At 36.3% G+C, this 129,833-nt stretch overlaps 4 protein-coding genes and 1 long non-coding RNA gene across 8 annotated transcripts; 1 reads left to right on the forward strand and 4 right to left on the reverse strand.

The window, feature by feature from the left end:
• Positions 1-4,108: 4,108 nt before the first annotated feature.
• LOC306845570 (uncharacterized protein) lies at positions 4,109-8,958 on the reverse strand. 2 transcript variants are annotated; one of them, XM_079378442.1, is made up of 5 exons: positions 8,690-8,943; positions 6,033-6,281; positions 5,883-5,948; positions 5,166-5,273; positions 4,109-5,016 (listed from the first exon to the last, which is right to left on the reverse strand). In XM_079378442.1, the coding sequence occupies exons 1-5, from the start codon at positions 8,733-8,735 to the stop codon at positions 4,334-4,336; spliced, it is 1,152 nt and encodes a 383-aa protein (XP_079234568.1). In that variant the 5' UTR covers positions 8,736-8,943; the 3' UTR covers positions 4,109-4,333. The 2 variants fall into 2 exon arrangements, with proteins under 2 accessions (XP_079234568.1, XP_079234569.1); XM_079378443.1 differs by having other exon boundaries at positions 4,227-5,016; positions 5,883-5,939; positions 8,690-8,958.
• Positions 8,959-9,937: 979 nt separating this feature from the next.
• Positions 9,938-12,285, reverse strand: LOC306845862. Its single transcript, XR_013782017.1, has 4 exons — positions 11,965-12,285; positions 11,193-11,442; positions 11,047-11,099; positions 9,938-10,782 (listed from the first exon to the last, which is right to left on the reverse strand). It is a non-coding gene; the product is annotated as an uncharacterized lncRNA (long non-coding RNA).
• Positions 12,286-16,149: 3,864 nt separating this feature from the next.
• On the reverse strand, positions 16,150-33,396 carry LOC306846250 (WD repeat-containing protein 47-like). 2 transcript variants are annotated; one of them, XM_079379483.1, is made up of 15 exons: positions 33,222-33,396; positions 31,818-31,984; positions 30,720-30,803; positions 30,466-30,550; positions 28,993-29,783; positions 27,726-27,843; positions 25,889-26,070; positions 23,214-23,456; positions 22,948-23,008; positions 21,868-22,025; positions 21,209-21,378; positions 20,353-20,523; positions 20,119-20,250; positions 19,036-19,254; positions 16,150-17,437 (listed from the first exon to the last, which is right to left on the reverse strand). In XM_079379483.1, exons 2-15 carry the CDS (start codon positions 31,973-31,975, stop codon positions 17,295-17,297), a joined length of 2,715 nt encoding a protein of 904 aa, XP_079235609.1. In that variant the 5' UTR covers positions 31,976-31,984; positions 33,222-33,396; the 3' UTR covers positions 16,150-17,294. The 2 variants fall into 2 exon arrangements, with proteins under 2 accessions (XP_079235609.1, XP_079235610.1); XM_079379484.1 differs by having other exon boundaries at positions 16,152-17,437; positions 23,271-23,456; positions 33,222-33,383.
• Positions 33,397-34,882: 1,486 nt separating this feature from the next.
• Positions 34,883-90,668, reverse strand: LOC306845606 (calmodulin-regulated spectrin-associated protein 2-like). The gene is made up of 18 exons (XM_079378505.1): positions 90,093-90,668; positions 83,063-83,322; positions 72,194-72,355; positions 58,952-59,029; positions 50,454-50,595; positions 49,118-49,257; positions 47,316-47,406; positions 47,141-47,225; positions 47,009-47,034; positions 46,737-46,806; positions 46,404-46,652; positions 43,771-45,601; positions 42,442-42,578; positions 39,831-40,051; positions 39,411-39,507; positions 37,953-38,062; positions 37,243-37,361; positions 34,883-36,488 (listed from the first exon to the last, which is right to left on the reverse strand). The coding sequence occupies exons 1-18, from the start codon at positions 90,253-90,255 to the stop codon at positions 36,192-36,194; spliced, it is 4,278 nt and encodes a 1,425-aa protein (XP_079234631.1). The 5' UTR covers positions 90,256-90,668; the 3' UTR covers positions 34,883-36,191.
• On the forward strand, positions 52,351-68,394 carry LOC306845605 (sterile alpha motif domain-containing protein 9-like). Of its 2 annotated transcripts, none has more exons than XM_079378503.1 (2): positions 52,351-52,548; positions 62,586-68,394. In XM_079378503.1, the coding sequence occupies exon 2, from the start codon at positions 62,594-62,596 to the stop codon at positions 67,487-67,489; it is 4,896 nt and encodes a 1,631-aa protein (XP_079234629.1). In that variant the 5' UTR covers positions 52,351-52,548; positions 62,586-62,593; the 3' UTR covers positions 67,490-68,394. The 2 variants fall into 2 exon arrangements, with proteins under 2 accessions (XP_079234629.1, XP_079234630.1); XM_079378504.1 differs by lacking the exon at positions 52,351-52,548 and adding an exon at positions 58,573-58,650.
• Positions 90,669-129,833: the final 39,165 nt, after the last annotated feature.

Genomic DNA, 129,833 nt, shown 5'->3' on the forward strand with positions numbered 1-129,833 from the left:
TAGAGTTAATTAGTTGATTCAGATGATTAGGTTAATAGCTCGTTTAGAGAACCTTTTCATGATATGCTAATTTTTTGAGATAGGAATTTTGGGTTTTCATGAGCTGTATGCCAAAATCATCAATATTAAAACAATAAAAGGCTTGAACTACTCAGTTGTGTTGTAATGAATCTAAAATATATGAAAGTCTAATGTTTATCAGTAAATTACAGAAAATAATTAACTTTATCACAATATGCTAATTTTTTGAGAAGGACCTGTATTTACACTATGTTAAAATAGCAGGATTTTCTGCTATTTATACTACTTGTCGCAAAATAGTGGCAATTATCTGCACCTCAGTATTGTATTACATTATAAAACAGTATGCAATAATGATATATTGAGTGTACATTTTTTAATAATTTTAATTCAAATTATTAAATGGATGCCATTTTATTGACACAATAAAGCCCTCCCTACACCTACCCTAACCCTACCCGATACTTTATTTTAAACTTTTTGGTTATTTCTTTAATTTTTATTGACAATAAATGCTTTTATGATGTGATTTGAGATTTGAAAAGGGAGAAAAAAAAGTTCGCCAAAGGCGGGATCGAACCCTGGTCGATCGCGTCATAAAGCATGCGCATTATGTATTTGTATTATGTATTTGACATTTAATCAGCAGTCCATTGGTTATTTTCTTAATTGACATTGGGCTGACCCAATCACATGTTTAAACAACTCCCCTTTTGGGCTCTCTCTCTCTCTCTCTCTCTCTCTCTTTCTCTCTCTCTCACACACACTCTCTCTCGCACACACACACACACACGTTGGTTTTTGTGGTTTATGGGGACCCTCCATAGGCGTAATGGGTTTTATACTGAACAAACTGTGTGTGCTATTGCCCTACACCAACCTTACACCTAAACTTAGCCCTCACAGGAGACTTTGTGCATTTTTAGATTTTCAAAAAAACACCATTTAGTATGTTTTTTAAGCCTTTTGAATTACGGGGACATAGACAGTGTCCTCATAAACCACCTTCATATTGTAATACCTCTGTCATACCCATGTCATTATACAAATTTGTGTCCTCATAAACCACATACACATCACATGCACACAAACACACACACACACACACACACACACACACACACACACACACACACACAGTGGTGTATTGTAACGAAGTAATAATACAGTACTTCGTTACAGTACTTAAGTATTTTTTGGGAGTATCTGTAGCCTACTTGAGTTTTTATATTTCAGCCAACTTTAACTTTTACTCCACTACATTTCCTAATTAAACCGTATACTTTTACTCTGATACATGCAAACAAGTGCGCGCACACTCGCGGATGATTCATTTTCCACTCAAAGTCGAGTCTGGGGTGTGTGATAGTATATCTTCTGCAATAATAGGGTAAGTGTTGTTGTAATGATGTGTGATCTGACATTATCAAGTAGGCTATATCATCAAATCACACACAGAGGGCACCGTTGATTTATTAATGTATTAAAACTCATAATCCCAGGCATTCTAAATTGTAGACGGCAAAAATGCTTCTGTATGCTTTTTATATTTATATAATATAGTTAACTTCTATATCTATATCACACAAAGAGTACCGTTTTTCTGCATATATCAGCATGGACACATGTAATAATCATGGGGTGGTGATGGCGCAGTGGATAAGACACATGCCTTTGGTGTGAGAGACCCGGGTTCGAATCCACTGTGAGACACCAATGTGTCCCTGAGCAAGACACTTAACCCCTAGTTGCTCCAGAGGCGTGCGACCTCTGACATATATAGCAATTGTAAGTCGCTTTGGATAAAAGGGTCAGCTAAATTAATAAATGTAATGTAAATGTAAATTTCATACAAGTTCAGTAAAGCAATAAGCGACTTACATTTTAGACTTATTGCTTGTTTTTGCTCAATTTTGCGAAAATAGTTCCAAACAAAGATCACAGCACTGTTTTGCGTCTCTGAGCAATGCACGGTGTACTTATTGAATGAATCCGCTTTTTGAACGAATCGGTTGAATAAATGATTCAGTGATTCACTCATTAACACAGTCAAATGCTCTGTTCCTGAATGAATCAGCTGTTTGAATGAATCGGTTGAATAAATGATTCAGTGATTCACTCATTAACACAGTCAAATGCTCTGTTCCTGAATGAATCAGCTGTTTGAATGAATCGGTTGAATAAATGATTCAGTGATTCACTCATTAACACAGTCAAATGCTCTGTTCCTGAATGAATCAGCTGTTTGAATGAATCGGTTGAATAAATGATTCAGTGATTCACTCATTAACACAGTCAAATGCTCTGTTCCTGAATGAATGAGCTGTTTGAATGAATCGGTTGAATAAATGATTCAGTGATTCACTCATTAACACAGTCAAATGCTCTGTTCCTGAATGAATCAGTCGTTTGAATGAATCGGTTGAATCTCAATGACTCACTCATTAATGGTCACTTTCTGTCACCAAAGTCTTTGCTGTCACCTACTAGCGGTTTTAATTTCATATTTTTTTCATGTTTTAAATTATTTCAAATACCAGTATTCAACGTTTTATGTTAAAAACACAACATTAGACCTATTTATGCATCTGTAACTGCAGTTTAAATGCATTCATGTCCCCTCTGAGATACATTAAACTGTGTAAATACATAAATCTTAATGCTATTTTAAATGCAGATTCCAGAAATGTTTTCTTATGTTGGAATGAAAGACACTAAGTACTGGATGAAGTGCTTCTTATTCTTACCCAAAAATACAAAATGGAAGAAACAGTTAAAACTGAGCACAATCTTGCTGTATGAGCTGTATGAATATTTTATATATATATATTTATTTGGCTCTTTTCCATTTTCCATTTATTTGTACTTTTACTTTCAATACTTAAGTACGTTTAAGATTTTTTAAAATACTTTTCGTACTTAAGTACAATAAATATCATATACTTTAAGACTTTTACTCAAGTAATATTCTAAAGGAAGACTTCAACTTCTACCAAAGTCATTTTTTGGTAAGATACCTGTACTTTTACTTGAGTATGGCTTTCAGGTACTTTATACACCACTACGCACACACACACACACACACACACACACACACACACAGGATGCCTTCTTATGCTTTTAAATGTTCATCCAAGGAGTTAACAAATTTGACTAAGTTTACAGTTTATTTAATGCTATACTATGGGAAACAGTGATCAACTGATCAAAGATTTATCATGTCTCTTCCCTTTCTCCCTCAAACACACAGGCACATACACAGGATGTCATAACTATATAGGCCTATAGTTTTAGGATTCATCAGTGTGGATTATAGTTTTATTATATTAATAAATTACACTTTTTAGAAGTTTTTAATGTGTCAACTCTCACTCTTTCCTACCTGTTATTATATGGCTTTAGTGCTTTTATGGAATAGGAGCTGGTATACATATTCAAGAGTGTGCAAAGATGGGTAGTATTTTGATAGTATGTAGTGGGCCGGTCTGGGCCAAAATGCCAGGGCCGATTTTTTGTCTGGTCAAACGAAATCAGGTTTTGCACGAAGGTTTATAAGAAACAACAGAAATACAACTACATAGACGCCATCTTGGCACCCCCCCAAACGCATTGAATACTGCTCTGAAGCGCTATTTAAGATAGCTAGCCGAGCGAAGGAAGCGAGGAAAAAGATGAGAGCGACAGGTGTGTTCTGTGCAAAAGTCTGTGGCACGTGACGCATACATTCTCCTCTCCCCTTTACATTTGTCACACTTTAACTCTAAACCATACATTTTATATACTTAGAGCATGATTTATCGTGTTTATATTTATTAACAATATCCTAATTGATACTCACATCATATACCAGATAAGGTTTCTCTGACCTCGCATCCTAATGCGTCTCTAGTTCTACCAAGCCTTAAGTTATTTGTTACTATGTGGAATATTTATTTGAATAAAAATAAGTTTTAGTCTACTATTATTTAATAGATCATATATAATGATTATGGAGAACATGCCAAACATGCCAAATAAATTAAAGTCCACAGTGTCCCCAAACAAACACCAGCAAAATGGCTGTGTGGAGGGACTAATGAATATTTATGGGGGTAATTTATATTAATTTTATTTTTATCCGTTTTTCATCATCATCAAACAAACAAACAAAAAAAATTAAGAAAATTGCAAAACAATGAAAAAAAAACTATTTCTTCTGTTTATTTTACTTAACAAGAGTTAAAGTACGAACAGCACAAACATTCCAAGCAATGCATAGCTTTTAAAACACACGCTGAGACAGATCTATCTAGATCATTTTTTTTGTATTCCATTATTTTCGGACTGCTGACTTCTTGGGTCCGGGAGGCTTCTTCTCCTTCTTGGGTGCTGGTGGCTTCTTCTCCTTCTTGGGTGCGGGAGGCTTTTTCTCCTTCTTGGGTGCTGGTGGCTTCTTCTCCTTCTTGGGTCCGGGAGGCTTTTTCTCCTTCTTGGGTGCTGGTGGCTTCTTCTCCTTCTTGGGTCCGGGAGGCTTTTTCTCCTTCTTGGGTCCGGGAGGCTTTTTCTCCTTCTTGGGTGCTGGTGGCTTCTTCTCCTTCTTGGGTCCGGGAGGCTTTTTCTCCTTCTTGGGTCCGGGAGGCTTTTTCTCCTTCTTGGGTGCTGGTGGCTTCTTCTCCTTCTTGGGTCCGGGAGGCTTTTTCTCCTTCTTGGGTGCTGGTGGCTTCTTCTCCTTCTTGGGTCCGGGAGGCTTTTTCTCCTTCTTGGGTGCTGGTGGCTTCTTCTCCTTCTTGGGTCCGGGAGGCTTGGGTCCGGGAGGCTTTTTCTCCTTCTTGGGTCCGGGAGGCTTCTTCTCTTTCTTGGGTGCGGGAGTTTTCTTCTCCTTCTTGGGTGCAGTACACTTCTTTTCTTTCTCTGGTGCAGGAGGTTTCCACTCTTCAGGGGGCTTTCTTTCTATTTTGGCTACAGTTTGATTTATGTTTATGTTTATATTGTCCATGTTATGAGGAGGTCTTTGTTCTAGCATCAGCAACATAAAGCACAACATTATATTAACATTATATACAGTTAGTGTTGTCCTAACATAAATTACAGTACATCACAATTCTATGTATGCTGTATAACAATGCATGTGGCTGTTTTTCTCATTCATCAAAATCCCAACTCACCATTTATTATGTTGTTCACAACGTATAGGTCTGGTGCTGGTGTTGGTGCAGAGTTATTAGCATTGTTATAGTAAATATTTTCTTGTTTAATACTCTCAGTATTACGTCCTGTGACAAAGAAGACACATTAAGAGTTTTTTAGGATGACATCCTTGCTCATAAAAATACTTTATACATTACACTATATTCTATATTAGCTTCTTTACAGTTTATAAAAGTAAACATTCATGTTGTACACTTTAATCTACAACAAATGTAATTATGAATACTGTTGGGCTTGTACAATATGATAACTTTCAAGTCAGATGTTTATATGATGTATTCCCCCCAAAGGTGGTAGATTTCTGTGTGTATCACTGTAAATATAAGTACAGCTGTAACATACACAAATCCAACATCAGATGTGTTTATCTGTCTACTAACAAAATAAACAGACATAGGCCTATTCCTATTTTCCACAATTAATGATTAAAAAATAACTACTTTTGTTGTCCCATGTAACACTGACCCAGGACAGCTATATTATCCACTCATTATTTTTAATGTGCTAAATAGGATATTAGGCCTACATACAGACAGATTGTATACGTTATATTTATTTTTTTACTTACACAGTTGTGGCAGATATACATTGTCCCACTATCAGTACTGTTAAGATGGGACTTTTTCAAAATATTTTCCAACAAGGACTCTCTACTAATAACAGGGTAAACTCACTTTTATGTGGTACTGAGGTTTCAGGATCAGAACGCTTGCGTTTCCTGTTGACACCACCTGTTAACACTAAGCACAGTACACATGTCAAAGATTACACCTGTTGCTGTAGTGCACTCAGAAATCTCCTGCATAAATGAAATGTTCTCTTACTCAGGTCTTTGAGGAGGTATGGTTGATGCTTTTCCAGTGAATAATAAAAGGCCCTTTTGACTTGGTCACCTCCAGAATTTAATGATTCAAAGAGCTTTCTCATTTTTTCTTGATCTGTTTTTTCTTCTTTGATCTCTGCATATTTTTCGGGATGTATCATGCCCTCGCTGTGTAGTTCATCTGCTATTGCCATCACTGTAGTAACCCTTTGAATAAGTTTTGCAGAGTTTTCATCCACAAACTTGGCCTCTGGGAATAAATGAATAAAATTTATTAGACTGCAACTTTTACACCCCTTTTTTTAAACAAACTTTTTATTAAAATTGAGTAACTCAACTTTAAAATAAGACTAATGATAAAATTTGTAAAAAAATAAATAAATAATAATAATAAAGAACTTCTCAGGACTATTATGACTGCACGGTAAAAACGAAAAACAGTACTGGACAATGTACAATTTTTTACCAGGACATTAAGCCTAAAACACAACACAGTGCTAAATTCAAAATTCAGGTAAAACAGAAAAGAGAAAAAAAAAAGCATCAGAGTGAAGTAGCCATTTAGTGACACATGATTATTTTAGTAAGCTGCAGGAATATGCATCTAATGGTGTCTTCATCAGCTGTTTCTTTCTTCAAACTTTTCTTCCATTTTCTATTGTCCATGAAAAATGTATGCTAAAATTGTTTTCTTTAGCAGATATAAAATACTAATGATGAATAGTTTGTGTGTGTGTGTGTGTGTGTGTGTGTTCTTAACCATTTGCCAATTTACATACAAATTTTGTTTATCTTAGTTTTCTTTTGTTTATTTGAATAGCTTAAATAGATAGAGAGAGAGAGAGAGAGAGAGAGAGAGAGAGAGCGAGATCCATGTATTTCCAACACAAGATAACCTTTATTTTACAAATCTAAAACGAATGAATAACTGTTACTCGTTCGTACAGATACCACTACTTCATTATAAAGAAAAACAGAAGCCTGTACATTTCCATAATGTAATCACTATGATCACATTGCTTTACAAAGCTCATTGATAGGCCTAAAATCGTTAGCTGACGGCATGATTTCTATTATGATGGAGAAGATGGAGAAGCGCTCTCTCACTCTCTCTCTCTCTATATATATATATAATGAATGAATGAACGAACGAAGAAGCTATGGCAAAAAATTAATCTTAAACTATGACAAAAAGTATATTAAATTAGATAAGTGGATAATTCAGCAAAACCTTTGGAGCATAAAACAATCTAAAGATGTTATTAAAAGCAAAATAAGTCTACTATTTGTATTCTTATATAATACATTACATTATTGAAAAACTATATAGCTTACACACAGACACAAACACAGACGTTTGGGCAACATGATACGACAGAACGACCTAGATAATCTTTCAGTGCGCAAAACCATGATAATGAAACGCTTCAAAACAGAGCGGCACAAACAAAGGCCATAGAAAGGCCTAGCCTAAGTATACTTTTTTGTTAAGTCTACGTTTTTGTACATGTACCCTAGCGTATGTGTACAGTCGAATGCGTAGCCTTTCAAAGTATAGGCCTACTCCATTTGCGGAGTACGCTTTATATGCTTTATATGGAGTGTAATTCCTAACTCCATTAAACAGACTTTGGCACAAACCGCTAAAACCGGAAGCGAGTATGACGTCACTGAAAGACAGCAATAAACTCCAGCAACATATCTATGTAAAAAAAAAAAAAAAAAACCCAACATATCTATGTCTAGATTAATTTTTCAATCCAATCATAAAATCTCTCCTAGAGGAAAATGTTTTTGGAATGCACAGATTGCTGATATATACTGGAAAAAGGCATGGTTAAATCCATATCAGTTCTGTAGGCCTATATTGAATAAAGTTAAAGAGGTAATTTAAAATTCTCCACAAAATCTACCCATGTGAAGTTTTATTATCAAAATTCATGGACATTGAAAACAAATGCAGTTTTTGTAATGCACAAGAGGAAGATCTGAAATTTGATGTTAATTAAAAAAAGCAACATATCTATCTCCAGCAAGATAAAGTGATTTTATTCACATCCACAGCACTTTATCAACACATAAATTATTATAATGGGAATACACCCTATCATCTAAGAGAGAGAGAGAGTTTTACTGTGCTGAAAGCGACGCACTTGTTGCTGCATAGATTGACAGGACGAGTTTCTGCCTACTTTAATTAAGGGTGTAAATATTCTTCTGTTCTGTCCCTCATATTGAGCTATGACTTAAACGAAAACTTATTCGCGAATTAGTGCTTGTCTATACTTTATGGTCTGCTCTCCTTGTGCAGTATAAAATAATTATGCTTATGTTACTATTAATCATATTAACCTCAATAATTATAAATAATTGCTGTCGTCTGAAACAAACGCTGCAACTATAGCCTACTGTTGAAAATAAAAAAAATAAAAAAATAAAATAGGCCTAGTGCTTTGCTATAATTCCCGCACGCTTCAAGTACTTTTTCATAAATCTGACTGTTTTCAAGGGTTTCCAGGACTTACATTTTAAAAAGTAAAATTCTTCAATCACTTTAAGCACATTGTACGAACCCTCAAGTTAATTAAATTGAACAAAACGCTAATATTTTGATAGCACATATCATATCCTTATCCGCACATCATGTATGATTTGTACCTTCGCATTGTTCCTGCTTCCCTCCTTCGTGGTCTTTCTCGCTCATTTTGTGGATAATCCCAAACCCACGAATACAGATGATGAATTATTAAAAATATATATTATTGTAAACCTGTCCAGGCTAACCGTTTCAACTCTTCCTTGTTCCCCGTATAGAGATAAAACGAAAGTGGTTTGGTTATGGTGAAAGAAGATATGATTGGTCCAGCTGATTCGCACGGCAAAACTGCCATGTTCATACACACACACACACACATGCACACACACACACACACACACACACACACGTTTGTTTTTGTGAAAAGTTGGGACATCTCATAGGCGTAATGGTTTTTATACTGTACAATGGCCCTACAACTAACCCCTTACAAGAAACTTTGTACAGTTTTACTTTCTCAAAAAAACTCACTCTGTATGATCTATAAGCATTTTGAAAAGTGGGGCAATGTCCTCATAAGTCACCTTCACCTTGTATTACCTGTGTCATTATACAAATTTATGTCCTCATTTGTCACAAAAAACGCGCGCGCACACGCACACACACACACACACATGTAAAAAGCTTTCAAAATCCTTTTTTTTTGTCCTAATCATTGTTGCATAATGTTACATCTCACACTGATGGATATCTTAATGTTACATCTCACTCCAGGCAGGGTATGTTACAGCTAGTCCGGACTATGGGGTGATTAGTAACAATTCACTCCTCGTGTTTAAAACTAAACCATGCATTTTCTATTTGTGCTGCAAAGATAACATCTACGCAGACACTATAGCAGACACTTGTAACTTTGAATCACATTTTGAATGCACTGGCTTAAAAGAACCCCAAGATACACACAGAAATGTCAGAAATGTTACAACCAGCCCTGGTCTCCCCCTACAGAACTAAAAGTTTTATCATATCTCAGTTTAACCTCCCAGTTCACCTCCCTTACCAATTAGCAGAACTGTTTGCTTATAAGTAGCTGAAAGTAGTTCTGCTTAGCTACATCTATTCAAGTGAGAATAAAGACAGATGCAGAATTCAAATTCACACAAATACTTCCCTTATCATTCCTGCCATAGAAAGATATTTCATAGTAAGAGTGTAAGCTATGCTAGTATGCGATTCCGAAGTAATGGAAAAGTCCTCTCAAGTGTTTTTTGCTCCATTCAAATCATGGGCTCATGCTCATACCTTGAGCATAGATCTGAAGTACAATCTTTTGACATATCAGTATCCAGAATAATCAAATTCAATTATTTGCCAGGTAAGAAATTTAATTACAAAATTAAAAAAATGAACTGTGCAAACCAATTCACAAAGCTATCAATGAGAAGGGAAACCAGTGAAAAGAGAAGCACATTATTTAAATGCAGTGTGAAAGAAAATGAACAGTATAAATGCATTCAACATTACAAATGCAGCTCTAAATGGCATAAAAGCAAGTATATGACAATTCACAAGAATTATGACATCACTGATGCAAGTCAGTGGATGATTTACATTGATTTAAGTTTAATCATAAATTTATTCAAAAGTGGGTATACAAAATGTTTTTAAAAAGTAGGTGTAATAATTTGTTACATTTATATAGCGCTTTTCTAGGCACTCAAAGTGCTTTACATACAAGGGGGGAATCTCTTCATCTACCACCAGTGTGCAGCATCCACCTGGATGATGCGCTGCAGCCATCTTGCGCCAGAACGCCCACCACACACCTGCTTACTGGTGGAGAGGAGACAATCAGTGTATGGGGATGATTAGGAGGCCATGATGGTCAGAGGCCAATGGGCAAATTTGGCCAGGATGCCGGGGGTTCCACCCCTACTCTTTTTCAAAGGACATCCTGGGATTTTTAATGACCACAGAGAGTCAGGACCTCGGTGTGCATATAACAAGTTCAACACCTGTTTGGAAAAAACTACAATGTATAGAATCTACAATGTAACAGAATATCAAGATGTTTGCAAGCACTGCAATAAAATCAAAATCTTTTATAATATAAAGACTTGGCTAATCCTTTATCTTCAGCTGCATCTTATTTTCCAAGTGATGTCTGTTTGCGTGTCTTGGTTGCAGGGGTCTTCAGTTTCTTGGTTGCAGGGGGCTTCATTTGGTAAAGAAAGATTACAGGATGTTTACTAACATTGTGGACTGCATTTAATATTTGTTATTAACTGGTGTGTCTTAAACTTTCATCTAAAAAAATAGACATTTGAGTGAACAATTTATTAATGCTAATTTTTGCTCAAGGACAGGATTTCAGCAATCTTTTTTGCTTTGCCTGCCAGCATTTTCTTTTTAATTTCAGTGTTTGATATTCTAATACAGTAGCCTACATAACATGCAAATGAAAACGGGTTTCACTCACTATTCAGTTTTACCGGAGCTGGTTGCCATCCATGTAATCCATTGCCTCACCACCTGATATCAGCCACACAACAGGTCACATTAGGCTACGCATACAGGTAGGTTCAAGTTTATAAATTATTTAACTCCAACTGTAGATTCTCTTACCCAGTTCTCTGAAGAGGTATGGCTCATTATTTCTCAGAGCATAATAAAAGGCTTTTTTCACATGGTCTCCTCCAGCATTAAGCGCTTCAGATAGCTTTCTCATTTTGCTCTGGCTGGTTTTCTCTTCTTTGATCTCTGAATATTTCTCATTATGCATCATGTCCTGATTTTTTTAGTTCATCTGCTATTGCCATCACGGAGGTAACCCTCTGAACAAGCACAGCGTAGTTCCTATCCACAAACTGGGCCTCTGGGCATAAAAAAAATACATATATATATATCATACATTGCAGTTTACGATTATTTGTCGGCTGTACATTAAACCAAAGCTGTATTCATTTGACCATAACTCTTCAACCGTTTGCACCATCTAAATAATTCAAATTGCTCCAGACAGCAGACCACATAGCCTACACTTTTCGACAATATATGGCTTATTACGGTAATTTCTTGCACTCAGTCGACAAAGGACGACTGATTTCCGGGACGGGAGAATTTGAATGGAGAGATAGGGAGAGCGGAGTTATGGATTGCATAAAATAATAAACGAAACGAACAAAAACATGGTCAAGAAGGAGTAAACGGCACAAGAGAATTGAATTCACTGAAATTGAGTGTTTATTATTATACATTACTGACACTCTATCCTCAGTTAAGTGCTTTGACACAATCTGTGTTGTTAAAAGCGCTATAAATAAAGGTGACTTGACTTCACAAAATAGAGATTTAGATTTGCTTTAAACTATTGGAGTTTAAGTCTTTTCCCACTTACCAGATCTATTCATCGTGTCGGATAACAGACCTTGATCCCGAGAATTAAAATAAAATCAGCCAGGTAGGCTACTTTTTAACGCTTAATATACCGAATCTAACACGCAATCCTAAAATTCTGCCTGTTTAACCGAACTAGTTTCACGTAAAGAAAAAGGTTGCACACTTCCCGTGGCGCCAGCTAAAAAGCGAAAGCAGTTTTCAGTGTAAATGACAAAGGCTTGACGTGTACAGTATGCAATACTTTCCGCGTAAAAATCGTCATCGGAGGGTGTGCGCGGATAGTCGCGTGTCTCCCATTTTTTGTGACAGAGCTCGTGCTACAAAAGCATTAACTGCGCATGCGCAGGCAGGCGTGAAGACGCTCGTTGCTATTCGCATTTATACAATCCGTCGATAAAACAATATAAAGACAGCCAGATGTGCAATAGTTTGTTTACATGTTTGTTTACTGTTCAAGCCGATCTACTGTGCATGTATGGAACACCCCCAGCGCACGCTTTTGGTTTTATAAATACATGTAGTCCGCGTCCGCGCTGTCCGTGTGCGCGTCCGGATTGCACACGCGGAAAGTATAACACAGGTTTAAGGCGTTACGTCCATCACCATCACCAGGGCCGTGCACAGGGGGGTGTCCCGGTGGCTAGAGCCACTGCCCCTCTGCCCTCATCGGCTGAGGTCAGGGCTGGACTGGGACAAAAAATCGGCACTGGCATTTTGGCCCATACTGGCCCACTACGATCAAAATACTACCCATCTTTGCACACTCTTGAATATATATACCAGCTCCTATTCCATAAAAGCACTAAAGCCATATAATAATAGGTAGGAAAGAGTGAGAGTTGACACATTAAAAACTTCTAAAAAGTGTAATTTATTAATATAATAAAACTATAATCCACACTGATGAATCCTAAAACTATAGGCCTATATAGTTATGACATCCTGTGTATGTGCCTGTGTGTTTGAGGGAGAAAGGGAAGAGACATGATAAATCGTTGATCAGTTGATCACTGTTTCCCATAGTATAGCATTAAATAAACTGTAAACTTACTTAGTCAAATTTGTAAACTCCTTGGATGAAGCTTTAAAAGCATAAGAAAGCATCTTGTGTGTGTGTGTGTGTGTGTGTGTGTGTGTTTGTGTGTGTGTGTGTGTGTGTGTGTGTGCGTAGTGGTGTATAAAGTACCCGAAAGCCATACTCAAGTAAAAGTACAGGTATCTTACCAAAAAATGACTTAGAAGTTGAAGTCTTCCTTTAGAATATTACTTGAGTAAAAGGCTTAAAGTATATGATATTTATTGTACTTAAGTACGAAAACGCACTTAAGTATTGAAAGTAAAAGTACAAGTAAATGCAAAATAGAAAAGAAGCAAATAAATATATATATAAAAAAATATTCATACAGCTTTAGTAGCAAGATTGTGCTCAGTTTTAACTGTTTCTTCCATTTTGTATTTTTGGGTAAGAATATGAAGCACTTCATCCGGTACTTAGTGTCTTTCATTCCAACATACGAAAACATTTCTGGAATCTGCATTTAAAATAGCATTTAAATGTATGTATTTACACAGTTTAATGTATCTCACAGGGGACATGGATGCATTTAAACTGCAGTTACAGATGCATAAATAGGCCTAATGTTGTTTTTAACATAAAACATTGAATACTGGTATTTCAAATAATTTAAAACATGAAAACAATAGTCAAAATGTGAAATTAAAACCGCTATAGTAGGTGACAGCAAAGACTTTGGTGACAGAAAGTGACCATTAATGAGTGAGTCATTAAGATTCAACCGATTCATTCAAACGACTGATTCATTCAGGTACAGAGCATTTGACTGTGTTAATGAGTGAATCACTGAATCATTTATTCAACCGATTCGTTCAAAAAGCGGATTCATTCAGGAACAGAGCATTTGACTGTGTTAATGAGTGAATCACTGAATCATTTATTCAACCGATTCATTCAAACGACTGATTCATTCAGGAACAGAGCATTTGACTGTGTTAATGAGTGAATCAATGAATCATTTATTCAACCGATTCGTTCAAAAAGCGGATTCATTCAATAAGTACACCGTGCATTGCTCAGAGACGCAAAACAGTGCTGTGATCTTTGTTTGGAACTATTTTCGTTGGCAAAATTGAGCAAAAACAAGCAATAAGTCTAAAATGTAAGTCACTTATTGCATTACTGAACTTATATGAAATGATTATTAAATGTGTTCATGCTGATATATGCAGAAAAACGGTACTCTTTGTGTGATATAGATATATAAGTTAACTATATTATATAAATATAAAAAGCATACAGAAGCATTTTTGCCGTCTACAATTTAGAATGCCTGGAATTATGAGTTTGAATACATTAATAAATCAACGGTGCACTCTGTGTGTGATTTGATGATATAGTCTACTTGATAATGTCAGAATCACACATCATTACAACAACACTTGCCCTATTATTGCAGAAGATATACTATCACACACCCGACTCGACTTTGAGTGGAAAATGAATCATCCGCGAGTGTGCGCGCACTTGTTTGCACGGTTTGCAGATGAGCAAAGCTGTTCTAACTTACAGACACCAGACCACTGATTCTCAAACCTGCTTTCCTGCAGTCTGTGTTCTTCTGACTATTTTGTTGAAAGTAACTAATATGCTTCGGGGAAATGTATCGGAGTAAAAGTAAAAGTTGGCTGAAATATAAAAACTCAAGTAGGCTACAGATACTCACAAAAAATACTTAAGTACTGTAACGAAGTACTGTATTATTACTTCGTTACAATACACCTGTGTGTGTGTGTGTGTGTGTGAGAGAGAGAGAGAGACCAAAAGGGGAGTTGTTTAAACATGTGATTGGGTCAGCCCAATGTCAATTAAGAAAATAACCAATGGACTGCTGATTAAATGTCTCATGGGCCGGTCTGTCTGGGGGAAAAAATCCTAAACCGACTTTTTTGACAAATACATTAAACAGCCGCAAAGACCACAGTGCCGTCAACTATTTAGGCAGAAAAACTATAGACTGCTAAGAGTTTTATGGGCCGATCAGACAAATATGGTATGAGAAGATGTATAGGCCCGGCCCAAAAAGTACGTCGACCCAGCGAGAGGGGTATATTTTGGGCCCAGCGGGAAAATGCCCGGCCTGCCAGATGGCCAGTCCGCCCCTGGCTGAGGTGCACCCATAGACTGTAAACCGAAGGTAGTTGCATTAAAGGTAGATGCACTGCAACCCACATTGCAGTCAGTGGTTGATCTGCTGAATGAGTAATTTGGTAGTTTGTTTTTGCATTTCTGTCGGTAATGATTTGCTCTAAAACTCGTTACAACTTGTACAGAATATCCATGTTCTTAGAATGTCTAATCAAATTATTGTACCCGATCAGATCTAATATAAATAACACCAAATTTGCTGTTGTTGGCACACTTTGTAGAAAAAAACAAACAAAAACAATGCCTTCACGTTCACGAAAAGGAGAAAGAGACAGAGAGAAATAGCAAAGAGGGGCTGCTAAAGGCAGTTTGATCTACTTTGCATCAAATAAATGCAGGCTTGGTGAGTAAAAAAACATCAAAAATCATCAAAAACTTTTGAGTGGTAGTGTATATTTGTAGCAACGGGATCATTTGTATTAACAAGCACCCACGCCCTTAGTGCCCCTTCTTTTGATTTGGGTCACTGCCCCTTAAAATGTCTGTGCATGGCCCTGACCCTCACCCTGCTGCTTCACGACATTTCTATATTAGTAGTATACTGTATCGCTTATAGCCTAGGATTTCAATAAAATAAAACTGGATTATTTGCTTGGTCTAGAACATACAACTTTTTTTTCTTGTCTATTATAGCCCATAGGTGGAGTTTTATTGTAACATCTCAAATGTAATATGCAAATCCGCAGGGTCTGCATTTATAATATAGTAATAACATTGGATGTTACTTATTTACAAACATTGTATTTTGAGCATCTATTAGGCATTTTAGATTAACCTTTGAAAAATGAAAACATCTGTTCAAAATTAAGACAAAATATTTTTTGGACACTTTCTGCTTGTCAAGTGTTAGCAGAACTTGTCCATAGTTAATGTGATAAACTACACCTGTGAATTTTTCACTATTAAAGTGAATCAGCAAGAAATGAACAACTATTGCTTAATGCAAAGGAAATTAGGCGTAGCAGAGAATAGGGTTATTTATTCAGACACAACAGCAGCAGACTTACTTTACTGTAGTCACTGATGTCCAAATATGATTTAGAAAAGATTACAGGAACGACACAATATTTCACTACAAGACTTCAAATGAGAGCTGCTTCAGCATATAAATGTCAATACATTAGTTTGGCTTGGTTTTAAAATTAATAACAACAAAAACGTAAGATTAAATAATAAAATCTACATCATTAGAAAATATACAACATAAACCACCCAAAAACAAAGTGCTATCGAAACAAAACAGGAAGTGGATGTTAAAAAACACAAAAAGTGCAAGATTATAGTATCAAACGATTTCACCCGTTTAACAAACCTATGTGCCAATGCCCAAAACATTTAATTTGATGTATAGCCTGACATTTATAGGACAGATTCCCTTCATCTACATTTAAAAATACTTTGAATCATGCTATCATCAATTCAGAGGCACTCACAAGGGCTGCAGTCTGTTTCAAGCAAAAAGAGTACAATTCAGACATTAACCACTTTAAATGAGACTTATGACAGCATTTACAAAGGCAGTTTACATTAACGTTGCTTTTGATATTTGCACGAGCAGCTGAATTTCGATACAGTATTTGCAGCAGGTCATAATGTCCATATTACAGGCAAGCATTGGACTGCATGAACATCTTTCACTCAAACAGGTTGCATTCATACGGATACATCAGAAATGACTCAGCTAATGAATACTGCATCTATTTCCAGAGGCTAGATTCAAACAGGCAAGAACAGATGTGTGGAGAGCGGACACACAGAGAGGAAGGCCGCAGTATAGATCACATGACACCACTGAGTCTGTGTGGAGGGACGGTTCAGTGTTTGATAAAGGTTACTGAATGGGAAGCACATAGATAGGCAAGCACACTACAGCAAAGCATCGCATCCCAATATGGTACAGGGCCATCAGACACACTGGCAGTCAATCAGATAATATGTACATAAAAAGGGTTTGCACTAATCTCAGCCATTCACTGATAAAGAACCCAACTTCCAGGAACACAAAATAAATGCACACTCATAACAAACAGACTTAAAACAGAAGCACAGCGCACACACATACTGTATATACATGTGCTGTTTCCCTCTAGTGGCCAGGACTGGCTCTACGTGGCCTGTGTCCAGAGTATGACCGTGCGGTCAGCAGAGGAGGACAGAAAGGAGAGGTGGTGTGTGTGCCACCTGCACTGGATCACTTTATCTGCATGCTCTCCCACAACGGTCAACGGCAGCTGCTTCGTTAGGTCACCTGTGGACACATAGAATCATCCAAAGCTATAAAACATACACTAAATTCCAAACGTATTAGGACACCCCCTTCTTTAGAACAGAAGAAGACACTTCCAAAACTGTGGCAACAAAGATGGAAGCATAATTCATGTATTTAAAAACTGTATTTCCATCTCTGTTACAACAGTTTTGAAAGTGTCTAAAATGACTGTACCCATATACAAGTCATTGGTGTTTGGTGATGAGTTTTTGGCTCAAGGTCTGCATATAAAGTCACATCAGAGGTGTTCAGCAGGGATCAGGACTTGGCTTTCTGCAGACCAGTCAAGTTCTTCCACACTGACTCAATCAATCATGTCTTTTGGAACCGTGCCTTATACACAGAGGCACTCTCATGTTAGAATAGAAAAGGGTCCAAACTGTTGCTATAAAATTAAAAACAGACAATTCCCTAGAATATCATTATATGCTTAAACATTAAGATTTGTACTCATAGAAATTACTAAAGTAGTTAAACATGTTCATTAGACGGGGGTGACCCAATACTTTTGGCAATATAGTGTACTTTAAATGCTTTAAAATGTTAAAATACATACATACATTTACAAAATGCATTATTATTATTATTTTCTCTTGACTGTGGGAAGCCTGATAAAATACTTTGTGTTGCCCCTCTGGCACACATTGAATATATGGGGGAGAATTATTATAAAAAAATAAAATAAAAAATTATATATATATATATATATATATATATAAACATATATATAAATATTTTCATCCATTTCTTTCCCATTACGAGCTTTCTATCACCTCCATGCAACCATGCAAATATGTAAATAATTCAAAAAGAATTTGTAAACAGTATTTTTTGGGGCTGCATTATATAGAGGTGTAAAAATCAAGTAAAATAAATTAAAATGTAAAAAAGTAAAAAAAAAAAAAACCCGCAACATTTCTCATTTTTATTTAGTGTAACATGATGTACTAAAATACACTAAAATGCAAGTAAAAATCAATGAAAGCTATATAAACTTAAAAATAACAAAAACTACTAAAAATGACAAAATAACCTTTAACTAAAATTGAAATGAAAAAAATATATAAAAAATAAAAATTTATTAAAAATAAATAAAAGCTATAATAGTATGATGATACTAAAATAACACTGGTTTCATTTGAGGTGTAAAAATAAAAATAAGTTAAAAAAGTCAAATAAATAGATGTAATGCAAGGTTATTAAAGTTACCTAAAACTCAATAAAACACTGAAATAAAATAAACTTTAACTGAAAGAAATACAACTGAAATAAACATCTATATTTAAAAATAAATATATGTTTGTTTGTTTGTGTTTACCGCCATTCCAGCTTCTGTGGCTATTTTCATGGCGAAAACCATGAAATTGAATTTGGCTTAACTCTGTTAAAAATCTCTTCAAAAACCAGCACTTAATAAAACATGCTTAAAGGATGTAGGGATTTGACTGAGAGAACATGTTGGAAAAATGAATATAATAAAAAAAAAAAAAAAAATTGAATAAACATGACAAATACACAAAAATTCTACAATAAAACATTATATTAAATTTAACACTGAGAGTCATCTGAGATCTCACCTTGTAGATCAGTGACGATGACCTTGTTGTCGTAGGATCCCGTGAGCAGGTAATGAGCGCCGGGGGAGAAACGCACCGATCGGACATCACTGGAGTGCGGCTGGTACGTCTGAACCATGCGCCCGCCTCTGATGTCATACAGCATACAGGAGCTGTCTTCCTGCCCTGTTGCCAGCAGACGCCCGCTCGGGTCCACTGCCACAGATGCCACAGGGCTGCCTATGAATTCACACACACACAACATTAACCATATGAACAATCACACACTTTACTATTACAATTCAACAGCCACACTGACCAAATCTGGTTACCCAGGAGACAAGATTTATATTCATTTTATTTTGTCAAAAATTTCTCATAATACTTCTGAATGGGGCATAAAGAAGTAAAGACGCAATATAGTGTCATACACCGTGTGCTGAACAATTAGAATGCATTATAGGAAAAAAAAACACCGATAATTACTTAAAAAAAAAAAACTTTAAACTAAAATGTTTAAAAACATTGAACAATTACTCATCAGAGCAACATTTCTCATTTGAATGTAGTTTAAAAATAAAACGATTATAAAATAAAATAATTTATAAATATAAAATGTGTTATTAAAAAAAATGACAAAAACACAGAACAACATTATTAAATGTTTAACTAAAATTAAAATTAAAACAGAACATGTAAAAATAAAATCTGATTCAAAATACTTAGAAAACCTACATTTTCTAAATGATACTAAAATAACACTGGTCTGAAAGTGACTTAAATCTTGTAATATAAAACCAAAATGGCAGATTAAAGTACATTCGTATGTAAGATGGCAGCCACATAATGCTTCCAGTGAATCAGGTCAGATATACAAAAACCATGTTATACTAGCTCAAGGTGTTCAAGCTGGTTTTTGAAACATGATAGCGCTTACCATTTCTGATTAGCTTGACCTATATGCTTTACCATGACCATTTCAGTTTAACCAGCACTTGACCAGCGTAGACCAGCTAGAATCCACATAAAATCAGCTACCACCAGAAACTGGTGTTTTTTAGCAGACAAAGTGCTAAAGAGTAAAATAAAGCAAGTGAAGCCCACCTGCGCCATGGAAGGACGTCCCCACCACTCTCACACAACTGGGCACTCGCAGGTCCCAGAAACGCACCGTCTTATCCTGAGAGCCGGACGCTATCATCCAGCCCCCCCACGTGTACAGAGACAGGATATGACCTGAGGAGAGAAAACACATACAAATCACATTAGGAATGAACACATTTATGAGAATCTGTATGTGTATTAAATATAAAGTCATATATTTTTGAGTGTGTGCACCTGTGTGTCCGCTCAGCGCGTGCAGACCCTGTCCTCTCTGGCAGTCAGTTGTATAGATGTTACAGTCCCCGGCTCCTGCACTGATTAAAATGGCCCCTCCACTCTCAGGACCCTCCATGAAAGCTAGATCTCTGATAGTCCCATCATGCATACTGAACTCCAGATCAGGACCTGAAGCAGAGAGAGTCATTGAGGACGTGTGTGGATTTAAATATATGAAGTAAAAGTCAACATGTAACTAATAGATATCACCATACATTAAGAATTGTAAACAGTTTTCTGAAATATTTTCTTAAATATGACATTATCAAATTAAATATGCACTAATTTGAATTTCCATTTGATATTTCCCAGAAAAGAAATCTGAACGTAATGATAAATCCAGATTCAAAATTCTTGTTTCATTTGGTTGACATTAGAGATAATGTTTTTTTATAGAGTGGATTTAAGATATTTATTTTTTATTCATTTCTTTTACTATTTGTTTTAGGAATAAAATGTTATATAAATCAAGTGAATGATACATGAACAAACTCCTCTGTAAAAACCTCCAGAATCTAAATAGGAATGTTTGGTTTAAGTAATTAAGTGCTACTGAAGATTTCAGCCTCAGAAAAAAAAAAAAAACATTTTGCAAAAAGATATGTTAATTGTAATTAAAATCAGCAAATGCAAATAGATAAAGTGCAATTAAATAAACAATTAAAAGTGCATTTTGGATGTTTTCTTTCCAGTAGTCTGAATTTTATTTTTATGAAAAGCCAAATAGCCTAAAATCGTCAAATTGGCCAGTGCATGACAAAAAAAAGCCTGTAGTGTCTTGCTTACAGATTCATGAATATTTGTTTGCAATCACCTGTAGCATTGCAGGTTTCAGGGTTGAAGGGCAGCACTTTGATATATTTGTCATTGGAGCCAGTGGCCAGCAGCTGTCCACATGGGCTCCAGGCTACACAATATATAGAGCCTTTGTGATGCTTGTTCCTCTTGAAGCGGATTACAGGAGGTTTACTTGTGCCCGAACCACTAAAAAAGAAACAACAAAACATTTAACAGTCAACTGAAAGATTCTGATTCTCTATGAATTCACAGAGCAGTTCACCCAAAAAGAAGAAAAAAAAAAAAAAGAACTTAAAAAAAAAAAAACATTAAAAAAAGATATTTTGATTTGATTTTGGTTCCAAACATTTTTCAATATATCTTCTTTGCGTTTCAAAGAAGAAAGAAATTCATACAGGTTTAGAAATAGCAAGTAAAATTTTAACGAAACATTTCACAAAGACATTTGTCTGGAATAACATGCACTGATAAATAGTTCACAGTAAGAACTGGAATATGTATTAATGTTTTCTAATAGCAGAGAATTCAAACACTTAATAGTGTTTTTCATTTTCTAGTGCTTATAATCACAGCTGTATGGCTAAAATGAGGAATTTAGGCACTTGCTTGTATCCCATCATCTATAACATGTTTGATTATTGAAATGAGTTTTAATGCAGTGCGCAGGCCGCTGACCTCGTGTCCAGCGTGTCAGGATAGGCACACACACGCAGCATCTTAGAGTTGGAGCCGACTGCGTATAATGTCCCTGTGGGGTGGAAGGCCACGGCCCGGACCGCCTGCGTATCCTCCAGGCTGTTGACCATCACAAACTTGGCTTTTGACTCATCTTTCTGCAACACACACATATAAACACATTCTGTATGTGAGAAGGGTTCATTTAAAGATTAGGCGATATATTAATCCCCAATAATCCAGAACAATCCCTAATCTGTGTTTGATCTGAGAAGTTTCAAGAGCTGTAATTAAACCAACACTAAAGTCTTTAGATAGAGAAGGATAATGTGTTATTCAGTGAAGGTTAACCTGACATATGAAATAAAAGTGGCTCATTCAGTATGAAACAGGAGTTTAGTATAAAAGTCTTTTGAGGAGTGAAGAAAAAAAATAAAAAATTTGCAAAAATATGCAATTTGGTTTACAAACAATTTTCATATCAAATTCTGACAGCTTGTAAAGATCTTAATTTAAAAAGCATATATTTAAAAAAGCAGATAAATCTGTTATCACTCTATATCTCAAAATAATGTGTTTTGAAAAGATAGATGTTTTGATATTTAAATGCTTTATAATCAAAGCGCCCTAGTTTTTATTGTGGGGTAAAACATACAGTGATGATTAAGAGATGTACAAATAAACATTCTTTAAAGCCTAATGGATCATATTTGATACGCAAAATTTATCAAGGTTTTTCTAAAAATGACTATATAAAATGTATTCTTATGTTTATTTTGAAAAATCATAATAAATTGCACATACACAAAAAATATGTGTGTACTATAACCAGAAGGGGGTGTTTTTAGAATGATATTATATTATACTTTAGAATTATACCTAAAAGACCTTTTACTTATTAGAAAAGTATAAACTATCAATCAGATGACAGAAGGCATGTAGGCTAGTAGATTGTCTGCAACAGATTTTTCAGCAACAGTGATCATGCTGATACCTTAGTGGCCTTAGAAATTTGCATATCAAATATGACACAGTAGGCTTTATTGGATTTATTATATTGAGCTGTAGAGGGTACTGTACCTCTGGGCCTTTAGAGCGGGTCAAACTACTGTCATTGTGTCCAGTTTTGTCTCTCTGGGCACTGCAGGAGAAAACAAACTCTTTTTTAAAACCCCCTTAAGAACCCAAACAGTAATTAAAAAACATTAAAAGCAAATTTCACTTTTAAAAACTTTGGAACATGATGTGATAAAAAGCTTGCAAAACAATCTTACATAATGGATGCACTGCCATAGAAATGATCAAACTCTTTCAATGAAGGAAAAACGATTGAGTGTGACTCTTACCTCTGGGACAGTACAGGAGACTGGCTGGGTGGAAGGACGGCTGCTTGACCTACTGACCTCTGAGGAGTACTGGTGACCAGATCACTGGCTCCTCCACACCCTTCCTGTGTCTGTGGTGTGGCTGAAGCGTCTCTCGCTACACTGTTGTTATTACTGCCTCCATTGCACTGCTGAGAGAGAGCCTGCACCTCTTCTCCCAAATCATCCATTCCCACATTTAGTTCCTCCAGTCTTTGAATAGACCTGCACACATACACATAAAAACATGAAGCTTTAGAGTCATCTTGGAGCTAGTCATAGTGATTGTTCACTGACCATGTGATGCATACCACACACAACACAAGCCAGGAGCTTTCTCAAAAAAATTGAATATAAAAAAAAAAAAAAATCAGTTTGGCTTTATGGAGATTCTGCAAGTCAGTAACCTCAACATTTAATTTTTTTTGCTGAATTTTAAAAAGTTAGCGAATTTTAAAATGTTAAAATATTTTCCATGTTAACTTTGTATTGTACCTATTTTAATGTACTTCTAAAGCTTGGATCACATTAAAAGCGTAATTTGTCCATCAGTGAATTGTTTTCGCAAAAGATCCAGACCCGTCACTCACAGGGTTTTGCACATGAGCCGCACGCACCACCAAATTAAATTGCTTAGTCAACCATCGATAGCTTTAATCGATTACATCTCTTTCCCAACAACTAATTAATCGTCGACATCCCTAATAGAAAACAAAAAGATCACTGGATTAAGTGGATATTTGGCAACAATCTAATGTAGGAAATACTTGCAGAAGCCTTCTACTGTTTGTCAGCAACGATGCAGCTTTTTATAGCATGTGCTGCTTGTGAACGACTCTCCAGATAAAGCCGATTAATATCTATTGATATCCAAAATAATACTTCAAAGAAAAATAGCATCAAAATATGGGCTTTTCTGATGGAGGGGCCTGTGCCCCTGGACTGACGAAAGATTTTTTTCTATTACACACACACACATCAAAGTGCATATAGCTTATAAAATGTATTTGTGTTTTCTTTGGGGATTTCTTCACCCACTTTAAGGTTCATAGCTGCTAGCGGCACCATTTTTAGAGGCCTGAGATTCATTTGATATTCATCTTAATCTCTGCCAAACACCACCCCTCATTACCACAACTGGTCAAGGGGGTTTCCCTCTGAAAATCCCCTGAAGCAGGTGGCATAAGGCCAGAACACACAGGCACACATTTTTATTAGTTTTTTATCTATTTTAAATTTCATTTCTGTGGCATTATAGTAAACTCCCAAACTTGTCCTAAGTGCCAGCAAGGCTTCTGTTGACAGAACAATAAGTGTTTCTTCTGCCCTCCCTTCCCCTCTGACACGCTGCATTATTTATGGCTGTGGCCTTAATGATGACATCACCAGAGGAACAGCACGGCATGGTTCCAAAACCTCCCTTTGTTATGATTCTGTTTTACAAATGCAACGTAACCACAGCAACAGAAGACCTAGAGAAGTATCAAAGCCGAACAAGAAAAGAGGATCCTAAAATGAGTTCCTTGATTCTCAGATTTCAGTGTTTGCACCATTAAATAAACTAACTTTCTTGTAAGGGGTAGGGAGAAAAAAAATTATTTGAGTGACACACAACAACAATAAATATACTCCCAAAAATATCCTTCAAATTTGCAGATTTTCAGAGAGGACACTGACACATTTGGAGTCTGTTTTGTAAAGAGGGACCGATTTATTAAAATATTTTTTTAAATAATCTATAATTATTATGTTTAGGCTTTAACCTCTCCTTAATCTTGATTAATCTCTCATCTCTTTCCATTATTTATTGACACACAGAAAGAAACACACATGCCTGTGATTCAAGATGCATCGAGTGAGATGAAAACCCGGCAAAAAGATAGTCCACTAATAACTCAAAAAATATTATAAGTACAGCAGGGTTCAAAAATCCACACTAAAAACACAAGATTTAAAATATAACTTAAATCTGGATCTAGAACGTTATAGGATTTCGTAAAGCTTTAACATCATATCGAGTGCTGTCTTTAAAGCAAAAGAAGACAAACCAAATAAAACGTTTTATTAAAATTGTTATATATATATATATATATATATATATATATATATATATATATATATATATATATATATATATATACACTCCATAGACCATCCATACACCACTCCACTGTATATTGTATATATTTGATAAAAAATATTAATTTCAGGTATTATTAAAAAAAAGCCTACTTGTCAGGCTGGAGGAGACAATTTGTCTTGGGAAGCATGAATGCAAGCTACTACCCTGCTTGGTAATAAATAAAACACTATGTAAATGGGAGTCAAAAGTAGGCAAATGTAAAACCGGTCTAAGAACATGTGTGTACATGTGTTTGTTTTCCTTAGGGAAATCTCCACCCACTTCGAGTTCCCTGGAAGCTCGCTGTACCATCTGTAAAACCCTGAGGTCATTCTCATCTACATTTCATTAGCCTTTCATTTGATATTCAACCTGCCTAGCCTTTTTCGCTGCATCCTTCCCTTTTGCTGCGTCGGATTTCACCTTGTGTCTCTGTGTTTGTAAACTTCAGCTGGTGTGATGCACATCAGTGCAGCTCTAGAACAAATGCTGACCTTTGGATGTGATGTTAGTGGTGACGTGGAGTTCGGCTGACCTGGTAAGGAAGGTTTCTGTGAGGTTGTGCTTGGCGGTGGGCGGGGCCTCATGATGCTGGACTCCGCCCTCAAGTAGCATCTGCTGGTAGAGTTCCCGCTGCTGCTGCTTCTGTTCCAGATGTTGCTGCACACGCAAACGCTGCCGGTAAAATTCCTGAAACTGCTCTGTGGAGTCCCGCAACTATACAGAAACAGAGGAGACAAGGATGTGCTGAGATGTAAATGAGAAAGAGGTATGCTAAACGCTGTGCCTCCAAAGCATCCTATAGCGCTCACAGATGGGCGTTTTCAGAAAAACGCATAGCATTTTCAGCTAAAAACGCTTTGGTAGACACACCGCCTTACTCTCATTTCACCCAAAAAGCTTACGATTAGACAAACGCTGAAGGGGAGTCACTTTCTGGTCTGATGAACAGATTTAATACATCACAGCTCTATAGTGATTACTACCACAGATTAAAAACCCAGACAGGAAACTGTGATGTTGTCACAGAGCTCAGAGCCTCTGCAATCAACTTTCTGTAATCCGAGATATCAACACATTCAGACTACTGACCATTGGCAACAAAACACATATTTATTTTAAAATATCCAAAGCATTTGGATGAAATATCATAGTCGATGTCAAATATATAATGTTTTTTTTATATATATTATAATATAAACATTTTTTTTATTTTAACTAGTCCCCAAGTCAATACATCTCATTTACATTAACTTGATTTACTAAACTATATAGGCATATTTAAATCTTATAAAATCTTATAAAATGACAAAAATGCCGAACAAAACTAAAACTTAAAAATAAAACTAAAAGTGAAAGCGATGTGACATACGGCCAAATATGGTGACCCATACTCTGAATTTGTGCTCTGCACACACAGCAGTGAACACACACCGTGAACACACACCCGGAGCAGTGGGCAGCCATTTATGCTGTGGCGCCCGGGGCTCAAGGGCACCTCAGTCGTGGTATTGATAGTGGAGAGAGCGCTGGACATTCACTCCCACCTACAATTCCTGCCGGACCGGAGACTAGAACTCGCAACCTTTAGATTACGAGTCCGACTCTCTAACCAGTAGGCCACAACTTCCCCGTAAAAGTATCTAATGATACTAAATAACGCTGCTCTATAGCTCAACATTTCAATTAACTTTTTTAACTTCTAACAACAGACTAAATGTCAGCATTCCAGAACTCTACTCACAACAGCCACTAATGGTGAATATTCTAGAACTCTTTTCACCACAACCTCTGACACTCAACATTCTAGAGCCCTCCAAACATGAGAAATCTGTAAAGGTCAACATACTAAAACTCTTCACGCAAAAATGCGAATTTATCAACATTCTAGAATATTTCTAGTGACATTCCTCCACAAACACATGCCTAGAAACTGTAGCTTGGCGACAGCCAATCTAAGCCCTCTGCAGCTATGCAGTGATAAAGTGGAAGCAGTAGATGAGCTTGCCAGTTATTTATGACCCCGCTCAGGGCTATAGACTGTTTCTGAGGGAGGAGAGAAAACATGACAACTTCTACGGCTCACAGACAATTACAAAGCATGCTGTAAAACAGCAGTCACTAATTAATCAGAATGACACTAAAAATTCTCCAACTTGAATGTTAAATTGAATTTTTTTTTTTGGCATGTTACTTTTCAATTATTAGTTTTTTATTTAGTTCAATTTAATGAACAATTTATTAGTGGTGTCGTTTACTGGTGTTTATTTTAATACTGCTCAATTAAAATTAAGAACATCATTAACAAAAACGTATTGAGTGCATGATCTAATGTTCAGGAAATATCAATGATTCATCGACCAGCAAAGTACCTCATTCTCCTCAGCAGAACCAGGGGCTGGGGCATCCTGACCCGGGGCAGAGACTGGGCGAGCGTTTTGAGGACCGGGTGAGCTCATCATTTTATCAGATGGAGTTTCAGTTCTGGAGCTGCAAGACCAGAGAGTCCACATTACTTTAGACACACACCTCACCTTTGTAATTATTTTGTTCTGAAAAGATTGTGCTTTCAAGTCATTCTGCTCTGCCACACCCATCTCAGAATTGAATATGCAATGCACAGTGGCATATTGTCACAGGGTGTTTTAAACAATAACACGATGCAACAAATAACAATACATATGAACAACCTTCAAACGTTTGGAATAATTAAAATGTTTTTGAAATAAGTCAAAATGTAATAAATGAAAATTATGAAATAACTCCTATGCTCACTCATAGACTCATTGTTTTATCAAAAATCCAGTAAAAACAGTGATATTGTGAAATATTTTTACTATCCAAAATAACTGTTTTGCATTGTAATATATTTTTAAAAAGTAATTTATTCTAGTCTAGTCATTAGTGTCACATTATCCTTCAGAAATCATTCTAATATGCTGATTTGCTGCTCAAGAAAATTATTGAAAACATTTCTGCTGCCTAATATTTTTGTTGAAACCGTGATAAACTAGCATTCAAACTTTTGGGGTAAGAAAGCTAAAAAAAAAACACTTCTATTTAGCAAAGACGCATTGAATTGATCAAAAATGACAGTAAAGACATAATATTAATGTAATTCTATTCATCAAATAAAATATCATGGTGTTAACCATTATTAATATTTCAGCACAAGTAACAACTGATTATATCTGAGCAGAAAATCATATTAGAATAATTTCTTAAGAATCATCTGACACTGAAATGATGGCTAATGAAAATTCAGCTTTGCCAACACAGAAATAAATAAAAGTTTAAAATATATTTAAATAGAAAACATTTTGAATTGTAAATTAATTTTTAATTTACTCGGCCTCTGTGAGCATAAGAAACGTATTAAAGAAAAATATTAATTATTCTAAACATTTGACAAGTAGTGTAAACTAAAATAAATCAGTGAAATAACAATAAAAATGACTTTTTTATTTAAAGACATTGTGGTTTAAATAATTACAGCTAATTCTCTAAAAATCAGCTAAATTTGCACTGTACTATTCAAATGGTGCCATTGATCATATTAAATGTTCAGGTTATAGTATTCTGGAGTTTGTTTTAAAAGGGTCTGCCATCTCAAACTCAGGTGTATCAGGTGATGATTACCTTTCCGGTGACTCCTCGAAGATGCTGTGACATCCTGAATTCTCCATCATCACACTGCGGTTCAGGTGTTGAAAATTAGCGAATGAGTGTGACATGGGTGAAGTTTTCCCTCTGTCCGTTCCCACTGCTCTCTTCTCTTGGCCTGAGAGACCGTAGGACAGGCCATCCAGCGCCGGGTTCAGAGAGCGTGACATGTAGGTGTCCGCAGACTGTGGGCGCCGAAGAGGCGAAGCAGGGTACGGGGAGAGCTTGCTGATGAGTGGAGTGAGGAGGTCTGCGTAAGCGGCCTTGGCGGGTTTAACAAGCCGATCCACATGGATATTGAGCAACTTCTGCTCAAAGGCGCAAGAAAAGACGCTGGGCGACAGGTTCTGCAGCCAAGAAAGCAAGCTCAGGTCGAGATCATCGCAGCCGTTCCCACACAGCATGTCTATTCCCAGAAGAATCTCACTCTCTGTGATCTCCTCTCCGGTGGCTTTGCTCTGGCAGAACTCGACGCAGCATTCGTACAGAAGGCCTTTAATGAGAAGCTGGAATAGACGGTTGGAGCTGGCACGGAACCCCGCCTCGCTCAGCTTTCGGTCAGCAGGAATAAACTCCGCCACCATGCCACAGGCGTCCTCAAAACACTGCACACGTGCTGTACTCGGATTCCAGTCCTTGAACTCAGCATGGTTGGTGAGGCGGGGCAGCGTCAGGAGAAGGCAGAGCTTGCTGTAGTCATCTTTTGATGGACAAAACTCTTCCAGAGCATGGAGACACTTCACAGCCTCCTGCATGGTCAGCTCCAACTGACCATAGAGAGACAGAATGAGAGAGAAGCAAGAGCCATTTGCAAACAAGCTCTTATCAGTTTCTCACATGGTGTTACCATGGTTTTTTGGCCATGACACTCTTTCAAAATTAACATGCCAGTAGGATAAACTTAACAGAAACCATTTAGCTAAACTAAACTGATTTTACATGCATGTTTCTTTATCTTCTTCTATATTTCAAGAAATAATATATTGTATATCTTGTTTGGCTGTTTAAACGCTCCTGTTTTAAAAGTATGGGGTTGGTCAGGTTTTTTTTATGTTTTTGAAAGTCTCTTATCCTCATCATGACTGCATTTATTTGATCAAAACAGCAAAACAGGAATAATGTGAATTATTATTGCAATTTAAACAACTTTGCAATTTTTCTATTCTGATCCATTTATATGTAATATATAAATTGTCATTTATTTGTGTGACGCAAAATTTATTTTCAGGAGGCATTACGCTCTTCTTCAGTGTAAAATGATCTTTCTAAAAAGAGTTGGTACTTAGGACACAATATTAAAAGACTGTTTTGATAACTTTTTACAGTATGTACAATTAAAAAAAAAAAAGCATAAAAAAGCAATGACAAACTAAATGAATCAAACATCATATGTGGCAGCTCATCTGACATTTCTGTGTAGGATACAATAATGACACTGACGTTACTCACATGTTGTGGCTCATCCTCAGCAGACATGGCGTTGTTCACGCACAAAGCTTCCAGAAACTTCTGTTTCAAAACAATGTAGCGGAACCTGAGACGGCATGGAAAGATGCAGCAATATACGTGAAGTTAAACCAACAGTGTTTCATTTTATTGAAATATTCATAGAAATAATTTGGGATTTTCTTTTCTTCACATTTAAATGCAAGTAAACTCCTATTAGACACAATATGCCATTCTAGAAAGAGCTGATCTCTCACCTTTTTCTGTCAAATTTATCCATACACTCAAGAGGCTGAATAAACTGTAACACTTCATCCCACTGTCCATCCAGAATGAGCTGCCTGCAGGAGGAAGGAATGGTTGAGGGAGACATAGGGAGAGAAAGAGAGTCTAACTTGGGACAACTAACAATTTAGACAAAATCAACATTTCATTATCTGACTGTATTAACATTACACTCACATAGTAATCGGCAATATAAAACTGTAAGTTTAACATTGTGATAAACTCTGAGTTTGCCTTATCGGTCTATTCCTAACTGTATTCTGGAGTTAAACAGGGCTGTGGTGAGAAAGGCACCTTTGTTTATAAGGGGCCCGGTTTCTGAAAAGGGACCCAAACTCTTTTGCACTGATTTAATGAGTAATGAACAATGCTCAAACGAGGACAAGTGTGCAAAGGGCTGTCGGTCGATTTAAAACTAATATCAAAATGGTCAATACTCTCACTTGAGTTTAACCGTATTAGCGAAACAAATGCAGCTCAATTTAATCCCTTAAATGCAGAGTTTAAACTGCTATAAATATGCAAACTCAACCATTATATAAGGGGTAGGCAACCTATGGCACACGTGCCAACACTTACACACGAGCAACAGCCAAGGAGGTGTACGTATTTTATTTAAATAAAGTTCTTCAAACCTGCATAACACTATTAAAGAGTCTGAGCTAGTCAATAGACACATGTAACTCTGGCAAACATCTATGCAACTGCTGTGCTTATGAGCCGCTGGGAGCTCAATGCAGATCAAGTTAAGCGTTTCATTTTTAAATTCAGCACATTTAATAGCTTATGGTTTATTTTGCATTTGTTGCTCTTAGCTTTCAGAAAAAATATATTACCGCTATGAATGTTGGAGATTTTCAGTTCAGTATACAGAAGGTTCTTGGCATTCCACACATGAATCACAATGACGGTGATGTGCAAACTACACACACAGTGTTTAACCAGAAAAATTAAAAATGTCTGTCATGGCCAAAAGATTGCAGGCTCCTGCATTATATGACTGGCTCATAATCAAATGTTTTTAATTTGATTTAAATTCAGCCTGAGTATAATGTGTTGATGGATCAAACCTGAGGAAGAGCATGTCGTCTGAGTACAGGCCGTTGATGACCCCGCTCTCCTTCTCCAGGGCTAGCATGCTAATGTGCAGCTTGCGGGAGCTCAGGAAGTCCAGCATCACCTTGATGATCTCCACTTCCTTTACATTTATGATCTCCTCAGCCGTCATGGTGGCAAGCTTTCACAGAGAGAATGAATGCATCATTTAGCAATGTTTTATCTATAAACTGCTATAATATATTCTTTCTAAATCAACCAGTGGTCATCAGGCCATTGCTTAGGCTAAATTAAAAAAATACGAATTTACAAAACAATTTTATTGGTATTTTTCCTCCCCAGATTTAAAGACTAGGCTAGGCTATATAATATAGGACTTTAGGGCCACTCTTATCGCAGCACTTATGGCAATGTTTCCAACTCTCCACCTCCACCTGGATCAACATTTGCATTACTTAACATTTACTAATACAATATTGAAACCAAATGTTGTATTATGTGCAGCTGCATTTGTTGCACAGTTGCACTGCTTATTCTAAAGTGTTAACAACAATTATTATTTATTATCTCAGTTTATAAAGCCCTGTAACGTAGCTATAAAACACTTGAAGACTACAAATAAAAAAGTAACAACCTGAACTGTCTAATTAAAATACCAAACCAATGTTATGACAAAAAAGTCAACATACCAAAAATGCAAATGTAAACACCCAAAAGCATGGGAGGAGGTGACCTGACATTATACCAAAACTAAAATAGCCTGTTCCTCAACACTATCAGATCCAATCACATCCAACTTAACCCATTTAAAATCATTTGAAATAATTATAATGAAAAAACACTTATATTGTTGTTTTAAAAATACACATTATTGCTGACAGCTTAGGGAATTAGTACTATTTAAAGGAGAAAACTTTTTATTAATATTAGGTATTAACACAATAATATTATTACTTTAAGAATGCAATCATTTGAAATGGGTTGACATGCTTAATCTACAAACATGGTAAGGAGATTTGTAGTAGCTATTAAAATCTGCAAAATATACATTCATGCATTTCTACAACAAGCACAATGGTAGTATCTAATGAATTATTAGAAGCTCGTTCTTTGAACCGCTAACGTTACACCACGCCACCCCCAAACATGCACACTATGGGAAACACAGATTTGCTTTCTCATGCTTTCCCACCGCTGGACCTGCATGAGCTCATTACAATGCATTTATCTGACCGCTTACACTGATTATGTCATAAATTAGCCATATTACACCCCATCAGGCACTAGTGAGAGCGGACATCCACCCATATGCACCGCAGACATATTCTGAAGCTGCGGGGGAGAGTGCGTGCCTCCCCGGCCTCGCCTATCCTCAATACAACGGCGATAACCGCCGCGAAGAGCGATTTTAATCTCACCTGATAATCTCTACATATACGCGAAGTGCAGAAATCCTGTGTGGGTCCGCCGAGGGTGTGTCGTCACGCACTGTCTAGTATTTTTCCTGCGTGTTTCGGGGAGAGAGGCTCTTGCTGTCCCTGGCTCTAGCTGGTTGTCAAGCGCAAGCTTCCTCTGCGCTCTCCACCAATCCGCGCTCGCGCACACAAACCCCGCAAAACCCGCCCCGGCCCGGCCCGCACTGACTGCGTGTTATTCAACAAACTCAGACTTAATGGGGATTTGTGATTAGCAGCATCATGCACGCATTATACGATGGGTGTAAACTAATACTAAGCTGAGAAAGTAGCGGTTTATGGGGATGTTTTGGGGTCAAAAAGCGTCTGCTAAATGACTAAATATAAATGTAAAATGTAAATATAATTTTCAGGAGCCATTATGCTCTTTTTCAGTGGCCAATTCCTTCAGAAATCATTCTAAAATAATGATTTGGTGCTTAGGACACAATATAAAAGTCTTTACTGTTACTTTTGATAATTTTTCAACAGTATGTACACTAAAAAAACACGAGCATAACGTTACATTTTGAATCAAATATCGGTTAATTGTATTGTTTATAATTTGTATATTGTGTTATTTGTATGATTAATTTCAACTGGCAAATCCAAAACAGTTGGGTATATTTTGCTGATTTTTCACAATTGTTTTATGGTTCGTGTTTATTTTTTACATTTCATAAAAATCCGTCAAGTAACCTACTATTGAATATCGATATTGAATCTACAGCGTGACCAGTGCAGTTCAAACAACACACAAATACAATAACACAATATTCAAATACAAATAACACAACATTACAAATAATACAACAAACATATATGAAACATACACGATTAATTCCACTGGGGACGAATTTCAACTGACAATCCAAATTCAATTTATTTCTGTTAGAAGTGCGATATTAGAGTCCAAAAGAACTCCAACAGCTATTTGTGTTTTTTGCTGATTTTTTAAAATTGTTTTGTTTTTCATAATTGTTTGTTTTTACATTTCATTAAATGAATGACTCTTGTGAACCAGTAGTTAGCGCGACCACTCTAGTCCGACTCTTATGAATCGGTTCTTTTAGAGAATCAACACTGCGTACAGCGTGATCTTGAAAGTATGACTCTTTTGAACCGATTCTTTTTAGTGAGTCTAAAACACACAGCGGGTCTAGTATAGTCCGAGTCCCGAACAAATGACACTTGAGGTAGTTTTTCTAGAAAAACAAAATGCATCCAGAGCGACCAGTGTAGCCAGACTCTCTAATTAATCACTCCCAAGCGCCGGTTCTTTTTAGTGAATCAAATGCATTCACAAGCTTTCAAACTTCGAGACTTAAATCACTCACTTTATTGACAGCATTTTTTTATATAGGCTACATCTAAAACACAATATGCTTTTTCAGTAGTTTTTGTTTTTACATTATAACACATTAAATAAGTTTGTTTTATTAGTTTTTTGTTGCATTCAGCATTTCTTCATTAACAATTCTAATACTACTTGTAAGGAACCAGAATGGTTACATTTTTTATGATTCCCATCCCTAACCATAATTACTCACTATCATAAATTATGTTTATTGCAAGTGAATAATAATACTGGATCATAACAAAGGGGAAAAATAGGTCAAACAGGTAAGGTTTTGGTTGTAAATCTGTATTTATGTTGCGGTTAACATTCAAATACAAACAGACAAAGCATATGATGAAAAAACAGCGGACATGACCTGGAAAAAGATTAGACAGCGTGTGGAAATGAACATCTCAGAAGAGCCTACTGCTCTCTTATCACATCCCATCATACTTGCACCTGTTAAACATCATCTTTTTCATATGAAAAATATCAGTAATATTCAATGGCTTAAAAAATATGCTTAGTATGTAAAACTATATCTGTACAGCATCAATAAATTCAAACGATGATATACTTCACTTAGTAAAAATAACAAATATCTTTCGATTCTTTTGCACCTGAAGACAAAATGTGTTACCAGACAACAGCCTGCCCAAATAATCCCAGCTCTTTAAAATGCACTTCATAATTAAAAACGAGTTTCCACATGATTTAGCAATAATATGCACCATCTCTTTCAAAGCTTCATTACATGATATTAAATAACTCAGTGTTTCCTCTGTATTATTCATATGGACATTGACTCAGTCTCAGTCCGCTAAACCGATCTGTCTCTCTAAAATGTATGTTTCAAACATACATGGCACCCAGATATTCTGGATCGTGACACTAGCGATAGCAACATACCTAGGAATGCATTTTATAATTCTAGCTAATATGTTTAGTTTTGGTCCTCAACTTCATCAGTTAAAGGCCCCATTACGTTTACATCACATACAGAGTAACACGAGCGTGTTCATTTTATAGAAAGAGTCTTGAGCGAACAATTCTTACTGTAGTTAATTTTACACACGTTCCTCTGTAGTAGCGGTTGCGCAACAATTATTACGAATCCTACCCAAAATATAAAAACGCTGACATTAAATAAAGCAAAAAACTGAGGTTCCAGTACATTAAATGCTTCTTCCACTGTATGACCATCAGTAAAGTTAGTCTTCAAGTGTAGCATGTCCCTAATATTCTTTTACACCTGCATCTTTTCCACAAACACAAAAGAAGCAGACTGTGTATCTTCATAGGATGCAATGATTTGCTCATAAACTCAATAACTGTGCGTTAAGCATTGCATAAAAGACACAAGACAAGCATAAGGCCACGCAATTGAACATTTAAAATAAAAATTACGCCAAAAAAAATGCATCTGTCAGTGCTGCAAACAAACACACACAAGTGTGTGTGTGTGTGTGTGTACTGTAGAATAGAAGGTTTCTAATTTGCCACAAATGAACATCCAAAGCCCGCAAAAGTGTTTTCTTTACATTCAGGATGTGCATCATAATGTCCGACAGGCAGTCTGCCAGTGAGCTGTGAACTTATTTGAGAAGTTTTTTGGGTGTGTTTTGTTTCTTGTTCTGCCAGAGGTGGCTGTAGATGGTGATGGCGTCCACACTAGCTGACATGGTCTTGGCGGGTATTTTGCTGAACTGTTTCTTATCTGAGCTGTATTTGTAGAGGTTTTCGATCATTTTGGGTGTGATGGTCTTGGGCCCGATGCCAGCCAGCTTGTTGATCTCCTCCACCTCTGGATAATACGTGTACAGAGAGCGAAACTGGCAGCCAGAGTCTCTGAATAGAATCAGGAAGTTGTTGGCTTCGGTTTTCTCCATTTCCTGGGAAAATTAAATCAAATACTTACAAATATGAAATAATTATCATTCCCCTTCAGGTTTTAAATGACAATCTAGACCTCTACACCTCTATACAGGGCCGTTCTTTGGGCAGTGCAACTGGTGCAGTCGCACCGGGCCCTGAGCTCCAAGGGGGCCCCGCTCCCTACCACCCGCATCAGCTAAGGACAGCCCAGCCTCTATACCAAGTAAATCAAGTATTATTTATTTAAATAGGTCTCATGTAACATCTTCATATTCCATGGTCCCAGGATTGAAAAAAATGAATTAAATAACTAAATAAAATTTTCTCCAGCAATGCTTGTTCAACATTTTCCTCCTCACTAGGGCTGTCAAAAAAAAAAAAATTGAATTTCGAACATTCGTCGTATTTAAAGTAAAAATCCACATTCGAAGGCAAAAACGTTGCATTCGAATGTTAGGTGTGTCAGGCAGCCTTATCAGTCACTTTTTTGTTTTTAATTGTTTAAGCAACTTAATTAATTATATATGGTTTATAAGCATTATTTTAAACATTATGCACTCTTTTCAAAAGATAGTCGTGTTATTTTATTGCTTTGAAGAAATGTGCATTAGTAATATTTTGCCCAATGCGTCCTCTTGTGGCCTCAGGAGAGAAGACAAAAGCTTTTTTTCCCCCGACTGAAATTATGCCTTTTAAATTCGAATATAGATAATATTTAAGTACAAAGTTGAAATTTCGTTTTTCAGCCATTTTGACAGCCCTACTCCTCACCTCCAGGATTTTGTTCTTCTGTCCCTCATTGACGCGGCCCGCGAGGCAGCAGTGTGCCAGTGCGTTCTGGATGATGTATTTATTTGATTTAGCACTGGGCTCCTTGTACAACTTTGGCCCTAGAGAGGAAGAGATATAAGAATTAGAGGAAGCGATTAACATTTGTGTGCAGACTGCTGTTGAGGGTCAAGGTTATGACAAGGGTATGATAACGGTCAGTCAATTCTATCTATTTTAAATGTCAAAAAAGGTTCAGTGTATTCAGTTTAATGTTGGAGTACATGGCATACTGCATGTTGGTAGCTGATACACGTATAAAATACTGTAAACACGTTCCTCTACATAAAGATTTTATTTAAAATTAAATTTTGGATTTTAAATCACTTTTTTTTGCAGTTCATTAAAAAAAAAAAAAATTCAATGTGCAAATATTAAATATACACTACCATTCAAAAGTTTAGAGTCAGTAAGATTTTTTTAAAATAAATAAATACTCTTATTCAGAAAGGATCTTAAAAATTTACAAAAGATTTATTAAAACAATGATCAAATAAAGGCAGCTTTTATGAGTCTAAGAGACTTTTTAACTGTTAACTTTTTGACAGTAGTGTAGTAGATGAATAAGTCATAAAATATTCATGCATTATGAGAAAATTGTAAATATTTCTAGATGGAGTATAGCACGTCACACTGCAGGACTGTCATGTCACCTGTGTATTCTGCATTAGACGCTGCAGACGATGTTGATTCGAGCTCCCAGTTCTCCCCGTTTCCACTTACGGATGGACACGGTGACAGAAAGCCCTCAGTGGACTCCGGCCTGAGGAAAAACAAACATACACACTGAAAATAGCTCTTTTATAAATTCTGAAGTACTAATTTAACAGGTGGCCCTTATCGCTTCTGGAAAAAGCAATGTTTCGTATAAAATCAACTGCCCGTAACACAGTAGTAAGCATAACTCCACACAGTGATGTTGTGAAGCTGAAGGCAGGAGAAAAGGAAGCGGAGCATGGATGAAGCAGAAAAAAGCTACTCATATTGTAGGCATATTCTAACCAGGTGCAGGTTTCCAGCAACTAATTCAAGTCATTTTAAAAAGCCTACATGACTTGTCATAGAAGTTATAGCCAATCAGAATGTATGTGATGTTTTTATACAGAGATGCAGAGCATGATTCTGTCGCAACCAGATGGACTGACAAAAAGTCTTGTCGCTGGACAGAAACTAACACGGAAGAGGTATAATTTATTACTTGCACCTGGTTAAAGAGATAGTCCAACCAAAAATGAAAACACAAACCAGTATGAATTTTTTTTTTGTGGAACACAAAAGACAACATTTTGAAGAATGTTGGTAACTAAACAATTTCTGGTACTATTGACTTCCACAGAATTTTTGTCCATACTATAGAAGTCAATGGGACCCAAAACTATTTGGTTACCAACATTCTACAAAATATCCCTATGTGTTCTACAGAAGAAAGAAAGTCATACAGGATTGGAATACAATTTTCATATTTGGGTGGACTATCCCTTTAAGACAATGTTAAACTGAGTTTCATAAACAATTGCTAAAAGATTATCCTTTTTTTTTGCTGCTATAATAAATTAGCCAAAAAAAAAAAAAAAAAAAAAAAAAAAGAAAAAAAATCACCATAAAACATAAATACTGTAATACAAGAAAATATGAACACAAGAAAACAAAGACTGCCACTGATTGTTTTATAACAACTGATTCAAAGATGACAATTATATAACAGTTTATTATGTTCCACTAATATGCTGATGAACCAGTGAACTGATCTGTCCAAGCGAATGAGTTTGTCCAGCACCCAAGCTGAAATGACAAGCCGCCAGAGCCCTGTGAGCTAATGACATGGGTGTGATGCTGTCTGCAAACTGACCTTCCCTTTCTCCCTTTAGGGGAGCTCAGAAAGAAACACAGACTGCCAGGAGACAGTCTGCTGCCTCTGAGCAACCAGAGAGAAGACAGAGATACCATAGACAGAGGAGGACAGAGGGTTATGAACAAGACAACAGAGATGTGTGTCAGTACTGATTAATACAAGAGTGTGACATTTTTAATCTCGACAAAAACTATCATTATTTTCTCTTTTTTTGAAGGATTTTTGAGGGAAGGTAACAGTGAACTGGACCTGGTCTCACCTGGATGTCCTCTTATCTGATTTGACACTCTCATTGTCTGCCAAATTAAGAGAGGCGAGTGATAAACTAGACACGGAATATCCACGAGGTCGTGACCCTAAACACACAAATACACAAACATGCACATAATTGGCATACATTTTCTTTTAGAAGCCAGCTTCAGAAGCTCTTTTGATACCACAAGAGCTAATTAAATGTGCTATTATTAATTAAAAAATACATTTTAATATTAACATTATTAAAAAATATAATTAGATATTCTATATTACTCAATTAAATTAAAAAGTATATCATAATTATTGTTTTTATTAATAATAATTGCAATAAATAAAAAGTTATATTTTAATATTGTTCAAATAATAATAATGAAACAGTAACACCGAATCAAAGGGCAATGACAATCTGGATTCCTCATCGTACCTGTGGTTGTCCGTGCTGGAGGTTTTGGAGACTCCATGATGTCTCGGTGCATAGATTTGGGGCGTGGCTTCTTCTGCTTGACACTGGGGGGGCGTGGCTTAATAACAGTGTCCATGTCCTCCATCAGTTTGAGCTGCTGCTTCCTCAAATATTCATCTTTTATATACTCCCGTCTTGCCTTCTCTTCCTCCTTCTTCTGACGCTCCTCTTCCCCTTTCAATCTGATTAAGGAAGAAGAGAATCCAAGTACGATGAACAAATTTCCTTGAAACAAGTTTAATGGCTTTTACAAACCATTTTGGATTCATTTAAATACAGAAGCAAATGCTGGATGGAGCATATTCCAATGACTAGTAATTTCAATGAATTGGTTCAACTTTTAATTGGTGTCATCACTCAGAAATGTTCTGGAATGAACTGAACTTCAAATGCTTTAAAGGGCTCATAACATGAGAAATCAAATTTGCCTTAATATTTTGGCATATAAGAGGTCTTTGTACCATTAAAATTTCCTGCAATTTTCATAGCTTAAAACGTCCTCCTCATTATAAACAAAGCATTTATTTAATCAAGCTCCAAAAACGGCTCGTTCGGATTTGAGAGGGCATGATGGCGTCACGGGGGCACAACCATTTGCATAAACACTGCCTCCAGAGCAAAACATAGATGAATACTCTTCATAACTTGTCCCGCTATATGTACAATTAATAGACGAGGGAATACGGAGGCAAGTTCTCTGCCGAGTATATAGCTGTCTCGAGTTATACAGAGTTACATGCCTCCTACCAGCCAATCAGAAATTAGGATGTTGTTTCAGTTTAAATGATGCGATTCTGCTGCAAGCACGTTCGTTACTAAGCAACATGGATGCGTGCGAAGTTGGAAGAGAAAGATCCGATGAATGCTGTAGGTAACCCCTTCATTTTTTCTTTTTTTTTTTTCTTTTCGATTTTAAGATTCCTGGATGAAATCACTTGCCTGTGAAAAGATAGTGAGAGCTGATGTTGGGGAATATAGCCAAATTCGTGCTAAAGTATTATTGATGCAGTCAAAAAAACTCTCCAACTGCTTTGCAACCAGAAGCTTTAATTTAGCTTTGGGTTCCTGAAAGGAAAGTACTAGAGATGTTATAACAAAATTATCTGATAAAAGACAGACAAATTCATCCAAATAATATAAATTGTTTTACATATTTAAAAAAGTATCAAAAATACCAAGAAATTTGGCCCCAAACATGGCAACTGAACAGGAGTGCTCAATGTACATACTCTACACACACAGTAGGATTACAGAACTTGTCCTGAGCATGTATGTCAAGCTGTGTGTGTGTGTGTGTGTGAGAGAGAGAGAGAGAGAGAGAGAGAGAGAGAGAGAGAGAGTACACATTTCAGCTTATGAATGTTTGTTTTTTTCTTTTTTTTCTGTTGTGTTTGTTGCACATTTTGATGCCTTGATGACAGGAGTAGGGGGCTCCCATATAAAGCACTGGCTTCCCCACTCAAAGTCAGATGCAGTGTGTTTTCCATGGTGGGTTTGAACAAAACTAAAACTAGGAACAGTTTGAATCTGGATGGAACGCTATTATCTGTCATGACAGTGCTTTATGTGGGAGTCCTCTACCCCTGTCATCAGGCATCAAAATGTGCAACAAACCTTTACAACAGAAAAAAAAGAAACAATGCGTAATAAATGTGTACTCTCTCTGTGTCTCTCTCTCTCACACACACACAGCTTGACATACATGCTCAGGGTAAGTGCTGTAATCCTACTGTATGTGTACAGTATGTACATTGTGTACTGTTGTTCAGTTGGCTCGTTTGGGGCAAAATTTCTTTTTATTTTTAATACATTTGTATTTTAAAATACATAAATCTTTTTATTTTATTAGAATTAATTTGCCTTTCATCAGATTTACCAGATGTTATAATTTCTATTTGTGCTGGTCAATTATGAACAATAGGTAAAATTGAATTTGCTAGCAAAATCTTGGGTGCTGCAAATATTTGAGTTGCTCCTCCCCTTTGAGTGACCCGTACCCTTTGCGTGGCCCCTCCCCTAATCTCACTCCAAACTTTCGCTATAACTTAAGAGCCCTGACCAGGTCATTTTAGAGGGTCAGAATGATGGATGAAAATAACTTTTTTTAATTATTTGTTTTTGTATGCAAAAAAACTATATTAATATTATAAGTAAACCTCAAGGAACATATTAAAATAAAAAATTTCAATGAGTCAATCATGGGCCAATTTTAATTTTTGGGTGAACTAACCCTTTAAATCATAATAATGAGCCTTTAATTGCCTACATAGCCTATAAGCGCTCAAGTGCATGCATAAAGCTTGCCACAGCACACCGGCAGATATAATGATTATGAATGAGTCAGGGAAAAACAGTAAGGAAACTGTATTAAAGTGCCCTTAGTATGGATTTTTAAAAATGATCTTTCATGCAGTGTGTAACACAGCTCTAAGTGAATAAAAACATCCTGCAAAGTTTTAAACCTGAAAGTGCACAGTGTATACATTTATTGTCTCTCAAAATTGTCTTAGTTTACTGTGATTGTGTAGTTCTCCATTACTGTGTGATGTTGGAGTTGTGGTGTTTTTCATACCGTGCTGCTTCTTTCTTTTGTTCCATCTCGGCCTCCTGTTGCTGTTTCTTGATCTTCATCTCTTTCTCCCGCCGTAGCCTTTTTTCCATCAGAGCTGCTTTCTTCTGTGCAATATCCTCCTCGGGCTTCAGGTCATCCTGAGTCACAGCAACACAAACAAACAATCATTCAGTCTGACACAGAACCTCATGTGCAGTTGGGTGTACAAGACAATGTCTCTCACAGAACAATGTATAGTGCTTCACAGTAAATGACAGAAAACTCTTTTTTTTAAAATACAAAGAGTCTATCTCAAATGAGCGCTTGTTTGAAACTACAAAGACATGCTGAAGCTGTTGAACAGTTACCATTCTAAAAGTGAAGTGACATTCAGCCAAGTATGGTGACCCATACTCGGAATTCGTGCTCTGCATTTAACCCATCCAACGTGCACACACACAGCAGTGAACACACACACACCGTGAACATACACCCGGAGCAGTGGGCAGCCATTTTATGCTGCAGCGCCCGGGGAGCAGTTGGGGGTTCGGTGCCTTGCTCAAGGGCACCTCAGTCGTGGTATTGAGGGTGGAGAGAGCGCTGGACATTCACTCCCCCCACCTACAATCCCTGCCGGCCCGAGACTCGAACCCGCAGCCTTTGGATTACAAGTCCGACTCTCTAACCATTAGGCCACGACTTCCCACGACTTCCCACGACTTCTTGTCAAATACAAAGAATTAAAGTATTTTGTTAGTTTGAAATAAACCCCTGGTTTTGGATATTTTAGAGAAATATTATCAACAATGGCAGTGAAATCTGCTAATTATTGGGAATACCTCAAGTTCATTCAAGGTTTTTTTTTTTCCATTGCTTTAACATGCGTCGATTTAGGGCAGGGGTTTTCGATCTTTCAGAAACCTGATGAGATTAATATGATTAATCTCTTGTAAAGGACCCCCATCCTAAATTTTAAAAGGCAGTAAAAAACCATTATACTGTATTTAAGAGGCAATTTATTTTCTAGTCTAAAGGCCCAACTCATACAGTGAAAGTAATATTACAAATAAATGTAAAATATTATTTGAAAAATATTTAGTTCATTACATTAGATTATAATTTTTTCTACTGTACTGTTACTGTACAATAAGCTTTATTTACATGTTTTTACCCCCCCCCCCCCCCCCATAATTATAAATTATTTAGTTTATTTATTTTAATTTTTTTTAAATCATTTTCTCTAAACTGGGGGCCCCAATTAAAAAAAAACCTGATTTAGGCAACTTTTCTTTATATGTGAGTGTTTTCTGCTCTCAGAGTCTTCATGTAAATATACTGTATGATTCTCACCTTATAGAAGAAGCCACAGCACATCTTCTGGTCTGGTCTAGATTCTGTCCCAGTCTCTGTATCTCTGCTGCTCTCAAGATTGTGTCCATCCAGAGGCTTCAGAACAGAGAGAGGAACCTCAATCAGATCCTTCTTCTCATGTGACTTTTCTTCATTTGTGTGTCCACTGGCCACTACCGTTGAATGGTCCATTGTCGGCTGAGACAGAACCTCAGATGTTGGCGCATTCATGATTTTGTCACTCTTTCCAATGTCCTGTTTTTCTTCTCCCTGCTTTTCATTCACCTGAGCAGATGGCGAATTTACAGCTGCTTTTTGTACGTCTTTGGGCTCTTGCTTACATGGCTTTTCTGTAGCTGTGTGGTCCTCACTCGAAGGTCCCTCGTCACGTCCCAAATAGGCGAATGAGCTGGACTGTGACTGACTCGGCAAAACGCGTCTAAGTCGAGGCAGGCTGTCCACTGACTGTGGTGTGTTGAGCATGCGGCTAAAGGGGGTAACCTTGAGCTCATTGGGCCTTGGCGTTCTTGGTGTCCTTACGTGGAAAGACGCAGACTTCCTTTTGATCGTACAGGGCGAATGATGTGTCGTGCGTGGTGAACCGGTGGACGACAAAATGGGGGAGAGCGACCCCACTGAACCTCGACCAACTACGCTGCTGCTGCGTAGTTCACGCAACTGTTTGCGTGGCGACGGATCCGGTGGCGAAATCACCCAACTTTGGTGTTCACGCATCTGCATGATGCGTTCCTGCTGCTGTGCCAAGCGCTGCATCTCTGACTGAAGGAAGCTCAGAGACGTGTTCAGGCGCTCGATGGATCGCGTATACTCCGCCAGGTCCACTTCCACAGCTGCTTCCTCCAGAGGTGATTTCGGCGGTGCGCCGTCTGGTCGACATCTCTCAAGTCTAGAATCTGAGTCATTGGAATTCAAAGGTGTTTTTTGGGGTTGTGGGACACTGGTTTGTTTTTCCAGATCATCTGGGCTTTCACTATCACCCCCTAGTGGGGACACAACTCCTTTACGCCTGACCACATTGAGGAAGGCGGTCCTGCCCATGCGCTGCCTGTGACGTGTAAAAGCCGCTTCGACTTTCTTCTTCTGCGCCTCAATGGCTCTGCGTTTCTCTTCCAGTTTCATCTTCAACTGCACCATCTCCGACGCCAACAGGTGCGAGGGATCACGAGGGGAGGTGATGCGAGAAGGGGTGGGTGCATCAGGAGTAATCGAACAAACTGTCCCGGTCGCTCCTGGGGTTGTGACGTTCAAGTCGCCGCTATCAGGCGTATTACCACCACTCCCGCTGCTGCGGCCATCGCCGTGGTTTAGTTTACGAAACTTCTGCTCGGCAAAGCTGGTCATGCGAACAGCAGAACCCAGTGAGGAGGCCATGCTGGTGGCCAAGGAGCGCGTTCCCAAAAGGCTTGGGCATGGGCTACCGGATGTTTCTGGAAGTGGACAGGAACGAGCTTCGCAGTCCTGGTCCATGTCTGAATAGTCCTTAAGGGATGAATCCTCATCCTGTCCGTCCTGGATATCCTCGGTACGGACGTGGATTCCGGTGTCCATGTCAGTGGAGGTGGAATTTAGGTCCATGTCATCTGCTGCTCTGGCCTTAGAAAGCGAGTCCTCTGGATCGTTTGTATCAGATGCGGAGTTGTGGGAAGATGGGTTGTGCAGGAAAAAGGCACTGTCCCCAGATGGGAGCTGCAAACTGCTGTGGGGTCGCTCAGAGTCATGGATGATCTTCAGGGCTTCTTCTATACTGGGGGTGTTGGGCTGAGGGTCATACGGAGGGCTTGGGTTATCTGTCGATACACCATTTGAGTACCTGAAACATAGGATATTTGTTCAGTTTTAGTGAACTCTCACATTCAGATAACTATTACTTCAAAATAAAACAGCTTGCCACTGAATACGATAAAACTTTCTTCTATATTTCTACCACCTAAAAAAGAAGATATAAAGCAGCCTGTCTCAGAAGCTAATATACAGTGAAAATCAGAGCCAAGGTTTACGACTTGCAGTTATACTGAAGCTGATTGAGTGTAGAAGCGTGGGCATTTTTAATGCATTTCTACGAAAGCCAAGCTTCATGCTCGTGTGGTGGATTGTAGGATTGATAGTAGACTTGATAAAGTGTTAAAAGCTTTCAAAAGTTGAGAAATTCTAAACTTTATGCAAACAGCAGCAAATGTCTACAAGGTTGAGGTAATGGCGTTTGTCTTAAACATTTCTATGCAGACTGTGCTGGAGCTTCAATTGGATTCAGTGCAGTCGCATTGTTTACACATTGGACGCATTGCAAATGTTGCAAGTATGCAAAATACTGCAGTTTGGATAATTTCATTGAAAATAAACTGGCTTAGCAGTGGGTACTGAATTGAGTCGGTACTTAAATACTGCAGAAAGACTGGTATCATCACCTTTTCCTGATTTCAGTATCAACTTAAAGGACTTTATGTTGTTTTAATTGTGCTTTAGTCATTTTGACAGCGTCCTTCTCCATTCAATTCACTTCTTTTGTGTTTCAAAAAACACAAGGGTTTAAAACATGAAAGTGATTAAATAATGATTTAAATTTTTGGTTGAACTGTAGCTTTACATGTGACAAAAAGGCTCAAAAGATTTACCCAGTGTAGTTTCCCAGACGATGTCTGCTGATCTGTCTGTTGGATTCCTCATCGTCCTCCTCACGTATTTTGCTGTGGGCGTTCCCATTAACGGGCTGGAATGAGAGGTTCCTTCGCAGGCCTCGGGCCGTGTGGTGAACTTTAAAACCCAATCCTTCGGTGCTTGCCGATCGGCTCAGTCCACGTCCTGAAGATGAACTCATGCTGTCATCAAGTGGAATCTCGAATGATATCCCATGAGCTGAAGACCTGAGGAGAAGACAAACAGTAACTCATCCGCAGTAGGTAAAGACAGAGTAAGAGAGAAACAGAGAGTTTGTAGAGGGCACAAACCGTTTCTCTTTAGGCCATGTCCCCACACATCCATCCACATAAGACATGGAGGATGACCGCCTGATAACTGCTGTGAGAGAAAGAAATACCCATTTACTTACATAAAACAACAAGTTTACTGTTTATTCAGTGCATTCAAGCTATAAATTGTATCAGTGTGTGTGCTAGAGCCATGTTTTACCAGTTGAGCTACAGGAGACACAAAAATAACGAGAGGTGCAAAATCTCTTATAAGTTCTTCAAAAGTGTGACTTAATTTTTTTAAATCTTACCTGATTTGTCATTTTTAGGTTGTGACCTAAAAGATGAAATTGTTTGGAATATAAATTCAGACTTGCATAAACTCATGATAAATGATTTCAGTTCTTTGTAAACCTCAAACTTGCATTGTATTAAAGACCAACCTAGACTGATCCGGACTGCCTGGCCTGTGGATCAGGTTTTGTTTGGTTATGGGAGCCATTTTATTGGACTGGGATTGGTCAGATACTACAAAAGAAAAGATAAATAAAACTGGTGTTGATAAAATGCATGACATGCACACCAAATATAATGACAGCCAGAAAAGACAGACCTTACCTTTGGTATTAAGTGTGCGGGGCTGAACAAAAGATGGTTTCACAACTTCACACCACCAAAATAGCTCTGCCATAAATACTAGGTAGTTACTCTGAAATCACACAAACACACTAAAATGAATGAGAAGAGAATGATAGAAAACTTTTAAACAATCTCTCTTCAATCTTTAAAAACATCGAACGGAGGAGGGCCTGACATGTTTGTGATGTGCTAGTCTTGCTAATGTTCCTCTATAACCACAAGATGTCAATGTTCTCCTATAGATTGCAATAGACATCTTACTAACTTCAAAAAAGCAAGATAACGGCTACTGTACATATATACTGTGCAGTATATTCAGTGTATGGCCAACTACATTTAAAAAATGTGCAGCGCTAATTTTAAAAAATTATGAAACAGTATGAATTATTACTTTAGGTATTCAGTGCATACAGAAATTTTCCATACTACACACATTATACATACTATATACTGCATAAGAAATAGTAAGGATGGTCATGTGATCTGAACATGGTGGCAGTGAAGCCCATTCTGATCACCCAAATGGCATCATAACATTCTGATGTGACAGAACACAAACACAAGTTTAATTATTTAAATAGCGTAATAACTGTGCAAAATAACTGACTGTCCTTAGTGTACAACATAATATAGAGCATTTATTGAAAGCAACAGTGCAGCAAAGAGTCTCTTTCAGCGCATTAAAGGGTGTTCTGACCCAACAAGAGCAACAAAGCAACCAGGGCAGGCTGACACGAACAGAACAGACCCAGCACACTCTGCTGATTTATTCAGTCCTGACACCTTTATTTCCCCACAGTTAGTGGCTGTTAGGATCATGAAAAAGCCCTCGTTTAGTGAAAAACACACCACTTAAGCCCTAAATGACCAAAGAAATCAGATGTACCTTTGTTTTACTGGAGAGCATGTGATTGGCAGAAGCAGTCAACAAGCATTTTAACCTGGTTTACATAATTGACCACAGACTCATCTGACATAACGGCAAATCCACAGCTGCCAGTTTGGAAAATTTTGCTCCAAAAATATGTTATGATGGTGGCTGTGTGAGGTAACAGCTACACATGGACTGTGTTTATCTAGACCCACCGCGTTACTAACATAACTGTCTGAGGCGATCCACTTGGCAGAGCTCTCACATACACACAAACGATGACTCAGTCATCCCAAACCGTCAGATTTAAAACACGCACTGGTCGGCTTTCCTTTCCTGCATCAGCCCTGATGAAATTCCCTGTAATACTCCAGTGATCACTCATTCCTCATGGCCTCAAACTTAAAAAGGATATTCAGTGGAAAATCACCACAGAAAGCACTCAGAATCTGTATCCTACAAACCATGTAAAGTTTGCAACACTGAATCAAATGGGAAACACATCCTATTCATTGTGTTGAATCATCTGAGAAAACTAAATCCTACTAGGAAAAAATAAAATAAAATTAGCTCATCAAATGAAATTTCTGAAGACAATCAGAGCAGTGATTGTCATGCAACAATCATCAAAACATGTCAAAATAAAATCCATCAATAAATCTTGTAGTAAAATGGTATTAGTAAAGACATTTGCATTTACTTATTTACAAAAAAATAACTTTTCTTCTCTGCATTTCTCTTTCTTCTTGCTTCCTAATCTAGTTGACAAATAAACCTGGCATTGTATATTGTTGGCTCCCCATCAATTGCTTTTGTCCTCTTTTGCAAGTCGTTTTGGATAGAAGCGTCTGTTAAATGCATAAATATAAATGTAGTAAAGAGAAGTAAACTGTATTGATGTCAGGTTTACCTTGATGGTGCTGGAGGCATACAGCATATCCTCCAGGGTGAAGTGACAGCAGTTGTTGAGGTTTTCTCTGCAGAACTCCTGGATCAGCTGGAGATTGTACAGACTGTCAGCCAATGACATTGTTTCTTTGACACAGATATCTGGATGGGGAGGGAACAAACCACATAACAGCCAATGACGTTATGAGTATATCTGAGGGGGCGGAGACAGAACTCAAATAGAAGCCAATGGAGATTCATAAAGCCTGTGAGGGCGGGACCAGAATGTGTGATGTAACGAGCAGAATCCTCAGAGTCACGGGGTGGAGATGTGTTTATGTTTGAATAACTGCTCCTCTGTTCTCACTCAAACTTCCATTCACGCACTCCTACTCGCTCTGTCTGTTCCTTTCGCTCATTTCTCCCTCCACCCTCATATACCCTAATTCTTATGAAGAAATTATGATTTTTATATAGCAAGGAAGCAGTAAATTGATCTAAAGTGTCATCAAGTGGCTTTAATAGCACAAACAATTGTCTTTCAAACCAAGTTTAAAGTTAAAGAAACCCTGCTATTTTATCACTAAGTCAAATTTAAAATGAGACAGAGACTTTCCCCCGATTTCACAGACAAGGCTTAAGCCTAGTCCTAGACTAAAATGTAAGTTTGAGCTGTTTCAAATTAAAGAAACTTGCACCGACTGATCTTAAAATATATCAGTGCCTTTGTTTTATCTCAAGATGCACCCCAGTAATGTTTTTTTCTAAGGCATGTTTATAAAAATTACTTAAATGTCCTAATTGAACTATGGCCTAATCCTGGTTTAGGCTAAGCCCCGTCTATGAAACCGGCCCTTTGTGTCCTTCAAATGACTCTAAATATCTGAATGTTGATATGTTTGTGACATGAGGAACTTCAGAGAGAGTTTAGTGGATAATGTAGTTTTCCTGATGCTGCTTGTGTGTGTATGCCTGTTATCTATGGGGCCAGATCAGGGGCAGAGTATTTTGTTGAGGGTGTATCTGTACAGGCCTGAGGCCTCTGTCGGAAAGTTGTACTAAAGTGTCTCAACTACACCTCTCAATGAAACATAAAATGAAGATATTAGAAACACACTATTTCTGACTAAAATATATTGCAGTTTTGTAGGTCACTTCCCCAGACTAGTTTAAACATACACAGAAATTGCAATTCATCAGACTTAGCACAAGATTAGAGAATCAGTACTAATAACAAAGTCCCTTTAAGGATAGTAATTTCAATCGATGGCCATCTTTGAAACAGCTTTTGGGCTGCTATTTCAGTCATGCAACTACCTGTGTGAGTAAACCTTACTCCCCTCATCTCACTAGCGTACCTTCCAGTGGCACAGCATCAGGACAGTAGAAGTGCAGTAGTGCAGCCAGTGTGCAGCCGTCCGTGTTGTCCTTCAGGAGATTGTCCACCAAGGGGAGACAAAGAGCTGGACGTGCTTTAGAGTCCTCTCTCCTGTACCGCCCCTGTAGATTAACCACACACAACGGATGCTGAGAGATTGGACAGCAAGACTGTTGAAATGGCAATGCATCATAACCAGAGACACATAAATCAGTAAAAACACACACAGGTTGATGTTAATGGACTTGCAGCTACACCTTTATGAAAAAGGAATCAAATATAAGGAGGGAAACAATACACATAAAGTTGGTCTTAGTTAAACTGAAAGTAATGTGCAAATACATTTTTAAAAGAATGCTGGATGCCCATTTTCCACAAATTGATATGATTCTTTAGGGTCTTCATGAAATGTCTGCAACATACTTTGGTTAAAATATCTCAATGGTCGTGTAAAACAACACCCCTTTTACCTTGTCAAAAACAGCTTGTGTTCACAGCAACTCATTTCGGTGCACATCTCTTTAAATGATAATGAGCTACTGCTCACCCCACCCCTCTCTTCTGTTTTTTTTTGTGTATTTGGTGGCACATTACCATAAAAAAATAAATAAAAAATAATCCACTGCGTCCTCAGTGGCTCGGTTGTCGAGAGAAATTCTGATCAATATTATGAATAAGACTCTTATGTTCACTTTTATATCCAACTACGAAACACCTGCATTGTTTAGGAGACACTGTTGCTGCTACAGCTGCTCAAGCGTGAAGAAAATGGCGAACAACGTACAACTGGCTGAGGGTGGGGATATGCTAATACGGGACAGTCTGTTAGCGGTCATGGGTGGGGCCAGAGCAATATGACGTCATACTGCTCAGAAAATCAATACTGCTTAATAATTTAGACAGTTTACGTTTTTTGGGGATAAAAAAAAGGAGTGAATGTTTTTTTTTCATTGTAGGGTGGTTGTGTCCACACCCTGCTACGACACATTTATATGTAAATGCCATGTAAAAGTGAATTTTGCATTCGATGCCACCTTTAAAGCTGTTCTAATTTGTCAAAAAGTGGCCAATTATACTTGACTTCACCCTACTATTTATATATCTTGTATACAAAGAATAAATCAAATAAAATAAGGTTAGGAATAAGCTTATAATAAGGTTAAAAATCACTATATAATCTATGCAGAAACAGAACTGGGAGTGATTGGTGTGGGTATGTTAGTGTAGGACAAAATTAATTTTCAATTAGAGGGACAAGGGAAATGGATTGTGGTCACAATCCAGGGAAACCTAGACATCGAGAATAGGTTTCTCAAGTGGTTCCCTGCATTATTACAGCAAAATGTCTTGTGATTACATTACTGAGCCGCTGCAATGGAGTAGCTCTAATGCTAAAAAATTAAAGATTATCTACTATTATGTACCAAAAATGAACAGTGAAAGTAACAAAAATTTGTAAAATACATTTTAATAGGTATAATTAAGTGTGAAAATAACAGAAGGAAATATCTATTTGCTTAATGAACTAACATTATACATATTGTTTTGGTTTCTGTATCCAATATTTTTAAATGCATTTTACAAATGCAATGCAAATACAGGTATACAGAAATAACAGTAACAGTACTCGCCTAGTTCTGGAAAAAGTGGCATCCCTAATAAAAACAATGTAAAATACTAAATAAATTGGTTTAAAAAAGTGTTAAATAGATTAGTTCATGGGCCACATAATTAGAACTAACAAAAAGTTAACAAAAGACACAAGACTGTAAATAGAAAATGAGAAAATGACAAGTTGAACTGCTAAAGACTAGAGCAAAACTGGAGAAAGTTTCAAATTGGAGACAACCAGTGTTGACGACAAAGGAAGTAAAATCGGAAGGAAGGGCTGGCAAAAAAAAATAAAAAATGAAACGGCTGAGGAGTAGAACACTTTTTAACGCTGTCTGCATTAAAGCATGAAGGACCTGATAACCAACACTTGTTTTGTTGTTACAACTGCCGTTTTTGAGACTTTGATTTAAACTAAAACCAAGCCTTAAGCAAGTTCAACCACTTGGAAGTAGTCCAGACGGGTGAGTACTTCATTGTTTAGACTATTTACATATTTATCTATCTGACAGTAAGACCTATAAAACCTTCAAACTACAAGCTTTACATTTTAAGATAAGGCTTTTTCAAACCAACATCTAAAGGTTCTTCTGACAAACTTTACCCTTCTAGTTTCAATAGGTAAAAGTATTGCCTCCGTTTTTTTTTTTTTTCTTTTTTTTTTCACTTCACTGTACATTTCGTCCGGGTGTATCAAATATCCCCCTGATAAGTTGTGAGCTTTGATTTTTTTAAATTTGGAACATGTAATGTGTTAACATTGTTGAAACTTTCAGAGAAACGTTTAACTTTAAACTAATTTCATAGCTTACAGTAGCTCTATGGGATTCAACATACTTTAAGCTGAACAACAACAATACACACACCTGTATTTATACTGTTTTATACACAGTATATTCAGATTTAAAAAAAAATGTCTGAACCTGTACAAAAAGATTTGCGATTAGATTGTAATGTCTAAGCCTGAGACTGGGGTTTACATTGTATGCAACCAATTATATGGCTACATACACTACACTGCTTCAATGAAGCCCAACCCTACAAACAGAGAAAGAGCTTTTAGATGAATAATTAAAATTTTAATTCAAAGGAATACATTTTTCCACATTAGGACCTCCATGCAAAACTGTCTCCAATAAAAGTAAAAGATAATCAATATTTCTTCAAAACCCTTTACATTAAAGTAACAGCAAATTCGATTAACACACTTGGCAGCCTGTTTATTAAACATAGCATATAACATAATGAAATAACCCTATATTAGTTTAGATTTACTGCATCGGAATTTTGTAATGCCTTTATTTTTAATAAAGCCAAAATACAGTAACAGTGGAAGATTTTGCTGTGCTATGAGGAAATGCCTCACCTTAACATGAGATTGCCTAACCACAACATTCTTTGTGCCTATGAATGGGAATAATAAAAGTTAACAATTTAAGTTCTTAAAGACCATATATTTGTTTTAAACATTGAGGAGGTTTAAGTGTGAACCATTTTTGTAGGGTGCCGTACTTCGTTTGTGAGATTGATTGATTGATTTATTTATTACAAAACAGGGTTTTGTGGATATGTAACTTAATTTTGTCTTGAATATGATGTGCAAACCCTTCTTTTAAATGTATTATTCAAGGACAAACTAACAGAGAAAGCAGTGTAAGCATTAGTGTCTATGACACAATGTTTTTCTCCCCCACCTTTTTTCCGGTTTTGTGGTTCAGGGCTTCTGTAATTTTCGTTGTCTTCTGAATACAGATATAAATTCAAATTAACTGAAATAAACTGGGCCACTTTTGAGAGCCAGGCTAGAGGAAATCTTATAATGGGCCATGTTTGGATCTTCCAACAGGACAATAATAAAAAAAACACCTTAAAAACAATATAAAAATGGGTCACTGGGCACAAAACCAAGCTTTTGCTATGGCCATTCTAGTTCCCTGACCTGGGCCCTGTAAACTATCATGTGAAAACTATCAATTGACCTATCGGTAAGCCCCCCCAAAAAAACACAAAAGTGTACCACAATGTTAAATTAAATTAATTTACATTAAACCAGTTTAATATGGAGAGGCACTGAAATGTCGACCTTCGTTTACATGTTTTTGACCTACACTGTACATGATGTGAGAACAGTTAGCTTTTTAGGGGTGTGCATGGACTCACTAACTTTAACGTTAGCTAGTTTTAGCCAGATATACCTTGCTGAAGCACAAGATGACAGTAACATTCTGCTTGAGCAGATGAAAATTGTACACGTGGTCAGAATTGTTGGTACCCTTGGTAAATATGATCAAAGAAGGCTGTGGAAATAAATCTGCATTGTTAATCATTTGATCTATTATTTGTTTTTAAATCACAAAAATCTAACCTTTCATTGAAGAATAAGAATTTAAAATGGGGGGAAATTTCATTATGAAATGAATGTTTTTCTCTGATACACATTGGACACAATTAACGGGACCCTTTTATTCAATACTTTTTTAAACCTCCATTTGCCAAAATAGTATAGGAGTTTTCTCCTATAATGCCTGGTGAGGTGTCTGATGAAGTTAGAGAACATCTGACAAGAGATCAGAGACCATTCCTTCATCCAGAATCACTCCAGATCCTTCAGATTCACAACTCCATGTTGGTGCTTCTTCTCTTCAGTTCACCCCACTCCTTTTCTACAGGGCCCAGGTAAGGGAACTAGAATGGCCATAGCAAAAGCTTGGTTTTGTGCCTAGTGACCCATTTTTGTGTTGTTTTTAAGGTGTTTTTTGGATTATTGTCCTGTTGGAAGATCCAAACATGACCCATTATAAGATTTCTAACAGAGTCAGTCACTTGTTGATTTTTTATCTGTTGGTATTTGATAGAATCAATGATGCCATGTGTCTAAACAAGATGTCCAGGACCTCCAGCAGACATATAGGCCCACAACCTCCAAAATACAGCAGTATATTTCATTGTACACATGGGATACTTTTTATCCCTGTGTTCAACAACCCCATCTTGAGTGTTTACTGCTAAAAAGCTAAATTTTTAGTTACATCTGACCATAGAAGCCAGTCCCATTTGAAGTTCCAGTCATGTCTGACAACTGAATAGGCTGGAGATAGTTTTTTGGTGAAAGCATTTACTTTTCTTGATTTTTTTCTTGAAGTCCTCCCAAACAACATATGGTGATGTATCTTTTGTATCAATTATCTTTTGCTGCACATCAGAAATATAATCTTTGGTTTTTCTCATTGTGATGGTGATTAATTTGGAATTTGGCCTTTGTTTTCCCTCCTATTTATATTTCTGTGAAACAGAATTTCATGTTCATAATCACGCTGGTGTGCTCAAAATTGTGAATGGGAATATATTTCAGATTTATTTTACTCATAAGAATTTCTAGGGGTACCAGTAATTGTATTCAACATGTATTTGAGGAAAACAATTTTTTTATTTCATAATGATATTTCCCCCCATTTTAAATTCTTACTCTCCCATGAAAGGATATTTTTTTGTGATTTTTTTAAAATAAAAGATCAAAAGGATTAACAATGCACATTTATTTTCACAACCTTCTTTGTTTATATTTAGCAAGGGTACCAACAATTCTGAGCACGTGTGTAGCTAAAATATGAAGTTACTTCATACAGTTGCTGATTTTTACAAAATTCAGTACACTTTTGTGTTACCAGAATAACATGTTTTTGTCAGCTAATAAAAATAGCAATCGCTTGGCCAATTAATTTATATCTTCACAATGCTTTGATGAATCAAAATTCTTTTGATATTTTTTTTTTTTTAATGTCTAGGGATGATGTGTGCTAAGATTCATGCAAATGGAACAAACGGCCTAGGAGGAGTTTGAAAAAGTAGTTTTTCTGAAAAATTGAAAATAGAAAAGAGTTGATTATAAGTATTCTGTAATGCCTGATTCAAGGATTTGTAGGAAAATAATTCTAATTATATCCCTTATGGTTCCAAAGTTATGATCCAAATCGCATATTCTCCTAATATAGAGCCACCTAGTGTTTAGGGATGCACAATATTATCGGACTGATATCGGAATCGGCCGATAATGGCTTTAAATATAAATATCGGCATCGGCCTGATATGAAAAATTATGCCGATATGTCTTGCTGATAAGAGGAATATGTTAACTCACATGTGCTCAAGGTGTGTTAGTGATTAGATCACGTCAGCAGTGTGGCTCATTCTTGAAGCAAAGTTTTGTCTGAATGACGATTAGATTGACTGTTTTGGATAATCTGTGAAAGCACCTACAGAATGAAGGGTTCGGTGTGTGATAGAGGCAACAGTAATAGCACGTGCAGCGGCAGCAGTGACAGCCTCCCCCGGTTATGAGTTTTAATCTGTAGGCAGCGCTGTTGGCCTACTTCGAATTAAATTAAAAGTAAAACTGAGTGTATAGGAGAAGGGAGTGTCAGGGCTCCGTCACAAAACCATGAATAAATTAGACCGAAGTGACAGAACCCTGACAACATCACGCTTATTCACTTATGCCAGAGAAGAACTGGTACCCAGACTAAGCCTGGTTTATTCAAAGGTTTTTTCTCCATTTCTGTCACTTGATGGAGTTTGGGGTCCTCAATATCACCTTCTAGCTTGCTTAGTTGGGGGTCTGAAAGACACTTAACTTTTAGTAACTTATCGATATCACTGCAGTGACCGACATCATCAGATAAGAACAAAACTTGAACTGAATAAAGCTGGATGACGACAATACCATCTTTTGTAGAGCTGCTTTACAGATGCTTTACATAATCACATATTGCAATATCGACATTGCAATTGAATTGACTCAGCAATGAACTGACTCAAGCTGAATAATGACATTGCTACCTTTTGTAAAACTGCTTATAGCTACTGATTAACTTCACACAGTTATTAATCTGAACTGACTTGAATTAAATAATGAAACTATTGTCTTTTAGGGCTGCTTTACAGCATGATCTGAACAGTCTCCATAGCTGTTTTCGTAACTGATACTACTGTTTGCCATTTATCTCTATGAATCTGCTTTGACAAAATCTGTATTGTATAAAAGCGCTATAGAAATAAAGGGAATTTGACCTTTGGTGCTTGTGCCAATAATAAAACTAGAACAATACAAAACACCAAGACAAACATTTCACAATCGGAGCCCCACCCTGGTTACACGGATGAAAGCAAATAGCCTTTAGGACCTGGCAAATTATTTATTCATCTAAAAGATTATGTTTCCTCGTCACAACCCATGCATCTTCTACAGTAATAAAAGTAAAAGACAGTCATACTTAGCAGCTAATTTAAATTAATAATTAATCTGATGTTATCTTGAATGCCTAAATTTTCTACATACATTTAAAAAAAATCTCTTTTTATGTTTCACAGCAGAAAGAAAGCCATAAAGGTTTAGGACAACATGAGGGTGAGAGCATTTTAAAAATTTTGACAGAATTAAAATTTTGGGGTGAACTATCCTCTTAAGGAATACCTCAGATTTGACAAAAATTGCAAGGTTGTAACACTATAGCGACCAGGAAAATATTGCCTCTTTATTCAAATGTGTCAAGGTACTGTTTTACATAAAGACCGCCTAAGGCTACAAAACAATTCCGAACATTTCTGAACCACAAACAGGTTTGTGCTCAGACAATGACTAAGCCTGAGGGTGAGGTGTATAGTTTGTGCAGCCACTCGTATGAGCATATCCAACACACTGCAAGCTGACAACTAGTATGGTGCTTCAAGTACAGAGAACATAAGATATACTGTGAGTACTACTGAATATTTCAATTGCATATTTTCAATTATTTTGCTAACAGATGTATGACATAGCATATATTAAGAAAAAGCTGTAGGTGTCTTTATAAACAATTCAATTTCTGCCACATCAAAAGATTAAATGCTTAAATATTACTGTACATTAAAAGCCAAATAAAATATGGACAATAGGTTCCTTCATTTCACAATCGGAGCACAAACCTTGTTACACGGATGAAAGAAAATAGCCTTTAGGACCTGGCAAATTATTTATTCATCAAAAGATTATGTTTCCTCGTCACAACCCATGCATCTTCTACAGTAATAAAAGTAAAAGACAGTCATACTTAGCAGCTAATTTAAATTAATAATTAATCTGATGTTATCTTGAATGCCTAAATTTTCTACATACATTTAAAAAAAATCTATTTTTTTATATTTCACAGCAGAAAGAAAGCCATAAAGTTTAGGGCAACATAAGGGTGAGAACATTTTAAAAAGTTTGACAGAATTAAAATTTTGGGGTGAACTATCCTCTTAAGGAATACCTCAGATTTGACAAAAATTGCAAGGATGTAACACTATAGCGACCAGGAAAATATTGCCTCTTTATTCAAATGTGTCAAGGTACTGTTTTACATACAGACCGCCTAAGGCTACAAAAAAATTCTGAACATTTCTGAACCACAAACAGGTTTGTGCTCAGACAATGACTAAGCCTGAGGGTGAGGTGTATAGTTTGTGCAGCCACTCGTATGAGCATATCCAACACACTGCAAGCTGACAACTAGTATGGTGCTTCAAGTACAGAGAACATAAGATATACTGTGAGTACTACTGAATATTTAAATTGCATATTTTCAATTATTTTGCTAACAGATGTTTGACATAGCATATATTAAGAATAAGCTGTAGGTGTCTTTATAAACAATTCAATTTCTGCCACATCAAAAGATTAAATGCTTAAATATTACTGTACATTAAAAGCAACAAAATTAGATGTATATCTCAATACTTGTAATTTGCTGCATCTGAGCTTTGTAATGTCTATCATTTATAGAACCTTGACATATGTTTGCATATCATCTGTTGATGCAATATTAATGCATTATTAAAGAATATGCTCACCTTTTGAAGAATGGCGGGTTCGTCTGCATCTTTAACTATTTTTTCTTGCACCAAAATGTCTCTCAGATGTTCATTTACCTGTATTGGAAAATCAACATAAAATAAGCACATGCAAGCAAACATAAAAACATATATGATTTTGCTCTGCATTGAGTGAGTATAAATGATCGTTTTTTAATTTTTTTTTATTAAAATGTGCAGAAAGGAATCGATAAGAGGAACTGAAATTGTAATTTTATAATAAGTATCTGATTCCTGAATCCTATGTCAGAATTGGAATCGATTTTTGATTCCCAAGACATATGGATGAACACACTAATTAAAATTGTCTTTTTCATTCTGCTGAAATTGTGCCTGCATCACCGTTGCTATTATAAAAAACTACATTTTAAAGTGACTTTAAACCATTCAAGTCAAGAAGACTTGAGTGCTGTTTTCTCTGCTGCACACTAGGGGTGTAACGAGACACTTATCCCACGAGACGAGACGAGACACGAGACTGGGTTCACGAGAACGAGACGAGACAAGATTTTTAGAGTTTAAAAAAAAAACCCTCAATGATGAAATATATAGGGAAAAATATTCTTTTATTCACCTGAAATACAAAATGCAAAAAATGTAGGTGCATTTTGAAATCAACTTATACTTTATGAAATTAAACTACTTTTTGAATGAATTATATGCATGTAAACTAGAGCTGCACGATTCTGGATAAACTGAGAATCACAATTTAAAAAAAATAAATAAATTGGAGATCACGATTCTCTCACAAAATAATTTACTAGTGGTTCTGACAAAATGTTCATTGCTTAAGTCTTTTAAAGATATATATATATTTATTTAAAAAAAAAAAAAAAAAAAAATCAATGGAGTCAGTGTCTCAGTCCATAAAGACTCGTTTCCCTATTGGAATCTACTGAATGAATGATTCAATGTCAAATACATTTTTAAAACGGGTTGTTGCCACCTCCTGGTGGAAGATGATAAATGTTCCAATACAAGTGTTAAGATACTTTCTTTTTGATCACTACTGTAGACAAGTGTTTATACCCAAACTATAAACTTTTATCCCAATAGGCCTACTTATGTTATTTAAATGTCTGTAACACAGAAATAATGATGTGTGGTTGAAAAGACTGTTTTGTGTTGCTCTTTCTGGATCAGCAGCAGCATGAATGCAGATTTGAACGTTTAAGATGCTTACGATGTGAAACAGGTGTTAGTGGAGTTGTTGGTATGAGCAGCGCATGTTTTGTCGCCACCCATATCAGTGAATAACAGCATTCACGTCGGAAGCGTGATGATGGCCGACCCTCTGATTCATTAACATGGGCAGAGACAAAACGTGCTTCTCACGATCCACTGATACTCGCGATGTAAAACAGTCGTAATAGACATAGCTGAATCGTTGTCATTCAGGAATAAGATCGCGTGGGTGTTTGAATCAAGATCGTAAGCGCAATTTTTAACGATTAATGGTGCAGCTCTAATGTAAACATCGTAAAAAATATTTTGCGAGGATATCGTCACGTTCTCGCGAGACCAGTTGGATCTCGCGAGATCTCGTGCCATGAGATCTCGTCACATCCCTACTGCACACACATTCTTGTGTAAGTGTTCTTTAGCCTGTTGATTTTCATTCATAGTATTCAGCTCTAATTAAATGTTTTGCAATATGAGTCAGAATAAATGTGAATGACAGGCCTAAGTATTTTTAGGGGGGAATTTTTCTTATTGGAATTGAAATTAGGAATCGATAAGAATCGGAATTTATAAAAATCCAGAATTAGAATCATTAAAATTCAAACAATGCCCAACCTTACCCATACCCCGCATCTTTTTTTTTTTTTTTTACTGACACCTTTCTATTGACACAGTTTTAAACTCTAATTTCTTTGATCAAACCTCTCAATTACATTTCTTTGCTTTTGCCCTTCTTATAAACAATCACCTAATCTTACGTGGACTTACTTTTCAAAATTAGTTATAAATCAGTCACTCCTGGCAACAGGGATAGCAAGTATGTTTGCTTAGCATAGCGTCAAACATGACAATTTATGAAATTAATATCATATTTGTCTCCAAAATAACTATATAACACCAGTTGTTTTTTAAATAATTTCTGTGGTCCCATGTTGCTTCTTATCACAGAATGAGTTATGAAAATACAAAATGGGTTAAAGAACACAGATAAACAGATATACTGTATCATTGCAATTGTGTGTTTATTGTCTACACCAAAACGTTACTCAGCTGTGATATCAGAAACATTTGTTCATATAAGGGATTTCCAGGAACATCATAACTTTAATACTTCTATGAGCAGTGTTGGGGAAAGTTACTTTTAAAAGTAATGCATTACAATATTGTGTTACCCCCTAAAAAAGTAACTAATTACGTTACTTAGTTACTTTTTATGGAAAGTAATGTGTTTCGTTACTTTTGAGTTACTTTTTAAATCTGGGCAGGGCTTGTTTGTTTGTTTTTATATAAAAAAGTTATTCTTTTACAAATGCAAATACACTTTCATACCAAAAGTGAATTTAATAGGCCTCATGCAGAAGGAAATGTAAAATCATGTCTGTACAGTAGAGGGCGCCGATAAAACAAATTGCATGAAGAATATGATGCAGGAGAAGAAAGTTCAACACTATTCAGCAATAACAAAAATTAAACACAAATGTGTCATTTTTGTTTATTAGTATGGTTGAATTGGATCATTGAAGGTCAGTCGAAAAGACACTGGTTAATAAAATGGGATTAAATGCATAAATTATATTTGATTAATTTAAAATATTTAATTATTGTAGATTTGCGTCATATTCTGAGTTTGCATTTGATGGTTTTTATTCATTTTGAGGAATACTGAATCTGTTTTTGTGCAGGTTAGATGAGTAAATACATGTTCATATTTCATATAGTCTAGAACTACAGTAAGAATCATGTTCACACACAACACCTCTGCACTTACTCCCGATTTCTCTCAAAATGGCAATACCAGAGCTGTCAGTCAATACGGGAAACAAAGTAACTGGAGTTACTTATTTGAAAAAGTAACTCAGATATTTTCTTCTAAATTAAAAAGTAATGCATTACTTTACCAGTTACTTAAAAAAAGTGAAAAAAGTGATCTGATTACGTAACTCGCATTACTTGCAATGAATTACCCCCAACACTGTCTATGAGTTTCGCTCGTGTGTTTAATTATCCATAATGCTCAAATCGCCTCATTTTGGGTAAAAATAGAAAAATAATACTAAAGTACTTTGTTACGCAGATTACTCTATTTTACTACTCTTTCCATCACTACACTTTAGTATAGGGACTAATTCTCACTATTAAATAGTTGCTTATTAGCATGCCTATTATTAACATATTGGCTGTTTATTAGTACTTATAAAGCACATATTCTACATGACCATAATCTACATCCCTAATCCTACCCTTAACAACTACCTTACTAACTATTAATAAGCAGCAAATTAGGAGTTTAATGGTTTGTTAATGGTGAGAATTGGACCTTAAAATAAAGTGTGACCAAATGTTATTTCATTAATGAGATAAATATCATAAATTGCTTTGTGCCATCAGACATTTTTAAATTGTTAGTAATTTTTTTCCCCCTTTATTTCAGTGGTGACGATGAGTCAAAAAACAACACTTCCACATGTAGTGGAGAAGTGGACAAAAGAGCATGTACATTACTGGTTAACTGAAGTAGTGAAAGTGGATAAAAAACATGCAGACACGTTATTTGACCAAGACGTATCAGGGGAAGCACTAGTTTGCTACCAGCCGAGTGATCTGCATTACCTTGGCATTAAGCATGGTCCAGCTGTTATGATTATCAACAGATTAAAGGAGTTAAAACAGCTTCATGGATCAGACTCTGCATCCCCCAAACAATCCCAAGCAAAGCAAGAAGAGGACGGGTTAGATACAATTGAGGACATCCAAGACCTTTCAACAGATCAAACACAAATATCTAAACACATAGCAACAAAATCAAAAAGAAAATCAAGCAAAAAAAGCAAATCTAAGAAAAGCCAGAAATTAAACGTTGATAAAGATTCAGTGGATATGATCACAAGTACTGATTGCCTGAAAAAAGAAGTATTACAACCGGACCCTTCCCAAGAAAAAATGCTTGAAGAAACTTCCAGTCATTCAACCTCCAAAGAAAGTAAACTAAGAGAGGCAGCTGACCTTAAAACAGTGGTCAATGAAGACAAAACTGATAAAGAAAACAGCAAAAGAAAGCCTGGGCAACACTCATGTAGTCTCTATCCATTTGATCACAATGCTGCCTCTCATCGATACATTCAAAACTATACTTTACCACCAGAGAAAGGACCAGACAATCTGATTGATCCAGTTCATGAGTATAAGTTCATGGGCAGAACAGATGATATTCATACAATAAAGAAGAAGTTCAATAAAGAGGTGTTTCGCTTTGCTGCTGGATGTATGAACAGCCGCACAAATGGAACCATCCACTTTGGGGTAGCAGACTCCAAGGATTCTAAATATGCTCATGCTGAGATTATCGGGGTCAGTGTTGACGACAAGGATACCATCATTGATCATTTTAATCAGGGCATTAAATTCTACTTTGACGAACACACAGATGAAGCAAAGCAATGCATCAGACACCCACGCTTTGTTGAAGTGCTCTGCGCTGACAGCACACTGTCTGGCAAATACGTCATAGAGGTGGATGTTGTTCCTTCCTACAGCATAGTTCATGGTAAACTGTTTAAAATCCAGACTTTGGATGAGGACAATCAATGGAAAAAGAGCAAAGGAAAATCACTTTTCATCAGAGATGGAGCTGCAACCAGAGATATCTATAAAATTGGTAATCCAAAAGAATTGCATGACGAGCTGACTCGAATGAATGTCCAAGTGAATGTTCTGGACAACAGGAGGAAGGAAGTAGAAAAGAAAACTGAAAACAAGGGCATATCAAACCAGGGGGGAAAGCTGAAGAATCTGCTGACATGTGGAGGAAGCAGATTGGGTCATTATGATTACTACATCATTGTAACAAACAAAAGTCACCCTGAACAACTCCAGCATCTTCAGTTCATGACAAAATTGAAATTGTTCAGTGTGTTGGACTTTGATCCAGACTCTGTAAAAAATGGGTCCTGCCACAATTACACATATGATAGAATTGCAAATCTTCACAGACCAAGCCAGCTCCATGGAGACCCAACAGCAATTGTGAAAAATCTAACTTTGTACAAACAAACAAGCTGGGTGTTTTGTAATGGCAGAGAGGACCTTGACAATCCAGAAGACAAACCACTCAAACCAAGCGAATGGTTAATAGACAATGCACAACAAATACAAGACATGATCTCATTCATCTGCAACCCATACATCCTTCCTAGAGGACATTTTTTAGTCATATTCCTCCTCCTCTCCACTGTTGAAGCCATGAATGATCCCATTTTTGACACATTTGTGTCATTTTATAAAAACCTTGGCGGTACAGAGAACATCTTAAGTATATGCACTTCCAGTGCTTCCTTTCAAAAATGGAGGGATTTCATTCAAGCCAGATGTGAACATGACATCAGTCAGCGGAGCATTTATGACCTGGAGCTCAGTGAAATCAATGGGACAATACTGAAACTGGCACAGAACAAGCCACATGCTGAGAGGCTTCTTCCATCTGCTGAGGGAAGTTCAGTGGTTCTCCAACAGAAGGATGAGGACCTTATGCCTTCTCTCGAGGTCCTTTGTGAAAATGAGTGTGAGAATGTCTTTGATGAGAATAGTCAAGAATTCCAAGAATTTCAAATTAAAACAGAAGCTGAATTCTATAGAGGCGACAAAGTGAAATGGTGGAATTTCTATTTCTCTGAAAAAAATTCAGCAAAACAATTCATAAAACGGGACAAATATGATCAACTCAAACGTATAATTGAATCTAAAACCAAATATCCAACAAGCACATGTGTCATGGTGAATCTTTTTCATCATCCTGGTTGCGGGGGCACCACATTAGCCATGCATGTAATGTGGAATCTGAGAAAGGATTTCCGTTGTGCAGTTCTGAAGGACAACACAGCTTCCAAACATGACGTAGCACAACAAGTTGCATATTTGGTAAGGTGTGGAAAGAAAGAAACTTCACAGACAACACCAGTACTTTTATTAGTAGATGACTCTGAAGAGACCGAAAACACAGAGGAACTTCAACACTGTACACGGAAAATTCTTGAGGAAATATCTCCAAATGCACTTGTTGTTGTTTTAAATTGTTTACGTTCAAAAACCCCAAAAGTGAGATTCTCAAACAGTGTCATTGAGAGTCAGTACATTACAGCAACTTTGTCTAAAGAAGAAATGGATGCGTTCGAGAGTAAACTAAAGGAACTGCAAGAAACACATGAAAAACCAGAGAATTTCTACAGTTTCATGATCATGAAGTCAAACTTCAGTCAAGAGTATGTTGCAAACGTTGCTCGTAATATTCTCAAAGATCTTGACATTGAAAAAAAACAAGCACAACTTCTCTCAATCCTGGCATTATTGAATTCCTATGTGGCTGATTCAGCAATTTCCGTGTCACTTTGTGAAGACTTTCTGGGCATTAAAAGGAATTTATGGGGGAAGCAAACAGTTTTGGATGAAATGGAACCTCAGTCATGCTTGCTAATTGAGTTTGAAGCTGAAGAATGTGGAGTGTACAAAGCAATCCGTTTTGTTCATCAACGTATTGCAACAGAGTGTGTCAAGGAGTTGGAAGATACACACAAAGTCACAAGATATGACATAGTCCAAAATTTGCTGTATACTGACTTATTTTTCAAAAGTGGAATAGGAAAAGATAACCTCCTACAGTCAGTGAAAAACATGCTAATCACTCGACAACGTAAGGCAGAAGGTGACGAGAAAGACACACTGTTTTCACTTTTAATAGAGGACATCAATGCACAGAATGACGGACTGAAAAAAATCCAGAACATCTTTACAGAAGCATCAAGACGATTTGATAAGGACTTTGTAATTCCTCAAGCCTTAGCAAGACATTTCTATCTGAATGAAAAAAACTTTGCTCTGGCAAAGGATTGGGCTAACACAGCCAAAACCATTAAAGAGAATTCATACACCCTCGATACAGTTGGGCAGGTTTCTAGAAGTGAGCTAAAACATAAAATTGATTGCAACAAGCAAGAGAACAAGAAACCCACACCTGATGACCTGAAAGAGTTTCTGGGTTTAGCTGATGCAGCAATAAAAGCTTTCCAGAGGGCTCAAATCTTGGCAAAGACAGATGATAGTCCTGATCTGGAAGAAACACTTCATAGGAAACCCAACACCTACAACATATCTGGATACATGAGTGAGATTGACATTGCTATGACAGTCTTTGACATTGTGAGGGGACTGCCACTGTTTAAGGAGGGGGATTCCATGAAAGATCGTTATATTCAGCAGTTTTTCAAAGATAAAATATCTATAAAAAACATTCCCATATTCCAGAATGATACCAACAAAAAAATGGTTGATATTCTTATGGAGTATGAACCATTCCTTGTTTCTTTGAAGACACAAGTAGACAAAGCCTTTAACTTCCTTGAAGTTTTCTTCACTTACACAAGAGAAAAGGGCATTGTTGACAAAGAAAAGCAGTTTAAGAACAGGGAAAAACTCTCAGATCACTTCAAAAAATACATCTCCCTGTTTTGTTCTTCATCTGAGGAAAGATTAAATGAGAAAAAACTTAAACCAAAACTCAGCATGAACATGGAAATTGAGGAATGTCGAATGTTCCTAGAGGAAAACAGAGCAAACAATTTCCCAAGAATTCTTCAGTTTCTGGAGTTCAGAAAACACATGATAGAGCAAATTGTTGAAAAACATTCCTTCATATTCAAGAACTGTGTCACCAAATCTCTCAAGGACAAAACAAACCATCTGCTTGCCCACATAATTCTAAAGCTGAATAAACCTAATTCACCATTTGCAAAAACCCCAAAAGAACTCACTGATCTTTTGAAAGAACTTTTGCAAGAAGCTGGAACACAGCATCCACATCCAGAGCCATACTACCTTGCACTATTGTTGCTGTGGCCTGGAAAAAATGGCATTGACCCCCGAATAGCTACATATGTGGACATGCTAAAAAAATCCTCCAGAAAGCAACTCTTACACATTTTTAGAGTCAGAAACCCAATTGCTCACTTCTATCTGGGGAAGTCTAATGGATTAGAAAGACTGGTTTCTAAAGCCAACCTTGACAGCGACTTCAGTACAGTAAGAGACCGTAACGTTCTGTGGCAAAACGCAGATATTTTTAAGGAACAGGCGATTAAAGACAAGCTCCTCAGAGTTAATGGCATGATGGAGCTTGGTGAGCTTTATGCTGAGTATGAAAAGCTGAGGATCCCTGTGCGCCGCACATACCTTGGAGGACTAAGAAGTGGACACAGTACAGAGAGGGTGACTTTCTACATTGGCTTTGCTATTGATGGCCCACTCGCCTATGACATTCAGTATGCTGACATGAGGGTCGATACATGATCAGCTGTCCATGATTTACTGACAGAGAAGATAATCATCCTAACCTGAGTGTGAAACAGAAGAATTGCACATAATATGAATATGTGAGGATGACACTTTTGCAAAATCTTTTATAATCCAATTTATTTGTAGTGAACCTAAACCTACAAGCCGGCTCTCAAATGATATCAGCTATATTATGTTATATCAGTTATATTTGTTTTTTACATATTTATGAGATACAATGATATATGTACATAGATTTAACTTTTATCAACCTGTTGTTTGCATTTGGCATATTTTATGCATAAGAAAATCAAAGTCTTATAGAAATATTATTTGTCAGTTTGTCTATGAATCACTTATGTTTTCATGATAAGTTGCAGTATAGTTGCTGATATTTGATATTGAAGTACCAAGAAATGGAAATGGGATAAAAACATAAAATAAATTAAAACAATACAACAGTGACATTCTAGCAAGATTAAAAGCTAACTATATGGTTATTAGTTTACATACATAACTGATCTTTTTTAAAATCTTTTGTTCAGCCAGCATCAGCCCATTGGGCACACTTTCTAGACAATAAACTTTGATTTTCTCTGATCAAACTTTACATGAAACTTAGCATTGCTATGTACAAATCCTAGTTAAAATTAAGAAAAAAATTTTTGCCCTTTTTTTGAAATGCCCTTTTTTTGGTTCAATAAATCAATGCTTTTGGTCACCCTTTACGTTTGTCTGTCTGTTTTACAAATTTAGCCAGTGAGAGGTATTAAAAAGAGTTTGTGACTAAATCTTGTTGGATCCGCTCAAACTGTCGGTGAAATCTCATAACTCCAACCCCTCTATCTGGGCTGAATGAACTGAAGTTCCACAGCAGCTGAACGAAGTCTCACAAGTGTAAATAAAGATCTTGTTGTTTGAATAAGCACAGTGTTTTCTTTACGCAAAAAACCCTATGTCTATAAAGGCTCATATTTTATGTATTTGAGGTCTGAGACGTGTGGGACCGGAGAGAGAGGGCAAACATTTGCCATCTAATCATCACCACTGCACTTAAATAGCCTGCCCATACAGTAGCATTTCAACTCTTTTATAAAATGAGATTTTGGCCAAATGTATTTTACAACAGGAAAAACTGAGTGCCCATATAGCTACAAACTTTGTAACCTGTTGATGGAAACATAATGCGATGCCGCCATTTTAATGATGGATAAATTGCACATTTGCACACATTCGCTGGTCAAAAACCCTGTAACTGCATTTGAATTTGACACAAATCGACTGAGTGATCCTCACCAAGGTAAAATATTTTTCTAAAAAATTCTTCTTTTATTTATTATTGCTGATACACTTAATTTATTAACATTTAACCCTCTAGTGCTCTTCGGTCACTTTTGCCCGAAAAATGTTCTGTTTTGAATTTTTAAAAATCACAGCTTCATCGGAATGGTACGAAACTTGGTGACTTTTATGGCATTTGGAATGTGAACACACAAAACAATTGAGGGCTTGATTCGAGCAGGCTAAGTGGTCGTAAAATAAATTTTTTATTTTTGCACATTTTTGTGTGTGTAATCTACAAATCTGCCACAAAGTACACAGCAATGATGGGGGTGAAACTCTAAAACATTAAGAGTGCAAAACCAACACATCCACTCACACACACACATGCGTATACACACACACTTATACACACACACACACACACACCTATGAACTGGTGTGACTGTAACACAGCAAATATATAAACTAAAAGCAATAATTCAACTACAATGCAGTACAAAAGTAGACAGCAAGGAAGGCGTTACACTCTGAAACATCAAGAGTGCAGAACAGGCACATGCACTCACACACACACACATGCATACACTCACAGACACATACATACACACACACACACACACACACACACACTCATACACAAATATACACATTCAAATGAATTGGTATGGTTATAACCATATAGCCATAAAAACTCAGAAAACTGAAATAAGAGGTTGAAATCAGATCAGACCCAGAAGGATTAAGCGCTGATAAAACATTCCTGCTCATTTTTCTCGTAGCCCTGGTCCTCCACATCTTCAAGTTTTTGCCAGGTATGCGGATACATGTTGGATATGCTACATTGGCTATAGTTTCTTATAATCTCCTATTTTGACTGGAATTGTGTTGAACATAATTATTTAAATTATATTTCAAAATAGTTTGGCAAAAATACTTGACTCATTGCTTAATTGCCTTCCCCTTTTCTCAATGACATAGGCTACATAAACATTTTAACCAAATAAAACAAATTAGCTTATAAAACAGAATAGCTAAAAAAAATATTCAAACTATATTATTATTATGGTTATTAATAGTGAATAAATCTAAAGCTTTTGAGACTATTATTTTGTGTTATTTAATTTGTCATCAAGTGTCATCATGTGGCCAAAAATAAAAAGGGGGGGGGGGGGGGGGGTTGCCCTTTTTCAGTTACAGCACATGCCCCTCAAAACATGCCCCGCTGACACCCTGCTGTCTATAAATATGGTAACACTTCACAAAAAAAGATTCAATTAGTTCATGCATTAGGTGTCATGAACTGACAATAAACAACATTTCTACAGTATTTATTCACATTACATGGCAAACAGATCAACCACTTTGTAAAGAGAAGCTCTGACCAAGAACAACTGAAAACAAGGGCTATATAGATAAATACTAGGGACTAAACAAGGTTAATTAACTACACACAGGTGTGACAAATGAGGGCAAATCAAAAACCATGGTAATGGTTGATGAATTGTTGAATAAAGTAGTTTTTTTTTTTTTTTTGCTTACAAAAAGTATTCTCGTAGCTTCATAACGTTACGATTGAACCACTGATGGCAGATGGACTATTCTGACAATGTCTTTCATACTTTTCAAAAGCCTCCCGGTTTTCATCCAAAATATCTTAAATTGTGTTCCGAAGACGAACGAACGACATGGGGTTAAGTGATTAATGACAACATTTTCATTTTGGGGTGTAGTAACCCTTTAAGGCTAAATGTAGATCATAACTCACCGATTTAGGAGAAAATCTTAAAAATAATGGGCATGTCAATCCTAAATTTAGGACTCCTAAATTTTTGGTCTAAGAGTATTTCACAAAGCGTTTTAGTGCTTAAACTAGCTCCTAAATCTGTGAAATGTTAAGAGTAGTGAAGAGGACTTCTAAGTCACTAAGACCAAGCCACAAACTATCCTAAAATGGCTGTTGCCGGCAATCTGCCTTGCAACGTAAACATTTTAGAAACATTTGATGATAATGATCCTTTAAAAAGGTATCGCCTTTGGTTTTGGAGGTTATCCCTACTCCAAATTTTCCTTTGATTATATCCTTGTTTTCATTGGGCAAGAAGTAACAGCTCTTCTTGAGTCCAGTTTGTTTTTCCTTTACGTTTGCATGCCTTACTATTATCAGCCATGATAATTCTACTCTGTTAATTAAAAGGCTGTTTATATGCATATTCACTAATTGTTTACGAGAAGCAAACATGTAAGAGGCTGACAATTAGCTGAACATATACTTGTTTAATTAGTGACACTTAGCCTGCATTTTAAAATCTTTATGAATGAATAAATGAATGAATGATGCATTTATATAGCACTTTGTGTATTTTTAAATCTTTATTTGAATATGGCAACATAATATTGCGCTCTACAATTTCAATGAAAAAATCTCTGACAGAGACTATTAGCCAATCACTGTGTGCATAGTTAGTAAGCATGCTGACATCATCCATATCAATGAGGTTAACCCCACCCTTACTCTTAGCTTAAGACTCTATTCATTAGTAAAAGTTTATCTCAGCAGCTTTGTAAATAGGTTTTAGAGAAAACTCTTAGCTAAAAACTCTTAGTGGTAAGATAAAATGTTTTGTGAATACGGGCCCAGATGTTTTGCAATACGACTGCATTCTGAACAGTCAAAACGGAATTCATGCAACTTTTATATCACTCAAGATCTGTCAGTGTTATGGACCTGTGTCTCCTTGTTTTACCTCTGTTTTAGTACCTGTTTTTCTTGTATGGTCTTTCTCCTCTTCTAATATGATTCCTGTGTTTGTTAATTATCCCTTGCATTTAAGTTCTTGTTTGTTTGGTCTTCCTTTGTCGGGTCTACTCGTTACTTTGTCACCAAGTTATGTTCGGGGGTTTGGAATCTGTTCTATGTTGGATTTTCCCCTGCGTGTTGTCATTAAAGACTATTTGAGTTATTTCCTGCCTCCTGCGTTCTCCCTGCTTCCACGAGTGTGACAAGATCGGCATTCGTCATAATTCCACGCTATTAGGATTCACAGATCTTACAAACGGTATTTCTTTGATCACTTTGTGAATATGTCAGAAAGATGTGGAAGTAGTCAGTGAAGAGAAAAGAAGGTCTGATTTACGGTGTATTACAGTGAGAGCTCAGTATTACCATTAATGTTTTAAATTTAATTATCATTAGCATAATTTAAACATTATTGGCAACAACTGTGATTACTTTGTATTTTAAAATAATTCTTAACATCTCTTTTTGTCATTTTTAAAATATTATTAGTAAATATTGACTTTAATTTAATTTGCTACATTGGTATATTAAACTGGCATTATACTGGCTGTTAGCACTCCAAATAACATCAGAATTGCAGGTTGGAAAACCCATAGGTCAATCAAAAGTTTCTATCATGAATGTTATGGGATTCTCACCTTACTGATCCAAGTGGTTATTGCCTCTTCAGCATCATAAGGGAAGTCCTCCTCAGGAAGAAACGGAGTAAATTTCTGTATGCAGGTCAGCACTCTCTCCACACTGACCATTTCAACTGTGTATGCCATCATTAAAGTGTCAATCATCGCCAGGTGAGAACTCTAAAATGACAAGAGAAAAAAAAAGAATGCACAAAACGTAAGCATATCTTTCTTTTATCAGTTCTTTTACAATGAACGCAAATAGCTGTTTTCCAAACATTTGGTGCAATGCTATGTATAGGTAAATCCATCCAGATCTTTTGTGCATTGTTCATCAAAATAAATCTTACTGGTTTAACATGCACTAAGTACCAAGTAAGTCATTTAACAATGAGTATGAGGATCTGGTGCCATTTCTTCAACCAGTGTTAACCCAAACATGGGCTGTGTTAGAAATGACACACTATCATACTGTTCTTACTATTTCTGCAGTATCCAGTATGGATAGTATGCAAATTTTCTGTATGCATGGAATAACCGGATTACCTGTTACATTTGCTGAAATTTGATGTGTATCTGATGATATGAATTTGATGTTTGTATTTGATGTATCTGAAGACACTGCATGGGATACTGTTTCCAAGAATGCAACGCACTCCATGTGACGTTTCATCTTCAGACGCTTGAGTGAACTGGAGGCGGGGAATAGTAATTATAAATGTAAGACTTGTATATGTATGTAAACTACAAACTATCGCTGTGCATCTAAAAACAATATCGTTAGTAGGACATAAATTGTACTTTAATCTCTACGGCATGTTTCCGGTCAAGTCAAATGACGTCACCTTTATCTTTATAGCCCGGTACACACCAAGCTACGGCTTGGTCCGCGTCGGCTTTTTTTTGGCTGATTTGAAATGTTGAATCGTCGTCGGAGCTCGTCGGTCAGTCGGGCCATCTGATTATTCTGATTGGGTTTTCAGCTGGAGAACCAGTGTACGAGAAAGGTCGCAGAACGGACGTGCTACTTGGCTGTCAGTTGTCGAGCGCCAGCATGGTGTGTCAGGGCACCTTTGGACCCAGACACTGCCGACGTGAGCCAACCCCGCAGTCTGTTTTCGTGTCCACTAGTTCGTTGGCTTGGTGTGCTTATAGAGCTTTATACAGTAGGCCCTACTGATTGTTTCAAACATATTAAATAATAATAATAAATAATTTAAATAAAAATGTAAGTAAATATTTTAAAAGTGGAAATAAAACACCTCATTAATAATACATATTAGGTTATTAGGTGTTATTAGGTATGCTTAGCTGTAGGTAGGTTTTTGTCCCAATAAATTGGCATTCATCTAATAAAATTTATATATAATTTACACTCAATATGATATTGCATACTGTTTTATAATGTACTACAGTACTGAAGTATAAATATCTGCCACCTAACTACTATTTACACACCTGTTGCTAAAGAAAATTCTGTTATTATCTAGTATAACTAGAATATATCACTTTTTCCTATTAGTGTAACTGCCAAAAATATTATTGTTCAGATAAAGACAGCTCAGTGTTGATTCAGTTCTGTCCAATATGTAAAGTTCATCAATTATGAAATGAGTTCAGTTGGGCAATATAGCATTGTTTACTAGTATGAAGCCTTATTAACAATTAACAATCCTTTGTAAAAAGAATAGTTAGCACATTTGTAAGGTAACAACCTTGACAGCTGTGCTGAATTAATATTCAGTGTTTGTCTTGTGACAACACTTAAGCATGCTACTCTGAAACATTTGTTGCTTATTGTATACTGTTTCACACATTATTCTTTAAAAATAGTAGGCAGTATGCACTGTGTACTGAGCAGTATGCAGTAAGCAAGTATGCCATTTCGAACACAGCCATGTTCTTTTTCTGTCTGCTTAGTCAGTCTCTCACCTCTAGAGGGTGTTATTGAAACTGAAGTGACAGTATGTATTAAGTAGTTAAAAAATAATCCAAAAAAAGTAGTTTAGTGTTTCATGACCCTTTAAAGAGCCCTAAAATTGAAGGAGGGAAACGGTCACTTTGGAGCACATTCAGTCATTAGCATTTAAATTTAGATAATCCAGTCCCAAACTAAATCTTAAAATTCCAGATTAATGAGTTTCTCTTGATCACTTTCATTTAAAAATAATGAGCAAATAGCAAATAACACACTTACAACCCCCCTGAAATCAACTTTAAACGCAAGTAAACCTTAAAGAGATTATTTAATCATTCACTGTGTGTTTGCTTGTAATTTTACAATACCCTCCTTTTAATCCTCCTAATCCATTAAAAATCAACATACACCTTTTCTATTTGAGTCACTTTTGACCCAGTGCCATTTTAAGATTATAAAACAATCATAACTTAATTTTCAACAAAACCATATGTGACCCTGGGCCACAAAAGCAGTCTTAAGTTGCTGGAGTATATTTGTAGCAATAGCCAACAATACATTGTATGGGTCACAATTTTCAATATTGATTTTTCTTTTATGCCAAAAATCATTAGGATATTAAGTAAAGATCATGTTCCATGAAGATATTTTGTAAACTTCCTACTGTAAATATATCAAAACTTAAATTTTGATTAGTAATATGCCTTGCTAAGAACTTCATTTGGACAACTTTAAAGGCGATGTTCTCAGTATTTAGATTTTCTTGCACCCTCAGATTCCAGATTTTCAAATAGTTGTATCTCAGCCTAATCCTATCCTATCCTAACAAAACCATACATCAATTGAAAGCTTATTTATTCAGCTTTCAGATGATGTATAAATCTCAATTTTTTTCAAATTTACCCTTATGACTGGTTTGTGGTCCAGGGTCACATATTGTATATGAAAACATTGTGCAAAGCCTCAGTTGATACCTGGGACAAGATTGCTAAAGGTGCTAACTAAATTAAGTATATTTTGATAGTTTTGACACAGTTGTTTTCCCATACTAAAACTTTTTTTTTTTAAGAAAGTTTATGCAGGAATAATTTGTGTCTGGCAATCTCTTCTCTAAAATCTCTTCTTTAAAGAAAGTGTAACTTTCTGATTAAAATTATAAAAGTGACATCTTACTTAACCTTATAATCCTTAAACCACTAAACTTCACAAATAAGAGTTTAATCCATGGAGATCAGCAAGCCTCATCTCTAAATATCAAGTAAAAGATTTAGCTAAAACTAAAATCCAAACTGTATAAATCAACTTCAGAAAAATGTGCTCATATTTTGCCCATGTGACACAGACTGTTTGCATGATAAAAATTAATTCAATATACAAATTTAAAGCTCTTCTTATGAATACAAACAGATGACTGTCACGACCGGCTCAAAGCCGTAATAAATGGAAGGAGGACATGCGTTTGGTAAGGTTGCAACAGAAATATTTATTAACATAAGAAAAGAAAGCAACGAAAAATAAGTACAATTTCTATCTGACACAAGATGGTATAGAGCCAGACAGAACAAGTCGCACAACTAATAACCAAATCCAAATAAACAACACAAAACAATCAGGAGCAAACAAGCAACAACCACACCAACAAGGCCAAGGCTTTTATAGAGGGAAGAACAGGTGGACATCATTCTCTTGGTGAGTCTCCTAGCCACACCCACTGGCCGGCAATAGCAGGAAGAGTAGGAGACTCGTCACATGACAAGCGTTTTCATTTTTACTCAGTCTGATTGATCCTGGATTTAAATCCAAGAAGCTTACCAAGCATTAACGCAAGGCTCAAGTGTCCAAAAATCTAGATTCCACCCAAACAACTGAGTGCTGCCACACACTTAAGTAGTCACACACACGCATGAAGGTCATGCAGACATTGAGTAAGTGTTGACATTCCGATTCTAAATGATTCAGGTGTTGTTCTCACAGCTCCACAACAAAATTATCACAAATGTTTTAAGTGACATGCTCTTAATAATATACTAAAACAAATATGTTTATCTGTTGATACTCATACCTGTACAGGATAGAATCAAGATTAATTAATCAGATTTCAACAATTCTTTATTTATTTGCTTAATTTTATAATTTATTCATTACAACCAAGCATTGCAAATTTCTCAGTTCCCAACAAGTTGAGGGAATCACTTTAAGTGCTGTGGATTTTCTGTGTGGACAAAAAAAAAAAAAGAGAGAAAGAGAGATTGAGATTCTTTATACAGACAAAAAGCTTTAAAGGCTTGGAACAATGGATGGACTTCTGTTTTAGTGATTACATGTATACATTTAGATTTGTTAATCAACCACCCAGAGCCCTTATTTCAGCTCAAACAGTGATGTTAAGAGATAAGTTCCTGCATGTCCAACGCTATCTCACGGCAATTCGTACGTATTTTACGAGGTGGCTAATTCGTACAAATTCATACGACCTCACTCATACGATTTAGTACGATTTGTCTAAACCCCAGTGATGGGTAGGTTTAGGGGCGGGGTTAGGTGTAGGTCATTCGTACAAATTCATACGAATTGGCAACTCGTAAAATACGTACAATTAAGCAAAAATCGTATGAATTTGTACGAGTGAGGTCGTACGAATTCGTACGAATTAGCCACCTCGTAAAATATGTACGAATTGCTGTGAGATCGGGCTGGCATGTCAGACTGAATCTCTGATCAGTTTTTCTCTACATTGCAGGCTGTTTATGAAACCACAGAGGACAAATCAATGAAACTTTCTATGACTAAGCACCTAACAATGCTTCATATGATTCAAACACTCAATTCATACATCTCTTATGAGAGATTTTCTCATGTCTATTTCACATGTCTATATACTTTCAGCTGTTTTTAAGCAATCAGGTTTACTCTTGAAAGTAATTATTTAAAAAAATGTAGCATATGCTCTAGTTTTACTAATGTTGCTGAATGTATTTCCACTGACTAATAAACAGCTAAAAGATCCAGAAAGGTGCTCATGATCTGAGTTCTAAAAAACTGGCCTGGATACAGTGTGCATCAAAAGGAAGTCCTTTCATGTCATCAAAATCTGAGAGCAGAAAGTCTGGAATTTAACATCCCGTGGTAACTAGGAATTACAGAAGCTTCAGTCTGGATCCAACCCTTAAATGATCAGAGATGACCGAACACCTGAGAAAAGATAATGCCAACCTAGGGTTGTAACGATATACAGGTATGACGGTCTATCGCGGTTTGAACGTACACGGTTATCATACCGTAAACATTTGCATATCTACGGTTTTAAAAAAAAAGTTATGAAAAAAAAATATATATAATAATCTCACCCGCGCATATGCAATTTATTTCGGCTGCTTCACTCTGCTGAAATAACAAAGACAGAGATTGTATCTAATCTCCATCCCCTGCCAAAAAAAAGTTTAAATTTGCAGTATGGGAATACTTTGGATATAAAAAAAAAAAAAACACGAACATGGGGTTCTCCTTGAGGACGAATCCAATTTGCAAAAAATGTGGACGCAAAGTGGCTGCAAAAGCAGGCAATACATCCAACATATTCGCAGACATCATCCCTCAGTGCAGATAAAGGTATGTCGCATTTATAACACGTTATAAGGCCGTATATTTTCCATGATGCAGAGGGAATCCCGGTGCAGTCGTGAACATGGATTTTACAGAATAACGTTAACGAGGTTGTCACTTAAAACGCGCAATCTGATGGATGGATAAATCAAAAGTAGATATGAGTGGTGCCGTTTTATCTACTACATACTGAAGTATGCATGCATGACACTAATGGTGTTTTCAGCGTCTACATAAACATGAACATCAGCGGAGCTGCTCTGAGAGAAAACCAGTTTTATTTGAGGAAAACCATTGTCAAATAGACTAAACTCAGATCTGCTACAACCCGTCAAAATAAACGTTCAATTTAACTTGAAGTCCTGACAGAAATAAATTAGCATTGTACAATGTACTTAAAAGTTATGACAACAATAATAATATTCTTTATAATAATTAATTTAAACATTATTTTTAAGGAATATCATGTTTGTCCATGTTTTAACTTGCAATACCTCTGTTGTGCAGCACTAATAAAAAATAAAAGTTGTTAAATTTTCATTTGATAATATTTTAAAACATTAATTAAAATGTTAAAGAGTGATATAGATATACATAAAGCTTATGGCTTTATTTTGTAATTTTTTATTTTAATTTTTTTCCTCAGAAGGGAGGCTTACTTTCATTAAAATTACTTCACGTTTGTTGCAATAAAGGATTTGTTCACTCAAATAACTTGTTCTTATTCTTTTAAGAGTCATTGTTACTGATAAGAATTATTGTGTAATATATACCATGAAACCGTGATATTTTCTGAGACGATTATCATACCATGAAAATCTCATACCGTTACAACCCTATGCCAACCCCTCGGAGGACCTCAGAGAATGCCAATGTTGGGGGGGCGGGGGCTACGCCCTTGGTATTAGTTATACCTTATACAGTGGCCTCAAAAAGTATTTGGCATTTTGGACAAGTAAGTCACACTTACAAAATAACAAAGAGGCACTGGCAAACACATGATGCTAGAGCTTTTCTTAGAATGAACTTTTCTGAACAACTTTAATTATTGTTAACCAACTGCTCTGGTCATTTTTTATGGATCTATGACGTCAGTTCTCCTCAAAATCACACAGATGTCCTAGCAGAGTAACCACTGTATAGTTTATTATATTAACAATAAAAAATGTTTCAAGTAGAATTTGACAACCAGAAAGTGCCCAAGACTTTTTATCTTAATTTTCAGCAATATACAGTATATTTATTGTTTCATATTTCAAACTGAATAAAACTTTATGAAATGTTTTGATTGAAATGTTTGCTGGTGCTGTATTTCTTTAAAATAATTCCCACTTGCTTTAATATCTTGTTATATAATGTTTTTGAATTGTTACTATCCAAATTATTGGGAGGGTCACTGTATATCTATATACAGAGACCACTTTGCAAATCTGGGATTTTTTCATATTTAACCCTGGAAATAATAATAAAAAAAAAAAACGTTTTGAAAATACAGAGCATGATGTAAAATGAAGAAAACATATTTAATATTCTGGACTATTTCTAGGTGAAATATCAAATAATTACATTTATGACACTGATCATGTGAATCCTTTGCACAAACGATCATATGTTCCTCCATTAAAGAATAAGATGCTCTTGGTTCATCTCAAATCATGATCATTAGGTTTCACACAAAGAGTTCATGCAGCTTGAATGCTGCAGTTATTAAAGCAAACAAAATACATTCTGCAATGTAACTTTTTGCAATTTAATTTCTTGTTATAATTTAAAATGCACAATGTTGAATTAAATTAGAAAAGAATGCAAAATAGAAGCATTTTAATTACTTCAGGCCCTCAATGTATACATACAGTTTAAACCATCACCTTCTGTGTTTCACCTGCTGAGTGAGAGCATATGTGCAGTCGACACTTTTCTCCCAAATATGCTGATTAAAGTGAATTTCATCAATTCAGTTTCACAGCAGTGCAGACCCCTCCTCTCCAACTGAGTCACACACACATACACATCGTCACACTGCCGCAGTGCTAATCGCCATGCCAACAGACATAACCACCCACCCACCCATGTGCACATATAAGTGTGCACTCGTACAGAGACAGCAGTCTAAGGTGTGTTTTTGGACACAGTGGGTGTATCTATGAGTGAGTTTTGCAGACTGTGAGACAAACATAGTTTTTTCTAATCCTCATGTCACATGTGCTCGTCTTTTCCGAATAAGCCTGCCAATCATAAACACACACACTGTGGTTGATGCAAAGATAAATCTGATAGCATGTGGTGATGTGTTTTCATTTTGGAGCTTACACAGAGTGAGTCTGCAACTACGAGAGCTGTGGAAGTTTGTGTCATAATGTGCATGTTGTGTCTGTGTTAAATCAGATGGTCTAGACTGAGCTCTGTGGTCTCGGAGAGGTAAAAGCACCTAAATTGAACACTGAAAGGATACTGAGTGTTACTGCAGAGACAGAGAGAAGGAGAGAGAGAGAGAGAGGGAGTACTGCAATGCAGACATCAGCAGTGCCTAATATGGCAGTGACCAAAAGGTCCATTACTCCACCTCATCCACCCTACAACACCCTTAACTGAAGTGCACAATGCAGCTTACACACAGCACAGTTTGCATTACCAGTTCAATACCAGCAGATTCATGTTATCACTGCCTTAAAGGGATAGTTTACCTAAAAATGAAAATTCTGTCATCATTTACACACCCTCATGTCGTTCCAAACCCGTAGGACTTTTGTTCATCTCCGGAACACAAATTAAGATATTTTTATGAAGAGCTTTCTCATTTTTATGAGAGCTTTCTGACCCTGCATAGAAATCAATGCAACTTACATGTTCAAGGCCCAGAAAGGTAGTAAGGACATTGTTAAAATAGTCCATGTGACTTCAGTGGTTCAACGTTAATTTTATGAAGCTACACGAATACTTTTTGTGCACAAAGAATACAAAAATAAAAACTTTATTCAACAATTTCTTCACTTCCGTGACAGTCTTTGAAACGCAATCACAGGAGTATCACGACACATGTGTGTGGTGATGCTGATGCAGGAGCCGGCATTCTGACGTAGAACCCAGATGCGCTGCACCTTGTTTACAAGCATTCTCATATTCTCATAGTTTCATAAAATTATGGTTGAACCACTGATGTCACATGGACTTATTTTAACGATGTCGGACTCGTTACTATCTTTCTGGGCCTTGAACGCGGTAATTACATTGCTGTCTATGCAGGGTCACAAAGCAATCAGATTTCATCAAAAATATCTTAATATTGTGACGAGTCGGCTGCCATCATCACCACCCCGTCCCGTATTCGCCGCCCTTCACCAGGTTCCCGACGGGAGTGGGTGTGTGAGAGAGGAGGGGCGCTGAAACAGCCAGGGCCGTTTAAATGCCGAGCGCGCCTCTCCTCGGGAGACCGGTCTCTTCCCCGTGCATGCACGCTGGTGTCCTCGCAGGTCCAGGAAGGGAGCGTCGAGTAGGAAGACCCGAGAGGGGAGCGCGTGCGGCCACCGGACTCCGCCCCTTCCCTGGACCCTTCCTTTCTGAACACTGCCCTCCTTCACGTACCGCAGCACGGCGAGGACACCAGATCCCCTGTTTATTTTGGACACTTTTTTCCCCTTGGACACTATTTTGATTATTATTGTTTAATAAAAACCTCTCCGAGGCCTGACGCCCACTGTGTCTGTCGTTTGCTCCTCGCGCCACAATATGTATTCTGAAGATGAACAAAGGTCTTAAGGGTTTGGAACAACATGAGGGTGAGTAATTAATAATAGAATTTTAATTTTTGGGTGAACTATCCCTTTAAATTATGACAGCAACAGCAAGGAAAACCTCAAAATTATAGCCACACCAAAAAATTCCTATAATTTTCTCACTTGTTCTACAAAAATCACTATGAAGGCATTACATCAGACTTATGAAAGCTTCAGTCAATAGTAAGGATACACTGACATTAAAATTCTGGTTGATAACAATAAGCCAATTAATATGGCTGATTACAAATATTTTATCTAAATAATTAAATAAAAAAATAAAAAGCAAAGCATTTAAATCAATAATTTTAAAATCTACAAGTAAATTTAGGCATCACAACATCAATTATATTTAATACCAATAAAAATAAAAATTATGGTTAATACCATTAATAATTAATAAAATTCCATGCTATTTTGGCTAAATAATTAATAATAATTAATAATTACATAATCAAAACATAAAATGCTAAAAACAAAAAAACTATTATTTTAAATTAATTTAGAAATCACAGCATTATAATGCACAGTACGAAACATTTATATTAATTTTGAGAATTGCTAAATATTACATTTAACAATGTTATTAAATGAGTGGTGTTTTTAAAGATTAACTTTAAGTGAGCAACCTGGAGAAATAAGAAAAATAAAAGTTTGATGGTTTAATGTTTGAAAATAAAGAATTTAAGAGAGCCATTAATATTATTATTGTAATTTTACATTTTTCCTAAACAGCTGATTTTTTTAAATTTTACAGTGAAATACTGCAATAGTAATGTTTCTTATTTTACGTAAAGGGGGGGTACAATGCTGTTTCATGCATTCAGAGTTGTTTACACTGTTAAAGAGTTGCATTCTCATGCTAAGCATGGACAGTTTCAAAAAACAATTTGGACGTATAACAGAGTATTTCTGTGCCAAAAATCTCACTTCCGGGTTAGGACAAGTTTCAGAGGGTTTTTTTTCGATCGTCGTTCTTGATGACGTAAACGACGGTGGAACTCCTTATATGGGCATTACTCCCGGAAGAACGCGCACGTGCACACATCGTCACCCTTTAGCTCCGCCCACACGGCACGCCTCCAGGACCTCGGCTTTTTCCGGAGAGAATCGTAAAGCTGTATCTTTCTTTTATTAATATGATAAAACTAAAGACTTTTTGGCGATATGAAGGATGCAGTACTACTCTATAGGTACTCAAGATTAACATGAGATTGGGTGAAACTGTGTGTTAGGTCCCCTTTAATATTTTATTATTATTATTATTATTATTATTGATATAACTCAACATTTTTGGCCAAATTGTGCAACCCTACAAACAAGCATTTAATTTTTTTTACTTTTTTTAAATCATAATTTTCATCAGAAAAAAAAAAATTCACAATTACATTTTTCCCCAAATTGCACAGCCATAGTGCCCATATTGTGCACATATTACTATGAAGTAATATTACTGTTACTATGAAGGCATTGCAACAGTCTTTTGAAATTTGCAGGGTCATGTCACTATTAAAATAAATCTTACACTCTAAATCTGAATGTATGTCAGTTTTGCAACAGACAAAAATGAAGGTGTAGTGTCAAATGACTTGCCATCTGTATGGGGGTCTTGCACAGGTCTCTCTCAGTCACAAGTCTCTCCTGGTCAGTGACGTAGAGGCCTTTCTGAGCGAGGGCTTGGATGACGGCATTGTGACCCAGCAGAGGTTTAGCCGCGTCGCTCCTGAGGATCAGACTCCCAGCACGGCAATACAACTCCGCAGAAAGCAGCAGAGACACAACGGGTGGCTTCACATGCTCCTGATCATACTGGTCTCTGTAGAATGGATCCTCCAACTCCACCGGTATACAGTCTAAACAGAGAACGACAGGGATTGTGATTGAATGCACAATTTTGGAAGCTAAAAAGGGATTATTCAGATGGTCAGGTGAGGTGGGTAAAACATAAAAAAACAGTACTATATTCATTTCTTTAGGTGAAAAAAGAACTTAATGTGCCTTTAAAGCTGATTCAAGCCAATGCTTGGTCAAACAGACTGATGTGAGGACAAAGAGTGGACCCTGAAGAGAGAGACACACTGTTTTCAGACTAATCCCATTATGACTCCTGCTTAATCTGATGATCTTCAGAATAGCACCATAGACTCAAACACACAAACAGACAGGTACAGGCATGCATGACTTGAGTCACACACACATACAGATTGCAGTCACTGGGAAGCAAACACAATTGCACACAAACACAAGTAAACACCCAGGTACAGGCCTGAAAAAAATGAGTCACGAGCACTTGCCCAAAAAAACAAAGCAGTCGTGATGCACACAAACAGAAATTAACAGCATCAGGATGACAACATCTGCAGACTGACAATTCAGCTCTGTTTCTGACGCTGAAGTGTGACTGCAGATGTCTGAGTTTAGAAGGCCAAGGAAATTCCTGGCATCCCATAATGCTTCAGTGTGAGTCAGACTACAGGCGATGTAGATTCCTGCTCTTCCCGGGTCATTTCCTTTCAGTATGTCTTTGTGTGTGTGTGTGTGTGTGTGTGTGTGTGTGAGTTCATTTTCAGCAGGAGATATGTGTCTTAAAGGCGCAGTCCAGTTCCTGCTGTTCTTGCTTAAAAATAAAACATTACAAATAAAAATCATAAAAATGAAATGTTTACTAATTATACAAATTAAATAAGTTAATTAAGATAAGTAAATCAAACAAATAAATAAAGAGAGAAGAAATGTTTTTAATTTTAAAAATAATTACAAATTAAATAATAATTAAACATTAAAAAGAAATAAAATAAAAAATTATATGAAACTGTAATTGTATTAAAGAGGTCATTGGATGCCAATTTTCTACAAGTTGATGATTCTTTAGGGTCTTAATGAAAAGTCCATAACATAATTTGATTAAAATTTCTCAATGGTAGTGTAAAAAACACCTTTTTTACCCTGTCAAAATCAGCTCTGTTTTTAGCAAGCCATTCTATTCCATATTGCTTTAAATGCTAATGAGTAGTGATCGACCAATATTGATTTTTTATAACGATACCAGTTATTTGCATGATTACGTGCCCGATAACCGATATTTATTTACTGTTATAAAGTAAATAAATGACTGAGTGAAGTTAGAACATACTTCACTTTGGTTTTTCCTCTTTTCAGTCATCTTTTTTTTTTTATTTGTTGCAAATTAGCAGTCTTTCATGTTAAATTTAATCTTCATATTACAACAATAAAAAAACATTTTATTTATAAAAAGCATCAGCAGCAACAACACTAATATTAACAATAAGCAAAATAAATGTAGAATGTCTAATATTTTCAAATGGACAAAATAAATAAAGGACAGGAGTCATATCAACTTAATTTTTAACTACAGTTTTAGTAGGTTTATAAGCTGTTTAATAGGCCTATAGAGTCAAGAATAATTCGCTGGATAATGATAATTCACTGAATAATATTCTTTGGAATATTGGTATATAACAAACAAAACATTGTATTTTATTGCATTTCTCAACTGGAATGTTATATCAGAATTATTAATAATGTTTTTGTCCTTCTAGATTATGAAATGCCTGCTGACAGCGTGGTTTATCTATGCATTTACACAGAACTATACTCAAACTGCAATCGCTCGCGGAGATAATAAATAATTAATTTCCATAGAGTTGTATTTATTTAGATGTTTATTAGCGAAATAATGGTTATATAGTAAATGTTACTACAATTTAGGGTGTTTTAAACAAGTGAATCTTGTTAAAAGTTGCATGCGGAGACCGTGCTGGAGCATTTCCTGAGCATCAACCCGTTGAGTGAACAGCAATATGAAGCGGCTTCATGAGACTAAAGATGAGCATAGACAACAGAGAAAGAATTAAATTCAGCGCTTTTATTTCCAACATGTGCTCATTCATGGCTGCGTATTATTTAATTCAGGCAAAGTTACGTCTTTATTGGGACAGGACTTGACGGATTATTCTACATGACTCCATCAGTTGTTCTCTATTTCTTAGAGCCAAGCTGCATAAACTACATAACAGGCATTTATGTAATGCATCTAATTTGTGCATTAATGGCTGTTAAACAAAGTTTACTAACTATAGCAATTCAAGTACCTGCACACCGTTGTTTTTGTCTCGTCTCCCCTCAGACGCGCAGCAGTGGCAATCCTGCGCGCATTTATCAGTGAATCCGATATTACAAAACCGATATCCGATTATGGTAAAATGCTTAAATATTGGGAAAATATCGGTAAATCGATATATCGGTCGATCTCTACAAATGAGCTCTGCTGAACCCGCCCCTCTCTTCCATGAAGTGACGAGCAGACTTTAAACTACAGCCGCGAATCTGGCTAACTAGCATATATTAGGAAAGGCGATTTGCAAAGATTCATAAAAAACCCTTATACTCACTTCTTCTGTATGAAGCTGAATCACGAATGATTCGCACGAACATACAAATTTAGGCAGATCGGGGATTGGCGCATTCCCTTCAAAATGAAAGTAACGTTAATCCTCTGCGTCTTCAGCGGCTCAGATGTCGGGAGGTAATGAGGACTGCTATGTTCATTATTACATCCAACAACAAAGCACCTCAATCGCTTAGTCAGAGACGTTATTGTCTTACCCTGCACCGGAGTCGACACAATGGCGGACAGCTCTCAGCTCACTCAGGGTGGGTCTAAGGTAAGACGGCCTTGTCAATCAACTATCGTGGGAGGGGCCTGTGCAGAACTACATCATTCTGACATGAACCTCAGAACAACCTGATTTGAGAAAGTGGACTTTAAGGGATTTTAATAAAACCACTGGGTGGATTTTTATCATTATAGGATGGATGTGTACACACACTTCCAGCACACATTTATGTACAAACAACTTATGTACAAAAAAACAGTCATTTGGTTGATGGATGACTAGTTGACCATCAGTATCCATCCCTATTAAACACTTATTTCCAACATTAGCATTAACTTATAACAGCTGGCGACAGTCTTTATTAGTATTTTTAATATTTACAGAAACATCAGAAAACTCTTAAAAACATTCCCCTTAACCTTTATGAAAAGCTGCTGCGTCAATGGAAACCCTTTCTCTGCCAGTCTCCGCCAGTCCAGAGCCAGAAGCAAAAAAACACACACACACACACTTCTGTTAAGCTCACAGTTTTTCCTGAACATGCTCATAAAGAGCTGCCTGGTTATGGAAGGGTTTTCCCCCCACGTTTCATCCCAGCTAGATGGAGGACAGAGGCAGGAAGCGGCTCTCGAAGGCATGACAAACACAAGGAGGAAATGAGGGGTCAGAAAGAGAAAAACCTGAGGCAGCAAGTCACCACGACTCACAAAAGCCTTTCAAAAGTTCAACTCTGCCCTTTGTGAGTTTAAATGTTACTGTAAGGAAACATAACTCTGTTCTTTTATAAAATGATCTTAAGGTCAATTATCAAGCTTTTTACAGCAGATAATATACTACATTCTACAGAATTTTGAAGATATTCTTAGCATATGCTTATAATAATCAAGTATAATTACATCGAACAACTTGTTTGTTAAGGCCAGCATGAAATGTCAATTGCAATCCTCTTTTCTTTCTTTCTGTGAAACATGCTCTGTCTCAAGCAATTAAAAAAAGAAGTAGAACAGGATTGATTTTGTCCATCATTAACTAACTGGATTGTTGTTGTATGTCAGTTGCAAACTGGTTGGGTCTGTCATGATTAATTCAATTTGTTCCAAACCCTTCCAGGCTTTTTTTCTTCAAAAAGATGCCAAAAGCATCATAAAAGTGGCCCTTACTACTTGTGCACAATATTTCAAGTTATTTGAAGCCATATAATCACTTTTAAAATCAGGCAGAAATTTAAGTCAGAATTCCCAAACAACCTTCCTTATCATCTTATGAAACAAATAATGTAATAATTTTCATACTCGCACTATGGGTCGCTCATAACATAACATAAGGACATTTTTGGTCCTTAATAATAGTTTACAGTGAGACTAACAATGCACATAGTCACATGTGAACGTCACACACTCCCAGCGCTCCTCAGTGATGTAACAGAAACGAATGCTCTCTGTTGTGATATGTGCAGTATGCCACAGATGTTAGGCTGGAGGGGAAGACAGGACATGGACAATGTCGTTATGAGGGCCTACTAGCACTCAAAACAGCTGTTTGTGGCCTTTTTCATTTCCGAGGAAAGTATCTGGATGGACGGACATCCACCACACTCTATTTTCAATCTAAGGATGCCTTGCAATGGTGGGGCTTGTTTTCCTGTGTTTGTTTCTCATCACAGTACTTTGATGTCTGCCCTGAGGACCATATTCATGCACCATGGTATTTAACACAGTACTACCATGCAATATGTTGAGAAAAACACATGATCATAAAGGCAAACGTCAAAAATACATGTTACTTTATGTATAATCCCTTGTGAAAAATAAGTATACTTATGCATCCTTTATTTAAAACAATTATATAGGTTAAAAGAAAACAGTACACTCAAGTACGAATGAATGTAATATTATTGGACACTTAATTGTATGTTATTTGCAGTTAAATTAAGATATATTATTAAATTCTATTAAGTGCAATCAGTTGAACTTAAGAGTGTTTTTGTGACCCACTTACAGCAAGACTTACAGTAAGTACATCTTTATTTATAATTGTATAATTGTCTTTGAAATACGGTTACTGCACAATACTGACAAGCATTAATAGCAACTAAATTATACTTTATTGGCATTTCTGAAACTTGCACGTCAAATTCAAATGGACTTTTAATGTAATATTAAATAGCACAACAGTTAGTAATTAAATTTACTCTTTAGAAGCACAATGAAAGATTATTAAATCATGTACTTTAAATGAAAACTTTTAATCTGAAATTAAACTGCTCTCTTCAAGTATGTAAAGAAACAGTAATGCAAATATTTTCTTAAAAGTACATTAAAGTGGAACTTACATTATCTGCAAGTACAGTTAAAAAAATACTCTAATACATTCAATACAATTAAGCACACTTCTTCTCTTCTTTCACAAGAGGTGTAATGTCCAAAAATGATGATATTAAGTACAATAGTAGTTTTTGTTAATGCCACTAACAGAACTGACTCAAATGTAGGTGATTCAGAGACATCTGCAGTAGGGATCAGAGTAAATCCATGCTTTATCAACCACATTAGAGTTCATGTACCAGCAACTCCAATGAGAACAGCAGACTTTTTACAGACACACACACACTTCTGCCAGGAGCCGTCTTCATCTTGGCGCTGTTGCGTTGCACTCCACAGACGTTTCTGTTGTGGGCCAGGCCGCTCTAGCAATAAAAGCCACACTGCTAAAACCATGCAAGTTTGATAGTCTGTGTTTATGTTTATTCCAGCATCCTCCATGTGGAGCTATTCTGAAAAATTAAATCCTAATACTGTGTGCAGAAGTGGGGAATCTGCTTTGAGCATTCATTACGGACTGTGGGGACGGACTCAGAGCCATAAACCAGACTGCGGCCTCTCATGAATCTATGTAGGGATCTAGGCTAATGGTTTCTGCAGACATGGCAACAGTTACCACCATGTAGACTTTTTTGTGAAATGGTTTGTAACCTCCTTCTCATGAGACACATATGCACTTAAAATACCTTAGAAATGGCAGAACGTATGTTTAGCTCTCCTAGGAGAACAACACATTTGTTATCTTCTCATAATTGAACAAATTGGTGTTTTTTCCATTAACAAAATCCCTCCAATAAACTCTCATGATGCTAAATTTAAAAATATGCCCACTGCATTTCTAAATTCTGGTATGGGAAATGATGACACACTTTTACTCCAGCCCATATTTCTCTAAGTAGGTCTATTTTCAACATGAAAGCATGCTTTGAAGTCTTGTCATCAAAAAGGCAACTAAACATGTCCCCTGTCACTGCATAGGAAAAACTATACAGTTGATTGAATACATGGTGAGCAACAGCAAGGTGTCACACTGTATGGGGTAACATGTCACAATGAAAACTGCCATTAAACAGGGTTTTCAGCTAAATCTAAACAGTAACAAAACAAAATTCATGAAAAGTATATTAAACCAGGGGCTTTAAATTTTTTTAAATGCCACAGACCCCCAAATATGATCATCCTCATGCAAAGGACCCCATCCTACAAACAGAGTTTGTATAAAAACCCAATTTATACTGAAACATTAATATTACAAATATGTATTTAATATTAATTTGACAATATTTGCTTTCTCTAAAGTTCCATTATTACTCTTTTACAATGCTGTTATTGTACTTTATTTATTTCCCTATTTGTTTACTTATTTTAACCTAATTATTTATATTTATTATGTTTTAATCTGTTTGCTTATTCATTCATTTAAACCTAATTTTGGATTATTTAATTTATTACTTATTTTTAATTTCTGAATATTTTTATTAGTATTATTTACACTCATTTCTCGCTTCTCATATCATTTCCACGTACCCACTTGCGGCCCCCTGGGGTCCCCGGACCCCAGTTTGATAAAGCCTATATTAAACCACTGAGATACAGTATAGCCACTGTGACAACTTGCCCCAGCTCTCAAAATCCAGATTTTTCAAAACGTTAAGCACCACCTACCAGATCCAAAGGCTTTGGCGATGAGCCACGTCAAACTGCACGATGTCTTGGCCCTGGTGAAGTCATAGTGATCAACAGATTTGATCGTGGGCACGATGAACGTCCTCTTGCTCTCCTTGATCTCTGCGGCATCACCCATCTTGACATCTGCGCGTGGCTGCATCGCGTCCCGCGGGACTATGCGATCAGAGCGGCGGACGGCATTCCCATGCTTTAGTGCGATGTGAAATATAACGGAGCTCGCGTCTAGTCCAATAACCCTGCTCTCATATATTGATTATATACAGGAAAAACAATCCTAACGGTATCAATATCCAACAATCAATTCCAGGCTACTGCAATAGTTCTCACCCGTTTTCCGGCATTATATCCTCAAGTTGGTGTAGATGACAAAAATCAATATTTCATAGGTGACACGAGCGCCATGATGAGGGATGCCAAGTTCAATGGCGAGGAGAGGCGATCGACGAGTTCACTGTTTTGTGTCATGATTTGTCGTCTTCGTTAACTTTTGTAACTGTCCTTCCTAAAATCTCTCCCTCTCTCTGCGGTCCGCCTGCAGCACTGGCCTGGAATAAAAGGAGAGAGATGAGTGCGCATGCGCGAAACGCCCAGACGCAGAGCACTGCTGAGGCAGATTCACGGAGCTGTCAAATAAAAACAACTCATCTGCACTACATTATGTGTTACACATCTGTGCTTTCAGTTCTCTAAATATGTTAATGTTTTTGTAGGCTCAATTTTTTTTTTTTACTATATATTGTTGATCAAATTGTTTGGGATTAACTTGCTGTAAATGTTAAAGTAGTGACTTGAGGTAAATTTAAACAATGATGAATAATGGCTTAATTTACCCGAATTCACTCCTGTACCTTTATCTGACAATTAAACCCTCATTCTTACCAAACACGGTTTTTTTTTTTTTTTTTTTTGCAACTTAAAAAATATGTTTTTCTTAAAATAAAATAGCATAATTTCCTCCTTAATAATTAGGGATCAAATGTACAATTTCATGTGATATTTTTTTTTAAATAAAATATTTAATGATAACTCATTGCCCTCACTGAGATCAGATCACAACTTGTGATATATATATATATATATGAAATTATATAATTATATACACACTATATATTAGCATTATAGTGTGTATATAATTATATTCTTTATAATTATATTATAATTAGTGCTGTCAAATGATTAATCGTGATTAATCGCATCTAAAATAAAAGTTTTTGTTTACATAATATATGTGTGTATACTGTGTATATTTATTATGTGTATATATATATATATATATAAATACAAACACATGCATGCATATATTTAGGCAAAATATGTTATGTTTATATATTAAATATATTTATACATAATATAAAATATAAGAATATAAATATATATAAATATTTACTGTATGTGTGTGTATTTATATACACATAATAAATATACACAGTACACAATCGCGATTAATCTTTTGACAGCACTAATTTATAATATATTGATATTTTACATTATATTTTAATTTAAAATATAATGTAAAATATTAATATATTATAATTATAATTAGTAAAATATATAGTAAATGTAGACGGGGTTCATTTACTTTTGCCACTATCAACAGATATTTGTGAAAATGTTTTAAAAAATCCCTATATTTAAACATTATTAGCAAGGTATTCATTACAGCAAACACTACAATTGTCAATATTTATAAATATTCATGGTTTGTTTTATCTTATGGTTTTGACACTGAGCAACAGGAAAGGAAGGAGATTGCACCCAAACATAGATGAATACTATGTGAATCAGATTAATCTATTAATAAAATATTTTTTTTCCCTGAATGTTGGCATGTTCAGTCAATAGAATAATAAATACATGATATTCTCATCTTTTGAGACTAATGAGGTGGGGTTGTAACTCTGACACTGAAACAGTAAATTAGTGAGAAGAGTCTTAAGTGTGAGGTGTTGAGGCAGATGTGAGTCCTCAGATTGTGTTACTCAGCAGCAGGAGTCATGGATCAGATCTGTCAGACAGGAAGGGGTGTGACCACTGCTGTGGCCAAGGCCTCTGACTATCAGCTCCGGAGAATAGCTGTAATTACTGCCCTCTACCCACATACACAACCCTTTCATCAAGCACACACACACACACACACAACCCTTTCATGTGAGAGAGAGCGAGGCTTCTAGTTCTCAAGCACAAATGGAAGTCATTTACTGAACTCCAACCAATATGAGAGAGAGAGAGAGAGAGAGAGAGAGACAGAGAGAGAGAGAGAGAGAGAGACAGAGACAGAGAGACAGAGAGACAGAGAGAGAGAGAGAGAGTTCCACCCAGATGTGACTGAAATCTCTCCTGCTAATTTTAGCAGCTGGCTTCTGTTACTCTCTGCTAAAGCTTCTGACCCTGTTTGAATTACATCACACTGTGAAGTCATTCTATTGAATCAGATGGTGAAGAACAGTTTAACTTTAAAAAGTTAAATGATTATTAATACATTTAATCTCCCTATACTCATGCTCACCTGTTTGTGCTTTTCCATTTGACTGCAGAAATAATCTATGCCAACGGTGCGCACACACTGCTCAGCGTTATTTGGGATGGATGGGAGCTTGTAGGCTTACTGCATTTTTATAGCTTGTAAAACTTCAAGCCTTTAGTTTAAGGTACTATTGTGTACCATTTAGGAGTAAACAAAAAATGTAGATGCACCTTTAGCTTTTGTACCTTTAGTTTAATGTACCACCCAAATTACAGCTTTGTACTTTTTAGAGGGTTTTAGAGTGTATATACATAAAAAAAATCACTAATGAAAACTGATGAAATAACTAATGCTGAAGATCCACCCAGTAATAGAAATAATACGACTTTGACTGCTCATAAGTGGCAGACATTTCTTGAACTTGGAATATATATATATATATATATATATATATATATATATATATATATATATAAGAAAAATCTAAAAATACATAAAGAATAAAATGCATAGTAATAAACACATGCATATTAAATAAATAAATAAAACCTTTAGATTGAAATTCGCTTTTTATTGCTTTACATGACAACAGCTCGCGGTCAAGATGCGTTGTTGTATTTCTACCACAAGATGGTAGCATTCATTTTTCATTCATTCTCTTTTTATTTACTTTCATTATTCTTTTTAGACTACTGCATTAGAGAATATACTTGACGCTGTATAGAGAGAGAGAGAGAGAGAGAGAGAGAGAGAGAGAGAAAGAGACATTTGAAAATATAAACTTTGTTAAAATTTATATTGACTATATAATTACTGATCAAGTGGTTTGTGTTAATTTTCTGAAAAAAGTCAAATAATCCAGCCATCTGATATTATAAAAATTATAGGAAAAAATCTGGATAACATTACTCTATCAAGTCTCTTCTTTTTTGCCTTATTGTATATAAATGATGGTGGAGCACATGAGTAAAACGAGCCAGTCTCTCATAAACATTCAGGAATGTGTTATGATTGCGAACATCAGAGACTTTGATTATTCACATGACGTTCAATTCAAAGTGTGTGCCATTATCATGCTAAACACTATCAGCCTCATCCAACCCCCCAAAACCACACACACACACACACACACAATGTGCTGCATATTTCATACAAAGATGCCTTCACGCAAACACAACACAGGCTGTGTGTTTTCCAGTGCATCTATTCACTGACCCCCACCCCGGCAGGCCCTACACCCACCCATACACAGATGAGCCCCATCGGTCATGATGCAGCTCACAAAAGGACAGTTCAGGCCATTGCTCATGTCTGTATGTCTATGTATGCAGTGCAGTGTGTGCTCTTTGCTCCAAGCTGCCAAACTGCTTCCAGATACGACCCAGCTGACGTCAGCGTTATCGCAGATACTTCCATAGTATGTAGCTGTACGTTTCTATAAACCCTGTTAACATTCACAACAGAGAACCGTTTCATTTGAAGCATTTGAGAAAAGCTGTTATTGAAGTGCACAAGTAATAATCTTCTCTTTCACTTGTTTTGTGTCATACATTTACATATTGATATATACAAACACTTGATTTTCACAAAGTCTGGCAAGAATATGTCTGGGTCATATTTTACCACAAAACCAAAAAGTATGAAATAAGAATTTTGCATAAATCCCATTTTTAAAAACCACTAGGAATTTTGCAATTGTGATTCTTAATTTGTATTAATGCAAAAACAATGATACATTACTGTTCAAAAGTTTGTGATTGGTAATATTTTAAAAAATAATTTAGTATTTATTAAATTTATCATACAGTTAAAAACAGTAATCTTATGAAATATTATACAATTTAAAATAACTATTTGAATATATTTTAAAATGTAATTTATTCCTGTGATGGCAAAGCAAATTATTTCTAATTATTTACAATGCTGAAAACAGTTGTGCAACTTCATATTTTTGTTGAGACAGTAATGCATTTTTTTCAGAAAAACTTAAATTATTCTGATTATTATGTACTGTATTTTTTTGTAACATTATGAATGTCTTTATTGTCATTTTTGATCAATTTAAAGCATCCTTGCTGAATAAAAGTATTTTATCATTTAAGCGTATTACAGTAATGAGAATTTGGAGAGAAAGATGGTCAATTGTCAATGAATGGATAGATAGATTTGAATTTTTTTATTAATAATGAAAGGTAGATATAACCATGGTAGACAAACTAGGTCCACATTTCAGTTATGTGCAGAGAGTACAGGGAGGAGACAGAGTGAGCATTTCAGACGGGATCACTCTTGTGCTTGGGTCACTGAGGGGTATTTTTAACGCTCACAGACCTCAAGGCTGTAGTTAGAGGGTGGGGTCACGCTGGCCTGTGCTTCCCCCACTGGCAGCGCAAACCTGTATTTATCTGAATAAAATCCAGAGGGGAGTCTGGACCATATGCCCTAAGTTTATCTTCTCTTAAACGTTGTGACTTTAGAGCAGTGACACAGAAACCGCACTGGAGCTGGCTTGTTTTGTGGATTTGTTATGAAACAATGGGAGATTCCACCATACTTCAGCATCTTCTCTGAACTCAACCATCTTGAAGTTGTAACTTAAAATGTCCAGGAAAACAAGCAAAGCAACTCGATTCAGCTTTTCTATTACAATATACTTTAAACTGAAGTGATCAAATAGGCTTTTTATTGCCAAAGCTCATTTTCACTCAAACTGGCATTCACTATTAATAATAAATATGGTTAAAATGAAGATAAGCACTTTGCTCCCCATTACTTGCATGTTTCTCAGATATGAAGCATGATATGAAGTATGTAGAATAATAAAACCATCTAAATACACAGAAAATGCTTGAATATAATTCTTTTCAAGAGGACAACTTAAATGGATAACGCACTCAAAATGAAAAGTCTGTCTTCATTTCACGTTGTTCCAAGGTTCTATGCATTTCTTTCTTCTGCAGGACACAAAAGATAATATTGGAAGAATGGTGGGAACCAAACAACACTGGAGCCTGCTGACTTTTGTTGTATAGACAAAAAACACTGAGATTTTTATTTTCTTTTACGTTCCACAGAGAAAAAAAGACATGAGATATGAATGAATAACAGTAAATGATAACAGCACTTTTTATTTTTGAGTGGACTGTCCCTTTAAGAATCTTCTAATGACTATTTCTAAGAAGGTAATGGGTATAATGAGAGCAGATTTTAAGTCCAGCCAAGACATTTACAATATAAATTCAACAACAAAAAAGCAATGCAAACTGTTGCCTTTACACTTATTTTTTTACTGAGGACTGTTTGTGTTTTAACACGATTCTTAGCAATTAAAAAAATAAATGAGTTAAAGAAAGACAAATTAGATTATGAAGAGAGATGCAGAATGAAAGAGAAAGAGAATGAGAATGACAGATTGCAAGAGAAAGAGAGAGCATCCCTTAGGAGTTCTGTCGAGTCTTTTTCTGCATGCATGAACAGTAAATGTATTTTCACTTGCTAATTAAAAGTTCAGTTGTGTTTATTTTCATTTGTGCTGCTCCAGTTCTGTTTACACATTTTCATGCGGCCTACATTTTCCCTGAATATCTCTACGCTAGTAACGAGAGTAATATCTCTCTTTTCATAAACAAGAACGGACTATTTTCTGAAACAAACGATGATGGTGACAGGTCCTCAGTTCCAATATTGACTGTAATCACATTTCCATTGATCTTCTGAAATAACTCAACTTCCTCCCTAGTCCAAAAAAAGCATCAATTTAAACTAAACAGCAAATGCTTCACAAGCAGCAAAAAATATTAATTTATTTAGTCATAATTTAGCCTCAAATCCCTTTGGATCAACTTAATCAAAATTTATCTCAGTTAAGTCAGTCTATTGTCATTGTGTTCAAGCCATTAATTTGGTAACTGATATGTATTGCAGTGACTAAACAACCAGCAGTGCGTCATTCCTAAATATCTTAAAAACTAATCAGAACTGGGTGCAGTGTGAATCAAGTCAAAACACTGAGAAATCTGTGACACACAAAGATGAATACATTACCACATGACCATTCACACTGACTCAGCTACAACACATATGTGGTATTGAGCAACTTGACCTACTTATTCATCGTGAAGTAGTAAAGAGGATGTAGAATAGATACAATTATCCATAAAGATCATAACACAAAATTATTTTCCAAGCTGGTATTTAATGATAAGATTAAGAGGCAAAGTCCACCAAATATTGTGCTGCTCTTGACTCTCAGTAACAAGCAGCCTTGACCTTAAAGGAATAGTTCACCCAAAAATGAAAATTTGCTGTATTCACCCTCAGGCCATTCAAGATGTCGAGTTTGTTTCTTCATTGGAATAGAACTGGAGAAATGTAGCATTACATCACTTGCTCACCAGTGGGTCCTCTGCAGTGAATGGGTGCCGTCAGAATGAGAGTCCAAACAGTTGATTAAAACACCACAGTAATCCACAAGTGTTTGTAAGAAACATGTTTTAACTTTAACGCTTCCTCCAGTTAATTTTATCCCCTCTCACATCAAAATCTATCAACCTTTGTTTGTAAATAGTGCTTGATCTGTGCATATTTCTCATTCAGACATTTTACTGGAGAAAGCAATATTAGACTCAATTTTAGTATTTCAGCTTGAAGAAAAAAAAATGTCTTGATGGATTTGATTCTTACAAAAACACAGCTTTTCACTTCACTTGTGTGGATTGCTTGTGGATATCAGCTGATCAGACTTTCATTCTGACGGCACCCATTCACTGCAGAGGATGAGCAAGTGATGTAATGCTAAATTTCTCCAAACCTGTTCTGATGAAGAAACAAACTCATCTACATATTGGACAGACTGAGGGTTAGTAAATTTAATCAAATTTTCATTTTGGGTGAACTATTCGTTTGAAATGGTCCAGACAGACAACCCACAACCTATAATTAAACATTGTTACCCACTTCAGACAAAAAGAAGGCATTTGGATCTCAGAAAAAAAAAAAAAAAGATTAAAAGACACATGATATGGCCCCTACGCCTTGCAAATCATCAGTGGAAGTGTTTTCATGTTACATATGCTTCCCATTTAAACTGCATACAGGAAGTGGGTATGGCCTCAGTTTTTTGTAATTGTTTAGGATGTGTTTAGGAAACATTCATTATCATTCCCAATGATTGAGTCTACTGTGCGTTTAAGTGCCACTTGAGTTTAATGAAACTGTTTACTTACATGTAAACAGGCATTGATTTTGTTGTTAGATGGGTTGAGTCAGGACACAGGGTTTGGTCTCATGCCTGCACGGCAGAAAGCTTGTTAAAGAAGAATGACGAGAAGCTTTGTGTAAATTCTCTCCGTCGCTCTGGAACGGCATCATATTGCGACAAATCTAAGAAAGCCACAGTGATCATACAATACAAGAGAGCCACAACCAACTAACTGAGCTAACTGACATCTAATATCAGCTCTTTCCATCACCCTGGACACTGACTAGAGGTTCGTTCAACATCAGTTCTGTCCCATTTTCCCCTTACTCATATATTTTACTCAAACTAAATAATAATTTGTGAAACTCAAGGATGACGCTGTTTTGTTTAACTCTTGAGTGAAGTGGCAGAGGAAAATCTTTCTGCTCAAAGGTTGAGTTCTCAGTTATGATTAAGTGAAATTTGAACTTATTAGTACACCAATGAGTAATGTACTGTAAAACCATAGAGCTATAAAATGAATGGGCCACAGGAGTCATCATATTTAAGATTATATAAAGCGAGTTATCTAAGCAAATGTCACCATTTACTCTCCGTTTTACATCACCATTCAAACCTTTGGGGTCTGTATGATTTTTAAATGTTAATGATTTTAAAATGTTAATATGATTTATAAAAATAAAATAAAAACTCACCGAAGCTCATCAAATCCTTACTCTAAACGCATATTATTGAACACATAAAAGTCAATATATTATATTACCATATTACTGATCTCCAAAAAATCTTTCACAGAAACATTAAATAGTGTAAATTAACTTACCATGTGCACATTTGAACACTTGCTTCCTAAGTATAAACTTTGACCTTGAAAGTACTTTTATTCCTATTATAAAGCTACGTTTATTTAATAAAAATAAAATAATAAATGAATAAATAAATACAGTAAAAAAGTGCAATATTGTGAAATATTATTGCAATTTCAAATAACAGTTTTCTATTTTAGTATATTTTAGAATGTAATTTATTCTTGCGATGCAAATATGAATTTTCAGCCTCATTACTCCAGTCTTCAGTATCACATGATCCTTTAAAAATCATTCTAATATGCTGATTTAATGCCGAGGAAACATTTCTTATTATTATCAATGTTGAAAACAGTCGTGCTGCTTAATATTTTCGTGACAACCGTGGCACAGGACTTTTTCCAATTATATATTTCGCTAGCCTCATTTATGCATGAGAGCATTAACAATACAGCTATATGCTGTTTATGAGATTCAGGTGTGCGACTTTAGTTTGTCCGCTATGAAATGACGTGTGTAAAAAGCTGAAGCCAGCGGGCAGATCTGCTCTCAATGCAAAGCCACTGTCAGCAGCAAAGACCAACACATACAGTACTCTCACTTATACCCCAATGAAAAGAGTTAACCCAAGCATTCAGTAAATACCACAGCAAATCCTCATCCTCCTGCTTGCTTGTGTGCGTTTTCATCACTAATAAAGCCGCCGGTTGTGCTTACCTCTTCTCATCCTCAGCATTATTCTTCATACGTTTTTGCCTTGAATAGTCAGATGTGTAGGAGTGCTGAGCCAGAATCTGTTTATATGACTGAGATTGTGCCAGGAAAGGGGAAAAATCTGATTCGAGATCAGCACTTTAACTTCGAGATGCTTTGTGAGGCGCAGAGATAGGGAGAAATTGAGACGGTGGGAATAATGTGTTCATCAAAACAGTATGAAAGACAGTGTTGCTTTGACACTTGTGTGCGCATACATTAAAGAAAGTGGACACAGATGCATACGTGCACATAAATGCACATACTTACATACAAAGTCACATATGTTGCTCCAGGATGGTCTTCAGGCCTGCTGGCTGTTTTGAGCTGCTTATATAAGTGCAAACTGTCCGCTTTGATTAGGGTCAGTCCACAAAGGCACAGCTCACGCACACAACTGTGTCACTTCCTGTTTGCCCACCTCTCAGCCTCCCCCATGGGCTTCACAGTTCCTGGAGTAAACAACAAACACAACGCAGCATTACTGCAGAGGTCATCTCATTACCAGAGAAATGATATTGATTTTCCAGTATCTGAGCATTTGATAAACTACGTGTTCAATAGTCCGTTGAATTCAGGTTATGTCAGACTTTAGTGTCGGTTTGAATTTCTAACCTACAAAATGTGAATTCACATTCAAGTTTTGAAAAAAGTATTTACTTTTATTTTATTTAAAATATTTATTACCATCTTTACTACTAACCATTATTTTTTTCAGGAATGAGGCAAGGGCTGTAACAAGTGACACATTTTCATAAAAGATTAATTTTCCAGCATGGCATCAGTAGCATCTTTTGGTGCCTTCAGCCAATCAGTAGGCAGAGATCACAGATTAACTAGGTTACCTTTTGCCATAAAAGTCAATATATTATTTTGTAGTGGGTTTCTTGAATATGTATATTATTTTTATGAATCTCTGTTTCCATTGTCACTGTCAGAACCGCTGTATTAATGCTAGTACTGTCTAAAAGGCATGTGGCAAACATTACTTTGCTACCACAATACACTTATAAAATGACCAAAAACACAAATTATATACTGCACTAAGTATCACAGCTTCCTAGTATCCTAACAGGAGCCAGAAAGAAAGGTTTCTGGCATTGCTGCGCTGGCCATCTGGCATTTAGGATTGGATTTAAATTGCATTATGCCTTTTTGTTTAAAAAAAAAAAAAACTTCCCAGCAATTGAGTATATCTTAGAGCGCCTGATGAAAAATGTTTCAATCTGCGTCTTTATATCTTGTGTAAGTAACATCTGCAAGGCTGTTTCACTGGAAATCTGCCAGGGACGCTTGGAAAAAAAAGAAACAAAAAAATATTTAAAACAATATTCTAAATCTCATTTAAATCTGATTAAATAATGTATAAGGTCTTCTTCACAATGTAAACCTAAACCTTAAAGCACAACACTGAACTGGATACATGCCAATAATGATGGCATTTCGACATACTGATGCTGTATTTAAGCTTATTAGTCTGAGAGCACAATTCCTAGCGCTTTCAAGCTTCATCCATGTCAATTTGTTATGGACTTAAGGCTTTTTAAACTCTGACATTGACTTGACAAGCTGTCCTTCTTTTAGTAACTTTTGATTACAGGGATACTTGACATAAACTATTCTGTTTGGTGACATTGTGAACTTTGACATGTGAATCATATCCCATAAATCTGTGGAATAAATCAGAGAGACCCAAAGGCCATGTGATTTATAGACCCAAGCAAACTGATTTACATTCCTTGTTATTCATAGATGGCTGTACTGTCTAAACTCTCTCTGTTCTATCATAACAGTAGCTGACCTTTATGAAGATATTTTCAGCCAATCATTGGGAATCGAACCCACAACCTCACAGACTTTGTTTCTTGTAATTCTGAGTTTATATCTCACAATTCACACTTTGTTTCTCTTTGTTTCTCCTTTTTTCAGAATTCTGAGTTTATGTCTTGCAATTCAGGGATTTTTGAATTCTCATATCTTGAGGAACAAATTCTAAGTCCTGTTAGAAAGTAGAAAATCAATGCAAATGGCTATTTGACAACAGATAATCAATGCAAATAAATGCAGAAAAGACAAAGTTGGGTTATTTCTGATTCTCAGCATATGTTTAATATCACTGAACAGCATGAAAACAGCAAAGACTGTTCCCATCTTTCTTGCTTTCAAGACTTATTAGTCACAACCAATCAACAGCGCTCCACTCAATCCTGATTGGCTAAACCCCTGTCAATCAAACCCAACCTCTGTTTAAAGCTGCTTTTGAGTTGTGTGCTTCTAAATACCTGCTCTATGACCTTTTGAACTTTAAGATTAAATTCATTTCAGCGGATCGTACATCTCGGCTCAGTACCAGGAAAAACTAATGTTAAAAATACTTTTAATACTGTTATGACAGGTACACGTCCTAAAATTGAAAGCCAAAATTCTAAAACTGACAAATGTTTAAGTATATGCGAAACAAGAATATGCAAAGACAAGGATTTGTTAATATGTTCATGCTAAACAATTCATAAAACCTGTGTGTCCATCTGGAGTGGTGAGGAATAGTGACAGACTAGAGTAAAATGCAGCCAAATAAGTGCTTGTCATATTTTTGGCCACATTATGTTGCAGACGATGACTGTCCTGATATACATCCAATATTAATAAGATGCTAATGGTGGAAAAAAAACTAAAACTTTTCAGATGGCTGAAGAAATGCACCAGTGCTGATATTAAAAACATTTTTTCTGTACTTAATATGCGTGTTTGAGACCAGGGCAGAGCTATGAGCACAATACTGCCATTTATTTTTAAAACAGGCTTAAATTATGCAGCAACAACATGGCATTAGCCAGAGCGTGATCGTCATTATAATGCCTGTTGGCAGCATCCTTAATCATGAGACGTTGATTCCAACAAGAGTGAAAAGAGACGGAGAAGAAGGATGATGCACAGAGAGATGCATCAGTGATGTTAGATTTGTGTCTGCAGTAAGAGAATATGCTTGGCTGAGCATGTAGGCCAAGCCAACAACAATGAAGAATAACCCCCACAGCAGACCTCCAGCCGTCCAACTGCCTGCATCTTGTCCACACGTCGCGCCGCGCTTTCACATCAGTGCGACAGGCCCGACGCCCCAGAGAATATCGTAATGCTCACTGCCTAATTCTGCTATCAGCACCTTTGTCAAGCAGCATGGGCTTTAAGAAAGGGCCTGTAAGGCTTGAATTGAAATTAATTACAAGGAAAACAAGGAGTTTGTTGAACATGTGATTCAGTAAAATGTGCATTTAGACAGGTTTTTGAAACAAATATACAAACTATTGAATTTATGGAGGTAGTTGTATTTTATGCTCTCCATGGCAGAATTTTTAATTAAGAAATAAAGTAAAAACAATAGTATTATGTCAAGTCAAGCGCTTTTAACAATACAGATTGTGTCAAAGCAACTTTAAAATATCAAAATAGGAAAATAGTGTGTCAATATGAAATGTTATTACAATTTTAAATGACTGTTTTCTACTTTAAATATATTTGAAAATGTAATTTATTCCTAAATGCCAAAGATGAATTTTCAGCAGCAATTACTTCTGAAGACTTCAGTCTTCGATGTTACATGATCCTTCGGAAATCATTCTAATATGCTGCTTTGACACTCAAGAAACATTCCTGGTTGTTATCAATGTTGAAAACTTATCCTGTTTGATATCTTTGAGGAAACTGCAGCTTAATACATTTTTTCAGTAAAAAGTTCAAGAGCACGTATTTGAAAGAAATGTTTTGCACCATTATACTTGTCTTTATTGTCACTTTTGATCAATATTATGCATCCTTGCTGAATAAAATGATGAATTTCTTTAAAAAAAAATCCTATTGTGCTCATACCTTTGACAGACAGACAGACAGACAGACAGACAGACAGACAGACAGACAGACAGATAGACAGATAGACAGATAGATAGATAGATAGATAGATAGATAGATAGATAGAATGTGAGCATGTGAGAGTAAAATGAATGTTATAAATGGAACTTGTAGTGGTTCCCAAATGTTAATTTGCTGTTCTGTGGCTAAATCTGGTTCTGTCTGGACACACGTGTAAGATCAAACCAAAACACTGATGCAGGATCAGAGGAAGAAAGATTGTTTGTCAAAAAGGGCCCTTATATAGTTTCACAGTCACTTCCTCTTGGTGGGTTAGAATGTCCTTCCTCCATTTATGCTCGAAGCGAAAGGTTGCATAACTGCTTCATAAGTAACTGTCAGTCACCCCGAAACCCAGACATGTTACTCAGCATCTCCCCCTGTATCAGACACACTGTTCTTACCACACACCACTGCTCAGCCCAGGTCAGGATGACACCAGATCAGCTGATATTCAGAGGGTACAGGACAACAGAGACCACAGTAAGAGTCACAGGTGCTGGATTACCATTAAACGAGAAGTGTCATCCAGAGAATCCTGGGAATGTCAGTTTTCAGTTTTTTTCTACTGTAAATTATATATAACAAGCAAAATAACAATAAAAGCATGTATTAGGGGACTTCAGCAGTGCATTATGGAACATGCACTAGGTCTAATTTTTCCCATTTATACTGAACATCTCATAAAAATATAAACATGCACTCAAACTCATAATGATCAAATGTCCCCACATGGATAATATAATCAAATGCACTTTGCGGAGCAACCAGTGGGTCTAATAATAAAAAAAGAAAAATACATTTTTGTAATTAAGAGATTTCTTTAAATTATTAGGTAAGTATAAAAATAATAAAAGTCAGTGGAAAACCCCCACAATGACAGAAAAGCAAACACATGTCAGTGTGTCAGACGTGATTTGTCATTCTGTCACTAATGTCACCCTGGGATTTGATGATCCCATTTGAGCTGTAGGATGTCAAAATACATACACTCATCTCCATCCGAGTCGTCAGATATATGCACTGTATAGGAACATACAAAACTAAACATTCACACACTATCATTCAAAACTGTTAATGTTTTGAAAGAAGTCTCTTATGCTCAACAAATCTGCATTTATTTGTACTGTAAAACAGGACTATTGTGAAATATCACAATTTTAAAACATAACAATATGCTTTAAAATGTAATTTATTTCTGTGATGAAATCATTCTAATATGCTGATTTGCATTTCTGATTATCATTGTTAATCAACGGTTTAATAAATATTTGAAAACTCTAATACATTATTTCAGGATGAATAGAAGGTTCAGAAGAACAGCATACATTTGAAATACAAATTGACACATTACCAAATATGTCCTGTTTCAAAATATGAAAATTGAGAGCAATCAGAATTCCAAAGATAATCCAGATTCTTTGATCTCTTTTTGTTTATCGTCTGAGGGAATTTGGTAGTGCTCATTATCAGCAGCTGACTTGAGCGTTGTGTTATTGGCTAAAACAGTGGCTGCCTAATTAAGGACCTCTCCCCTCGTTAAGACCTAATCACTCCAATTAGCAAACATCTGCCCTCACTCAAGGCACGTCAGCAATCAACCAGCCATTCTGAGATTCGACATGGGAGCACCTCCATCTCCTCAGTCACATAGCCTGAGTCCCAATGTGAACACTACCCACCTTAAATTCTATGTGATATTAGTCATTTTCAATTCTATTTAGGGCAGATAGGGTGGATGCACATTGGGACGCAGGGATAGAAAAGGCTAAAGCAGTCTGTAGTAATAGGTTGCATCCAAAATCACACACTTCCCTAGTAGGTGAAACAGAGAATGTGTCTAAAATTACAGTATTCATAAAACTGCTAGCAAAAAAATAAAAAATCCACTGCTATTTCTGGCGAGGTTCTGAAGTGCACATATGATTGACATTTTATTTGGCCATGAGAGAGGATTTGTGAATAACAGTGAAGCGACGAAATGATGTTTGTATGTCCCATGACAGTGACAACATGATGAATGTACATCCAAATTATACTCATATTACACAGATTCATATAATATAGAACGTACTTTCTTAATGGCCACTAAGCAATTACTTATTCAAAAGAAGTACCTACGGAGGCCCAGAAGTACACAACACAATGGAAACAAGCCGCAACACAACGGAAAAAACTTACAACACAATAAAAAAATCGCAACACAACGGAAACATGCCACAACACAATGAAAGCTCTGCAACACAATGGGAAAACGTCGCAACAAAATGGAAACAAGCCGCAAAAAAAACAAAATTAGCTCAACACAACGGAAACAAGCCGCAACACAACGAAAAATTAGCACAACACAATGAAATTCGCACAACACAGTGGAAATAAGTCACAACACAACAAAAATTGTCCTATGTGTTGTGTTGCAGAGATTTTGTTGTGTTGTGCACTACTGAGCCACTGTAAGTACCTACTCAGACAGTATACGATTTAGGACACAGCTGCAATGTTTGATCTATCCACCATATATATATATATATATATATAGTGTGTGTGTGTTTGCCTTTTTACTAGGATAGGCCAGTATATGAGACAGGAAGTGAAGTGGGAGAGAGAGGGGGGGTGGGATCGGGAAAGGTGGGACTTGAACTTGGGCCACCCGATGCGCAACGGCGTAATGTGTCGTATATATGTCGCTATATGTATATTATCCATCATATTTTTAATGTGAACAGACACAGCAATTTATAACTTGAATGTGCAAGGCTTCTAGTGTCATCCGCTTCCAGTTGTTTTTAGCGGTCAGTTATGCTGCTTGATATAGCAAACTGGTATTTCTTTTCATACATTAACACTTTATTTTTATCGTTTACTGCATGTTGTTATTTTTCTAGTTATTTCCATATAGCAGCTAATAAATCGGAAATACACATTCTGTCCTCATCTTGTTTTGTAAACTATAAAGCATGTTTTTGATCATTTAAGCTTTAATTTCTGAATATATTGACTGATTTATTATTCACTAGAGGCTAGTGAAACAATCATTCTGATCACACACACAACAGTGTTTTAGTCTCAAATCAGTGAAAATATATGCATCACGCCAGTTTAAACTAATTTACAGAGCAGCCTCAGAAATGATCCAACACTAATTTCTAAAACTCACCTGTTTATTTAGCAAATATGCACTTCTAGTTATTTACATATAGCTGTTTTGCACATTCACAGAAAAATAGCTCACTTTCGCATTGCAAAATAAGGTGGATGCAGAGACTGTTCTCATTCTGTTTTAATTTTTAAATATGCTTTCTGATTGTATTTATTATTCACTATTATAGCTAAAGCTAACTGATAGGTTTTTGTTAATGCACACATAGAAATGTGCACTCTCCCTAGTGTTTGGCACCGATACAACTAAATCCCAGGCTTTGGTAGGTTGCCATGGTAATCAAGTGTAGCAGATCAGATTTCCACACGTGATGACAGTGACAAAAGGTGGAACAATCATTCTGATCACACACAAATGGTGTTTTTGCACCAACACGTTTATACAATTACGTGTCGTCCCAATTTAAATAGATTTACAAAGCAGCACCAGAATTTATCCAATAGTAATTTACAAAACCAGCTGGTAAGCATATATTTGGCACATTTACGTGATGTGAAACAAGACTTAAATTGATTCTTGATTCCAGATTTTGAAATGGCTTTTGGAATTTATGGTAATAATGAGTATGCGTGAGTTTCTCTCATAACACATTTCATGATGTGGTCTCTAGACTGCGGTGTCAGGCAGATAACTGTGAAAATGTCCTGCCTAAATTTAGCAATAAATTCCAGCACTGAATACCATCCCAGTCAAATGTTTTTACCCACATGTGAACGTCTATGTCAAATCACCATGGAGACGACAGAAACCAGCCTCTGCTACACAAACCTGCAACACTTTCATTACGGATTATCCTTTAGCAGGAGCGAATTTATCAACCCTGCAAATAACTACTGAGCACACGAATGTGTGTGTGTGTGTGTGTGTGAAGAGGAGAGAGATTAATTTTCCTTCACACTGTCTACCACATCCTTGTAAATTGTGGCTTCAACAGACAACATAATAGACAGAAATGTGTGCAGTATTACACATAACTCTATGAGCCTATGGGGACAGAATGAAAGATGAGCTACAATTTGAGAATTAATCTTTTTTTTTCCATACTGATTCACATAAATTCTTGAAAACATTTTCAAAAATGAATATATAGCATGTTTTCAACTATCAAATACTGTTTAAACCTTCAAACACACACACATGACTTTCTTCTATGGAACAAAAAAGGAGAAATTTTGAAAAATGACCACTCTTTTCCAGGCAGTTCGTGCCATAAATATGTTCAACGTGACTTCTCACTTCCTTTTGTTTTCCATGGAATAAAGAAAGTCATACATGTTAGCAACAACTTGATGTGAGTATTAACGATGATTTACAGATCTGTTTTACAAGATCCTGATAGCTTGGAGGAGTGACTCACAAAAGGAGGACTGAATCCTATTTTGAGTTTTCTTTTGTAAATAATTCACCGAAATGTGTCACAGAGCTCTGCGGTTCAGCGCAGAGGAGAAGCACTCTTAATGTTTTTCATTCCTCTTTGTTGTTTTATAGATCTTGGGGAACCAATTGTCAATTAAAATTGAATCTGTTCCAGATGATGGTCAAAAACAAACCTCAGTGGAACTGTTTAAGGATGCTTTAATGCTTCCTTCTGCTGCCCTGACCAGAAGGAAGACAACTGAGTCGTTTAAAAGTGTCCCAATAGCAATACTCGTTCTCCTCTAAGCCAAGCAAATTCATTCAGATTTGTGTGCAGGCTAAGAAAAAAAGCTAATCAACACATGACTATTTAAAAAACAAAGCATTCAGAGATCAAATTAAATGTAAAATATGCTTGCTCTACATTATTCAATATGTTGATCCAGACATCGGCTGTCTAATGTTAATACAAATATATATGCTTTTTTATTATATGAATATTCTTTGACAAAAATCATTTGGATTTTAATTTAAATATTGTAAAATCATTTTATTTTTGCTCACAACATCTGAATGATTAACTGCATTAGTTACTGCTCTTTTGCACTCAACAAAATAAACAATCATTAAATATATAGCTTAACTTTCATGAATAATATACGTTTTTTAACCATCTTTAGGATGGAAATCTCCACACTGACAGGCTAGTAGAAAATATGGGCCTTGCTTTTTTTTCTTTTTTTCTAAAGGACCCCACCCACCCACACTATACCCCCCCCCCCTTCACAAAATTCTAACACACGCTGGACTCAACTTCAAATGGCTTTACACTCAACCAATCACAATCAACAGCATTTGGCAACCTACATCCCAGTGGCCAATCATATGTTCTGCAGTCTGTCATGTGACACCAAGCCCCGCCCCATTTGTGGAATCATTGAGAGCGCGAGTGGAACTACAGCGATTCAGCGGTGACCGGCGCAGATCCAAGCAGCTGGAGGATCCGGAGAGATTTCTGAAGCGATTCAGATGCTCCTTACGTGGGCTAACTTCCTTTATATCTTCTTAAGGTTTTCAAGACGGTATGTAAGCCTTCACTTTGCTCTCACAATGCACAGGTTGCAGATTTTGTTCATAAAATCAAGGTAAAATCAAGCTGGTGGCAGCTACGCATGAAATGTGTCACCAATAACTTATTCATAAAAGTGCTTTATCTGCAGATTGATAGATAAATTTCCGTCAGACTTTTTAAAATATATATTGCAATATATTTAGATGTTTCATGAAGCCTATTCAATTTATTTATCAGACTAAATTTATCTTTGTTAGATATTACTATATAAAAAGTTAAATATATCCGATTGCAAGAAGCTAATATTGCAACATGATATAGTTACAGATACAAAGACACTTTTTACCTCTCAGGGTGTAACATCAAAACCACAACTGGGCTTATCCTTGACCCTTACTTAATTATATATGACTGTTTATTTTTTATTATTATTATTTACACCAAAAGCTCTGGAATAACCTATTTATGGAATACTTTTATTGCAATAACGTCGTCTCAATACATCACTAAAAATATACAATTTTAAATAAATATATTAATGTTTTGAAATAAGAATAAATATTAATATATTTTTTTCTTTTGTGATTTAATAGTTCATGCAATTCTTAGAATGGTTAAATGTGCAAAGCACAAAGATTATTAGATTATGTTTCACAAAAAAAAGCTATTTCAAAATTTGTTACTTGCCATTTCATTGTGAAATTTACTAGCAATTTGTGAGAAATTGGTTCTGCACCCATTTCTTTTTAAGGAGACACTGGGAATTGTTGTAACACATTTTGTTTCAACATGTTTAACTCACTGTTTTTTGTGCTATGCATCTCAAACTTTGATATAGTATTCCTAAATATGTCTGTTACAAATTAAAACAGTTTATGTACAGTTTACCCCTAAACTATAGTAAATTAATGTCAGATACAAAGAGTGCTATTGTTGCAGTTATCCCCAGAGTGAGCTTCAATTAAAAAACAGACGTTTTAAATTATGTGCATTAATTTATTGTGGTAATCAAATTTCTTTTTATTTTTCAAGTGGTAAGCATATTGAAACCATTTTGATTAAAAATGCAAATAAAATGGGAAACAAATGTAGGTGTACACACATTTTCAGCAATCTTTGTGGCTCCGGTAGATGTAATTTGGAAAGTATTACAACCCTCCCCGTCTGCTCAGAGATGATATTTCTAGTTTTCTCCAGATCACCTGGATTTCACCTCTTGTGTTTGACTGCTTTCCATTGTCGGTCTGGTCACAGACGGTGGTGTGAGTCATCTCAGCGCCCAGACTCTCATCATTAGATTAAATCAGTAAACTGATGCTTGTATGTGGGCTGAAGATAAACTTGGCTTAGTGACAATTTAAATGTGCATGATTACCTTTAATCTGGATTTCAGTTTCGTTGTCCTCTGCAGGTTTTTCTACAGTAAATGTTACTTATTAACTACAACAGTTGCTGTGTTTTGTGTAGACGAGTCACTGTTTAAAAGAAGAAGTAGATTATGTGCGAGTTGATCATTAAAATCCGTCTGGTGTTGTTGACAGGATCCAGATGTGTCTAATTGCAATATATGAAAACTGTTTGTTGCCGTTCCGGTCTGCAGTGAGATAAAGTAAGGTCATGGAAAGCCGCAACAGACCGAGAGAAACGACTGTTAAATATATTACAGACTGTGTGATTATATCTGTACCGGAAAGTGAACCCCCTCACACACACACACACACACACACACACACACACACACACACACACACACACTCTCCACCTTCTTTGTCTGTCTCCCGGGTTTATCTCCACCTACTGCCACCCTCAGAGACACCTGAACACAGACATAATGATCAACAGCAACGGGTGTCTGGAGAGAACACCCCCTCCTCTCTTTCTCTGTCCCTCTCTCTCTTGCACACAGCAAACAGGCCCAAACAGCGCCAGAAAGGCCTTCTATTCTTTTATGAATAGGGGACACACAGTGTGATGAGACACCCAAATCCGATGTTTTTAATGTCAGATATATCTGCAGGATAAGATACAGTGGCCTCAGAAAGTACTTGAACATTTAATTATGGCACTGTATGAATGTCATTTAATTAAAATAAACAAAATGTCAAGCATGGTTATTTTAATTCATATATTTTAAATACAGTAGCACAGCTTATTTGAGCTCTAGATTGGTAAAGATTAAATACGGTTTAAATTTAGGACAAAAATATTTGGACATGTGGTTTGTGGTTGTGAGATGTTAAAAGTAATTGCGAAAATATTTCTGAAAAGTAAAATTAGTTCTGAGTGAAACCTAATGCCACTTGATTCATAAAAAAAACCATTTTAGTTATATAAGAACTGTTTTTGAAGAATTTGTGAGTTTGTTCATTTTTAACAAACCCTAATGAAATACACAGCCAAAATGCCTGCTCTGAATTTCTTGTCTTCTCGTTATTTCAGAATTACATAAATACTATGTTCGATCAAAACACGTAGTATTTTTCTGGCATTATACCGTTCTCAGAAGACGTCTTGCTCTCTCCAGATCAAGTGAAAATACAAGGGAAGCATATTTTTATGTTTTTATGTTAAGTGGCCCCTACACACTGCTTTGTGTTGAGCTACAAGTCTTAACATTTCTTTAAACTGGATGCATATTTGTGCAATTGTAGGTTTGGAAGATCAGAATGCTGTCTTGCACAAGACATAAAATAAAAGTACATCTCAAACACACACAATATCATTAAAAAGTTTGCCTTTTGAAAGAAATGACTACTTCCATTCAACAAGGATGCATTCAATTGATCAAAAGTATTAAGTTTTAAATAAAAGTATCACTGTTATCACACAAATATTAAGCAGCACAACTGGTTTTTATCATTGATAATAAAAAATGTTACATGAGGACCAAATCGGCATATTACAATGTTTTTAAGAAGACTGATGGAACTGATGGAAATTTGGCTTTGCCATCACATGAATAAATTACATTTTAAAATAGATCACAGTGATTTTACATTGTAATAATTATTTGCCATATTTCAGTTTTTATATTGTATTTTTGATCAAATAAATGCAGCCTTGGTAAGCATCTTTGGTAACTGTTTCAAAAACTTCTCACCGACCATTAACGTTTGAATATATAGTGTACAAATGTATTTTAATAAAAAATATTCCAGAATGGGATTCGCTTCTAAGAGATGTTCATCCATTCCGTCTGAGGAACTAAAATTAACAGAAACACCTCAGGGGGAATATGACACCAGCTGCTTTTGTTCTAACACTTTTTCTGGGTGCGCTTGAGCGTGTGCGCTCACATATGTAGAGGCTTCGCTATTTCCAGGGCTGGGGATGTGGCATCCACAGTGTAATCTTTTGAGTGGAGAGGATGTTGAGATGGATTATTGAAGCCCCAGCGTGCTGCGTGTGTCATTACCGTGGAGAGATCAGCACAGTGAGGTTAATGAGCCAATCTGCATAAACTTTGTCCCCATCTGGAGCGTTTGGGTGGTGTGGGGCAATGCGTTACTATCGTTCCTGCATCTACATCACCAACAACCCTTAACGTAGCAAATGATTTATGCTAACGATCTTTCTATTCTTCACTGAAAATTTACTACACAAGCTCAGGCTCCCTGGAGCATGACTGAGGTTGGTTGGTAAAAATCGCACTAAAACGGCATGGTTTCAGCTGCAGTGACACATTTATGTACAGTTAAAATATGGGAGATTATATACAATTTCCACTACCTGCTGCTCAGTCATAGTGTGTGATTGTATACTTTATGTATTTTTTAAAATGAGTATGGTGTTAAAATGCCGTCTCTTATACAAGCTTAATGTTCAGGGGCAACTAAGCTGTTCGAAAGTTGTTTTCCTCGAAAACTGTAAATACCCTGTCTCTCTTTGTGCTTTAAAAAGTGTTTTGAGCATGGCATGAGTTTAAGGTGGGACTATCTGTTTGGCTGAACAATGGCAGATTGCATTTTTGCAATTCCTTTTAATGTCACTAGTGTAGAAATGACATACAGTCGCTTTAATTGGAATTAAAGTAGCCATCGTGGAATTTGAGTGGAACATATGCGAACCCAACTTGCTGCCTTTTAAAGACTTGTAGAAAGAGCTGGACTGGGGTGTGTTTAAGACTGTGAGTCAGAATGAAATATATCAGCTCTAGGTTGTAATCTGAGTATGCGCTTAAAAATAAAGGTTCTTCGTCAGCATCAGTGGGTCTATGAAGAACCTTTAACATCCATAGAACCTTTCCATTGCATTAAACGTTCTTCATGGTAAAAAAGGGTCCTTTAGATTTTTAAAAGAAGAAATGGGGGGAACCAAAATGGTTCTTCAATGACATTCAAAGCAAAAACCTTCTTTTGGAGCCTTTATTGTTAAGGCCTATATGGGAAAAATACAGCAATTCAAACTCAGTTTCACTGTCCTACATGGGCAAAATAACTACCATTTTATCAGTTGAGTTATGTCTGAAGATTGACTGTGACAGATGGGTTTGGTTTGAATATGTTTAGAAAGAAACCCAAATGTGAAAATTGATATCAAATCAAAGTTAATCAAAAAATCTCAGCCAATCTGCTCAGTTCCAGTTTTTGTGTAGTTGCTGCTTTTTTTAATTCAAGGCAGTTTAAAAGTTGTCAGCTGTTAACGTCATCATTTCAGCTTCCATTCACAGGTTTTTTGTAGTGTTGAAAATTCAGTGACACTTCTACTGACAAGTGACGTTCTGCTTTCGCACATGGTTGCTGGAGATATACTGCACAAGGCTTTTTAGTTTGGGAAATGTAGGCGGTAATTGTAAGTGTGCTTTCACAAATTAGCTCTTATGATCTTTCATTGTCTCAAAACCATCCACAATCAGTCTTTAAAGACATCCATTTGACTGGTGAACAGCTTCTTTGACAGCTACGTCATTGTGATGAAATAATGTGAAATTTTTTAAGGCATGTTTTTTAAGGCTTAATTATGCATAATTTATCTTTGATAGTTCTTTTTCCCAAAACCCATGGGAAAAATGTTTAATCAAAGACCATTTTTGATACAAACTCACATTCATGCACCAAATTTCTCTTAAGAGCTGCATTGAAGAAACATGTGAAACTGATTTTTAACTTACGATTTTCATTGGAAAACGATTAAAGGCCATTGTAAACACTGTCGTGAGAACATTTTCTAAAGGTGCTGACTGTAGAATATGCCATGTGTTTATGACTGAGGATTTAACCGCAGACATCTTACACAGCAGTTTCCCAAAAGAACACCTCTGCATTAGGAAATTAAGAAAAACATAAATTCCAGCAAAGAAATGCAATAGGTTAAAAAAAAAAAAAAACATCCAAATGGCTAAAAATGAAACTGCAAGATTTCTTTTTATGTCTGTTTGTATGAAAACACTGTATTGTTGGCTGTAATCTGTGATCTGCAGACTCAATAAGTTGGAACCTTTTGAAGAGCAATCACATACACATGCAGTTAAAAAAACACTGTTCTACCGAGTGTCTATGGCATAAACAGAAAGCGACAATTCCTCTTTTTTTTTTTTCTCACTTCCAAAAGACAACCACCCAGCTAGTCTAAACCATTAGAACATTTCGTTCCCCCCCCTCTCATTACCCATAATGTTGTAAACCCCACTGGGCGCAGTGTGGGACCCTACTGCTGTAGGATGCACAAGCAATGAGCCGTTCATTTCTCTTATTTCGTTTTCCTCTCCATTTCTTTTTTTACTTGTTACCCCTCTCTGTGTGAAAAATGAGTGAGAACTGTAAGAGAGTTTAATTCATTTTGATTATGTCAAGGAAAAAGAAAAAGAGGCTGTTTTGTTCATTTAATCTCCTTAGAGACTAAATGACGGAACTGAATATTTAGTTACGTTAGTTTTTTATGTTAATGACTGTGGTGTGGTTTGCTTGTTTTTATTTACTTAGTTTTTAAACATTTTCCCCCAAATGTAGTAAAGAGAAAAACATATTTTACAACCTTTCCACATAAAGAGAACCAGCTTGTTTAAATGGGAATGTCATTCCACTTGTATTGTATGTATATATAGCGTAAGCGCTCAAGTCTTTGTCACATGATCACATAAAACCTGCCAGGGCTGAGTCTCAGTTCAAACCAAGGTTTTGGCATACAGTGAATTTTCTTTTTATTTCTTATTTTTCCTCATTAAAGTATGCTCTTTTTATAGACTTCTCAATTTGTCTTCAGTAGAAGCCACCAATTTGTCTTGTTTCAGCAGACGCCAAAGCAGATGCTGCTGTGAGCACAAAAAAACTACATAATGACTCAAATTTTGGGGCTAGTATACAGTGAAGCGCACCCATACCCCGATTCCCCTGTAGTTTTGAAAGTATGCAGAAATGTAGTATGACAAATTTAATGATTTGACTCATAACATGACTTTCATTTTTTTTTTTGGTCTCAGCCTAAAGTGCCGTTTAGTGCAGAGATGATGTCTATACTTGCGGTCTATATAGTGTCACCAAAGTGTGGACTTTGAGAAGGACCAGGTGCCATTTGGGACTGGATCATTGGCAGTAGTCAAAGAATATCGGTACACTGTAAAAAAAATTCCGTAAAATTTACGGTAAAAAACTGGCAGCTGTGGTTGCCAGAATTCTACCGTAAAAAATACGGTAGCAACGGTTTAGGTTTTATGGTTTTAACTTAAATTTACAGTTAAATACCGTAATTTCTTTAACTGATATAAAAAAACTAAGAAGAAACATAGTTATTTCAAAGAAAAAACGTCAAATTCAAACAGAATTTGAAATGGAACGCAGGGAATTCTGGGAACGTCAGTTTACAGTTTTTCCCTGTAAATTTTATAGGAACTTTCCGTTAACCATGTAACATGTTTTTACCGTAGCATTTTCACAGTTTTTTACCATTAAAATCACGATAATTTTTTACAGTGTAGCATTACTTTAGAACTATAGTATTTGGCTCGCAAATGTTTTAGAAAGCTTGCTGAACGAATACAATTCATTTGTGTACCATTGTTCATGAATACTGTCATAGTCTGCATTTTTCCATCTCTGAAAATTCCAAAAATGTCATACATTTTCATTTTTTACTGTTATATTGGATGCTTGATTCTTAGTGTTTCTCAGAGTGGACAAGAAACACTTATTGTTTGATATTGAGAGTCTGATGAGGTTGTAATGGCAGCCTCGTGGAAAAAACCCATCTATTAGACCTGTGCATTTCTTCATAATGTCCATATGGAGACGGCATGAACAGGAAATGGCATGCATTCCTTTTGTCCGATTCAAAAATAAACTCCAGTGTGCACTTCCTGCAGAGGCGTTGAGAAGAGAGAAAAGAGGTGAAGAGGGAAAAGAACAGAAGCAGAGGAAATAAAGAGTGTAGTGTTAAACTTAAATGGGCTCCGTTACACTCAAGGGTCTCCGCTGTGATTCGATGAATCCTCGTGTGGTGGTGTTGGCTTGTAAATCACGCACCATGTTTCCTTCTTTTGTAAGGAAGATTAAAGCTCTTTGTGTTGCCACATACATCCCTGCAGTTCTGCACTTCCTGTCAGCAAGACATGTGATTGTTTGAACAGTGTGCGATGTTGCCATTTGTCATAGGCGTTGTGAATTTTTGCGACAGCCCTGCTTCCACTTTCTGCTGCCTACTGGAAAGTTCACCTGAGGCTGTGTGAGACATGTCCTGGCATGAGGTTGTTTGTTTAATAGTCGTAGTTTACAGAGACTATGGTACAAAAATATGGTATCTTCAGATTTCATATGTCAGTAATGATTATTCACTAGCTGGATAAGCTTACAAACCTTTTTTTTTTAATTCTATGTTTCCCGAGATTTAAGACATGATTTTGATGCTTTTTTTGCAATTTAATTTGTGTCCTATGTGGAGAAATATATGCATTGTGATAACAGTGTAAGATAATTATGGCTATATTAACAATGTTTTTCCTGATTACATAAACTTGGGCAACATCTTAACATAATTTCTCTGGTTTAAAGTTTGATTCATCTCTATGAATCAGTTTAAACTGTCTTTTTCAGATAATGCAAATTAAAAGGTGAATCAAAGATTTTCATCAAAGTCCCAGATGTTTTTCATATATTTAAATGTTTTTGTAAAAAAATATATTGAGCTAAATATTGCTGCTTACTATTTTTTGCTGTATTGATGCATATAATTCAATGCAGTTTTTGTTAAATAAGTAAATACGTTTTTGTTAAATTTTGTAAAATGTTATGAAATAATTTAAATACAATAAAATATAAATATTAGAGGAAAATGTTGCAGCTAGCTGAAGTACTGTAATTTTAAGTAATATTACTAAAACTAAAACTGAAATTAAAAAAGTTAAACTAAAATTTAAATTTAAGCTAAAATAAAAAAAGGAAACTGAAAATATTATTATAAAAATATTAATACATAATAGAATGTAATTAAAAAAGAAATATCACTGATATAAATACAAATATTATCTTTCTTCAGTTTAGTTAACAGTTATGGTGACAGCCAGCCTTTATTTTTTACTTTTTTTTTTAAGTTCTGTAAACATTTAGAATTTATTTGGCTTATAGGGGTAAAAAAGTTCATAAACAACAAATTTATAAATATACAGAGATATATTTTGAATATGATGAAATTTAAAAATATCAAGATGTTTTTTTTTTTTTTTTGCACAGCCCTAATTATGAGTGTATGTTTTACGAGGTTCTTTCAGGCCAGGCTGTCTTGTATCAGTCATATGGTTTTCTACAGTACTCTGTAATCCAGGGCTTCATCTTTTGTGGATGTGGCTCTGGTGCCCGACGGTCTGTCCCCGTCCTTTTGTTTAAGCCAACCATAGCTGTGCACTTTCTCTTTTATGACCATATTGTCTGGCAGGGATGCCATGTGATTTTCCTTTTACTGTGTTTCAGCTGCTTGGGGGCCAAGAAGGTCGAGCATGATTTTGTAAGAGTGTGACTTTTGTGTGTTTTTCAGAGGCTGTGCAGGACAGTAGAAGCCGTTGAAGTTTTGACTGTGGGTTTGCACTCTCCCTCTCACCCACGCTCTGTCTCCAGAAGCTGCAGGGGTTTCGCTGAGTTGGCAAAAACGTGTCGCGACGCAGAAACAGAAATAAACTGTCGGCCTTCAAGAACTCCAACACACGCACATCTTGTCCTCATTGGACCTCCAAGTAAGAGCTGGGAGGATAAAATACCACAGTGTTGAATAAGAAAAACAGTAAAATGATGGACTTTCCAAAAGCTGACAATCTGTAAATATATTTTACATAAATGATTGTTTGCATTTTGGCTCCCGGCCCTTCATATAAGGGATTTATTGGAGTTTGCGTGTTCCAAGAAAAACGAAGCTATGTTGCATATAAGGGCTCCATACATCCTCACGCAAACTCTGACTGTAACTTTTATTTAAAAATGACTATCTGATGGTTTTCCATGTATAAGTTGCGTCAGTGGAACAGCCTCTAATAAGCCGTGAATCAAAAATGAGAGAAGAGGGAACGATGAAAACCATTTCTTGACCAAAAAAGCAAGGTAGAAGACATCATCACATCTGCAGGGCTTTGGTTTCTTTGACTGACATCAGGTTTATTTTCTTTAATACGCTCATACACATTCTTGCATGTCCATTCCCACAGATTTATGTCCTTTTAATGTAGTTGCTGCTATGTGAGGGAGGCAGAGTGAAAGCTTTATGTCTGTCCGCTGTGATCCGTGGTATAAACAGTCTCACTGTACTCTGGAATCCCGCCACTCCTACAGGCTTTAGAAAAAGGGGCATTCAGGGTGAAAGGAAGGGGCAGCGTTTTGATGTCTAACGGTTTTATGTTTGGGCTGTTTGATTGATTGATGTTTTTAGGTGGGGCTGTTTAATTGGTATTTTCAGATTGGTAGTTGGTTTTAAAGTGGGGTTGCTTAACTGTTTTGTGGTTTTCATTGGTTAATGTTTTTTTTTTTTTTTTAATTGGTGGTTGTATTCAAGGAGAGCTATAATACATTATTTTTTTAATGTTAATATGGCTTATTCAGCAAGGATGCATTAAATTGACCATATGTGACAGTAAAGACAAAGAAATCCTGAGAAAAATGAATTATGTTTGCCAGAAAAAAATATTAAGCAGAATGACTGCTTTTGACTTCGAGAGCAGAAAATCTGCATACTAGAATGATTTTTTAATATTTGATAAATGAATTACAATTGAACAGTTTTAAACTGCGTACATTTCACAGTGTTACTATTCAACCCGATCTCATGAAAGTACGTATAAATAGTACTTCAAATTAAAAACAAAAACTCGTGGTATTAATATGCAAAAATTTACTTTGGCATGTAAGTGCTACGCAAATGGGTAGGATTAGGGTTGTGGGGTGGATGCTTATCATATGTACGCGAAAACTGCGTATTATATGCACGCCAAACACATGTGTATCATATGCCGCCTTTTGCCAAATTTTTCTCCCTTTTCAGATCTCATATTGCATTGGAAAGGTATTTATTTTCAATAAAAATTAAGTAAATAATCAAAAAGTATCGGGTAGGGTTAGGATAGGTGGAGGGCATTATTGTCCCAATATAGGTGGCATCCATTTAATATTTTTAATTAAAACTATAATTTACACTCAATACGTTATTATTGCATACTGTTTTATAATGTACTACAATACTGAGGTGCAGATAATTGTCACTATTTGCAATAAGTAGTATAAATAGCAGAATAGCTTAAAATTTGAACATAGTGTAAATAGAATCTATAGCTATTTGCACTTATTGTAAATAGCATATCATTAAAAAAATACTGCTGTTTTCACTTGGTGTAAATAGCATCCATCTCCAAAAAAATATGCTATTTGCACTTAGTGCAAATAGCCGCTGCCTAAAATGTTTGTCCAATCATATCCCTCGGTACGAGGACTACTTTGCTACCTGCCTGTCAATGTATGTATCTGCATACCTCCGTGCATCTTGTTTGTGTAGATATGTTACATCATCAGCATGTTCCATTATACATTTACAGACCAAACGATTAAAGGAAGGTGTTATTATTGTAATATTATGCGCTTTGTACTGTAATGTTTTCTCACCAGTGAAGTAGACATGAGGTAATCTGACAGCGTTGCATTCAACCTTCCACTAACACCGTCCTTCATCGTTTCACTGATTAGCATCTGGTCTGCCTGAGTGTGTTCATGTGTTTTGCTGGAGGCGTGGCTTTGGAGAGGGATTTGCAAGGAGGGTGAGATCTTATGCTTTCAGAGCTAGCTTAGCCTCTCTGAAATCATCTACCCTGCCTTTAAGTGAGCAGATGTTTTTTATCCAGTGACTTACAGATAAGCCTTACAGTAGTCCTTGTAGTTTAGTTGGTAGTTTGTAAATGTGCTAGTCACTAGTCTGCCTCTCACTTCTCTCTCTTGTCTCTCTGTGTTGCTGTGTGAGGGTTTTGAATGAACTCTGTGGTGATTAACAGGAAACTGAGTGTCTGAGTGGTGATTTGCCAGAGATTGAATGGGTAGTGGGTTGTCCAGCCACTGATTTTTACAATAGGAAACATTGTGCATAGGCGTGTCTGACAAACATCCTTTTGTCTGCAGTGTAGAAAACAGCTGTGTGCGTATAAATCAGTGTTTGCGTGTGTGTGTGTGTCTGCTGGGGGGAGAGAGTCAAAGTCCCAGACGGTCTCTGAGTTCAAGTCTGTAGCAGGTGACCCGTAGAAAGCATTCGGGTTGATAGCAGAGCCGGACTCACTCCTCTTGTAGACACACACGCTAATGCATGCACACACACTCTTTCCTATGGCAGTTATTGGAACAATGCAACCAGCGACTTGGGGCTGCATTCCTAAAGGTTTAGGGGTCAGAGGTTAAACTGGGGTTTACCTTTTTGTGCTACAAACTAGACTAACTACAAACAAGCTTCAGAGGCAGTGAACTTGGATAACCTGAGCACTTGAACGGTTTCCCTCAAAGTTAAATGGCTAGAATTTGACAATATGACACATTTTACTGTCTAGCTGGTACACCTGTGATTAGAAGCCCCTGAAACGGTCACACTACCATTCAAATGTTAAATATTTTTAATGATTGAAAGTGATAGTAACAGCATTCATAATGCTACAGAAATCATTCTATTTCAAATAAATGCTGTTCTTTTGAACTTTCCATTCAAAGTATCCTGAAAAAAATGCACCCTGGTTTTCACAAACATTAAGTTTGAACACCATTAAACACCCAGTCAGCATATTAGAATGATTTCTGAAGGATCACATGACACTGAAGACTGGAGTAATGGCTGATGAAAACTCAGCTTTCATTATTTCAAAATAAACTCTGAAAAGTTTTATCATGATTCCAAAGCAATACAAAATGTTTTGTATTAGCCTGAAAGAGTTCATTTTAAGATAACGACTGCTAAGATGAGATATATAGACTAGCAGTCATTATACAAAAATATTTGACTGCTCAGTGCCTTGATTGACCAATCAGAATTGTAATATTACTTAGGATAGGATATAGAATTAATGTTACTGAAATTTTACTTATAGTATGTAGATTTTTTTTATTTATTTTTTTATTGTTTCCAAGAGGTATAGCAATTCATACAATTAATTATTTTCATTTGAGCTGTCTTCGTGCTCTTCATTGTTTCCTATCAAGGGCTGATTAGGTTAACTGGTTTTCCAGCCCCCTACCTCAGCTCCAGCTTAAAAGTTGAACCTCATGGCACCTGCGGCACTGTGAGATCGTATCGCTGTGGAAACTCAGGGAAGCTTCTCTTTCATCATGAGACCATCTGGCATTCCGTCACTGTCCAGCGGCGCATCTCGCCGAAACAGTCGTGCAGCTTCAAAAGAGTGCCTTGTCTTCAATGATCCTTCACAAAGAGGCTGAAGCTCAGACGCAAGAAGTCATAGACACGGCGAAGGCAAGAGAGATGCCATCACAATGGAATACTTGATTCTGATTAGTCAGTCGCAACATTTTGTAGTAAAATATTTTTGTATAATGACTGATGAAATGTAACCTTGAAAAGGTAAATTTACACTAAATGCCATCAAAAAAGCAAATAAAATGAGTGATTCATTTAAACAAACCAATTAGAACAAACAATAACTCAACTGAACAAACAGCGCAGCATCTATGAGTGAATTCTTTGTTTGAACTGAACAAACAAATCGATTTGTTCAAATGAATCAGACTTCCCGGCAATGAACCATTTTTTTTTTAAACAAAACAAATTGATTCAGTAAAAGGAATTGATCTCTCTTGCACAACATCTATTAATGGATTATTTGTTTGAACGGAACTAACAAATCAATTAATGACCTGGACTTCCCAGTACTTATCAATCAGTGAATCATCTTTTAAAACCCGAACAAACAAAGTGATTCACCACAATGAATTGATCTCCTCAGCAAAACATCTATTAATGAATTTGTTTGAACTGAACATACAAATGATTTACTAAAATGAATCAGACTTCCCAATAAATAATTTTTTGAACTGAATGAACCGATTCATATGAGAGAGTTAGAAAAAGTAGCTTGAAAAGCTTCACTGCTTTGAAAACAGTTGAATTACTATTTCTACTCATTTCCATTTCATTACTCTTCATTTCTCTTCTGTTTAGTTTGATTAGTTCTCTTCAGCTCTGGCATGAAGTCATATTTTGTAGCAAAGAGGAAATCCTAGGACATCATCTAGCATTCCTCTCTCACAGTAAAGACACAGCGGTGGAAACCACAGGTGGCTGTAGAGGACGGAAGCGTTGTGAGACACATCAGGGGTGAACGTGTTCCTGATTGCCTCCTGTCCGCAGTGGCAGCGATGTGTAATCAGCGCTGATAGACGAGCTGCCCGACCACAGCTTGATGCAGGGTATTTTAAGAGCTAAAACGGGGCCCCCTTCCAACCCCCACTTCCCCCCCAAATTCTGTGGAAGACCACAAGGAGACGCACTGAAAAAGGCCACATCCACACTCTTAAAAATAAAGGTGCTTCACAATGCCATAGAAGAACCTTTTTGTCTAAATGGTTCAATAAAGAACCTTTAACATCTGAAGAACCTTTCTGTTTCACAAAAGGTTCTTTGTGGTGAAAGAAGGTTCTTCAGATTATAAAAAGGTAAGGAGGAGATGGTTCTTTAAAGAACCTTTGACTGAATAGTTCTTTGTGGAACCACAAATGGTTCTTCTATGGCATTGCTTGAAGCACCTTTTGAAGCACCTTTATTTTTAAGAGTGCACAGTCCACGTTAAGATCAGACCACCACGTCTGAAAGCCATTATGGACTATATATTAGACACATGCGTATATATAGGAAGGCACGTTCTTTCCCTCTCTTGCTTTGTGAAGTTGGGTGACTTCATACCACCCTAAGAACTCTTAGGACAAATAAGGAATGTTTTTGCAAAGGTGGTGATTCACGCAAAAGGACAAACTGCTATGGGACTGAAGGTGAGTTGGAGTGAGTGTCTATTTTTAATGATCGTGGGGGAAGGTGGAGGATGTACATTTAAAAATCATTAAAAATGTAATATTCTGAAATATTTCAGATTTCTGGAAGGTGGTTTGGATCAGACTTGTATAAATTAGATTGCTTGTGTTTTTTTCTCCTATTAAAGTAGTTAAAACCTAAATAGGTTTTAATTAGATGGGCCACAAATTATGATTTTTGGGTCACTAATTGATTCACTAAAATGAATAAGGGATTCCTGCACTACATATTAATCAGTGAATCATATTTTAAAACAGAAAAAAAAATTGTTTCACTAAAATGAGCTGAGCACAATATTTACTAAAAATACTTTAAAAAGAATTGACTTCAATTTGATAGGCCAAAAACGGTCAAAACACCTGTGTAAACGTAACTTGATTCACTAAACGGCTCACTTATATGAATCAAGTAAATAATTTTTTAACAGAACAAGCAAATTTATTTACTGAATTGATTAAATTGTTAAAAAATAAATGCATTTGAGTTGGAGAGGCCTAAAAAGGTGATTTTTATGTCTATATGAACATAACTTGGGTCATTAATCGATTCATGAATCAGCACTACATATTAATCAGTGAATTATTATTTTTTTTAAACAGAACAAGCAAATTGAATAACTAAAATGATTTGATCTACCCCAGCATAATATCTATTAGAAATGCTTACAAAACTAAACTGATTTGAATTAAATAGGGCAGACTTTTTTTTTCTGCCTGTTGGAACATAACTTGGTTCACTAATTGATTCACTAAAATGAATTAATCTAAACAAATTTAAAAAATGTACACTGACCAGGTGTATTCTATAAAAGACTGAGAAAGGCGAGGATCTTCATGAATAACCTGAGCAATAAATGTTGTATGGAAGACTTCAATGGCATGTGTTTCTTCTATATTACTGGGTACTCACCGATCACACAAATGTATGAAATTCATAAAAAAATCCTGGTAAATAACTGAGAATATCCAAAAACTGCATGAGAACACCATCAGAGCATTGTTTTGGTGATGCAATATAAACTACTTCCCTTTAATTTGGGGTAGTATGAAGTCTGAATGTGTTCTGTCTCGTGATAATGTAATGCTGAGTATCTGGATTCACAGGGGACCCCCGTACACACACATCCACTCTACCCACAATCCCCCTGGATTATCACATCCCTCCCTCACACCACTGTTGCCATAGGAAACCTTTTCACCGCCCATGGTTGTCTGAAGAGGTGGTGCGGTGTGTGTGAATTCATCATCCATTGTGTTTGAAATGGTAGAGCGATTTGGTTGAAGAGTTTGGTTTTAGGGCAAATCAGATCAACGCCTTTTGTCTGAAAAGAAAGTGTGTGTGTGAGAGAGGTAAACTAGTATGTGTTTGAAATAAAGAAATTCCGTCTGCAATGATATATGCTTCCCAGAACATTGCTATTTATTCTTTTATGATGATATTTTATTTGACTCGCAGAGCATTTTGTCTATGGATTCTGGTTTTGTGGAGGAAGGTCCTTTACAACAGTTGTTCCTCTGGAGTTTTATTAAGATTTTAGATCCATATGAATATGATTGCACACTTCTTTTCTATGTATTATTTTTGACAGGAGCTTAATCTTGTCTAGTTTTTAGTTATGGCTTGTTGCAAGATGTGCAAGGTGCAACAAATGAATAATCAATCAATAAATAGTCTGTAATATTGTGAAATGTTATTACAATTTAAATCAACTGCTTTATATTTTAATATATTTTAAAGTGTAATTTATTCCTGAGGTGGCAAAACTGAATTTTCAGCAGCTGTTACTCCGGTTTCCAAGGTCACATGATCCTTCAAAAAAAACAATGATTATTAAAATGATTAATTTGCTGATTTGGATTAAGTAACAATTCTCAGTGTTCACAAATTGTGCAGCGTAATATTTTTGTGGAAACCGTCATGCTTTTTTTCAGGATTCTTTGAGTAAGTTTAAAAGAACAGCATTTATTTGAAACAAATAATTTGCAACATTATATATGTCTCTTTTGCTTTTAATCAATATTTGAATTATTTTATTACTTTATCCACATGAGTTATCCTGGAGCCACCACTTGCTTTTGTCTCGAGTAACAGCTAATGTCCTTTGTTAAAGTGTCTATCTTTTTAATCAAATAGTTTTTCTTATTTCGAATTCCTCTCTCATATTATAATTTTCTCTTCTAGCAGACACTCGGCTCAGCGTGGTGACGGTTCTTCTTGAAGGTTCTGAGGACGCAGAAGCCCACGTGACAAGGTTTGAATGAAATATTTTGGTCTTTCCCATCCTCTTGCTGGTCTTGTTGAACATTCAACGCTGTCGGTGAGTTTTTGACATTGAAAAACCATCGACCGTTGATTGTGCCCTGAGGCCACGCCCTCTTCAACCAGGACACGCCCACCTCTATAAATGAGTGCATTTCTACAAAGGTCATAATCAACATTCATTGCTGTCGGTGGGTTTAGTTTGGTAACAGCTCTCTGAACAATGAATGTAACTATGGCCCAGATTCCAGCCTGTCATGCCAGCGCACATCACACAGCGGAGATCAGCTTTTCTGTTCCTTTCTTCTCCCGCTCTCATCCTCACGGATCTGGAGTTCTTCAAGGAAGACGCAAATAGAAGCAGCCGCGCTGACTGCTTCCTCCTGCATCTAATTGGTGGTTGTGTATATATGTGTGTGTGTGGAGCGGATAGAAGGAAATGGAGGATGAATGTGTAATCATTTAGATGTTCTTCTCATTTGGCTGTTTTGTCTCTCAAATTATATACTGTGTTCACTGCAGCCTGAAATGAGCCTACAATGGCACTTGCTGCTGAATACTGTGTCTCTGTCAGCTGTGTGTCTGTTTGGTGTTAGCTGGCGTTTGTGCAACTTTTTCGTTTATGTACATGAGATACATAGCGTATGTATGAGCAGACATCAAAGAAAAAGCTTCGGTCTTAAAATCTCCAGATTCCGAAACACAACAACACAGCCATTGTCTGCTTTTCTGTCTCCTTCTGTTTCTTTCTTTGACTACCTGTCATTCTTCCATGTTCTCAGTGGAACATTATCTGAATAAAATGTCTGCATAATAAAATCTCAGTGGCGCATTGCGTCTCTGTCCTGATTTTGAGTGTTTGTTGTCTTGTCGTCTTGTTGTGGAGAAGAGTCTCTTTAAAACCAGTGCTTGAACATGACTAACAGCAGGGAGCGGCATGCGAAATATGATTTTACCAAAGTACAACATTTCTGTCAACACCAAGAACCATATTATCAACCGAGCATACATCTAAACTCTGAAAAGTGGGTGAGATTAATGCAATATAAACCTTATCAGCCTGGCCCATGAATATTAATCAGGTGACATAATGTCTGTCCAATGGAGAGCAGTGGGTGGGATCTGGAAGAGGAAATCCCATACATTTTCTTCATAGGGGAACTGATTTTTAACAATAACTTAAACTTTCAAAAAACATACATACTTTGAGCACTGATATTATTAATTGATGGTTTATGATTTTGTTGAAGCCAACCGTAAAGTATGGTACTACCATGTTTTGGAGATGATACTATCATGGATTGTTGGACAATGAAAATACCAGAGTAACTTAAAGGGATGGTTCACTCAAAAATTAAAATTATGTCATTAATTACTCATCCTCATGTTGTTCCAAACCCATAAGACCTTCATTCATCGCACGTACCACGCTCTTGTAAATACGCGTCTACTGAACGGAAAACAAGAAATTGTTGAATAAAGTTAATTTTGTTTTCTTTGCACACAAAAAGTATATTAATATAGCTTCATAAAATAAAGTTTGAACCACTGATGTCACATGGACTTTTTTAACAATGTCCTTACTACCTTTCTGGGCCTTGAACATGTCAGTTACATTGCTGTCTATGGAGGGTCAGAAAGGAGGGTCAGAAAAGATTTCATCAGAAATATCTTAATTTGTTTTCTGAAGATGAACAAAGGTCTTATGGGGTTGGAATAAGGGTGAGTAAATAATGTCAGAATTTTCATTTTTGGGTGAACTCTTTAAGGAGTATTCATTACTGTAATCCCTATGGTATTGGTGGAAAAAATAATGTTTGTTTTATGCCCCAATCTGAACCTTACCCCGAAAAATTGAGGGCAATGATTGGCTGACCTTTTAGGATGAGCAGCAATATTCCCTTTGTGTAAATCTATGAGAGCAAAGTGGTCCATTCTTAAAATAAGCCGAGTGAAAGAAATTTCCTGGGAATTATTGCCCTGAATTGGTTTTGTAATTTTATTAGTTTATAACCCACAGAGCACAATGAAATAAATATTTCACAATGAGGTGAAGATAAAGATGTATCGACACCTATGTTGTAAAAACTGTTGTCATGAGTCTGCTCAATAAACTCAGCAATTAATTTTATGGTTCTTTTCGAGCCCTAAACGAGTTAGCTTCTTGCGCAGCTCTGTGAGAACACAGGGCCACAGCAGTCGTCAGATCCTCAGCGCCGGGATCAAACCACCTAGCCTGGAGCTGTAGATGAAATAATCAAACATAGCTAATGCAGAACGACACTGTCTGTCTGAGTTATTCTCAGTGCTAGTGTATTCTTTAAAGGCCCCATTAAATATCTTGCAATAGGCTTCAGTCACAGTGCATGACCCAAGATTTCATCACAGAAACTCTGAAATGGGGAGCTTGACTCTAAAAAGTTTTGGCTAATATGAACAGCAATTAGACATTCATACGTGTGTGAGTTCATGTACCGGGGGAAGTTTGCCGTTCAGAGTGTGATTGCATAAAAGGAAAGATTAGAGCTGGGCAGTGGAGCTGTTTTGTTGCCGAGTTCCTGTTTGTGTGGGTGGGTGTTTAGGAATGTGTGTGCTTCTCCATTATTCAGCAGGAAGTCCTCTGTGTGTGCAGCAGTGCAGAGAGGACCGAGGCAATGATGTCATTGGCTTGACTGGAGAGCATCGCTGGTAATTAAACCACTCAGCTGCAGGAAGTGTGTGGTTGTAATTTAGGGAACAAAATGGCTTAAAAATTGTCCCTATAAGCAGCCAAAAATTCATTTTGGGGAAGCTGTAAAATAGAAAGTGGACCATAAAAGAGTAAATAATGTGTTCTTCAACTTTACAGAAATCAAAAGTTGAATTTTAGTGGTAAGTGTAGTCATGCTAGTAGGCTACTACTTGTATTTGAGAACAAGGGGTTTTTGTCTATTAAGATGTTGAATGCAAATGTTAACTTTAGTGTGTTCAGTCCTCTGAAAAAACTAAGATATACTTGTGAAAAGTGGGAGGAAAGAATTTTGTAGTTTTTCTCCCTGCATTTGGAAGATTATTCCATTAAAATCATTGAAATGTTTTGGCTGCTTGCAAGGCCCACATCAGAATGCAACTTCAGAATGTTTAAAATACTAGCCTAAATATGCAACTGTCCTCTCATACAGACTGAGTGTTGCATCACGTCCTTCTGAAAGTTTTGTGTTCCACAGAAGAAATAAATTAGATCAACGCGAGGGAGAGCACAGATAAGGACTCATTTTTTATTTGTGGGTGAACTATCCCTTTAAATGTAACATTTATAATTTGGCTGCACCTGTTGTTTCTAAACACAGACAGTATGTTTTACTCCTGTCAGTTTGCAGGTAATTATGCCTTTCTTCCTCGTTCTTTCTCACTGGGAGTTGTATTTTTATTATTATTTTTTTTTATATAGTAGGCAAAATGTGCTAGACTTTCCCTTCATAATCAGATTTAATTTTTATTTTTTTAAGAAAACATCCGCATATGTTTATTTAGGCTGTATCATTTTGAGCACCTTGTATCTATTTGTTAGGTTTTGCCCGTTCATACTGAGAAAGAAAGACCTTATAAATTTTGCAGTTCTGATTCTGGCCAGAGAGAGTATAAAGAAACAAATGTGTTTATTAATAGATCAATTGTTCTTGTTATTATTAATCTCTCCTATGCTGAATATGAAGCTACAATCGCTGGTTTACATCAATGAAATATAAAAGAGGGCGACACCATGTGGATCTTCTAAGTATTTCATCTTTTTTCCTTAGTCCGGTGTTTGTGCTAACCTGCCAGATTTTCCTACCTCCCATTAAAACAGTAGGTAGTACAGTTCGACAACGAAAAATGCTACCTGTTAAATTATGATTTATTAATGTCTACACCTACCACAACCCTAAACCTACCCTTACAGTAATGCAGATGCATTAAATATTGTTCAGCGTGAGAAAAAGGGCGAAATATTGATGTGCGCATGCGCAGTAAGAACCGGTAGGAAAATCTGACGGGTAGGATAAAATGTCAGGACACCCGGCCCTATAAAACACACACCCTAAATGACTTCACTACAACTGTAAACTCCACCATAACGAATGCATAACCAAGCCCACAACTAGACCTATCCTTAATACGATCTGCACCCAGTCTGAGGCTGCTGTGCTGACTAAATTATTAGATCAATTCGCCACACAAGAGAACAACAATGCGTGTGTAAGTGAGAATTAATTTGACATGTTATCTTTCAAGGTTTGTTTGAGA

The sequence above is a fragment of the Barbus barbus genome (genome assembly GCF_936440315.1).
Source record: "Barbus barbus genome assembly, chromosome: 26".
NCBI classification, from domain to species: domain Eukaryota; kingdom Metazoa; phylum Chordata; class Actinopteri; order Cypriniformes; family Cyprinidae; genus Barbus; species Barbus barbus.

Coding starts and splice junctions, on each gene's coding strand:
- LOC306845605 (XM_079378503.1), top strand. CDS start 62,594: ATGAGTCAAAAAACAACACTTCCACATGTAGTGGAGAAGTGGACAAAA.
- LOC306846250 (XM_079379483.1), bottom strand. CDS start 31,975: ATGACGGCTGAGGAGATCATAAATGTAAAGGAAGTGGAGATCATCAAG. Junction 22,026..22,947: donor CCCGCTCTAAAGGCCCAGAG/GTACAGTACCCT, acceptor TGTGTGTTGCAG/AAAGATGAGTCAAAAGCCAA. Junction 19,255..20,118: donor GACGTCCTTCCATGGCGCAG/GTGGGCTTCACT, acceptor GTGAATTCATAG/GCAGCCCTGTGGCATCTGTG.
- LOC306845606 (XM_079378505.1), bottom strand. CDS start 90,255: ATGCAGCCACGCGCAGATGTCAAGATGGGTGATGCCGCAGAGATCAAG. Junction 47,035..47,140: donor GGCAGTCCGGATCAGTCTAG/GTTGGTCTTTAA, acceptor TTCATCTTTTAG/GTCACAACCTAAAAATGACA. Junction 46,807..47,008: donor ACCTAAAAATGACAAATCAG/GTAAGATTTAAA, acceptor TTTCTCTCACAG/CAGTTATCAGGCGGTCATCC.
- LOC306845570 (XM_079378442.1), bottom strand. CDS start 8,735: ATGAGCGAGAAAGACCACGAAGGAGGGAAGCAGGAACAATGCGAAG. Junction 6,282..8,689: donor GAAGCAGGAACAATGCGAAG/GTACAAATCATA, acceptor ATTTATTCCCAG/AGGCCAAGTTTGTGGATGAA. Junction 5,949..6,032: donor ATACCTCCTCAAAGACCTGA/GTAAGAGAACAT, acceptor TACTGTGCTTAG/TGTTAACAGGTGGTGTCAAC.